The sequence below is a fragment of the Anolis sagrei genome, chromosome 3 (genome assembly GCF_037176765.1).
Source record: "Anolis sagrei isolate rAnoSag1 chromosome 3, rAnoSag1.mat, whole genome shotgun sequence".
Lineage (NCBI taxonomy): Eukaryota > Metazoa > Chordata > Lepidosauria > Squamata > Dactyloidae > Anolis > Anolis sagrei.
This window is the reverse complement of record NC_090023.1, coordinates 198,601,887-198,746,065: the sequence shown is the minus strand read 5'-3', so window position 1 is coordinate 198,746,065 and position 144,179 is coordinate 198,601,887. Positions and strand designations below refer to the sequence as shown.

The following is a 144,179-nucleotide window of genomic DNA, read 5'->3' as shown; positions in this document are numbered from 1 at the left end:
ATTTGGCTTCTATTGATTCTATGTCATTTTATTAGGACTGTAACTACAACTTTTTTCATTACTCTTGCTGTCTGCCTTAGAGCAATCCCATGAGTTCTGATTAGTTGTCAAGATATATCAAGTATGTGTATGTTGCTTCTTTGTCTCAGCCTATCTGAGCAAGGGGCTGCCAGGCACAATGTCCTCAATTCCTTTTTCAAAAAACTTCAGGTTGGAATTCCTCCATCATAGGCAACATATTTTGCCTGCTTACTCCTCTATTAGATTATTTGCTAATGCTGGTGTTTTTATTGGATTATTAGTCATATTGTGAGACTCAGGCTGGATCTACACTGCCCTATAGCCGAAGATCTGATCCCAGATTATCTGCTTATCCCAAACTATCTGGCAGTGTAGACTCATCTAATCCAATCCAAAGAAGATAATCTGGGATCAGATCCTGGGATATAGGGCAGTGTAGATTCACCCTCAGGGTGCTTCCAGGCATATATTAAACCTACTTCAGAGCGGGTTTAAGAAACCCACTCCAAAGTGGATTTAAATTCCTACACCCTGGGAAAACAAATGGGTTTTCCAAAGGGCTGTCCCCATTGCAGCATGGCAACTACCATGCTGGAATAAAGACAACCCAAATCCCAACCCCCTAAAAGATTTAAATTAAAATAAAAACTTACAGGGCTGCTATTAGGCCTCTCTGGAGGCTTCCCAAAGCTTACCAATGTTGGTTCAGAAAGGGAGGGGGCAGTATGGATTATCACAGGGACAGAAAGTGAGGTGAAATAATCTGAACAGGAGCACAGACAACAAAACAAACTTTCTCTATGTTATCAAAAGATATATATGGTTGGGGTTACTGTTCCAGCTTACATACAAATTCACCTTAAGAACAAACCTTGTTTGTAACTTGGGGGTAACCTGTATATAATTTGTAAGATATTAACATACAATTCTGAGATTTTGTCATTTATCAATAGCAATATGTTATTAATATTAATAATGACACAATACTAATTTGCATGTTTGTTGCATAAAAATGTATACAAGTTGGTATTGTTGATTTCACATGGACTCGGAGCTTTCTTGTTACATTCACATGACACACCGACATACTGTTGCAAACCACGGTTTGGGAAGCTCTGGTTTAGGTGTTTTCTGGAATCCCACTTTACTTTGTTTTATTAAAAGAGTTATGCTCTTTAAGGCATCAATTACTTAAAAAGATACAATTTTGGTCTTTAGGGCATCACATGCCTTTGGCTACTGCTGAGCCATTTACACTTTAGACATCAGCCCCCCAGGTGGGTGATTACAACCTTAAAATCAAAGTTTTATTGAGAATTATTACACTGTAATTTCCTATTCAGTGTAAACTATATTTATCCTTGCCTTTTTGCCATGCTGCTTCAAAGCAGCTTTTACTTAAACTCTAAAATTGCAGTTGAATAACTAACCACAGTCCAAATACAGAAAGTTTGACTTCTTTTTAGGTAAAGGTAAAAGTTTTCCACTGACATTAATTCCAGTCGTGTCCGACTCTGGGGGTTTGTGCTCATCTCCATTTCTAAGCCAAAGAGCTGGTGTTGTCCATAGACACATCCAAGGTCATGTGGCCAGCATGACTGCATGGAGCGCCGTTACCTTCCCGCTGGAGTGGTACCTATTGATCTATTCACATTTGCATGTTTTTGAACTGCTAGGTTGGCAGAAGCTGGGGCTGACAGTGGGATCTCACGCCACTCCCCGGATTCAAACCTGCAACCTTTTGGTCAACAAGTTCAGCAGCTCAGTGCTTTAACCCACTGTGCCACCGGGGGCTCCTGACTTCTTTTTAACACTTCATTTAAAATGTCCTTAGGTTTATTCCTAACATAGTACAGGTAAACCAATTGTTAATGGAAATATTTCCATACGATTCAATTGCTCTTTATTTCTTCTTCTGCCAAGTTCAGTGTGTCTACATAGATACTCTTCCAATATCTATCACCACCTTCTACTCTTCACCTCGCTATATTTCAAGTGGTATTAATTGTTTCTTTTACTTAAAGGTCCTGGATTTCTTTTTAATTGAATATTAAGACATACATAATATCAGTGCATTGTGGGTTTTGTATCCATGGGGTTCCACAAAATGTTTAGCATTCTCACACAAAGTGGTGTATGTATGTGTTTGAAAGGATTACCATGTCTTTGAAATCAATTTTTATTGGAATAAAGTAATATCCATCAAAGGTACAGGATAATGCTGTTGTATATGCAGCACAGAAGAAGCCTAATCATGAATACAAATGTCATCAATGAGCTAATAAAGTAGGAAAAAAAGATATGATTTATGGAAATGCATGCAATTACTTATTATAAAAATTCTTATTGAGAACTTGGTCCATAGAGTCCATATTTTGTTGTTGTTAACTATTATCATAGGGTTTAATTTATAGTGATCCTGTGAATAAAATATCTCCAAGACATACGGTATAGTTGACAAAGAGTTAAATGATCCGTTCTCCATAGGAAGATGAAAGAGTCCCCCCCCCCCAAAAAAAAAAAAAAAGACTACATTAGACAGCTTTGGAGAATCTACATGATGGTTTTTGCTTCTCTTTCCTTATTTAGATTTTGCGGGAGTTGCTGGAATAAAAGTGTTTTTTTTTTTTTTAAAAAAAGGAAATAGGAGCTGACTGAAAAAAATTGACAGGAGATGAGAAATAAAGAGATGGTGTACTGGAATTAGTGAAGAATAAAATTTGATTTACAGCTAAAGAAATGGAAAAAATTGGACATTTGAGCATTGATTAAAACTCTGATGTGCTATCATGGTATGTGTTAATAAAAATATGATTATGCAGGAAAGTTGAGCTGATGAAGAAAATGAATTTTGAAATTGAAAAGAAAGTTGAACACTGGGGTAGAGTTAGGATGCTGACGAATTTATCTTGTTTCAAGATGATACAGAGGGCCCTTCTACACTATACTAAAATCCAGGAGGAAGCGGGTTAAAGTAACCCACTTCCTCCTAGATTTGAGTCCCCACTCCCTCTCACAATCCTGGACTTTCCCTCAGCGGGTAACTAGACATCTGTAAATAATATCTCCTTAAAAACATTCCCTCTTTCCCCTGCTGGCCCTACCTTTTTTCCAGGAGCAGCAGCAGGAGGGAAGCAGGGTAGGGAGGGCACCATTTCTACCTTCCAAATGTCAAAGATGCACCACACACAACACACACAGCCCAGTGCCCACCCCTACTATTTCACTTATTCTTTAACTGGCAGTAATGGGACAAATTCCCTTCCCCTTCCCTTCATTTTTGGTAATGGCATGATTTGTCCTTATATGCTTCATTACGACCTGGATTAAGAGCATCAGAGTTACTTAAGATACCATTATATTTAGATGTTTTCAACTCCATCTGAATAAGAGAACTGAGGCTTAAGATACACTAGCACTTTCTCCGTGGGCCATGTGAGGAGCACCACATGGGCTGAAAAGCAGGTGACCAAAAGGTTACCATTACCACTTTCCTTTTGTTTTTGTACCTGATAGTTTACAGTTTCATGCCTTCCAAATGAAACAAATAGTATGAAAACATGCATTAAATGGATGAAACAGTTACCAGGCACATAACTACTTGGTGGTCCTTGAATAGGACCTTGTCACATTAGGAAACACTCGATTTCGGAGACTGAGAATGATTTCATGAGAATTACAAAGGTAGACTAGGGGCACAACTCTGCAGAATGAATGAAGTTTAATATAACGTTAACTGCCACTGTTTAATGCCATGTAATCTTGGGAGTTGTAGTTTGATGAGGCACCTTTTGACAGAGAAGGTTAAAGATCTTATAACACTTCAACTCTCATGATTTCATAGCATTAAGCCATGACAGTTAAACTGGTGTGAAATTGCATTCATTTTTTAGTGTAGATGCACTTGAACAGTTGAATTGAATCATATCATATCCATATAGTCTAATCAATTAGCAGAGGTATGAACAGAGGCAATGACTACATATTTTATATTAAAGTCCTCATTACTAGATATAACAAAGAGAATCAGTGAGTATGTTTTGTTTTTGTGTAGATAAGCCTGAATATCATAACACAGCTGAATATGAGGTTCATAGACCAAAACAATGCCAATCTTGATAAAACACCCTGTGTTTGAAGACTTTTTTTTCTTTTTGATTTTCTCAGTTTAGATTTTGACTTTAGAAAAAGTTCAGCCATAGGAATCATGAGTTATTTATTTTTCAGCTTGGACTCCTTTATGAAACTGTGAACTTCACTCACCACACATAACAACACTGCTAATGTTTACATGATTACTTATTTCAGTAGACTTAAGTCAAGAGTCCCTGATCTGTGAGGAGTTGTTGATTGACTTTCAACACATTTCATTTCAACCGCTGATTCACCCCTTGAAAGGATAAACAAATCATAGGATAATTGAAAGCATAGCCCACAGTAGCCAAAGTGTTTCCAACAGTTTCACACTTCTATAGAAGAAAGAAAAACTGCTTTTATATATCAACATGATCTTAACCAGAAATATTTCCAATTAAGAAAAGGTCCAGGAAACATCAAAAATCTGAATACTCACACACTATGGACTTCATCCCACGAGAGTAGGAAAGTGAGGGGAATCATAGGTTTAGGCAATATTGTGGGCTTGTCCGCTTTAACAATGGTATTCTGATAAATCCCAGTAAAAGAAGACAAAAAGTTGACTACTTCAACAGAACAATGTACTCCCTAATTCATGATAACTTTCCCAAAGAACTCTTCCAGAACTCAAATTATACGCTGTCTGTTAGGTGTCCAAATTGTGGTATTGCTGCTTAACCCTTAGCTATTTTAGTGCAACCTGTATGTGGCTGCAGCCAAAATCATCAAATGTTACTTGCAATTTCTCTTTATGTCCCCAATTATGTAGACATGGCCAAGATTGCAAGTGCATGCCATATTTGCCACAGATACAACTGTGCTTAAAATTGAATTGAACATACTTAAAATTTTAAAAAATCAAAACATAATGAATGCTAACCAAATCTACCCCCTCTCCTGCAAAAAAAACAAAACAAAACTATCAATAGCATTGCTTCAAAATTTGTTCCAAATCTAACATTCTTTTATTTTCTGCAAAAGAGTGGAAGTACTAGCAGAATGCAATGTAGGGTCTATGTGACTGTTTTGGTACAGAAGTAGGGCCTTATTGCTTCACTGTGCTGCCTACATGCATGTAGACTTATAATCAGTCTCCCAAAGAAACTCAGTTTTTACTTACAATATAATAAGATATTATTTTTGTTCAATTGACATGACTAATTGACAGTGTCTGATCTTAAATTTTCTACATTGTTGGTAGATCCCCCTAATAGCCACAAGTTATTTAAAAATCTATTAAGGTACTCAGAGTGCATAGTACGCTGAAGATAGGTACATTATAGAGGGAGGACCTTTTAAAAACTAGTCCAAATTTAAATGAAAGGAAAACATTTTGACTTGAAATCCACATAATGACCATGTGTTGTCTGTTGGGCTCTGTGGATGACCATTTCATATGTTAAATGCAGCGAAAATTGCATGTAGAGGCATGGGCTATAATTCAGGGATTTGACACATGTTTTGCATTGAAGAATGTTTATGTTCCATCCCTAGCATATCATAATAGGCATGCAATGCTGTAGACCATTCTAAGCTAGATGAACCAATAGGTTCTCTCAAGACCCTTTTATACTGACCATATAAATGAAATTCAAAGTGGACATGAAGACACAGTGGCTACAATATGCACTCCGCCAATGCACACTGCAACATACATTGAGAGTGATACAGCACTTTTAAAAAAGTTCCAGGAAGGTTCAAGATCTGTCGAAAATGTGCTGCAGCTGCTCCCTGTGTATCCCAGATTCAGAGCAAAATCAGCTCTGCAAAATACAGAATGCATTGTAGACATCTGTCCCTGCTGAAGCACAGTAAAGAATCCCAAGGGGAGGCTGACAAAAATGTCCCAAGGCCACAATGGAGTAATTGGCCTTTAGAAAGTAGTAATTTATTACCTCCATTCCCACCTATCACTTTCCATTTCCCTGCACTTTGTATGCCTCTAGTGCACTGTTGTACATCTCTTTGGGAAATGAGGATAAAACTGCAAAGCAGTTTTCATCATCTTGGCCTCAAATTGGTTCTAGAGTCAACAGACTGATCACCTTACAGAAAAAACAGTTTCTTTGAATTGGTTCCAAACTGGATTACAGTTGTCAGTGTAGAACAGTGTTTCTCAATCTTCCTAATGCCGTGAACCCTTAATCCAGTTCCTCATGTTGTGTGACCCCCAGCCATAAAATTATTTTCGTTGCTACTTCATAACTGGAATGTTGCTTCTGTTATGAATCCTAATGTAAAAATCTGATATTCGGGATGTATTTTCATTAACTGGACCAAATTTGGCACAAATACCCAATACGCCCAAATTTGAATACTGATGGGGTTGGGGGGGGGGGGGGGGGGGAAGGTATGGATTTTGTATTTTGGGAGTTTTAGTTGCTGGGATTTATAGTTCACCTAAAATCAACACACATTCTGAGCTCCACCAACAATGGAATTGAACCAAACTTGGCACACAGAACTCCCATGACCAACAGAAAATACTGGAAGGGTTTGGTGGGCATTGATCTTGAGTTTTGGAGTTGTTTTTCACCTACATCTAGAGAGAACTGTGGACTGAAACAATCATAGATCTGGACCAAACTTGCCACAAATACTCCATATGCTCAAATGTGAACACTGGTGGAGTTTGGGGGAAATAGACCTTGACATTTGGGAGTTGTAGTTGCTGGGATATATAGTTCACCTGCAACCAAAGAGCATTCTGAACCCCACAAACAATAGAATCGGGCCAAACTTCCCACACAGAACCCCCATGACCAACAGAAAATAATGTATTTTCTGATGGTCTTTGGAAACCCCACTGATACCTCCCTCATGACCCCTCTAGGGGTGCCAACCACCAGGTTGAGAAACGCTGGTGTAGAAACATCCTCAGTAAAAGGCAACTTCCTAGGTTCTTGAAATGGAGAGGAATGTTTTAACATGCTTCATCAAGGCACCATTTAAAAATGGATTTACCTGATTCTGCACCATCTAAGTTGAATGCAGAAATATATAATTTGTGTCTGAAAATTTGTATACATGTCAAGAAATTGACTCCCCTCCTAAAAGATGAGCATTGAATAAGTCTCTGAATGAAATTATGAATTTATATATTTTATTAATCCATCCAACTCCCAAAGCAGACAAGCCTCTCTGCTCTACTGTTTCAAAATAGCCCATCTCCTGATGCCTGATCAAAACTCACAATTTTTCAGAAAGGATTAAACAGTTATTTACTAAAGGTCAGGATGCCTGGGGGAGGTGAAGGGAAATGTGTGTTTAAGCCTCACTTTAACCCCCTTAACAAAGGAGTTTAACTCCTTGCTTGGAAATTGTCTGTGTCTGAGGTCTGATTAAATATGCTTTATGGTATCAGCAAGATTCCTCAGCCAACAAGGTACCAGATTCAAACTTGACTACTTGTTAGCCAATCAAGGGAGGGCATGGGAACTTTGAATTGCTTTAAAGGAGATAAAATGTCTTGCACTGCATTGCATGGTTATGTCCGATTTCTTTTGAGTGGAGACACTGTATCAGACATCCATTTAGATTCAAAAGTTTATAAACCTCTGTTTGTTGCCTTCAGACCTGCCTTGTGTGTTATCTGGCTGCCAAAGTAGGAAGGCGTACCGGGTAATGGATCCAAACCCACCTCTTGGCAGATAGCTGAATTTCGGCTTGATACTTCTGGCTTCCTCTGTGCTATTATTTCCGGATCATCATATACTACCATATTAGAGATATAACATTAATTGGGCTAACTCATTTTGCATGTTAGGAACCTACAATTGGAAGACCTCCCTCTTGTGACCTTCTAAAAATAGAGCTGCATGTTTAAATTGGAAGCTGCAGATAAATATGACAGCATTCAACACCTCTTAGTGTGGTATGAGTTGGCTTCAAATGTAGGGCAGGAAATAAAAAAAACCACTGAAATCACCCGTAATTGCAACTGCACAGGATCTTACAATTAGGTTTTTGAAGAGAACAAATAAAAATAGCCCGTTTAAACCCCTTGGAAGGAATTGACTGCATAGTCATTGATTGCATGTTCATTTTTAGAAGATTGACCTTTTCCTCCAGTTGTCGGATAGAAAGATTTGCTTTCAGTGTTTTTGATGTCATCTGCCTTTGTTTGTTCCATCGAAAATGAAATCAAAAGAGAGGGAAAAAAATCCAACCTTATCTGCCCAGCATGGAATATATATCACTGCTGATCTCATTAGGTGTCTTCTCATAATTACAGGTTTTTAAGCAAGCTAGAGGCATCAACTTTTGCTAAAAAAAAAAATGCAGTGAGAAGGAACAGGAGGGGAAATGTGAGTAGGAATATGGTAATTTCATGGCTCAGTCTAAAAGCAGGCAATAGGAAACAGAACAGCAGATGGTGTTAAAATCTAAAAGAAAATGTTAAGTGGACAAACTTAGCTGCAGAACAAAGGTGTGTGTGCATGTGTATGTGGGTGTTGTGTGTGTGTGTGTGTAAAAAATTCTTTAGCTATGTTCCACTAAAGTATTTTGGAGGGACACAAGGCTGAAGGCTGACATACCCACCTAAGAATAAATTCAAATGAAGCCAATGCAACTTGCATCTGAGTCACATTTGTATTGTCAGCTAGTGGAACTGGTTGCACATTCAGTAATTTCACCCACTGGGGCACAAATTCACAAAGCAAATAGTGAGAAAGAGTCTCCACAGACCTACAATGCATTTTTTCCAGGTTTATATGAAAGAAGCTCCAAGTGAGGGAGGACATAAGTTCTCCCACAAGCCAAGATAACATCCTTTCATTTTCCATTATCCGTATAATATTCCATAAATATGCTGTTGCCCAAAATATTCTTGAACAACTGACTGGGACCCAATCTACCAAAACAGTGGATAACAAAGTTGAAATTATCTTGTACTTTAACATTATTATTATTCATTATTTATTTACAGCATTTATTTACAGCCGCCCTGACTCCCTGCTCAGGGTTGAAAAGGGTGGGTTACAAATGCAGGGTATATATATATTCTGCCCTTCTCACTCCAAAGGGGACTCAGGGTAGATCACAGAACACATACACCACAAAAATTAAATGCCATTAAACAGACAGGACAGACAACAGATAGAGATATGTGTCAGCATTTTTCCAGCCATGGTGGTGGGATGGGGAAGGGGGGTGCTGTCACCCCATCCTCTAATAATAATAATAATAAAACTTAATTTGTATTCTGGCCCATCTCCCCAAGAGTTCCTCCTTCCTTTCATCACCAGCATTTTCTGGTATTTCCTTTTTATGCTGCCATAAAAAGAAAATACCCTGCTTAAGTAGTGCCTAATTTCTTTACTCACAGCTTTTTTCAAACTGGTTAGGTGGACAGTGAGCTGGACTGAAGGTCGGGTGCTCACCCTGACCTGGGTTGGAACTGCCAATTTTTCAATTGGTGTGATCTATTGCTGCTGCTGATTAACTAGCTGTGATAAAGCCCGGCTCAGGCATGTAGGCAGGTGGTTTGCGAAAAGGCCTTACTGGTACATTATTTAAACTGCTATGTTTATTCATTTCATGATCTGATCACCATGCTCAATATATCACATATGCATGGGGGTATTGGGGTAACGATACAAAGTTTTGCTAGGGTAGACCCTCTTTCACTCAGACTCAGCCCCCCCCCCCCCCGAATCAAAATCCTGGCTACGGGCCTGGCCCGACTTTATTACTCATTATGAATGTAATAATACACATATTTTTCTTCTTCTAAATGAGATTCAATTCAAACATGTCAAAACACACTGGCCGAGATACTGCATCACATTTGTAGTTAATATACATGTACCTATTGATGACTTAAGGAATTGGCCCCTGAAACTTGCCTTGAATTCCATTAACCAATTCAAGCAATGCCTGTGGTACAGTTGAGTAGGGTGTTCGAGGAGATGCAGACAACCCTCTCCAGTCTTTGAACAGACAGTACAAGGCAAGAATGAGTTTTAGACTCCCCCCTCTGAATTGTCCTGAAATGTGAAAAATCGTCACAAGAGGTGTGATATTTATTTTGTACGGTGAAAGAATGTTTAATTCAATATTCTATGATATCATAGATTTATGTGCACAAAGGAGGGAGGGATTCAAGACCATACAATTTTTTTTCCTAAAATTGAGGGTAGAAGCGGCACTTTGCCATATACCTGTTCATCAACATAACTGCAATGTAAGCATATATACATGTTAGAATCTCTCTGTGCATGACGTATGAATGAGCATATGTATTTTGGCATACTGCAGATGTCTGACCAACAAGTACAGTGGATGGTAAGGCTAAGCCTTATGGTGCAATAGCATCTTCCCACCATATGTGCATTTATTAGTTATACAGAGCAAAGAATAAAAAAGAGAAATTCCAAAAAGAAAGAGGAAAACAACAAAATATTATTATCACCTCACTGACAAGTGTTGATTTACTAAGAACACTCAGTAACTGAATTCAAAAGTCCTATTTTGCATTGATTTGATTTCCAATTTGTTTCCAGACACAGTTTAAAGTGTTGTTTAAAATAAGTCTTAAACAGTTTGAGTCCAGGATACCTTCTCTTCCATAAGAGCTCACTTTCTACTTACTTTCTACTATCCTATCATTCCAGGGAAGAGAAACCGTTGATAGCAATAATGCACAAAGTTTTCTTAATGGTTGTTCTAAATATTCTAAATTAGCCTATTCCTTGAAGTACAGATAATGTCTTCTTTGTAGACTTTTTTGTTGGGAGGTGAAGACATTTTTCCACATTCTCCTTTTTAATCTTTTCGTTTGGAAAACTTTGTGGAACTGGAACAAGCATTATCCACTATTGTTGGGTGTCCAGTCCAGAAAATAGCACTCTTATTATAATCCAGTTTTGTCCCTGATTGAATTTTTTTATTCCACGGGGAAAGTGCCTATTTTTTAAATAAAGAAGGGGTTTTCAGAACCTATTTCATTTTTAGCCAAATATATTTATTACTGAATTTTTTTTTTGTCATGTTCAGGACAAACTGGATTGGTATACACACTTTAACTGTGTAATGCATCCATGTTCAGGAAAGAACTGAAAATAAGTGTAAACCTTTCAAGCAGACTCACCAGATGAAGTGGACCTCATACAGCACAGACTGAACCTCCATCTTGTCTGGATTAACCTTCATATTGTTTGTCCTAATTCAGTCAATCACTTATCATAGACACTTGTTTAAAACAGCTTCTTTTGATTTATATGGAGAGATCAGTGTCTTCGGCATATTGGTGTCACAACGTGGCATCAGGGGAATACCATACTCAATGGTTTTGAAATCCAGTGAAAAGTCAAGGAGAAACAAGATGACACATTCTCAATCCCCACTTCATTTCTTGGCATAGGTCATCCTCCAAGGTAATTAAAGCTCTCTGTGCCAAAACTGGGCTTGAAGCCAAATTGAAATAGGTCTAAATAAACCATCTCACCAGGAGAACTTGGCATTGGGAAGTCATCACAAACTGCAATGCCTACAAATGAAATACTGGTGACTGTCTGGTAATTATCTAAAGCAGCTGGATTCAGAAGGCTTAAAAACATTGTCCTGACCATTGCTTCTATTTAAGCACTTTGGAACCTTACCTTGTTGAAGGGAAGGAATTACACTGTCAAGCTTTTTTTTATGAATCAGGAATCCAGCTAATTCAATGTTGTGTACACCATGGATGAAGCAATTGGGACCTTAGGTTAAGTGTGGATCCAAATTCCTTTTGTGACCTCTAAATCTCCCATCAGTCTTAGAAAACTCTACACAATGCAACATTTTGAGAATACTTTTGCAAAAATCTTGAACCACCACACAAAAAGCCATACTCCCACCACATATCTCTTTCTTTCGTCATATCCTAGAAGTTTAGTAAGGTTGCCTCTGGAAACTATTTTGATCAGGATGCATAACTTTAACTTATTTTTGAAAAAAATATATGGTAAAGAGTTCTTCTGGATGTACTCCAGTTGTAATCAGAGTGACTTTAATTATGCACACATGAATGCACATAAGCATTTATAAGGGACATGCTTTGTTTGGGAAGGCTGGGTAGGATTGGGAAGAACTATGAGTTTTAAAGACCATTTTAAGTGTATTTATTGTATTTTAATTCTTTTTTTTATCACACTGTGACTATTTGGTTTTTTAACTTTTGTATTGTAGTGTGGCATTGTTAGCTGCCTTGAGTCCCCACAAGGAGAAAGGTGGGTTCAAATATTGGGGTTTTTTTTGTTCGTGTCAGGAGCGACTTGAGAAACTGCAAGTTGCTTCTGGTGTGAGAGAGTTGGCCATTTGCAAGTACATTGCCCAGGGGATGCCTGGGTGTTTTTGATGTTTTTATCATCCTTGTGGGAGGCTGGAGCTGACAGAGGGAGCTCATCTGCATTCTCCCCAAATTCGAACTTCCAACCTATCAGTCTTCAGTCCTGCTGACACAAGGGTTTAACCCACTGTGTCACCAGGGGCTCCACAAATAAAGTTAATCATAATAATAAATATTACAAATACAAATATTTGTACAAATATTGTTAAGAAATCAGAATATTTAAGAAGGAAAGTATATGCACTGTGTCCATCCTACTAGTTAAGGTTGCAATAAAAATGAACTGTGTCCCTCTCTTCCCTAAATGAATTGTTTCATTACTTTAATTAAGGCAATCCATAAAACAGTAATATTAGTACGGCTCATGTATTTAATCTTTGCCTATATTTTCAGGTAAACATGTGGTACAGTGATGGCCTTTTGGGAAATTTAATACTATACTGTACTGCAGTACCTATTTCTGAGCCCTTCACAGTGCTATATAACCCAAAATATCAAGGCAGGAAATCCCACAATATCTGCTTTAAATTGGAATATATGGCAGTGTGGAATCAGATAACCCAGTTCAAAGCAGATATTGTGGGATTTCCTGCCTTGATATCCTGAGTTATATGTCTGTGTGGAAGGGTCCTCTCCCTTACACTTTGCCCTCCACAGTGGCAGGTTTAACTTTTGTAGGTCTGGTTGTTCATGGATTTGATTAATATGGTCTCAATAGATACTCCAGTGTGATTTTATGGACAAGTTTCTATGTAGGATGACCAGATAATTGAAAAGTCTCTCAGATTTTCCCACTTTTGTGTGGGTTCTGTGTCCCTAACCACAGCAAATGTGAAGGGATGACTGTATCCTTCTTCCTTCTTACTCCTAAGAATGTTTGTTCATATGTCAATCCTATTACTTTCAGTCTCATTCACTGCCATGTGCTGGGTTCAAATAAGGAAATTTGTCCACTTGAAAAATGTCTATGCTTCTCATTAATTTTGGATGGGATAGATCTGATGCTGACACAGTCATAAAATTAAGTTTTCCTTGCACTATATTAGAAGTACAAATATTGTTTATTCTCAGCACAAAATCCAATTAGGAGAAGTATGCAGTATATTCCAATTATATAATACCGCAGCCTTCCTATGACTCACACAGAGCCTACTGGCTACAAGTATACTGATGGGATTAATGAAGCATAACAATATAAAGCAGAGGACACCATATGCAACCACAGTCACATCTAATGCTTTGTGAGTCCCCTATGGTCTTTACATTGACTATAACGTTAACTGATTCTCAAACTTTATTCTGCATAGGTTCAAGCACCAAAAAAAAGTGTTTCAAAGTAAATTTGGTGCAGGCAGCCAAAGTGTATTAGGAAAATACAGGAAATTTGTCCATAGAAAATGACCATGAATGTTATCATGCTTTATTAAGAATGTGCACCAGGAAGATAAGTGGATCAGGATGTGGATCAGGAAGGTAAGTTTTATGAACCTCCCTGAATTGTAATGGCAGAGACTGAAGTACACAGTCTCAAAATAACTAGGTTTTTAAAAATCTGTGACTGAATTCTTCAAAAAGAATTGTGTGATGGGTCATACCATTAATCACAGTCAACAAAAATAGAAGATATTTATAGGGAAACAGTGGCATTTTTATATTGTTTTATAGGGCTTTATGGTTTTTAATTTTGTTGTTTATTTATTCCTATATTGTTGTTTTGTTTTGTTTTATTAATTAATATGTGATTATTTTCTATATATATCATTTATTGTATTTCTTCGTTTGTGGAAGCAGCTCCGTCTCTCCCTCCGGGGAGACGGAGAGGGGTATAAATAAATGATGATGATGATGATGATGATGATTTGAAACACAACAAGATGAGTCCACACAGACAAGATCACTCCCCTGACTGTTGTATTGGATCACATGTTGGACACTTCCCAAGTGTCTAGGACTGTGTGATGTACTGGCAAATAATGCATGGAGATCCCAGTAAAGTGGCCTTCTGCAGCTGACAGATGGTAATTTTGTCATCACCGATTGTGTTTAAGTGCAGGCCAAGGTCTTTAGGCACTGCACCCACTGTGCCGATCACCACTGGGACCACCTTTACTGGCTTGTGCCAGAGTCTTTGCAGTTCAATCTTTAAATCCATATATCATGTTAGCTTTTCCAGTTGTTTCTCTTCAATCCTGCTGTCACCTGGGATTGCAGCATCGACGATCCAATATCTATTATTATTATTATTATTATTATTATTATTATTCTGACACAAAAACACAGTATGTCACAACAAATGAGATCTATATTCTGGGTTTCGTATCACAAAATCACAAGTCGAACACTTCCCAAGCATCTAGGACTGTGTGATGTATTTTCAAATGATGTGCGCAGATCCAAGTAAGGTGGTCTTTTGCAGTTGACAGATTGTGATTTTGTCAATGTTTCTTGTTTCCAAATGCCATCTGAGATCTTTTGGCATGACACCCAGTGTGCCGATGACCACTGGGATCACCTGTACTGGTTTATGCCAGAGCCTTTACAGCCTGGTCTAAATTTGGCTTTAGGCAACATTTTCCTATCTGTCCTTCTCCCCCAATGACCACTGGTAGAACTGAACAACCAATTGACATACCCTGCATTTCTATAGCTATTATTCATACAAACAGTCTGCCTATAAAGGTCAGTTCCTAGGTGCTGCATTCCTTGCACCTGAAGAAGTTGACTTAGCTTATTCTACCAACTTATTCCCTCAGGGCCTTTCCAGACAGGCCCAAAACGCAGGACCTGCCTCACTTTTACCTGAAGCATCCAAACGCCTCTGGTAAAAGCAAATTACTGCAGACTAACCCGGGTTTTCCCACTCTACATTAATTAAAAACCTCTAAATATCCAGATTTTAAACTAAGGTCCAGATCTTTAAAGATGAGGGCCCTGCGGGGACTGATTCCCAGGACTGCTTCCACAGTTCCAGGGCTCAGTCCCCTCAGCCATTCCACTTCTTTGGGCTCCCAAAAGCCCAGAGGAGCAGGATGGTGCCCTCTCCTCTACCAGCCCCCCATTTTGCCTCCAAAACTTACGGGAGGGACCTGCGGCAGCACAGGCACCTCTCTACAGTCTTCTTGATGTGACATGCAGTGACTGGCATGTCAGAAGGTGGGGGGGGGGGAGGTTTTCCCCCAACCTCTTGACATCAGGTATCTTTTCGGGGCAAAATGGGAGGCCAGGAGGGGAGGGGGCACTGTCCCACTCCTCTGGGCTTTTGGGGTCTAGCCATCCCTCCATCTAGCCACCCCTCACAGGAAAGCCCAGAGTTTGGGTTGGGGGTGGGGACTAGAAACTGCAAGGAGGCAGGTTGTTTTAACCTGCTTCCTCATTGTTTTAACCTGCTTCCTCTCAGGTCAGGCATGTAGCCGGGGGGGGGGGGGGAGCTTCAGCCCCCCCCCCCCAATTCTCATGGTGGTTTGCGAAAAGGCCTTACTGGTGCATTATTTAAACTGTTATGTTTATTCATATCATGATCTGATCACCATACTCAATATATCCCATATGCATGGGGGTATTGGGGTAACAATACAAAAGGTTTGCTAGGGTAGACCCTCTTTCACTCAGACTCAGCCCCCCAAACAAACTCAGCCCCCCCCCCCCCCCCGGAATCCAAATCCTGGCTACGGGCCTTCTCTCAGGTCTTAGCATAGTGTAGAAGGGACCTTAGTCTCTATGTTACTATAAGACTCTTTTACATACTGGTCTAAACCCATAACGTAACTTATTGCTTTCAGGTGCAACTGAGGAAATTAGTGTTGAAGTAAAACTGCTGAGCAGGTGGCCTTTTAATGTAGAATTGCAAAGACTCCATGTTGTCCTCCATTACAAGAAGCAATATGTCTTAGGATAGCCCTGATTACTTATATTTAGAGCAGAAGCTCAGTGTATAGCTCAAAGGGTCAGATCATCCAACACTTGCAAAATTTCACATATTTGTCATTCAGGTATGCTAATGATAATATTACACACCATATTAAATATATTTTAACACCAGAGAAAACACTCCCAACACTCTACTGCTGTAGTTTCTGGAATAAGGATGGAGAAGGAAGAAGAAAATAAATTGCCATTGAAGATCCAAAGGTAAGGAACAATGCAGCTTGTATCACCTTTCACCTTGAGCCAGCAGGACAATGAAAAAATCAGTTTCTTGTCTAACTAGATTTTAACACAAGCTACAAAGATGGGGAATAACCTCACTGCTAGCAAACCAGAGGGCAACAGCCACATGTTATAGTTAGTTACCACTTTGTCAATGAATCCTTTCCTGTGCTATTCAGTTTTTCAATTCTTATTTTTAAGTTAATTGTTCAGTTCTCTCTCTTTTCTCTGCCCTTGTTTTTCTAGACAATTTAAATTTAACAGTTTTTAAAATATCTTCCAATCCTTCTGTAGAAAATAATTTTCTATATTTCCCTCCAGTCTTCCTATCTTCTAAGTCTTGATAGTAGGGGCAGATAAGGAAATCAAGACGAACACACAGAGAATACACACACACACAAACTTTCAGGAGAGAAAAGAAGGTACTGTTTACCTATTTTTAGCCAACAAAGAGTAACCTTTACGATGTACTCACAAATACTGTCAAACAGTAGCTTTCTGGGTCCATAGCAAGAGCAAAATAATGACAAATATTTGGCACCTCCAGTGAAAGTTAAGCAGAGGGGTTAGCTACAATGGCACTCAGGAAGTCTGTTTTGGGGAAGGAGGCAAAGGGGAAAAGGCATTTTTCATCAGGACAGAAAGGGTTAGAGCCCTGAGAGAAAAAGCTAGAGGTGAACAGTCAGGACACAAAAATGGAAACAAATTTCGAAAACAAAAGGGATGCAGCAAATATGAGGCAAAGTCTGGCCTTTAATCCACATGTGACCTTAAGGATGTTTTTCCAGATCTCAACTTCTCCATACTCCCCATTCTGTTCCAAAAGAAAATAAATTTCCCATCCTGAATTTTAACCCTCTTTTTAAACTGCTTTTTAAATGGATTTGCTTTATTTTTGGTAATTTTGGCAGTCTAAATGAGACCCTCCAGGCTGCTGTGGTTCCCCATCTGTGGAGAAGGGAGATAGAAAGGGGAAATACATGGCTGTATGTTTTAAAATGGGCAAATCTGGCAGTTTAACAGTTTCCTGAGCAGATATTGCTGCCGGATACCATTTTGGGAGTACAGTTGCTAGCAGTGACTCATCAAGCAGGCACTATGGACTCCTGCCACATGATGTTTCATCTCTGGCAATGACAGCATCTGCCCAAGCAGATGTTCATGTGCAAGATTTGAGTCACTTCATCTTGCAGTTATTAACAGATGTTCATGATAAATCCAGCAACAGTGATACAAACTCTCCTTTTAATGCCTTTGCTGAAATACCTAACAATAAACCAAACTATGAAGCAAAGGTTTTTGGGGAAATATCTATATCATGGGGAAATCTCACACAGCATGAGAGAGAATGTAATGCTACTACAGGTCTCCTGAGCCTGGGGTAGAGTGTAGAGCATCCAATTAACATCTGTTTGCACATTTGCATCTGTCAGCAAGGAGAAGCTGTTGTCTTCCAGATCTTTAGAGAGCATGGTAAATGAAGAGTGTATCTACATTGCAGAGTTCATGCAGTTGATACTACTTTAACTCTCATGGGGCAATGCTAGGGAATCCTGAGAGTTGTGGTTTGATGAGGAACCAGTACTCTATGGTAGAGAAGGCTAAAATCTTGGAAAACGATGATGTTGCTCTGGTACACCACATTCCACCTCCCCAGTGAATGGCGGAGGAAGTGCTTACCTTCTTTAGTGATAGTCTCCTAAGTGAAGAGAGAAGGTATGTAAGGGCATACCTTCTCTCTTCACTTGTCTCTCCTGCTTGCTTTATGCTTTTTATGCTATTGTATTGACATGTACTTCTGGGCTTGGCCTCACGTAAGCGACCGTGAGTCCCCTTTGGGGAGATGGTGGCGGCGGAATTAATAAAGATGATGATGATGATGACGATTATTATTATTATTATTATTATTATTATTATTATTATTATTCCATGTGAAATTACTTCAAAAGAACATACATGTAAGTACAGATACATATTTCACCAGCAAGATTGCAGCCTATGTTTATAAATGGGCAGCGTAAGCACAAGAACATTGAAGACAGGAAAATATTCCATTTGTACAACCAATGTCTGCACTATCTTGAAGATTCTACTGGTTTTTATGGCAGGTTCATTGGTTGTTGGTTGATGTTTACTTTTACATTTTGTTACAATGCTGGTTTTATTCTGTTTTATACGATTGTTATGTATTTTAATGTGTTATAATTTGAGCGAAGGAAGATAGATGCTTTTGAACAATGGTGTTGGAGGAAAATTCGGAGAGTGCCTTGGACAGCAAGAAGATCCAACCAGTCCATACTTCAGGAAATAAAGCCCAACTGCTCATTGGAGGGAAGGATATTAAAGGCAAAGATGAAGTACTTTGGCCACATCATGAGGAGACAGGAAAGCTTAGAGAAGACAATTATGCTGGGGAAAAAGGAAGGAAAATGGAAGAGGGGCCGACCAAGGGCAAGATGGATGGACGGTATCCTTGAAGTGACTGGTTTGACCTTGAAGGAGCTGGGGGTGGTGACGGCCGACAGGGAGCTCTGGCGTGGGCTGGTCCATGAGGTCACAAAGAGCCAGAAGCAACTGAATGAATAAACAACAACAAATATTTTAACTATGTTGATCAGGCTCATCCCCATATAAGCCACCCCGAGTCCCTTCGGGGAGATGGAGGCAGGGTACAAAAATAAAGTTATTATTGTATTATTATTATATCAAAATGCTAAATCTCAGAAAATTTGGCAACAAAGTTATTAAATGCTATATTCTTCAGCAAATACTCCCAGCAGTAATGGAAAATGTCAGTCTACATGTTTGAATGACAATGGAATGACAGGTCCATTAGGTTTCTCACATACAGTGAAGGGGATCAATCCAATGCATTATGTCTCCCAATTGTCAAATACATTCAACAAATTTAAACTGAAATTATTTGGTTTTTAAATGCAATGATCTTTAAGTGATATGATCCAAATGTAAAGACGCTCACGGTAATAATACTCAGTAATTAATTACAAGCTGGCTGGCATCCTGCATTTCAATCACGGATTCATACCCAAGAGTTACAGATTTGTTGCTGCTTTGTATTCAGTTATGTTTTATATTCATGATTGTGGCACTATTGCCACATTTGTAAATGCCAACCAGAACACATCTGAAACTCAAGAGAGATACTCTGCTCAATGGAGGTCATCAGCATGGGTGGGAAGGGCTCTTCAGGATGACACAGCCAGATGCCTTCTGTTCCTGAGCACAGCACAATAAGCAAATGCGACAAATACCATAGCTAGACTGTGGGAGTAGGTAACTGCATCATTTTAAAGTGCCCATTCACCCATGTTGCATCACCCATTGCCTGGAGTGGCTCCCACAAATTTAAGATGAGTTCTGGTGCTGATTCCTCAGGTCATTTACAAGGATCCTACAATGGGATTATACGTAAACAATAACATCATGTAAAACCTCAACTTTCATAGTAAACAAACTAGTACAATCAAGAAAGTGAAAAGAGACATCTAAGCACATAGAGAATGACATTACAGAAGTTGTTAAACACAGATTAACAAAAGTTTTGCAAACTTCAGAACTTTTAGAGAAACAATTGTCTAATAAGGATGAATCTATATGATGTATCAGAATTTCAAGGAAACTCATACATAGGACATAAGAATTTCCTTTTTGTCCTCACCCATCTTACCAACTAGTGAGAAATCGACATGTTTACATACACAATGGTTGACATTTTGTTGGTCAATGACAAATGTTATAACTTTACATTTATTACTTTTAAACTGTTGCTAATTCACATTTTAAGAAGGATTCTGGGGGGTCAGATCAAGAGACAGATCATAGTCACAACATCAATCAATGAGTTGTCAAAATCTATTTGAAATGTGTAAAAGAGTGTAGGAAAGCTGAGGAACTATTTGTTCATTCAACTTTTGCAATATGGGCCAACTAATTTATAAACAGAACATTCTAATTAGACTCAAGGGTTTACATGTATATACTTCAGTGTTATGATTATGCAAAGAACTCTAAAATGGAAAATACGTGACCCTACTCAATCCATACAAATGTGGTCAGTACATTATTTCCATTCAAAGAATATGCTAGCATTCAAGAAATATGCAGAACTACAATGTGGAGCACATCAATAACATTTTTTTATTTAAAAACTGTACAAGATAAAAAATATATCTTCAAGCAGTGCTGGGCTTGGTATATCCTAAATCATCATTAATTGTTCCTCTGCACCACTTTTGACATGGAGCTCCTCATATGGGCTAATTTGTCCATCATATGCTGGTCACTCTCCCCTTTTGTCATGGAGCTCATCCCACGATGTACATCTACTTCTGGCAGGGCTGCGTGGCAAAAGGGGAGAGGAATTGGCACGTGCTGCTGCAGTGACAACATGGGAAGCTTCCCGTGTTGCATTTGCAACAATGGCTGGAAGTTGGCTGGCATACGCTTCCCCTCTAGATTGGGACCTGGTTAACAGCTTGTTTATTTTAACTTATGTTGTACTGTGGGTTGTATGCTGTATGTGTATGTGTTTGTCAAATGTTTTGATATGGCAAATGGGCTAATCAATTAAATGTACTACTCCCTGTGGGGTGGGGCCAGGGGTAAGTTGGGCAATTTTGGACACACATAAATATCCTTTCTATGGCTGGCTGGCCATCTGCATGGAAGGCTTTGTTGGTGTTTTCTTGCCTGGCCTGCTTGTGGCCCAATGTGATTCAATGGAAAAGAAAGGATAGGGAAAGAGGAGATTTCAAATATATGAGATTTTCTAATGGTTCTGGGTAGGTAATATTTGTGGTGGTTTCATTGGATATTGATCTTTTTACTGTGATCGCTTCCTCGTTGGCCACACCCCGGTATTATTTTCCTGTTGGGAGAGGCCATAGGGCCCTCCCAGGCAGCAAGACCAGTGTGTCCTCCTCCCTAAAGGCACCCCACTCAGAAAGCAGAGGAATTCCAGACATGAAACAATCAGGGCCAGGTAACACCTTCCAACAATGGATTCCCCCAGGCAGAAAGATGCCAGGCTTTGAAGCAGCTAGGCTCTTTATTGTTAATCAAGGTGGGCAATTGCAACAATTATACTTGGGTCTAGTAGAAAAGAGTTCTATGTCCCCTGGGCAACATCTTTGGAGATTGGCCATTCTCTCATGCCAGAAGTGACTTGCAATTTCTGAAGTGGGTCTTGACCCCTATGAACAAAGCAAGTCTTCAAATCCTTCAAGAAGGCCAGTACTTGAAAAGGGGGTTCACAGAAGGCACCCGCAATTTTATAGGGGGGGGGGAGTAATTATGATTCTTTTTTTTTTTAAAAAAAGGGAGGAATATGCATAGGAGGCACTCACAAGCCATTTTTCTTTCGAGAGACTCCTTCTTTCTCCCCAAATACTTTGGAACTCCCTCTGTAGGAGAGAGAGAAGAAGAGTGCACATGTCCAAAGCAGTGGGGGGGGGGGGGGGCGGTGAGGAGGATGAAACCATATATAAAATGGAGGGGGGGGAGGCTTGAAAGACCAGTAGTCTCCCTCTCCCTCTCGTGAGGGCTGGGAGTCTCACTCTCTGCCTGCACAGCTCCTCAAGGATCAGCGGGGCAGCCCAGGTGGGCATCTCAGGTCAGCGAGGCAGGCAGGCAGGGAGGCAGTGGTGATGGGCAGGCAGCAGGAGGGATGGCAGCTGAGAGCAGTTTAACACGCACTGGAGTGGAGGGAGAGGAGAGAGGGGAAGGCCAGCACTGTTCAGAACCATCCAGCATTAGGCCTTGGGGAGGGGAGCCTTTGCAACACATGGAGAGGAAGAGACCAAGAAGCCAATGGATGATGGGGTGTTGTGTGCATGCACTCTGTGATCTCATACTTTTTAGGATTGTAAAGTTATTTTCACTGTTTCTTGGGGGGGGGGGTAGATTGTTGATCATACCTTGGAGAATGAGGCATTTTGAGGCTAAATTTGCTGTCATTTGGCCCTGTAGTTTTTTAGTTTTTAGTGACCTCATGACGAACAGAAGCTTTTTATATATTAAGATTTCTGTAGAAAAATAGGATTCTCTTTCCCCATGTGGAGTACTTTCACACTGGAACTTTGCCGGACAATGACAAACACATCAAAGAAAACTCAAGTACTCTCGAAACTGATGGCAGGCAGAGAACAAAGAGAAAGAAATGTTGTTGTTGTTGATGCAGGAGTAGAGAAAGAAGACAAAAGCTATTTTCACTGCAATGGGAAACATAATCTACCTTGATGTTTAAATGTTACTATCCATAAACACAATAGAAAGATTACTCTAAAAGTGCAAGAAAGGTGTCAGCTTCGGAGATGTTTTTAAATTCATTCTGTTCAGCCAAAGAAGCACATCTGAAAATGTTCTTAGATTTGCAGAATGAAGAGACATACTTTGGCTAACAGCCATCAAGAAATGTATCAGATAAGCTGATAAATGATACAGGACTGTTAAATCAGGAAATCATGTAAAATAATGGATTTAGAAAAAGAAACTGGGAGTAGATTAAAAGACTGCCCAGAAACTGAAATATGCATACATCACTTTTTTGAAATTGTCTGGCTCCAGACTGAAGATATATCTGCACTGTATAATTAATGCTGTGCGACACCACTTTAAATGCCAATGACCAAATATAATGCAATCTTAGGATTTGCAGTTTGGTAAATCACCAGAAATCTTTGGCAGAGGCCAAAGCCTAAAGATGTTATTGCTCCTCTTCCTTTAAATCTTCTAGTATCAGGAAGCCAAATACCTCCACCCACCACCCCTTTCACCCAGTCACCTGGATGCTTGGTTTCTTCCTCACCATTCCTCAGGTCCCATACTAATCTTCACACCAAAGTACGGGTTCTATCCTCGAAGATGTCATAGAATTTGTCCATGATGTAGTGGAGATTAATGTAATGCTTCCTCATAGACTGCCTGCAGGCCGGGAATTTGTTTTCCATTCACTGCAGTTCCATCACTGGTGGGATAGCACTGTCCTCTTATCCCTTCAGTACTAAACTTCTCCTGGAAGACTGTATTTCAGCTTTCAAAGCTTGCAATGGGAGAATGGGAGTAGAAGATACAAAATGTGGTCTCAAAGTCTGGATAGGCTGCTTTGAACTTAATGGAAGGAACATCTCTGGTGCATCTCTTCTGGGTTGTTGCTCTTTTTGGACCTCACCACATTGATGTTTAAATGGCCCTTTTTGCCTCTTTTGGACAAACACCGTTAGATGATGCTGGCTTGACCCCATCCCCATTCCTCCTGAAGTGGAGGGAAAGCATTGCAAGAAAGTGTGTTTTGGCTAGCTTTGACTGAGCTCTCCGTATTTTGTTGCTCTTTCCTCCATCTGATGGAATAAAGGGCAATGTAACAATGCATGCCATCACCCTTTACCCATATGACGGGGACATGGTGGGGCCTTGTCTCATCCCTACCATGTAATGGGGAAAGGGGGCACCACGAGGCGCCCCAGGCACCTACCCTTTGACTAGCAATTAGCAGTTGCCAGCAAAATGGCATGACTCCAGGGGCCATGTAAAGAGTTCCTCCCTTAGTCTTTCCACATGCTTTACAGAAAGTAATGACAGAGATCGGTTCTTCCTCTTCCTAAAAATGCTGTTGCTTCTTCCCTTGATCCTTCTATTTAATTGATTAAAAAACAAATACCTGCCTTTAACTGTCTAAGTGACTAGCGCTAAGCACTAGCTAAAATTAATAGCTACCTCTAATTATATAGCTTATGGAGCCCCCGGTGGTGCAGTGGGTTAAACCCCTGTGCCAGCAGGACTGAAGACCGACAGGTCGCAGGTTCGAATCCGGGGAGAGGTGGATGAGCTCCCTCTATCAACTCCAGTCCTCATGCGGGGACATGAGAGTAGCCTTCCACATGGATGGTAAAAAACATCAAATCATCCGGGCGTCCCTGGGCAACGTCCTTGCAGATGGCCAATTCTCTCACACCAGAAGAGACTTGCAGTTTCTCAAGTCGCTCCTGACATGACAAAAAATTATATAGCTTGATTCAAACCCCTATATATAGCTGACCCAAAACTAATTCAGAAAACTTTCACTAACTTGAAAAAAAGACTTACCTAGTTTTAACAACTCTCCCTAAATTGCTTGCTGACTCACTGTATCTCACTAATTCACTCCTGCTTCTTCCTTCCTTCTTTCTTGATCTCCTTACTTTCTGAAAAGGGCTGCTTTCAGTCAGCCTCTTTAGAACTGCAGCAGGGGATGTGTCACAATGTAAGATATGTTGCCATGGAGGACACACAACCTCTCTACAACCTCAAGGCAACAGTCTATGTCTGCTCTAAACTATGAGGGAACTGTCCTAAAGCCATACAAACAAATTTGCACCCAAACTGTGGATGTTAGTGATTTAGACATTTACTGAGGGATCTGCAATAGGGCTGGGCGGTTTCGTTTGTTAATTTCGTAATTCATTAATAATTCGTTATTTTTTGGGTAAACGAAGCGATAACAAACCATCCAGGAGCAACTAAAAAACGAAACGAATTTTTAAAGCTATTTCGTAATTGTTTTGTTATTATTTCGTTATTATTTCCGTATGTGTCTGGTGCAAGTTTTATAGTTGTTTCCCTCCCCTCTCCCTGGTTGCAAGCGGTCGGCATTTACCCCACTTCCGGGTCCCTGGCCTCTGCTTAAGTGGATCAAATTCTCCTCTCCTCCTGTCGCCACCTCACCTCGTTCCTCACTCTGGCCTGCGTGCATTGGGCAAAGAGACACAGCAGTGCGGCACTCAGAGACCTGCCTGTTGCCTGCCTAACCTCTTTCCTTCTCCAGGTTAAAACTATTATATTAATTATATTTATATTTATTATTATTATTATTAAGAATGGATGGCCATCTTTCAGTACTGCTTTGACTGTCCCTTACATTCACGAAGGCAGAAAGTGGTTTGTTATTACTATTATTATTATTATTATTATTATTATTGAGAAGAAGCATTGTCAAACCAGAGTAGAGATCTCACCCACCCACCCTCCTCTCTCTCTCCTTCCCCCCCTTTCCTTCTCCAGGTTAAAACTATTATATTAATTATATTTATTATTATTATTATTATTATTATTATTATTATTAAAAATGGATGGCCATCTTTCAGTACTGCTTTGACTGTCCCTTACATTCACGAAGGCAGAAAGTGGTTTGTTATTATTATTATTATTATTATTATTATTGAGAAGAAGCATTGTCAAACCAGAGTAGAGATCTCACCCACCCACCTCCTCTCTCTCTCCTTCCCCCCCCTTTCCTTCTCCAGGTTAAAACTATTATATTAATTATATTTATTATTATTATTATTATTATTATTAAGAATGGATGGCCATCTTTCAGTACTGCTTTGACTGTCCCTTACATTCACGAAGGCAGAAAGTGGTTTGTTTCCCCCCTCCTCTCTCTCTCTTTCCCCCCTCTTTCCTTCTCCGAGGTTAAAACTATTATTTAAAACTATTATTTTCACGTCGCGCAACCGCGTCCGCCATTTTAACGAATTGATTCGTTAATATTAACGAAATTTCGTAAATACCGAACTTTTTTAAGGGAAAATTTTGTAATTATTTTAAATATCGAAACAAAAAAACCCCCCAAATACAAATCGATTTTAGAAACAATTTTTTCCGTTGTTACCCAGGCCTAATCTGCAAGTTTTCCTATTAATATCTGTTAGAGTTTTTAATAATTTCTTAAATAACAAGTAGCGTAAGGATTGGGGCAGCAAGCCATAAGAGCCAAACTACCTGGCTAGCATTGTGTAATTACAACCAGGGTGAAGTAACTCCTGGGATAATAGAGGTGTTGGGAGGTTGGAATTTGCTGAGGAGTTGGAGTTTGTGTTTTGAGGAGACTGAAGGCTGAAGCATCAAGAAGTATTGGACTACAAAACCATCCTGCTGCAAGTAAGAAATCTCCAATTATTTGAAAGTACCAGAAAAAGAAGACTGGAGAAGTATTCCAGTCTTCGGCCACTGTAAATGGACTCCCCCTCCCCTCTATGTATAGTCTGCTGCAAAGACAAAGGTGTGAGTTTACTCCTTGATTGGAGGGGGAAGGTTTCCTTGGCTATTTGTGACTACACATTTATCTTCACCGCAACATCAGCTGCTCTTGCTCCCATTGTGTTATGATGCTGTCCTATGTCCTTCCTACTAGGGATCCTTCCTAATACGGTCATATGAAATATGATAATATCAAATGGGGGGGGGGGGGTCTTTTTCTCTCAGTGTCCTTTCACATTATGTCACTATGATTCCATTTTAACTGCCATGATCCCATCTTATGGAATTCCAAGATTTCAGTTTAAGGACTACATAGGCCCCTTCTACACAGCTGAATAAAATTCCACATTTTCTGCTTTGAAGTGGAATATATGGCAGTGTGAACTCAGATAACCCAGTTCAAAGCAGATATTGTGGGATTTTCTACCTTATTATTCTGGGTTATATGTGGAAGGGCCCTTAGATTGTAGTTCTCCACTAAACTGCACACCCCAAAATTCCATAAAGTAGAATTATAGTGCTATAAATTGGCAGTTTCACAAAATTTGAGTTTAAACTGCATAAGGATATTCATTTTATTCTAGAAAAAAGCTTAGATTGAGCTTAGGCTAGATGTTTATTCTATTTTTTAAGTTTATTCTATTTTTCTTCATAACAATAATCTCCAGACTTTTGTGCCCACTCCTCCATGCAGGATCCCTGCTTCCAAAATGAAGATATTCTGACAACTGCTAGTCAATTCAGATAAGGAAGCATGTCCAGATTAAAAAATAAGACTTTGGATGCTTAGAAGTCCTGACTCACAGCTGCACTTATGCAAGGTTGCATTAAATATGATGCATTTATTGCCATGGGCAGAGTTTTATTGCTTAGAAACTCTCATACTTTGTTAAAGCAAAATGAAACAAGCCAATTCCAAACTCCAAACTTTTCAAAGGAAATTTAAGTACACAAAATTACTTTACGCTGAGGACAATTCTGTGCCATAAGCTCTCTGTCCCCAGATCTATTTAACATCAACATTACACTCCTCTATCAGGACTTTAAGCTATTTAAAATACTTTCATACCACAATGCCCCCCTCCCTACTGTCCCTACCAGTGACAGGCTAAAACCTTTTTATTTTCAAGCTTTTAAGATCAAGTCAGGGGTGCTATGCTTTTTAGCTATGATTATGTTTTTATGGATTTTAACTGTGACTTTTTTAATGCCATTGATATGTAATTCTGTTTTAATGTTTGTATACTTTTAGATTTTAAATTGTATTGAGATGTTTTTAATGTAAGCCACTTTGTGTCTCCTTGTGGAGAGAAAAGGAGGGATAATAATAATAATAATAATAATAATAATAATAATAATAATAATAGCTACATAAAACACACTTTCTATGTAGGAATTGCATGAGATTAGTATTATGCTTAAAAGACTTGATTCTTGTTCCCTGGCCCCTGTATTTGCTGTGTTTATACATAAAAGACCTATAGACCTGGAAGAAATGATACAGAATGGCATTTGGGCCCAGGCAGCTGTGTTCAGTGTTTAATGTAGACTGTTATAATGCAATTTAACTGCACTATATGAGACTACACTGATCATTATATGGATTATACAGCAGTGTAGACCCAGCCTACATGTCCAAATGGATCTCCCTCTATTAAACATCAAGGAAGTTATGATCTTCTGGGGAGGCCCTGGTCTTGGTCCCACCAGCTTCACAAGCATGGTTGGTGGGGACGAGAGACAGGGCCTTCTCAGTGGTGACTCCTCAGCTCTGGAACTCTCTCCCCAGTAAGATTAGATCAGTGCCCTTCCTCCTGGCCTTTAGAAACAGAACACAGACCTGGTTATGGAGCCAAGATTTTGACTAGTGAAGTAACGCAGTACAAGAAGCAAATATGGAATATGTGCAATCAACATTTGAAATGGCCTGGTCTACGTACTTGGATCATATGATTTTAATGTTTTTTTTAATTAGGTGTTTTAATTCTTGTATTTCATGTTTTAAATGTCTTTTTATTGTATATTATGATGAATTGTTCCATTTATTGTATACTTTGTTATGATGTTGATTGTAATTTGGTATACGTTTGTAAGGCATTGAATTTTGCCACTATTTATGTGTAAACAACTTTGAATCTCCCCAGGAGTGAGAAAAGTGGTATATCAATACAGTAAATAAATAAATAAGTATGACAGAGTAGTAGATGGCCTTTGATGTTGAAGGTGTCCAAGATCTTGATCCTTGTGTCTTCATTTTCTGTATTGAAAAGGGTGGTTCAGACTTTCATGGGTGCCACGGTATCTATGAGGGTCAGCAAGTCATTTTTCCCAGTGCATGTGGCAAGAATCACATTAGGTTTGGGCTTTACTGTAGAAATAGTGGTCTTTTACAGTGGTTCCACTTCTGTTATTATGCTCAGTTAAAGATGGTGTCGTTCTATGCAAACTCCATTTTTGTATCCCATAGAGCTTAATTTAGTACCCCATATCTTATAACATTTACATGAAACATATGGGGTGGACTGACCAAGAATAAAAGAGAATGGATGGCACACAGAATGAATTATACTCAGTTCTCCTTTCCACAAAACAAAGGCAACTGTGATTATTCTGAACTGACGATGGGGCTTGGTGGTAATAGGTTTCATGTGGGCTAATGCACAGAGACTCGGTCCAGATAGGATAATCGCTTTGTGACTGGATGGCTAATCTGGCCACTTAGACTGCTCTAAATGGACTGCACTCTCTTGAAAGAAGCAATTTTGTAGCTCTGTTATGTGCTTTTTACCAGCTTTCACTGATATATGAGGTACAGATATAACTGGACATATTTGGTCTAACTATTCTTATCTGTACATTGATATTCCACTACAGATATACACACAAACTGGATGAGGGGCTAACTTTGAACATAGTTTCGAGATTTCAGTCGGTATAGAAGAGAGCAGCAAGGCTACTTATAGGGATTGCCTTTTTTGAACATATCATGCTAATATGTGTCAACTGCACTAGGTGCAGTTGGTTTCCAGGCTCATTTCAAAGTGTGGTGTTTGCCTTTGAATCCCTAAATACCTCAAGAACAGACTTTCTTCTTCTAAAGGAGTTACTTCTCCCATATATTCCTGTCAAATTGTTAGGGCTGTGAAAAATTATTTCACCTATATTCTGCTAGTTAAATCGAATTTGGGATCTGCCTTTATGGTGACTCTCCATTCCACAATTGTACACTGGACCTTAACCAACAGGGATTTCAGCCAGTCTCTTAACTTTGCAGAATTCTCCCAATCTCTCCTTCCACTGTTAATTGCAAACTCTACAATTATTTTTTAATTCTACTAGAAAATTGATATTCTATTCCATATGCATTTTTCCTAATGTACATATTTCTGTACTTACCTTCCCCACCAACTAAAGCATTGTCTGGCCTGCCACTCACCCATTATTCTCCTGTCCCTAGCTATTAATAAGTAAACCCCATCAATAGTTCACAATAGCACAACCTTCCTGTCTCTTGCATTAGTGCAATAGCTCATTCCCATTTCTGTGCCAATATGCTAGAAGTCAGAGGATGTCAGACAGCGGGATTTTCCTCCTCTCCCACTCCCACTCATTATTCCCAATCTGGCTATTTTCCTTGAATTTTATATTTTACTAGCTGTACCTGCCGCACATTGCTGTGGCCAACCTTCTCTCCCATTTTCTCTCTTCCTTTCTTTCTCTCCTTCCTTCCTTCATTCCTTCCCTCTTTCCTTCCTTCCTTCCTTCTCTTCCTCTTCTCTCCCCCCCCTTTTTCTTTCCCTTCCCCTTTCTTCCTTCTCTACCTATTCTTGGAATGCAACTCCCAGCAGTCCTCCAGATCAATGTATACCTATCTATCTCTATCTAATCTATCAATCTTATCTATCTGGAGGATTGCTGGGAGTGGCAGTCCAGGAATAGTAAATTGGAAATATGCAGGCATTGGGATGCTCTCAAAGAAATCCAAGGAGAAGAAAGCTTGCAGTTTAGAAGCAGTGCATTTGGATCATCCTCCTCTCCTAAAGGACCTGGTTTAGGGAATGCTGGGAGCTATAGTCTGGAAGAAAGTGTGGATATGCTATTGTGTGTTTCGTTTGCAGGAGGTGTCATTTTTGAGCATGCACTGCTGTAGCATCTTTTTACTTTTTTGATTTTTTAAGTACCTTCCGCTGTGTTTTTTTTGTGTTTTTATGAGTGATAGTCACTTGTTGGCCTGATAGATGTCTTGTGTCCAAATTTGGTGTCAATTCACCCAGTAGTTTTTGAGTTATGTTAATCCCACAAAGGAACATTACATTTTTATTTATATAGATGAATTAGTGAATCAGTGCAATTATCAATTTTCCCTATGCAGTATGTATGATTTGCTATCAATGATAAAATAACTGTAGTGGAATAGCAGGTTCATGTAAAAAAGCTCACTGCGCAACATTCAAACCATTATTCCACACTAAGTCTAATATAGGACTTCATCCCATGGGATGAGTAAAGTGTTTGGGATCATTAGTTTTCCCTTAAGCTTCACGATGCCTTGTTTGGAAATTAAATTGATGATTTTCCTACCCCATCATACCTTCTCCTTTTCTTCTAAGGATTTATCTATTCGATTTAACATCACATGGTAGAAATTTGTTTCTTCTCGTTGCTTTCCTGGATTTTTATTATCTTTGTTTAAAAAACACCACTTAGGGTAATAGAAAGTGATTTAAAACTATCCCTGATCTTATCCCCCAAGCTTCTGCATTGGTGATTGTAGGAAGTGGTTTGAAATTAACCCTGATCTTTACCTAAGACTCTGCTTTGGAGATTGTAAGAAGTGGTTTAAAATTGGGAAAATTGGCATTTTGGCTCCTTCCACACACAGTGTCATAATTTTATTTACAAATAGGCAACAGGGATTAACATCACATGGAGGAAATTGACCATTTTGCCTGTCTCTATGTGAAAAAGTTAAAAATAAACCATTGTGAACCAGCTTAGGAATCGTTGGGGAAACCAACACTTTAGAAACGGCAAAATACCTTTGAAGCTTGCATCATGTGAAGGGCACCATGGGTTGCTTCTTAAATGTATTGAAATGCTGATTTTACTGCATGAGTTGAAGTCCTAAGTAAACATAAGTATCCCTATTTGTAAAAATGAAGCAGAGTCTGAGAGAGAGTCACTTGCCAAGTGATTTCCCAGCAAAGGAGATAGATAGGATTCATTGATTTAAATAAATTGCCATCCTTGTCCACCATGATTTAACCTCTTAACTATTGTCAGCATGACTTCCCTCTAATATAACTAGACCAGTTACTGCACATTACCAACAGGACAATCAATCTAAGCACTGATAAACAGAGCAGCAAAGTTTTCAATATTCTGTCTTATTAAGATGTCTTCTTGGAACAAGTCCAGTAAGGCTGATTATAGAAAAACATATAGAATATGTATTTAAATTTCATGTTAACATTATGACTATACAATGAGGATTCTTTAAACAAAAGCACAACTTCAATGAATGATGCATTTATTATACATTCAAAAGGGTGCTTGTTATTGCTGGGCCTGAGCTCAAGTTCACTTAGTTTTGGCAGAGCTATAAATCTACCACCAAGCTATCATCATACAACGGGAAAATATTTTTTAAAGTGAGGCCACTGTTGACTAATCAGAGCCACACAGCCATACCTTCAAAATAACCTTGAATGAACCTTTTCATCTAGCGCTTCCTTTTATATAACAGAAGGATGTGACTTTAATTGATTCTCTTTTCGCACATGTGTCTTTGCTCCCTGATGCCTTTTATTTAGGGTTTGTTGTACCTGAATAGATGAAAAATCCATATTCTGTTGCCAAACCCAGAGTTTTACATTCATTTATCTGAGTGTTAAATTATGAAATCTCATTTCCAACCCACCCACCCCAATCCAAAACTGATATTCACAGCATCTCTAATGCAGTGGTTTCTAGTGAAGCAGATCACCTGATGTCATAGCTGCACATAATTTTTCCCAGCTCTCAGTTACATGGAGTCTGCCCTCCAACTGAAAGGGTGTAGATGCCACACTCAAATGCTACTCTGCATGTTCTTTTTAGGCATCAATATTATTTTCCAATATTTTCAGAATAGAATATAAATCTAAACAATGAACTGCGATGTCTCAAAAATATTCTTCAGTACAAGATTGCTAATAGGAGTATGGTTAGAAAGGGATATTTATAAATATATCCTATATATATATTTCTACTACTAGAGTAGGTTTCAGTTTAGGTGTGGGATAGGATAGCATAAAATTTATTACACTCTAGAAAGTCGTCTAAACTGCTGGCGTCTTTGCCTTCCTTGCTGTCTGTGCCGTCGGAGTGAGAGACTAATGGGTTGCTTTCCAAATTTCTCCATGATCTCTTTGATTCGGGCCAAGTTGGTTTTGCTGATGGTAAAGTCACAGCGGGTTGCACCCATGTCATATCCCACAGCACAGTTCTTGGTGGAAGCAGTGTAGCCCTCTGCTTTTGCAGTGACCACATATTCTCCTGGGTTGAGAAGGCGCCAGTAATCTCCATCATTTGCTGTTGAAGGATAAAAAAATAACTATTATCGCACATGCATCATCACTCCTATTGTTTTTCTTTCTTTTTTTTTCAAAAAAATCTAAATGTTTGTCTTTAATTACGTGTTGCATTATTGTTTTAGGACTCGATATTGGGGACTAGTATAGGATTTAATCGTCTCTCAAACTGGATTGCCCATAATCCAAAAGATACTTCATGTAATTTTTGGATTTGCAGTATATTAGTCTTGTTTTCATAAACCCTTCCAGTCATAGGCCTATTAGTGTCACTGGGTGTGCTCCTAGATAAAACTAAATATACTATTGTGTTGACCACTCACTGATCCATTGAAATATCCCTTTGATAACATTAATGCATCCAGGGGCGGCTCAACCCATTACGCAAAGTAAGCATTTGCAGTATAGTTAATTTTTCCCAGGGGCGCTCTTGAGGCGCTCTTGGGGGGGAAATAGACCTTGACATATGCAAGTTGTAGTTACTAGGATGTATAGTTCACCTACAATCAAAGAGCATTCTGAACTCCACCAATGATGGAATTGAACCAAATATGGCACACAAAACTCCCACGATGAACAGAAAATATATATCAGTGATTGGTTGGGGGGGGGGGGGTGTGCCAAAATACTGTTTGCTTACCGTTGAAAATTACCTAGGGCCGCCTCTGAGTACATCTCACTTTTTATCAATTCCTTTGGTCCTCCTTTCAACCTAGGCTGTAAAACAGAGTTACCTGTGGGGACAATTACCTGTGCGAATGTCATGATTAACACCTTCTACAGAAATGATGGCATTTGGAATTCCTTTTCCATGTAGATCCCTCACCATGCCTTTAATTCCTCGATGAACCTGTCCAAAACAATAAATGCACATGTGAGCAAATTAGACAATAGCTGTAAGAGAACATGAAATGTGTTCTTACTATGGTGAAATACAGACTACTATGTATGATATATATGTATGATATATATGTATGATATATATGTATGATATATATGTATGTGTGTGTGTGTGTGTGTGTGTGTGTGTATAATTCATTTTGGGGCAAGAGCCAAAACCAGCCCAATAAAACACAAAGAAATCAAGGACAGAGAGAAGTAACAATCAGTTATGTCCCCATAGAGCATGTTAGTTTTGGACTATCCTGTATTTTCAGCATCAGATGTGGCTAGAAGAATGTGTATTATCTACTGGACAATCTATATTTAATGCAATTTCAATTTGAAAATATGCCCCTATGATATAAGGTGCATGAAATTCCAGCAGGGGATCAGAAAAGCAGCATCTGTTTCTGTTTTAAACCAGAAGTGTTTGACTACTTGATCATTTACACAACTGTGTCTACTCTCAGAAACAGATCCATATATTGCATTACTCTTTCCATAGCATAACTTCTTCCATTTTAAGATGTGGTAGTATTGCTCCATGTCTCCCAAGGCAACAGGGAAAGTCATGAGTTTCAGAGGGCCCGTTTTGCACAACTTACTATACAGAATGTGTTCTGTCAAATCTTTCCCTTTCTTTTCTGTGTTACTGGAGCTTGACCCAGATTTTCCTCTCCAGTGTGTCTTATTATGACAGCTAAAGGGCATACAATCACCAAATGTCTTATGTATATGTATGTAAACAGAATCGGTTTCTGCCTATATATTTTCAATTAATAACATAAGCTTGGAAAAATCAGCATGACCATTTGCCCAGCTCAGAGGCATGACAAGCAATTAAATGCATTTGCAGATCCATTAAGCTACACTTGCATTTACTTTTGAGATACGGATAAAACATGAGTAAGTAATATACCGTATATACTCGAGTATAAGTTGCTGACCGTGAACTGCATGGGGTCGCCTCCGGGCTGAGAAAACCAGTATACCAATATGGTAAATAAATAAATAAATAAATATTGAGGCCTGGCACCTTGCTAAAGGTGCAGGGAACTCCTCAGGCTGTCACTGACCAGTGGTAGATAAGTATAGCCACTAGAGTTCTCAGAATAGTAATAATAGTATTGGCTTGAAATGGCTTGTCCAAGCCTGGATCTCACTGGGACCAACTATAGACACGTCTTGCTTCCAAGATTCGTTGGTGGTAATAACCTTAAACTAAAGATAGCTCATTTTTCCTGGGCAAAGGGGTGGGGCAACTTACTACTCCAAAGTAGAAAGGTTTCCTTAAGATCCACAGCCATAAAACTAAGAGAAAAATAGCTCAAGCTGTGGGTGAGACAGTCTAACAAAATGGGTTGGAATGTAAACAGTTCCACCATACCACCTTTTGCTCCAGCTTTCAAACTGGTTGTAAAACAGTTGATTATGGCAAGGAGAAAAAAAGCCAAGATGTATTTAAAAGAGTTCCACTGTAACCCATCCTGAGACTCTTCTCTTTACATTGGATTGATAGGATGTTTCTAGTACCTCTTTCTTCCAACTCAGTGGTGAGATGGAACTTGGAATCATAGGATCAGAGTGCTAATATTTGTTATTCAAAAGAATTATGGAATCTGACACATTCTTAGGAAATCCATAACTTGGTGGAGGGGTCAGTTGTCCCAATAATATATTCTTCTGAGATATATTTGCTGCTATGCAAAGTATTTGGGATTGTCTTGATCTTGAATAAGCAGTTAAGACCCATTATCTATATAAATAAAAATGTAATGTTTGTTTGTGGGAGTAATATAACTCAAAAACCACTGGACCAATTGACACCAAATTTGGACACAAGACACCTTTCAGGCCAATGAGTGACTATCACTCATAAAAACACTGGAAAACATGGCAGAAGGGGCTTAAATGCCAAACAATTAAAAAAATACATTACATTCCTTTTGCAAAACCACATATATACACATACATATATACGCATGCAAAACACATATACACAGACTGGCCCACAGCAACACATGGCAGAGGATGGCTAGTCTTTAATAAAACACCATCCAGAGGATAGGAAAACTGCTATAACTGCTCTCTCCCACTCCCCTTTTATATATGGATCAATATTTTTCTTCTCTGCTTGGAGAGTACATTTGATAACATTCCTGGTAGTAGTTGTAGTTACAATAATCACTGCAATAGTGGTGGTAACTTAAAGTGAGTGTCCTCAATTAAAAAGATAATCTGAAACAGATCCAAACCTGCATCAGCCAAAGTCTCCAGTTTCATACCTGTTCCATGAAAACAATAAGGGACTCCCGGTTATTTTCCCACTCTTCTGGCAATTCGTTTTCATGTGGATATTTATCACAGCCCACATAGATGGATAATTCAAAACAATTTGTATGTAGGTAGCTAAAGTCATTTATACCTGTCAATGTGATAAAGAGAATAAATTTAAGAAATATGAAACAAAATGGATTTATTTAATCTTGAGACTAATCACAATCATTTTACAATAATCAAATTGTCATGATAGTTGAGTTTTGATCTGATTCAATAAAAAGCTTTCTGGAAAATCTAAGCATTTTACAATGATATCAATAATTTAATTAAAATGAGCCCACATAGATTTGTGACAGTCTGAGTGTTTTCAGAGTGGAACATTAAATTAAGTTTGAGATTCTTTTTGCAAAACAGCTTTCCTTTCTAGATGTGAAGATGTATGTTCACTTTCCTCCTTTTGCATCTGGTTACAAAGAGTACAAAAAGCAATATGCATAAATCTTGTCTTACCACACTTTGAAAAGCAAAAAAAAAAAAAAAAAAGACCAAATATTTCAAATCACTGATTGCTTTGAAGACTTTCACTGTGATGAATACCTTTAATGTATAAGCTGTGACAGTTGCTACTGGAAACATTTCTTGCCTTCATTGTATTTAAATAGAAACTATTTTGTCTTTGCTTTGTCCCTTATCTGCCTCTTCCAATAGCCATACAACACACTCCATCAATCCACCTTGTTCCATTACATCTTGCAGATGAAGGTTCTCTCAAGGTTTTCTCAATTACCTTGGACTATCTCTCTTTCTTCCTCCAGTGTTTCTCTTCTTATTCCCACCCCAACATCACAATACATGAGTCATTACCTTTCTTCCTCTGAGGACCGCGCTGGGCCTGCCACTGCCCCTTATCCAAGTGAGTACTCAATGAGGATGGCAAGATGGCAACATGAAGGCCACATTGGCAGGCAGGAGCAGAAGGAGCTGTGGATATTTTCAAAATTCTTGGACATTTAAAGATCTGCCCAGACAGAAAATTTAGCTTTGAAAAAAACAGACATGTCCAGGAAATGAAGGGCATTGAACTGTTGTGCACTCTTAAGCCATTTCTGACTAATGGTGCCCCTGAGACAAAACTATCATGGGGTTTTCTGGGGCTGAGTTTATGTGACCCACTCAAGGTCACCCAATTGTTTTCCATGACTAAGTGGGGAACTGAATCCTGGTCCTGAATCATACGACCTCCTCATACAGCCCTAGCAAAGTGTCCAGTTTTACAGGCTTTTGGGAAGGAAAGAGGGAGCAGTGGGGTGAATCTGTCACCCCACACGCAGCTCCCTCTCGTGATCACATAGGGAAAGCATCGCCATTGTGAGGAGGCCCCATGATGGCTCCATTGGAGCCAGCAGAACACAGCAAGTCTCCCATGTTGCTGGGGAAGCATCTGGTGACACTTTCACCCCGTTTGGGGGTGGTCTTCCATAGGAAGCAAGCTCCCTCGCCTCGTCTGATGGGCAGTGAGCCCATCAGCCCTCCAGATGGGGTGAAAGCATCCAAGGATGCTAAAAGCACCCTGTCTGATGAAATGGATAGTCCAATTCTTAAACTACTATACCACATTGGCTCTTAGATATGTAGCAACCCTACACAAATCCCATGATAATCCTCATAATTGTATATCTCCTTATTCATTATTACCTCAATGTGAAGCATAAGAACTCTCCCCCCCCCACCCCCCACCCTAATTTGGAAGACACCTAAAACTGGCAAAGAATGTTACATTTATAGGCAATCCTTTCGGTTACTAAAATATCTTCTAAAATAATGGGTGGTTTTTAAATAGTTTATTATATTTAATGTTATCTGGTGATGCTTTTGCATTTTTATCATGTTTTTATCTGTAACTGCAAAATCAACATCTGAGACTTCACTTACATGCACCCAGAGAAAAAGAGTCTTTAGGAATTTGCTAGGTCCTCCAGAAGATTCTATAGTATGTTTCCCCCAGAAATTATCATAGAGGTGCTCTTGAAATTCCTGGGCAAGATATCCTTCTCAAAATCTCTAATATGCTGGGACCAGAACTCAAGTTATTCCATGGTATTTGGTTACGTCTGGGGACTTCATGTAAATGCAGTCTGGCTATGAACATATTCCCCACAGATACAAATATTTTACTGTACTTTATATTTTATTTAATCTGCTTATGTTTTTGTATATTTATCATATTTTGCAATGCTCTTTGGTCACAAACAATAAATGGACTCTATCTCTTGCTATTCTTTTATGAGAAATGAGAAATCTGAACAGAAAATGCTTCACATGTTACCAGCCTCAGGAACACACAAATCCTCATCAACAACAAAAACATCTCCCCTCACCATTTCAAGCACAGTGTCCATATGTAAGGAATGCTCTCCCATTTAGAAGCACCACTCCATATCAGGAAAGGGCTTTTACTCAGAATGGAAGATGGAAAGGATTAGTTCACTTCCTTCTTCACGTGTTGATTAAACATGCTTAGATAACAGCGGCATAGAGCTCTTATCATGACATGTGGGAAGAAGAATGCCCTGTTCATTAGCAAACTGCATTTCAAGTGAAAAAGGAAATCATATGCTTATAGACAAATGCATTCTGAAAAATCTTAATCCATTTATGTCATAATGGCCAAAAATAGAAGAAAATGGATGCAACTAATATGTTTGAGTGAAGAGAATAAAGGGAGAAAAATCCTATTACTGTGGAGCAGCAGTCAAGTATTTAATGAGCCTGAAAGTACCTTCTGGATTCTGTGTAGGAGGATTATATAACACAGATGTTAAGCTTGTTGATGGAGAAAGTTTAAAATAACAGAACATTGGCCTATGCCGCTCTCTTAAAATGTTTCCCTTTCCCAGAAATGAGTAAAAAAATTGTTTGTATATTTTCAGTTTATATTTTACTATGGAGGTATCATGTGAACCAATTTCTTAGGATCATGTTAAATATTAAGGAGTATGTATTGTTGTTGTGTGCCTCAAAGTCATATGTGACTTATGAAAACTCTTAAGATGGTATTGGTAACCCTTGTTTTCTAGGGCTGAGAATATGTATCTGATTATTTACTTTTTTCCCACTTTTCACAATGTGATTTCCTCAGAAATATATGACAGCATTCAGACTAGCAAATTAACAGGCCTTATCACACAGGGTGGCACCTCTGCCCCAGTTCACCTATGGAGCCCCACATTGCCCATCATACGACATAGGGTGACTTCCGATGGGGCTCCGTGGATGAACTAGGGTGGCAGCATGGTATGATGCTGCTGTCACCGCCAACATAGAAGCTGGCCTATGTTCCTTTAGGAACAATGAGGCTCTGGCATAGTGGCAACATTTTCCCATGTGGGATGGGAAAAATCAGCTGTTGGACAGGGTGCCAGGATTTTCACACTGCTGCCCAGATTTGCCACAAAGGCTGGCAAACCAAGAATTATGTCACTGCTAACCTCCAAAAGATCAATCAGAAAACAAATCATGTTTAATGTAGAAGTAGCAACGAGACATCATGATTGATGACAAAAAAAAAGTATTTTAACTTTTGGGAGAGGTTTTTTTTACACACACATACAGGCAGCCCCCCAGTTCCAAACATTCGACTTACATATGATTTCTAGTTACAAAATGGGAGGAGACAAAAGGAAGAGAAAGGAAAATTACCCCAAGAAAGGGAAATTCATGCCTGTAGGATTTATCAAGTTTCTCCACTGAAGCTTTATCACCAATCCTTGTTTCCATGACAACCCAAATTTTTCAAAATCCAATTGTCACAGGGACAGAAAGTGAAGTTAAATCTTCTGAACAGGGACACAGAAAGCAAAACAAACACCGAAGGGGTGTTTAACTCTTTCCTATGCTATCCAAAACATTTTTTTAAAAAATTGGGTGGCTGGAAAAATGTACCTGTTCCAACTTATATACAAATTAAACTGAAAAACAAACCCAAGGAGATATATATATTATATATATATACCTTACCCATAGCTTGAAATGCATATTGTTCATTCCACCTAGTCAGGAGTTTACCAGTGTCATCCCTTATAATTTCTGCCATAGACCTCAGAATGGGAAAGATGACATATGAGCCCATGCCATTGGGTGAATCATTTCCCCAAATTTCACTTGGTGCAAAATAAAGTGATCGGTACCCCTTTGTCAAACAAAGCTGTTGGCTGAGTTCATGAAATTCTAACATCAGTACTAACCAAAGGCTTGGTTTAGAGATGGACAGCCCCAGGTTTGCGCAAGCATTCTGCACAAGAAGTTTTGTCAAGTACTTGTAAAAGTTGAGTGGGTAAGAAGAAGAAGAAGAAAACAATTCAGATCTTGTACATCATCTTATAAAAATGACCAACATCTTTCTCACTATTTTGCATGCTTCCATCATGCATGCCTGGACCTAAGTTAAAAATGACACTTTATGTGCTTGCTTAGAAACAACATTTGCCACAATATAAAATATGCACGCAAGTCCCTTCTAGTGCTCGTTTTAGACCTATGTTGATGGATGGACACACTCCTTTGTGTGAACAGCAGATGAATCTGTGCGAGACCACAACACCCCAAAACTAAATAATCCCAAAGGGCTATAAAATAGTTTATGCAATTTCCTTCCTGTTTCTGGTATTGAATCATGGTTAAAAACACATGAAATGGAATGCACCATGTAGAGTCATTGTTTTAGTTCATGTTCATCTGACAGCATGAATTCATTAATACACACTTTCCCCAGCTAAGCAGTGGTAGAAAAATAAAACATTTGAAACTAAATTTAACCTGAATTTTGTGTAACTTCAAAGAAGTTGTGATCTCTTCCCCCCCCTCCCCCCACTATTATGTGTGAACAAATTGAATTTTCCTCCCATCTTCTTGGTAATGGAAAGAGAGTACAGTGTTCCCTCACTACTTCACTGTTCGCTTTTAGCGGACTCGCTGTTTTGCGAGTTTTTGAAAATATTAATAAAAATATTAAATATTTACGTCCAGTGGAAGCCAGTGAGGCCAGGGACCCCAGAAGTGTGGTGGCCTGAGGCATGGCGGGGAAGGCTTGCCTCCCTGGCCTCCACAGACTCCAGAAGTGCGGTGGCTTGAGGCGCAGTGGGGAAGGCCTGCCTCCCTGGCCTCCAAGGACCCCGGAAGTGTGGTGGCCTGAGGCGCAGTGGGTAAGGCTTGCCTCCCTGGCCTCCACAGACCCTGGAAGTGCGGTGGCCTGAGGCGCAGTGGGGAAGGCTTGCCTCCCTGGCCTCCACAGACCCTGGAAGTGTGGTGGCCTGAGGTGCAGTGGGGAAGGCTTGCCTCCCTGGCCTCCACAGACCCCGGAAGTGCGGTGGCCTAAGGCGCAGTGGGGAAGGTCTGCCTCCCTGGCCTGCTGCTGCCTGTGTGGCTCCAGAGCCTCTGCCGGGGTCTGCAGAGGTCAGGGAGGCAGGCAGGTGCCCTTCGGATAGCCCGGGAGGCAGGTAAAGAAGTGCAGATAAGAAGATAATATATAAAATATATAAAATAATGTATAAATATTAAAATTAATATAACATCCCTACTTTGTGGGTTTTCACTTATTGCGGGTGGTCCTGGAATGGGACCCCCGCAATATGTGAGGGAACACTGTATTTGAAAAATTATCGCCTTTTTCAAACACTACCTCTACTCTGTTTCTTTAAATGTCTTAGCACTGATCTGCAACAGGTATAAAATTATTTTCATCTAATTAATGCCCTTGTCACTTAATTATTTTCATCTCTTTCTCAGATGTCATAATAATACCGTCAAGCTTTAGCAGTATACAAATCAAACTGGATTGCACTTTTCCCACCTCCAGAATAAAAACAGACAAACCATCACCTGCATCCATACCATGAAAGCATTTTAGTTAATTGCATCTGGCATGCTTAATGTTGCTCAAGACATAGACAATGGTCTATGAAGCCAAGCTGTTCACAATAAAAGAAAGGAAATACAACTAACTTTATTACCCTTTGTATTTTATTGCTGAGCAGTCCATGGGTTAATGCAGCAGTGATGCTGGAGGAATAATAGATTCAGATATTTATTGAACACATGCTGTGTAAAAGCTGCTCTGATTCAATTAACACTTTTAACTGACTCTATTTTATGTTCATTAATCTCAGATGAATACTTAGGAATGTCAGAGCAAATAGATGGGGAGTGGGAAACTGGAATGAGTAATTTAGACCTGTCCTTTCCACAGTGTTCCAAGATGTGTTATAGCCCTGGAATGGAGCTTATGAAAGATAATTCAGAGTATAATATAGCAATAAAACACATGTGATATACTAAATTCAAAACAATAAGTGCTTCTCTAGAAATAAAGATTACTTTGGCATTTTGAGGGAAGCCAATGGGAGTTGACATATCGTAGGGCAGTTGGGTCAATGCAAATTTTCTCAGCTCTTAACAAAATTAAAGTCATCAATGCAATGATTGTACATTTACTGGGTTGTTGTAAGTTTTTCAGGCTGTATTGCCATGTTTCAGAATCATTCTCTCCTGATGTTTTGCTTGCATCTATGGCAGGCATCCTCAGAGGTTGTGAGGTCTGTTGGAAACTAGGAAAATTGGGTTTTTTATATCTGTGGAATGTCCAGGGTGGGAGAAAGAACTCTTGTCTGTCGGAGATGGGTGTAAATGTTTCAATTGCCCATCTTGATTAGCATTTGATGGCCTGGCAGTTTTTAGGTGCGGCTTGTTAGTGCCTGAGGGAATCTTTTGTTGAGAGGTGATTAGTAGGGTTGGTTGATCCAAGTCGTAAGTTTCTTAACTCGTAATGAAATCGTAAATAAATTACCTTTTGAAGCGATATTGACGCGTTTTGGCAACCTGGAAGTGTTTTTGCCATATAGAAGCCGCGTCCGCCATCTTCCTTACGACTTCCGCCAGTGAATCGTAAATGCTGGGGATGTGGCCTTCAGAAACAGCTGTTCTTACCCACACCCACCTCCTTCATCTTTGCATCGGTGGCTTTGCAAGGTGGGCTTTGCGAGGTGGGCATGGCTACCTCCCTGGCGACAAGCAGCGATGTGGAAGAGCTGGGCATAGCCACGCCCACCTTGCAAAGCCCACCTCACAAAGCCGCCGATGCAAAGAGGAAGGAGGTGGGGGTGGGTAAGAACAGCTGTACCTGAAGGCCACGCCCCGAGCGACCTCCAAGGAAAGCTGTGCTTGGCCACGCCCACTTCTCCCTTCTGCATGGAAGCTTGCCAGGGAAGGGAAGGGAAGCTGAGAGATTTTAAAAGTGTTAATTTTAAAATCTCTCAGCTTTCCTTCCCTGGCAAGCTGTCATGCAGAAGGAAGAGGTGTGCGTGGCCAAGCACTGCCATCCTTGGAGGCCTCCAAGGAGAGTTGTGCTTGGCCACACCCACCTCTCCCTTCTGCATGGAAGCTCGCAGCAAGGAAAGGAAGGGAAACTGCGAGATTTTAATGGTTCTGGAGGGAGGGAGGGAGGGAGGGAGGGAGGGAGGGGCATCTTCCATTGACGAAACAAAGGAAGCGATTCGTATTTCCTGGTATTTCCGATCTTTTTTTTTCAAGAAAATTTTGGAAATAATTTCAAAATCGAACCGCAAGTGCCCCTATACACAATAGGAGTTTAGAACCATTTTTTTTTCTTGATCAACCAAGCCTAGTGGTTAGTTATCCCTGATTGTTTCATCTCTGGAGTTCCCCTGTGTTTGAGTGTTGGTCTTTGTTTACTGTTATAATTTTAGAGTTTTTTTAATACTGGTAACCAGATTTTGTTCCTTTTCATGGTTTCTTCCTTTCTGTTGAAATTGCCCACATGCTTGTGGATTTCATTGCCTTGTCTGTGTAGCCTGACATGGTATTTGTTAAAGTGGTCCAGCATTTCTATGTCCTCAAATAATATGCTGGGTCCAGGTTGTTCATCGGGTGCTCTGCTATGGCTGACTTCTCTGGTTGAAGTAGTCTGCAGTGCGTTTCATGTTCTTGATTTGTGTTTGGGCAATGCTGCGTTTGGTGGTCCCTATGTAGACTTGTCTACATGGTATATGGTAGACTCCAGCAGAAATGAGAGGATCCTTCTTGTTTTTTGTTGAAAGTAGCATTTGTTGGATTTGGATGTTGAATTCTAAAATTGCAACAGCAAAAACAGCAGAGAGGAAACAGGCAGGGACATCTAATTACCTTTCAATAAGAGTTTGCTCCAGGCACAGTCAGCCCATTGTATTCTAATCAAGGTGGTCAGTTGAAATATTCACACCTAGCCCAACTTACAAAAGCCCTTTGTCTCACCCTGGTCATTCCACAGATATATAAACCCTTTTTCCCAGTTCCAACAGACCTCACCTCTGAGGATGCTTGCCATAGATGCAGGCGAAACGTCAGGAGAAATGCCTCTAGAACATGGCCATATAGCCCGAAAAAACCCACAAGAACGTAGTGATTCCAGCCATGAAAGCCTTCGACAATACATTTGTTGGATTTTCTTAGTAGGTCTGTAAAATGTTTGTAGGCTGTGTTTCCCCATCATGTGGACAATTTCAACAAAAAGGAAGAAACCATGAAAATGAGCAAAATCTGGCTACCAGTATTTTAAAAAATTCTAAAATCATAAATAAAGAACAACATTCAATAAGAGGGGAACTCAGACAAGAAACAATCAGGGACAGCTAATTACCTCTCAACAAAAGATTCCTCCAGGCACTAATAAGCCATACCTAAAAACTGCCAGGCCATTAAATGCTAATCAAGGTTGCCAATTGAAACATTCACAACAACCTCCAATAAAATCCTATATAAACCCTATTTTCCCAGTTCTCAACAGACCTCACAACCTCTGAGGATATTTGCCATAGATGCAGGTGAAACGTCAGGAGAGAACACTTCTGGAACATGGCCTATACAGCCCGAAAAACTTACAACAGCCCAGCGATTTCAGCCATGAAAGTCTCTGACAATATACTGTACAGGTACTTAGGCTCTGAAATATATACTCTAAGCAAAATGTTTGGACGAGTATTTTTCAAAAGACTGTTTATTTTCAAAATCAAACAATACTGCAATATAACCTTAGAACCTTTTTTCTCTACTTCCTGATTTAAATAACTTTTGTAGACTGAAAAACAGAAATATTTGCACTCTGACATCTGAATCATTATGTTCCAAGCCAATGTTAATATTGTGTGGTCCAGAGCAAACATTATAAAACTTGCTTTTGATTTATGTGCTGTCTATTTAATAGAGGAATTTCTCAAGAACTAACAACAAAACAGGCCAATAAAAGGGCTACACAAATTCATCAATTTCTATAAAATTGTTGTAAGTGTTCAGTGAAAAAATAAAGCTGTTGGTTTAGGAATAGAGTTAAAGTTATCTCATGGTGGCTCAAGCTCATTGTAGAAAATGGCCATTGGATGGAAAATATGTTGAAATACAATGGGGAAATAATAAAGGTAGATCTGTCCAAGACCTAGTTTTTCTTAGCCTTCTTCCAAAAGAGAAGCAATGTTGTAACTGGTGCAAATAGAAAAAATGATGCAGTATGGAGACTGTAGATCAAAGTAGATATTGAGGTGATATATGTATATTTTACTATTCTAAATTAACTGATGTGCCTAGGTCTCAAAAATTGCATCCAGGTGTACTAAAGAATTTTGATGCTGTAATCTCAGAACTACTGTCAATAATCTTTGAAAAATTTGCACAAAAGGAGTGAAGATTCCAGATGAATGGAAGCAGTAGAACCATTCTATTCTGCTTGATCAGAACAGAATGCATCTCGTTCTGGAGATGACAGTTCAAGATGGCTATTGAAGACAGAAAGACCTGCAGATTTAGGGCAGAAATGCTTCTGTCTCTATTCTCAGGGTGCATTACCCCATTCTAAAGTGTCTCTGGTTTTTTTCTCTCCTTCTGAACATACCATGTAAGAGTTTTAACAAGATGTGCAAATGATGTATTATTTTTCTGTGTCTACTGTCTTATTCATTATATGTTCATTATGGAATCTTAACAATACAATAGGCTTGGGCGGTTTCGTTCGTTAATTTCGTAATTCGTTATTAATTCGTATTTAAATTAGCTTATGATCCAATATTGAGCCATGCAGGAATTGTGTGAGGAGTAATAAAGATTTGAAACAATTTTTTCAATTTATTTCGTAATTATTTCATAATTATTTTGAAATTATTTCATAATTATTTCGTAATTATTTTCGCATGTCTGGTGCAAGTTTTATAGTTCTTGTTTGTTTTATCACACCAACAGTCAACAACAGAGGGAGAGGGAAGCTTCAGAAATTCCTCCTGTCCCATTTGGAGGTTTTTTTAGCATATTGTGCAATCTCGTCCGCCATTAATGAATCGATGCATAATTACGAAATTTCATAAATTTCGAAAAATTTTAAAGGAAAATTTCAGAATTATTAAAAAAAACGAAATGCAAGGGCCCCCTAAAAACAAAACGAGTTTAGAACCAATTTTTTCCGTGGTTACCCAAGCCTACAATACAAGTCTGAAGAAGGAGGAAGACTGATTATTCCACCTTGAACTGAACTTTTCATCTGCTGGTTCTTTTGGACTTCTCAACCACATTTAATACCATCAACCAAAATATTCTTTTGGAACACTTGGGGATTTGGGGAATTGAGGGTCCTGTGCTCCAGTGGTTCTGGTCCCATCTCTCAGAGAGGTTTTAGATGCTTGGGAAGAGCAGCTCCTCAAAACTGAACTGTTTCAGAGCGTACCCCAAGGTGCTCTTCTATACTCAGTACTGTTTAACATCAATTGAATCTGCTCAGAGATATCATCCAGAGACATGGGACAGAGTGTTTTTGGTATGCTAATATGCAATCAGCGTCTTCTATAAAATTCACCCTTTACACTCAAGTCCTCTGGTGGACATTTACTCCAGTCAACCAAAACTAGGTTGGCAACCATTACCCAGCAGACATTTTCTTTAGCTGCTTGGTGATTGTGTAATGAGCTGGTGGAGATTTGTCAACTAGATATGTCTTTGGCCATATAATGAGAATGCTTGACTCACTAGAAAAGTAAAGCTTGGTAAGGTGGAAAATAGAAGGAAGGAAAAGAAAGGGATGTCATTCTAGATGGATAGACTCAAACAAGGAAGCCAGGATCCCAGGTCTGTTAAATCTGAACAGAAATGTTGAAGATAGAGTGGCTTGATCTCTCATTCATAGGGTTGCCATACGTCAAAGTCAGATGGCAGCAGTAAACTCAAAGTTCAAAATACCAATTTAGACTATTCTATTCAAGCATATCTATCCAGGGGCCCATCCAGACGGTACCTTTATTGTGGTATCTACCGCAATAGGAGGGGCTGTCCAGACAATGTTCAGCTTTGTAGCAACTCATATTAAGGGTTAACATCAACCTGAATCACCTTCATAACCTTGTAGGCCACCACTGAGTTGATTCCTCTTTTCTTTGAGGTTAAGTGTCTGTGCAAATGTGCCCAGAGGAAGGCAAACAAGCATTTAATCAGAAGTATGAGGCCCCACCTACACTGCCAGATAAAATCCAGAATATTTGCTTTGAACTGGATTATATGGCAGTGTAGACTCATATATTCGAGTTCAAAGCACATAATGTGGATTTTCTGATTAGATAATCTGAATTATATGGCAGTGTAGAAGGGGCCTAGTAGTGTAAAACTGAGATAAACAGCATTTCATTTGTCCTACTATAGTGATTCCAGATATTTGGGACTTGACCTCTAAAAATCCCAAGCCAGTATGGCCAATACTTAGGATTTCTGGAGACTGAAATGTCAAATATCTAGAACACAGCTTTTAAAACTATTGGTCCTGACCCCATATGGGATCCCTTTAGCTCAATGTTAGGCTCCCAAAACATTGGGCAGCAGTAAAAAAAATTCTGAGCATCACCTGGTAGCTGTTTTAGGCATTTACACTAATCTGTTGTGCAGCATTTACAATTGACTCTGCAGTAGTTGCTTCAGATGTACTTTAAAAGAGGGAAATCAGCCTGTTTAGCAAACCTAGTGAATACTGATATTTATACGTATTTTATATACAGTACCTATATACAGTATCTGAGTTCATGTAAAAAGCTTTTGGGCCCAAAGGGAGCATGAGTGGAAAAGTTTAAGATGCACTGATATACAGAAACAAAGTTTAAGAAGCACTGACCTTATCATTGCTTTTTCATTGAATAGCTGTGCCCTGTGGTGTAAGAATTTGGTATTTAAAGCATCCCAGACTAAGTAAGCCATGGAGCAGCCACATGGAAATGGACACAAGTACATGAATACCTTGAAGATGTCTCTGACATGTGTTGTCTCTCCACTGATGCAGGTCATTACTATTTCATGCCCAGTTTCCGAGGCCAACTTGTCATCTGTTGGCCATCCTTTTGGTGACATGCCTCTCTGTTCTTAGGTTGAATCTCAGATGACAGACACAGTTATGATGCTCCAGGGCTCTACTCAAAGTCTAATTAGTCTTGTAAAACCTGCTAGAGCGTATGCTTTGAGATCTCTGGGTCAGCTCCACAATATGATGAAACTCGATGCCTTCTGAAGTGTTCACCCTCTTTGACTTTTCTACATTTTATTGTCCTACAGCCTGGAATTAGAGTGGTTTTAATTGGCATCACTATCACTTGCTACTTACAATAAGTTCTGTGCTGTGAAGGGGCAAATATTTTTATTCTGGCTTAAAAGTTAAGTAAACAAAAGCAAACTGTCATTTATCAATTGCTTAAGTATTCATCCCTTTTGCTGTGACATGCCGGAAAAAAAAATCTCATGCAAACCACAGCCTGTAGGAGCTGAATAGAGCCCACCTTGGAGCAATTCCAGGCACTTTATTTTGGAAGGCTTCAGAATTTCTTGGAGGGCATAGCTAAATGAAGATCATGAAGATCAAGGACCTGTCAAAACAAGTCCACAATAAATATTGCAGAAACACTAATTGGGGCTGATATAATATAGGTAGAAAGAGATACAACATTAGCAAGCAAACAAAAAAAAAACTACAAGAGCAAAGCATTTCAATTTCAGCCTTCTTCAGTTACTAAAGATGAAACTGAATTGTATTTATTAACTGTTGTTGGATTTGATTTATGACGACCCTATGAATGAGAGGCCTCCAAGTCACCCTACCATTACAGACTCAGTCTTGCAGACTCAGGACTGTGGCTTCCTTGACTGCATCAATTCACTTGTGATGTTGTTGAAATCAAGCAAGTTAAGGCAGCCACAGATAGTGAGTTCCGGGCCACAGATAGCAAAATCGGAAGCGCAGATACTGAATCCCATTAAGTGGGTGGCCTGTATCAGCAGTGGGCTGCCTGGCAAGATGAAGAAGCTATAATCCAATATTTCCCAATCAATAAATCTTACCAGTTGAAGAAGAAACCACCAAGGGAATTTATTCAAGTTAGCTGAAATGGATGCCAGCTCAGAGTAAGCTGCAGCAGGAAGCTGAGATGCCATGCAGTAAAAAATATGAATTTTTATAGACAGAAACCCTCTGAATTTTCCTGCTCCCACCCCAGCTGGACCTAACTTCACTGTGATTGGCTGAGCTGCATTGACGTCACGATCAACTGGGTAGGATTCCCTGCAGAGACGCAATTGCGGCAGGATAATAGGAGAGTGTTCGCTTCCAATGCAGATTCCCACTCTCCAATGGCTGACGGGGGGGGGGGGGTGGTCCAGAAGACAAAGGATCATAAAGTACTCTGACAGTATTCCTAGACAGAACCAGCTGCAATTGTTTACATGGCCACTCCATGTTCCAGGATTTGGGCAACCCAGGGACACAAGATGGTACTTACCTGGTCTGTTTCCCACCAGGAGCTGGCAGGAAGAACAATTCCAAATCCAACCAGGAGTTTGACATTCTGATTAGGCTCCAGGATAATCTGTCTTGGTCTGCCTGTGTCTTGGTCTGCCTGTCACCCCTACATCTGATCACCATTGGCTATCTTCACCATTAACCAGAACGGCAGAAGCCACCACATAAACTGTCTACTATTTCAGTCTTCACAAGGCTGCAGTACTGTCTCTTCAGAGCAAATGCCTCCAAGTCCCTTCAGTAAAATAGGGCGACTATTTCCCATCTACACCAGTCCATTGAACTGAGGCACTTTCTACACTTCCATGTAAAATCCAGATTATCTGTTTTGAACTGGATTATATGGCAGTGTAGACTCAGACAATCCAGTTCAAAGAAAATGTGGATTATCTGTTTTGATAATCTGGATTATACGGCAGTGTAGAAGAGGCCTGAGATGGTGATTTCTACAGCTGCTCTGTTCCCATACGTGTGGGAGTTTTTTGTGTGGTTTATTTTTCTATCTATTCTATCTTGTCCAACTTTGATCTCACACAAAGTTGCTCTTGCAATTGAAACACTTCAGTGGGTTATATAGCTTCCTTTCAAAATTACATCTCTTCAATTCACACCAAACACTGTACCAGCTGTTTGAATTTCTCTCTTTAACCTGGTCCAGGTGCCACTCAAATGCATAGCACTATAAAAAGAGAGGCAAGCAACACCAGGGAGAGCACTAATCGAAAATGAGTCCTTGGTGATGAAAATCTGGCAGCTCAATGTCAATCCAGGGACATCTTGCAAAACACAAAAGGACAGAGTCATTAGAGTGTTGTTTTGCTGCTGTGTAGGTGGGTGACAGCCATTATGGTGAAGAGAAAAATAACAAGTATGACCTTTTAGAAAGTTTTAGTAGTTTTTTAAAAAAAGAAGAATACTTACTTCCTGCAACGGTATGCCATGAAGCTCCATTTACAGTTCCATCTTCCTTCTGGAAGTCCTCTGTATGGCATACCCTCCTTCGAGCATCTGTCATTAGACGATGAGTAGAAGCATAGGAATATGCCAGCCACCTAAAAACATGATCATCGGGAGTTGGGGTATGCTCCTGAGTTTTCCATGTTGACCGGACCATATCGTAAGGATAAGCAACAACGAGTTCTCCCCCTTGTAAGTTACCCCCAAGCACAAATGGGTTTTTTTCCATCCACGCTATCACTGCTCGCGTTTCAACTGCCACCTAGCAGGAAGGAGAGTAAAACGAGAGCAAGAAGAACATCAATAAAGCCATGTGAGGAAGTCCTTAGCAGGACACATTTATCACAATCTTATAAAATGAAGGGGCAAAAATAATGCTGAAGATATTTTTTAACAAGTTGAGCCTTTTTTTTCTAGTATATCAAGGACTAGGAATCAGTCCCTGCAATAAGTAATGTGCTTTCCTGGGCTGCCGAATATTAGGAGCACTGCCAAGATTAATAGTAATGCTGGTTTAATTGTGTTGATCAAGATAATCATCTGCAATATCTAATTTTCATGTCTTCCATATTGTGGAAGAATGTGATTGTGTCATATAGCAATGGTTTATGTAGTACTGCTTCTGTTTGTTGACTGCAGGTGAATTAAAAGCAGTATATGATGCAATGTGACATGTAGAGAGCAAGACATAAATGAGAGTGAAGGAAAGTGCAAGATAAAATAAAACTAAGACATAATTGTTTCTAAAATGTGTTGCTCAGTATGAAACAAATTTCAGTGTGCCACCTTTGAACCTTTCTCAACTTTAAGAAGTGAGAAGTAGTTATGTTAGTATCCTTGTCTCTTTGAATGCTAACTGGGGAGGGATGCTGGTTTGGATTGGTCTCAGAGAGCTTTTGTTTTTGGTCTGGGTGAGTAGATATTACATGAAAAATGTAACCTACAAAAATAAAGTTGTTTATTTTTTGGCTGTGTGATGTGAATTTTCTCCTGAGTAAAGTTACTTTCTCTAATTAATTAGACGTCAAAGTCCAGCTGCAACTAAAAAGCCTACAGAAGGATAGCAAAGATGGTGCTGATGTAATTTCTCTAGGGAAATAATTCCAAAGCCTAGGAACACACACTGGGGAGACCTTCACCTTTGTTCCCACCAGATTGAGAAGTGCCTTCCTGGGAGATCTCAACATATGGCCAGGCTCATATGGAAGGATGCAATCCTTCAGATAACCTGGAGCTGAGCTATTTGGTAAAAATACATCAGCCAGTCACAAAGGGATTTCTTGATTCCTTCTTCCATTCCTTTCTATTATATACTGAACATGTACACCAGGCATGGGAGAACTTCGGCTCCCCAGGTGTATTGGACTTCAACTCCCACCTTTCCTAACAGCCAGTAAGCTGGCTGGGATTTCTGGAAGTTGAAGTTCAAAGTTTACTCATGCCTAATTACTTTTATATACTGTTATGTACTCTAAGGAAAGTACTACTTTTTTCAAGAATCAAAATGAAGATGCTAAAATAAGTCCACTTCCGAGCACAATTCAAAGTGCTGGTCCTGACCTATAAAGCCCTACACAGTTCCGGTCCAGTTTACTTGTCCAAACGTATCTCCCTCTATGACCCACTTCAGAGTTTATGATCATTGGGGGAGGCCCTGCTCTCGATCTCTCCATCCTCACAAGTGTGATTGCCGGGGATGAGAGACAGGCCTTCTCGGTGGTGACCCCCCCCCCCCCCCAGGTCTGTGGAATGCACTCCCCAGTGAAATCAGGGTGACTTCTTCTCTCCTCTCTTTCAGGAAAAAACTCAAGTCTTGGCTTTGGGACCAAGCATTCGAGCAGCTGTCGGGGCAGTATCTGTAATGACTAGTGAGAACTGTCAATTAAGAGACCTTGGACTGGAACTCTGGACTATGATTTCGATTTGCGGACTCAGACTTGGTTGTGTTAATATTTTAAGGGCCAATATTTTAATGTATTTTATTGCTTTTTAATGTATTTTTTATTGCTGTTGACTTGTTCATGTTAATTCTTGTGCTCTGTTTCTTTGTTGGCATCTAATGACTGCCAGTTGTAAGCCGTCCTGAGTCCCCCTTTGAGGGTTGAGAACGACGGGATACAAATGCTCTAAATAAATAAATCAATAAATATGGATTCAGCAGTATGGAAATAGTAGGGAAGGATTATTTATTCATGGGTATCTGAAGGGATCGGAAACTGAATAGTTTAAGGAATAGGCAAATGCTCATGCAATCACAATGTTCCCTGGGAAATATTTCTATCTACCAAGGGTTATTTCGGAAATAACTATTCTAGATATTAGAATATTTTGTGCAAACTAAGTATTGACTGGAGGTTATTTTCCTATATTTTTATTGCAATGTGTTGCATCTATTGTTGTTTGTTTAAAATGTGCCCAGAGCATTATACAAGAGTGAATCACACACCCATGTATATAAAAATAATTAAAATTTGAAAGACTACAACAAAGTAGAATTCACAGCCCAACACAAGAGCATAAAATCACAGAAATATATTCGATCTTTCTTTCGTATTTTTTTAAAAAGAAAATCCTATGGCAGAAAAAGAACACCTTTGCAGACAGAGATCAGAAAATTTACTAAAACTCTTGAATCCTTCAACCACTGCTAGCTTGGGGATTCTGAGAATTGCAATTCTAAAAAGGAAACGTTTTCAGGAAAGTATTTTCTTGAAGATGAAAGCTATTTACAGAGGTAGCTAAGCCGCTTGAGCATGTATTATGCAAAGTGTGCACTTTGATGATAAATATAACAATTAATATTCCAGAAAGTGTATGTGGTGTAATCCTCACCAGCATTAGAATTTGTGTAATGCTCACAAATACTCAAAGTCCATAACATCACATATCCAGCTGTTATACTTACAACACACTTGTTACAACAGTGTTACAACTTCATAAGGGAAATTATTCTTCTGTTTTTAAGAAATGTTAATCTGTGATTTTTTTTACTAAATTAATAATAGGGGTTATTATTATCCATATGATAGATGGTGAAACTGAAGATGACTAAGAATGACTTGCTTAATAGTAGCTGTTGGCTTCATAGATAGATAGAAATTTACTCTAGTTTTAGTCCAAACGTTTAAAAACATGTCCAGGAAGCGGCTATGCATCCCTAAATATGGTTACCACCTTGGATGGCCCATTGGCAGTTCAAATTAAAACCAGGAACACGTTCATGACTCCACTGACATGGAAATCACAAATCACAAACAACCTCAGGCACTTTGTAAGATTTGAACAGAGATTTCCACATTTATAGTCACATCACAATACTACCTCAAGACAGATATGACCAGAGCCTCAGACCCACATGAGCTACAACAGTAGAGTTGAGATCTTACATTGTGTTAACATAATCTTTCCTCTTGAAGTCAGCTGGTGATGGTCTTACATACCTTTTCTGGTGAATGCCAACAATGGGCATTGCAACCATCTGTATATCTGTGAATGAATACCCAATGAATCAAGTGGTACAATGACAGCACTTTTTGCCTTCATTGTACCACTTGTCATGCACCATCCAAGAACTCAAGGATGTAGCTATGAGAACATTGCTTCCCTGACTTTAAAACATGCCTTTTGTGAATTTTTTAAAGTTACCAAATGTTTAGCCTTGCAGGAATTTAAAAATTCAGTTGAGTAATTAGAGATATAGCATAGGCATTTGAAAAGAGTCAGCATGTGGTCGTGGTTTAAGAAGTTGGACTACAATTCTGGAAACAAAGGTTGGAAACCCCACTTGGCCATGGAAATCCACTGGGTGATTTTGGGCAAGTGACATGCTTTCGGCCTCAGATTTTTTTTAAAAATAAAACAAAACAAAACAGGAGACCAGGTGACCAAAAAAGGGAGATACAGCAGCTAGAAGAGTTTTAAGTCATAGCATTGAGTCACGGCAGTTAAAGTGGTGTCAAACTACATTAATTCTACAGTGTAGATGCCCCCACTGTTATGTACACAACTGTCACTGGCACCTGATAGAAGTACTCTATATAGCTGATTGTAAAGGACAGCCTTTCTCTTTCTCTATCAGTCATCATCCACACAGCAAAAATAGAGACACTGCTACACTTTTGCAGTCTAGCTTCCAAAGACTGCTGGATTTATGCTAATGTCTTTAGACTGCTGGGACTCTTACTAAAGAAGGTGGAATAGGAAACAGCTACAAAGAAAAAATACCAAATTAAATTAATGTATTATAAAAACTCTAGCTATGTTGTCTGAAGTAATACCCTGTAAGCAGGGTTTGTTTAAGTGCTTTCTCCTCATTTCACCTCAAGTTGGTTATGTTCAGTCACTGGAAAAAATGCTCAGCATCCATAGACAACAAGCAGAAATGCTGTAATTTTGTTGCATTAATTAACAATGCAATTTACACAACCCACATTGGCCTACTCATTTGTTACTTGGTTTATTATGTAAAATAGTCACTACCCCCTCCTCCTTCCCAGCAATGGAATTTTTTCAACCATACCTAACCCTTTTGACCATTTGGAAATCTCAGGATCTTAAAAGGTAAAAGGAAAGTCTAAATCCATGTTTTAGATTAATAGCTGAATTGTAGAATGCTTTTCAATGAGGTCAGCAGTAGTCTTATTCTCAACAAACTAGTTGGACGTAACTTTGATATTTTATTAATAGCATCATGATTACTAGATTTTTAATACAAGCTAAGTTCTGCTATTGAATTAGGAATATTTAATTCTCATTCTTATTGAATATTGCCATTGAAGGAATTTGGAAATTTTACAAGAGACTGTCTCTTCCAAAACTACTGTGCTTCTCTTTTGAGAAGAAAAACACACAAATTCAGCAAGCACAAAATAACTGGCTGATTGTTAACCAATATGTTGACATTTTATCCTTTGCTTCTAATCTTTACAGATCAAACATAGGTGCAATCATCACTAGTTTGGCAGTTATGACTTTCTATCATTTTGCTTCATATGTGCAAAACATCTTGTTCATTTTGGGAATGTCACCAAAGAAAAACCCTTTGTTTGATAAAACAGCCGTGCCCCTTCCTAGATTTGGGGGACCTGAAGATGGTAGTGCACACATTTGTAACCTCAAGGTTGTGCTTCTGCCATGGGCTTTACATTGGGCTATCTTTGTACTAAGTTTGAAAACTCCAGCTAGTTCAAAATACGGCAGGCTAGATTGGTTAAGGAACGTCCAGGACTAAGCACATTACACCCTAAAATCATTCTACTGGCTGCCATTTAGTTTCTGGGCAAAGAACAAGATGTTAGTTTAAAGTTTAAAGCCCTACATGGTTTGGGTCCAGGTTACCTGCAGGATCTCCTTCTCCTGTACAATTCACCCCGAACACTTAGGGGACACGTCTCCTGTAGACAGCCAGAACTCAACTGCCGACTGTCACCCAGAGGATCAGCTATTGGAATTAAAAACCATCTAAAGACCTATCTTTTCTGGCAGGCCTACCTAGCAGGTTTTAAGCATGAATTTTAAACTTGGGTCTTGTATTTAATCTCTGTTCTATTTTGATATTTATTTTATAAAAATACATATCTTTTATAGAACTATGTAAATTTATAGAATTTTTACAATATTTATATTTTTTGATTATGCTGTAACCCACCTCAGGCCACAAGGGGAAGTGGGTAAGAAATAAAATTATTATTATTATTATTATTATTATTATTATCAATCATAAAAGAGAGCAGCTTTTTGTCTTCTCATCCTTGAATGTGAGTACAAGACAAACAAGGATTTGTATTTGTTTATCTTTAAAACAAGCAAATTTTCATTCACATTTCATTCTGTTTCGCCTAATGAAATGAAGGACCACTTTCAGCCATTTCACACAGAGATAGTGTTCTGCTTCAGTTCTACTTACTGTAGCATTTTCAGATAGATACCATTCTGGAATTGGAATGTGATGATTTGGGACCTTTCTCTGAATCTTCCTTCGATCTTCAGCTTCCCAAAGCAAAGTATTCAAGTCAGGGAAGTTATTGTTGATATCAATGCCATCCTGAGTCCATCGACCTAAAGACCAGCCTCCTAATTCCGAACCCTGCAAGACAGTTCTCAAATTATTTGGCACATTCTTCCATGATAGCAACAACTGAACAGTTCTTCTAGTGTCAGCCTTAAGCCAGAATCCAACAGTATATTTTCACAGGACTCTATTGCTTCCAACAGCACAGGACTTTCCTTCCCCTTTCAGCCTTTGATGGGACTTAAACTATACTCCAGGTGGCTTCATGGCTTGCCAGAATACGTTTTAGGGCATTAAAAGAACTGTGGAAGGAAGAAAAAATCACACACATTCAATTCCACTTGTGGAAATGGAAAATCCAGTAGAAACACTCTTTATTTCTTAAAGAAAAAAATCCTTCCAGTGCATATGGAAAATGGCAGCATGTTCAATATCTTGGGAACAAACATGCATTTTCACACCCTCTCTCCCATTCATTTAAACAAAGGAACAAAAAATCACAATAAAATATGTATTTCTTCACAGACAAATACTTCCAATGTGTGAATAAGAACTGCACAGTTCTTATTCTCCCTGTTTCCATCCAACAGGGAGAACCTTGCAGGAATTATTTGTTCTTGCTTTCAGGGACAAGGAACACAAAGATTTACACCCCCAAGTACTAACCATTTACATTAAAATACCATTACAAGCTCTGTCAATTCAAGCATTACTTTTTACTGTTTTCATATCTGAACTTTCTCTCATGTTTGGCTATAATCAGATCATCAAGGGAGATCAACCAAAAGTGAGGAGAAAGGTTTTAATGGAATATTTAATTGGTATCTCATTATTCTTTCTAATCTTCCTAAAAGCATGCCTGTTGCTGTGACTCTAATTCAAGCACGGCTTTTTACAATCTTTATATCTGAAGTTTCTTCTGTATTTGCTATAGTAAGACTCACAAGGAAAATCATCCCAAAGAAGGAAAGATTCATGATTATGCTGCTGTTACTTAGATTTATTTCTTACTTTCTGCTAACAAAAAATAGGGAAGAATAACGCTAACATGCTGCATAGTTCCATAATTATTGTAGTTAAGCATTTTAACTACCCAACAGAATTCCAGTCTACTGAGTTTTTAAGGCACATTTTTCAATTTGAGTTTAATTGTGTGCAAAATTTGCATACAACTTTTGGAAAATGTTCAGGAAATATTTCTATGGAGAAATATTATTTACTTTGCCAAAAAGCCAACTATTTTCTGTGCAAATTGGTCAACTGTAGCAAAATAAACCCAGCTTTTTTACACAGATAACGCTGCTTCCTCTGTCAAACTTGCTGTTTTAGCAAGTGCAAATTGCTGAAAAAGCAGGGAAATAAAGAGATCAAACAACAGAAGTGGAATGAGCCTAGGCCAAATGTATTAATTGTTACCAATTTAACAGTTTCATGGTTGTTGTAAGCCAAATTTGGAGGATCAAATTTGATTTGGGAGTGGCTGAAATACTGGAAGGCTAGCAAGAGGGCAAAGACCCAGAAATCAATGCCAAGGATAGAGGATTCTTCCAATCCCCAGATTGTCTGATACTCGGAAGTTCAAAATTCCCATCCAACAACAAATGTATGTATAGGTGGATCACCATACTACAGCACCCCCTTCACCTGCTTAGGAATCCTATTTAAAATGACATTTTAAATGCCCTAAGCTAATTGTCCATATCTCCATGACAGTGTAGGATAAAAAAAATGAAGAAACCATAAAAAGGGGAAGGGGGAGTTTCTACCTGGCCTTGAAGCAACTACTACAAGTTGCACTGCGAAAGGAAATGGGAGGGTGATAGAGATGTGTGACTGTCCTATAGAAGCATACAAAACCACGCCTCATCACACCATGGCCTGACCAACTATCAAGAAAAATTATGGTCTGGCTTCACACCTAGATACCAGCAAATGAATTTCCCACACAACCACTGCTTTATGGTGTGGTAAATGGGCTTGTGCACGGAATTAGTCTGGAATGATGATGATTTTTACCACTTCAGCTTTTTTTCTTGTCAGGGTTTTTAACACTTTCTCAAATATTCTCAAATATTATTTCCAACCCTATACAAGATGTTGTTTAATGGGTGGATGGAAGCTTTACGTAGGGCTGGATTCCCCTCTGCAGATCATATTTTGTATAGCACTTGCTTGCAGTGCCAGCTGGAAGCATATGACTATGGGTGTGGCTGAATGAATAATAAAACTCAATAACATTCTGGCAAGATGTGAACTAATATCATAATTAATTAATGGAAATAAACAATGCAGTTAAATTGAAAAGAAAGCAAAAGGATATTCTACTGCAATAAAACCATGGCTGTAAATATATAGCTTGTGTTATTAACTTAATTGCAACACGAAGAGAAAAACATTCAATAGCACTTGATTGCAAGAACTTGTAAAATGGCACTTTCTTTACTGCTACCTATAGTCATGCTTTTAACCAGAAAAATACTGTTGAAGCATGAAAAGGTTGGTGGTTTGATTAAGTCAGAAACAATAATGTCAATTAAGGTTGAAGTAAGTTTGAGTGTTCGACTAGCACGCCAGAAAATTAGATTTTGAAACTCTATTCAGGTATGGAAACCCATTGAGTGTTTTTGGGCAAGTCACTCTCAGCTTTCAGAAGAAGATAGTGCAAATGCCCTCTACATCTTGCAAAAAAAAAAAAAGAGCTTGTGATTGTGTCACTTCAGTGTTGCAACAAGTCAGAAACAACTAGTAGAAACACAGTAAGACATTTGTATTGTGCTGTGAAATTTTTTATCATTACATTAGAAATTCTGAACAAATAAAATCACAAAAATGCTGCATTCTAATTAATTCAGTATATTAAATTAATATAAAAAGTATCCATGTATGTTTTATGTCATCTGTGAAATACTTCCAAATGCTAAGCATTGCAGTACCAAATTTTCCCTGACATATTAAGTACTACAGCAATTTCTAACTGAGATAATTATATACTATTGAATTCTGATAGTCACTGCTTGTCACTCAACAAAACCTGACCAGAATTCACTACGCCACTGATGAATGTGACTTCTGCATGAGGAATTATTGGGGGTTGATATCTCCCTGCAATGGTCCACAGCAAGTAAAGCTTAGGTGGCAAAAAAAACCAGCTGGGAGACAAGTTCCAACTGGCAACTGTCTCTTTGGACAAGGAGAGGGTGTGACTACACAAGTTCCAGAACATGGAGCCTCACTAGGAAATTTCAGTGGTCAGAAAGCAGATGAATAGTTGGTTGGGATTCCAAAACACAGTTATGCTAAGGGGAGAGTTTTGGAAACACAAAGAACTGAGGAAATATATGGATGACCTGGCATAGTTAAAAGGTTCTGGTGTTATATCTATCTCTATGTTAACAAAAAAATATGAATTTAGAAAAGCAAGTTCAGTTGATGGATGGAATGGTTTTCAAAACAGGTAACAAAGTTATGTATTTGAATGCTGCTAAGATGAATGTAGACTGTTGATTCAAAACAATTATCTTGTGATATGGACTGATAATTAGGAGGATATTTTAGACTGAGACAGACTAAATTTGATATTTCTAGGGAAATTTCTGAGTGGATATATGCTGTACTACTTAAACAATGGCTGTCGGGGGAGGGGGAGGAGTCAAGAGTTAAATACAATATGAAGAACAAGTTAAAGAATGCAGGTTAGAATTGATTAAGAATTTTAACAATAACATATGGATGGCTTATTGGAAAAAAAGTGTTCAAAAGGAATGCGATTTAGTTTGTGTTATGACTTTAAAGAAACTTTCTGTAAATCGCAATTCTATCCACATATGCATTGTTTTGATAAGATATTAGAATTCTTGTTTAGAATGTGTAAATATATTTTATTATTAAGGTTAAAAGTAAAGGTTTCTCCTTGACATTAAGTCTAGTTGTGTCCTACTTTGGGGGATTATTTATTTATTTACAGCATTTTTATCCCGCCTTTCTCAGCCTGGAGGCAACTCAAGGTGGTGTACAGATTGGCAACAATTTGATGCCACGACATACATACATACATACATACTGGGAAGATGTGAACACAACGATGGACAGGGTATAGGGATTTTATCTTTGAAGATCCCCACCGCTATCACCAATTGCGAGGAGGTGCTTGTGTGTTGCTGAGGTTGGCAATGGCAGACCCTAATAATGGAGGTATTTTACCTCAGGGACTTTTTAATCTCACCGCTGCCACCAATTGTACATATGTGGATGTTATGGAGGGAATTTACCTCTGGCCTCAATTGTGTAGAAGACTATATTATGGAGGAGGCCAATTCTTATTTGTAAATTAAGGTAACTGCCACCAACGTGAGGTATTTGAGGTACCACCGATGAGATTTGGCTCTACAGACGCAGATTAGTTGAGATGAAACGGTTTTCAACAAAAGATAACAAGTTTATTGTGTACAAAGCTTATGGTTGCAGGCTGTTAAATAACTTATGGAACTTTGAATATCATGTGGTTTATAATACAGTCCACTATTCCAGATAACACAGCTTGTAGCTAACTTTCACTGAGGTGAAGCTCAGTTAAAACACAAACATAATAACAATGACTTCTGCACACATACCAATTAAAAACATTTGATATAATGTAATTGTGCTCATCTCCATTTTTAAGTCGAAGAATCGGTGTTGTCCGTAAACGCCTCCAAGGTCATGTAGCTGGCATGACTGCATGAAGTGCCATTACCTTTCCCCCAAATGGTACCTAGTAATCTATTCACATTTGCAAGTTTTTGAATTACAAGGTTGGCAGAAGCTGGGGCTAACAGTGCGAACTCACCCCACTCCCCAATTCGAACTGCCAACCTTTCAGTCAGCAAGTTCAGCAGCTTAGCAGTTTAACCTGCTACGCCACTGAGGGTTCCATATATTTTATTATATGGTCTGTTTAATTTTTGTGGGGGAAAGGGTAACGTGAAGGTGTAAAGCATAATAAATTAAAATTAGAGTTGTATATTTTTTGAATTATGGAGATATAATTAGAAAAGAGGTATCAAAGATCAGCATATTATATGAACATGGAGGCAAAACTGAAGAATTATAATGGAGGAATGGCTGTTGAAGCTCCTGAATTTAATATAAAAGGCCAAGTTGTTCTGTTCTGCTGTATGTCACATAAGATTTTCTGCTGTATAGTCTTTCAGTTAATGCCAAATGAATGCCAACTTTATTTTACAACCAGATGACCCAGCACACAATTGGGTTGTTTCCAACCTTTGGACTGGAGAACAGAGTGGTTTCCATCAGACCTATGATTGAAATCCAGGTTCGAGAAGGATATTGACAAGCAGGAGCATGGTTTAGGTAAGCTTGACCAAGATGATCAAAGATTTTATAAAGAACACCTCTCAGAGTTGGCATGGTTAGCTTAAAGAATGGAAGAATGAGACATGACAAAAATAGCTATCTTTAAATAGCTGAAGGGATGCAACACAGAAGTTGCAACAAGCTTGCTTTCCACCAGTCTAGAGACTAGAATAAAAAAAACACAATTATATGAATGATCAGTTCTGATGTTAGATTATACAAAACTTTAAGATTTACAAGCTTCTTTCTTATATCACAAATTGACCTAAAACAAGTCAATTAATTATTTAATTGTATGAACACATGTTGTCAGTTCTTTTAAATGAGTTTCTCTTGTATCAATTGACTAATCAATTAATTATGTAATATATGAACATCAATTCTTATAACTGACTACTGTAATAAAGTGAAATGACAAGCTTCCTTACCACTTCATAGGCCTTCTCATATCCATCAGGGTTGATTGAAGGAAGAAGATGAATTCGGGTATCCTCAACAAGACGCACAATACGTGGATTTCTAGCCAGGTATTCCTGGCACATAAACTGCATTAAGAAAAGCAGCAGCTCACGTCCAAGCACCTCATTCCCATGAGCTCCTGCCATATATCGAAATTCTGGTTCACCTGTTCAAAAACAAAGAAGGGTGAGATCGGACTAGCACAAGCCTTGGAAATAACACATTATAAATAACAATGCATACGAAAATAACTGAACATTTGAAGAAAAGTCTTTTCATAAAATGTCTCAACAAAGCATTTTTAAATAATGAAAAAAAGTCACAAGTAAGTACTTCTTTTATAGAGGAAAGAAAAAAAATACCAGTCATTTTTTTCCTCTAGGTAAGAAGTGATACTCACTTGTGACTTTTTCTCATTATTTCAAGGAAGTGAAGATGATCTATTGAGGCATTTTGAAGAGACTCCTGTTCAAATGCTTAGTCAATTTCTTATCTTGATTTTCAAGCATAATTTTAAAAGCATGAGCAGCAAGAGTTCCATAGGAAGTTTTCTAACATGCTACTATTTTTTGTTTAAATAATTCTTCAAACATCGGACTAGCACACTGAAAAAATGAATTCAACATTTTAATATTTATCCTGATCATCATTGTCACAATTTATTTGTATTATGCCATATGCTGACTGTACATGGTGCCTTACAAGGAAATGAACAAAAAAACTATCCCCTGCTACTGAGTCTAAATATTTAATTAATAGAATGTAATGCAAATATTTTAATCTGGCTCTAAAACAAAACAAAACTGCCAAATGGCAGTAAAATGAATTTTTTGAAACTCTTCAGTACCATACAATAGGATAGCAATTAGGTGCTAAAACCCAGTGGGCTTCTACCATGTCAGGTTTCCAAAGAAAGTATCTCCTTTCATGAAGGATGCCAATGTCTGCTTATTTCATACTCACTCAAAAAAAACAAACGAATAAAAACTCCATAACTTCTCACCATTTCATTTTTAATTATTTTTATGTATTGGAGCTTGTTAGCAAAAAGTCTTGGACATTGTGTTTGGAGCAGATAACACTGGCACCCCACTGCACAAAAAACCCCAACATGCAAAATCTCATGGTGGTTAACCGGTTTTTGATGGTGTGTCTCAACATGACTAAAAATCCTTTCTCCAATAATAAGAAAATCTGCAAACATTTTTAACAATTTTATATTGAGATGAAGGACATTTGTGATCTGAACTAAGTCTGGGCCAAAATGCAACTACTTTTTCTCTTGAAAACAACTATTGCATGTGGATCACGACACCCCTCCCGCTGACAGAACCAAAGATGACATGATACTGAGCTGGGAAGAAAATGGCCACAACTTGTTTATTGATTACAGGAATAAAGGGGTTGGCTGCCAGGCATGGATTCTGGATCAAGATTGATCAACCTACTGCTGACCAATATTGCCACACACTTCAGGGTGCCAACGGTACAATACCAGTCTGTGTTACTTGGCATCCCTGGGAACCACCAGACATTCCCCCGCTTCCACTGGGGGAGGGGGGAAGGAAGTCAAATCCAGGGCCCATGCCACACACCAACTGAAGTTGTGACAAGCTAACAATAACCAAACAATGGTAACAATATCACAACACCAAACAGGCATGCAGGGTGGGTGGGATGGTAAGCTGAAGCAGGCACAGTGCCTGCATGTGCCCAATGCAACCCTTTAAGGGGCTACTGGGTGAAGGCAGAGACTGGCCCTGGCCAATCCTGCCATGCAGGGGGCTTCTGGGAAGAAGAAGCCCCCTGCCCACCAGCATGGCCAGCAGGAGAACACCCCCACCCCCCCGCCCCCGGCCACAACAGGTCTTGCCCAGTAAGTCGACCAATGCATTTAGTTTGCTATTGGTTTTCTCATGGGAATGGGATTTCACTGAAATATTCAGAACAACAGTTACCATTTATCCCACTTAATCTACCAAGGTGGTAACGTGTTCTTTTTTTTTCTTTTCTTTTTTTCATTTTCTGACATTTTAAATCCTCACTATGAGACTGGAATGAGGTAGAGACACACTGAATAGAACAGTTTGCTTAGACACAGATTTCTACTGATTTTGGTTTAAGTTAAATGTGTACAAAACATTTTGAACCATGTTCCAAAATATACTGACATAAGATAAGATAAAAAGAACAAGTGTGATGTACAAAGTTCAGAAACTGTGCTTGTTCTTTATAAGTGAGGTTGTATGTCATAGACTCCTGTTGCTCTATTGCTACTACTTCATGTTTTTGTAGATTTTTTACATTAAGTGGGTTTAATTGTTTCTTCAGTGTGTGGAACTCTGGACAACCAAGACAGAATCCACTCAGCAGAACTGTGTCTTTAAACAAACCGTTCCATCTGCTATCAGATTTTGTTCATAAATTTTAAATGTTGAAAAGAAATCCCTTTCTGTGGTTCAAGGCTATTTCTGCAGGTTCTCATTTGCTGATGATATTGGCTACTTAAGGTATTCCAGAAATTATTTCCAACAGGGAGCTGTAGGGTAAACCAGGTTATTGTAGGGTAAACCAGGTTAATCCAGTTTATCCCCATGTTAAGGAAATTTGGGGAATACTGCAGTGTTTAACTGAAACTCTGCAACAACACTGCAGTTTGTGCACAATGTGGACAGCACAACCAAGTATGATATGAACTATGTGCTGTCGCTATCCCCTTTCCTTAGTGCTCATCAGCACAAGGAAAAGAGGATGGATTGGACTTGTGTTGTCATCTTGCTGCTGGGTGACCTCAGAGCTCCATGAGAATGCCTAGCCATCACAGTGCTGATATCAGTGGAGGACCCCCCCCCCCCTTTCCCCAGTTGCGCAGACACACCTGCTGATGCCAGCATTGGGGTGCTAGCAATAGCCAGGTGTTCTAATGGAGCTCTGCACCTGTCTAGCAGTGGCAATGTTGGCAGGGACATTAAAGTGATGGTCTAGCCAGGCCAAAGTTGCCCCTGTCTGTCTGGCTTAAACATGTAGACTCTGCCCAGCCACTGCTGCAAATTTAAGACAGAGTGTGTGGTCGCCACTGAGACCTCAGTGACCACTCCGGAGCATTTCTGTTTCAGACTGACCCCACAATAAACAGTCAGTGTAGATGAGCCCCTGGAAGGGCAACAAGTGCAAAGCGACAAAAAGAAACTGTACCACTAGTACTCCTTTTAAAATTAAAGACAAAAGGCAGGGAATCCCTGAGCATCATACATCGTCGTAATTTAAGTAGAATCATCCCCTCCATCCCCAGTTTCTGTTTCCTTCCCAAAATCTTTTGCTTCATTTTGGCCCCATTAACTAAAAAGTGGTTCTCAGAATAGTTGGCATACTGTTTCTTGAATAGCAAGAGGTTTTTACCAGAGCTACCCCTTTGTTATGCCTGCCCACTGTTCATTCTGACCAACAAAGATGGAAAATTCAGTGAGTCACTGCAGCATCTAAAACAGCCTCAACAAGATTTTCATTGTCTACACTGGGAAGCAGAAGATTCAATCTTTGCTTCTTTCTCATACCACATGGCACCAAGTCAGTGAATGGAATCAATGTTTTTGTCTCTCTAATTTATGCTCAGTTGATAATGAATTACTGACTAAAACACTATAAATTCTGTCCCATCTTGATGTATCCTTTACAAAACTAAGAATTGTATCCTCCTAGAACAAAGATTACAAACATTCAGGAAAAATTTATTTTTCAAATATTAAAGTAAGTGTACTTCATTGGTCTCCAAAATAGTCAATAATACTATAATGTGACTATCAACAATCCATCACAATCAATTCCTTTTAATTTACCTACAAGACGTGTTGTATTGCCAGAATATTTTACACAACACAATTTGTTGTGGGCAACTAATTTATATTCTCCCAGCAAAATGTTACTTTAAGTGCTATTAAAATCTGTACCAAAATAAACATATTATATTCAAATATTTATAATATGCATAAGTATCTGTGATTATCCTAAACCATGAACCAAATTTATTCAAAAATATAAAAATATGTTTGTGCATGTAGCATTTCTTTTAAAAGATCCCTCACTCCATAATACAAATCAAGGAAATTGGTTATTAAACATCCTTCTCTCTCCAGCATAGTACCCAAGCTTTATATTAGTTGGCAGTTACATTAAAAATCTCTGTTCTATCAAAAGCAAATTTCAAACCAAAGTATAGATCTACTGTCACAGCCATATATTATGGGTGGTTATGAGGGTCACAGTTCATTATCACAACTCTGATGGATAAAGTAGGTTCCATATCTTATACTTAGAAAATGACGCAAAAGATGGCTTTAAGGATGGTCTGTGCTAGTTTTGAGATAGAAGGCATTAAGAAATGCCTTATTTATAGAACTCTAAAGTTTGACAAATGATTTCTAGCAGTTTGACAGGCACTGTCTGCCCCCGTATGCTTGGCTGGAGTTAAAGTTTGCAGCCTTATTTCTTTATACAGCATCTTCTGGAAACTTTGTTAAATTAGATCAGGAACAATGTTTAGTCAGTACTCAGAACTCTGTTCTATTAATATATAATTACTCCGCATGTTTTTTTTAAATTAAAACTTATTCCCAGCTCTATTGATGTACTGTTTGTCAGCTTGGTGCTTCTAACATAAACACTAACTTAAGTTGTATGGTAGTTTCCATTCTATGGATTTCAAGAGGTGTCCAGCTGCTCTGTGAGTGGGATTACACTGGATTGGTTTCAATTAGGGAGCACTGCTAATAAGGACAAACTGATGGGGCAAATAAAGAGGACAACCTGATTTCTTGCTCCTTGCCCCTATTGGCTGGTTGTCCAACAATAGAATGCAATTCAGTCTCAAATGCAACACATAATTACTGCATATATCGGGGGTGGGGGGGGGGGTGTGGGATTTCAATCCTGATTAAAAGAAGCAGTAGTTAGACCACTGCAAAAAAACAAAAAAGCTCTCTGTAGATCCCCTAGACTTCAGTAACTACAGACCAGTGTCTAACCTTCCCTTTTGGGGCAAGGTGATTGAGAAGGCAGTTGACCTCCAATTTCAGACAGTCTTGGATGATACACACTTCACTGACTCATTTCAAACTTGTGTCAGAGCAGGACATCGAGCTGACACTGCTATGGTCACCTTAGTGAATGATCTCCATCTTAATACTTTCCTTGGACTTTAGTAACTACTGAAAATGAAAATATCTTAACACAGCATGTTGAACTAAAAAAGCGAACTTTTTTTGTTATGCTAATCTTTTATTTTAGCTCGAAGAGGGAATAGCTGGCGCAGACAAGATATGGACCTCTTTTACCTCCCATGACAGAACCACAAGTCATGTTGGAAAGAACCATACTGATTTCTACCCAAAATACATTTTGGTATTTTTAACATCCTTAATCCTGAAGGCTATAAGAAGTTATCTTATTTGCCTTTCTAGACTTGAGTTTACCAGACCTTTTAAGTCAATAAATAGCTGGTGTAGGATCTGAGTTCATTTGAGACTGTGGTATAATGAGAGGGGTTTTAAGAAAAGCTTTTCCCCACATTATCATTTAGATAGATAGATAGATAGATAGATAGATAGATAGATAGATAGGCAGACAGATAGACAGATAAAGTCAGACAGATAAGATAGTTGGGTTTTTTAAAGTCCTTCCACCTGCCATTGGTGAAAAATGGCATAAAATACATCAGTATGATTTTCATACACATAGCTGCAATGAGTAGAGCTGTCTTCCGATCAGAGCTTCCCAAACATTTCATGTTGGTGACAAAACATTTTTGGACATCTTTTCATGACACAGTAATTCTGTTTTACTAGCATCCTGGAGATTAAACCAACACCTTATAAGAGATATTGACACACATATAAACCGTAATAATAAAATGTATGGGGGACACAACCTATCTCATGAAAACCTTTCATTTATATTTTTAAAAATATATGGTTTATTGCTTATTTCACATAGACTCATTAGGTTTGCATGACACACTGAGGTCAACACACAAACATGTCATGACACACAGTTTGGAAATCTCTGCTTTAGATTAATAGAAGATATCAGGGAAGAGGACTTTTCTATCAACATTTGTTCAATTTTATTAATTGCAAAAGAAGACTATATAATTAGCACCCAGGAATTGTATCCTACTCTTTGGGTGGTTTCTATCTATATTCTTGTTCTCTTTTTCTAATTAGAAAAGTACCATCAGAATCCCACCCACATACAGTATATTCATACCATGATTGCTATTGGCATATGCCCTCATTGACAGCTGCTGTAGCCAAGTAGAATATTAACATTTTAAATTATTAAACTACTGCTACTACGAGAAAAATCAGCTAGATCCTAATTTTATCAGAATATAATTCTAACCAACTTCGTGTTCTCCTGGATTGTCCGAGATTTCAACAGCATACAGCTTTAGCCCTTGGTGACTCTTTCCAATATTGTAAATCCTTGTGATATTTGGACACATCTCATTCACCACTTTCATCAGCTGTGAAAAAGAAGGAATGATAGTTATTTATAAAAAGTGACAAGTGGAGAGACAAATACAGGCTTTTGCCTCAGTGCATGTTAACAACTATTTTTGTTTTGGTTAAGCATAAAACCAATGGTTTTTTTTAAAAAAAAAAAACAAACCCCTAAATAATGGTAAACTGTTAATCTGCATTTGTTAAAATGGTGTTGGATTTTTTCAAGAATTCTTTATTCTGCATATTTTACATTGTTTAATTTTAGAAGCATCAAAATACAAGGTGCACATTAAGTAATGGGAAATGTTAATTCTCTGTTAAAGCTGCAGTCACAGTTAATAAAAACCAGAAGGCTTATAAATCATATCCAGAGAAAATTTGTGAATAGATTGTTATGAGTTTTATGCAGCATTTTTTCCTTCTGTTAGCAACTTGGCAAAAAACTGCATAAATTTCCTAAAACAATCCATTAGATTCAATCTCAATTTGCATAGTGCCTATGGCTACCAAAGGCAGATGATGCCAGATCTAAGCCAGTTCCAGCTTTTCAGAAGACTGTTGCTTTGGGGCCTATTTTACGTTATTTCTCTTCCATATTGTCTATGGCCTTTGCCACAAATTATTCATCTTTTTGTAGGTTTAATTTTAAAATTCTTGCTTTCTCTTTAAAAAAAACCCCAATATTATTTTATTACTGTATTATTGTTCTTGTTATTATTCTTATTCTTTTACCTTTTCCTAACTGGAATTCAAGGCAATTTACACCTTTAAAAGATTACGGATGAAACATTCACAAAATGACATTAAAACTGAATTTAGATAAGAGCATGCACTCTAAAAAAATTAAGAACATCTGATCATTGCCTGTTCATTGGCTATTGCACAAAGATCTTTTAATGGTGTGGCTGCATTATCATTATTATTTTGTTTCAAATGTTTAAAATTATTGTTTTTAATAGAACTGTTTATTTGCTTTTAAATTTTTGTACTACAAACTTTTTTATCTTTATTATATTTAACTCAATGTTGCAATAATGTTGGAAAATAATTAAAATAAATTACTATCATCATCTTCATCATCACTGCTGTCACAAAAATATAATGTGCATATTTGATAAACGTGGATTTGATATGTGTGGGTATGAATGGAACTGGATGAGAGCTAATAATTTTGAAGACACCATTCTAAAAGATTAAAGCCTGCAATGACTAAATCATTTACTACCTGCTTGTTAAACTGTAATTAAAACCTGCTAATAAGAACCGAAAAGGTAAACTGCTGACACTGATAAGAACTGTGACAGTTATAAGAAATGCTTACATCTGTTTACATCTGTCAATATTTGCTGACCAGAAACCGGATTAACTCTAAGAGAAATTACCTGTTTACATTAGTCAAAGACAAAGCTCTTTTTCAAGTCAAACTCAGAACACAATGGTTCATTACCTGAAGACAAACATCAAGAACTGAAGACTCAAGATAATTTGAAATAGGACAATTATTTACTACATTAGCAGAATATTCCTATAAAAGACTCAATCTAATAATTCTCAAATTGTGCCAGAGCAGAAGAGTACAGCCCACCCACTATGTTCTGCTCCATTGGGAAGAAGAGAGCTAGTGTATCATGGAGAGTGCTAGATCTGCTATGGGAAAGCAGGATTCTGGATACTTGCTCCTTTTCTCAAGGGAAGAGGAGGGAGTGCGTTTGGAGTCATGATACATTTGCAGGGAGTGAAGTTCTGCTGTATGGAAAACAGGGATCTGGTCCTTGGCATTTTGGCATTTTAGAAATCTTTCGGCATGATGGAAGTTTTGGAACTATGCGTTGGCAGGCTGCAGGAAAGCAGGGTCTGGCCTAGCAGGTTTTCTTCTCCAAGGAGAGAGAAAAGGATATGGTAATATTTGAATGCATGAGGATGGATTAATGTTCATATGCGTGTGAATACTGAGTAAAAATTAATTGCCCTTTGTTTGTTTGTTAGCCAAATGTAACTGTCAGTTGTTTGTGACTTCAATGTAGTTACATAGAATCTGTATGTCTGTATGTGCAATGTAGTTCTTTGTCTAAATGTTGTTCTGTAAAAGTTCTGATACCCTTTCTTTTACTGGAAAATTGCAATGCTTTAACGTTACTGAAAAGTTATTCACAACACTGCTGCAACTTTCAGATTTGTTGCCCAGACTGACTCCTTAGTAATTCAGTCCTTTGTCCTTCTGAGAAGATAGTCCTACAATAAAATTTTGTACTGTGCTCCTTTTCCAGATTCCTCAGTGACAGTAGAAAGTTGAAACTATTTTGAATCTTATTTCTAGGTGTGATTGTTCCAAAGACTAGAATCTTATATCATTCAGAGAGATTTTTTAAAAATTCATTATTATTATTATTATTATTATTATTAAACATTATTTATACCCCACCATCATCTCCCCTCAGGGACTCGGGGTGGCTAACATGAGGCCAAGCCTAATAAATACAATAAACAAAATAAAATACATACAGCAGATAATAATTGAAATAAGTACAAACAATAAAAGAAGGGGAAAATCACAAAATGGGATAAGACACAGGGTATGAGTGCAATAAAAGTTAAAACAAGGGTTAAACAAAGTGGGCTGGGCCCAATACAAGGATAAAATCAGGGGAAATGGGTGAGATAGGGGAGATCGGGTAAGTAGTTTATCTGGTGGGAGATATGGATGGGACAAACTATGGGGTTTATTTCCCGCTAGGGGATAAGATAAAACGTATTGAGAGGACAAGTTTATGCTGGGAATGGTCATGAAATGGGGATTTGTTGCTCATTCATCAAAAGCAAGTCAGAACAGCCAAGTTTTCAAGCTTTTCCTAAAGGCTGACACGGTGGGTGCCATCTAGCCTTTCACATTTGTGGATTTAACTATTGCAGATTTAATTATTCATAGATTTGATATCTATGGTATCTCAAGGAATTTCTAATGCTCCATCTAAGCTGGCATACAATGCCATGTGAAATGGCATTATATGATCAGTGTAAACTTCATATAATGCAGTGTAGATGGAACCCATTTGCTCTAGTGCTGTGCAACTATATGGTCATTTTCTGAAATATAGCTGACAGCTCACTGGTTTTCTCCTATCCAAATACTATCAAAGGCAGACATCATTTAGCTTCTAGAATCATACAAGTCTGGTATCTTAAGTATATTTAGACAGAATCTATAGGTGCATAGTAGTCAAACTGACTCAATGTTCTGCATTTCAAAATTTGGATTATCAGTGACAGCCATTAGTATGTGTATGTCCATTGCAATGCCAAATGTGGATCCCAGATAACATGATTTCCAATACACATACAACAGTATGTGCTTCAGATTTCAATGTTTTGTAATAAATATGGAAATGCTGCAGGGAGCCTGATGTGATGGAGACCATGCTGCAAATGGAGTTAGGCAGTATTGTCTCATTCCCGAGTATTCAAAAGACTGATTGAATAAAACTTGCCTGTCTGGGGAATGAAGTATACAGATATGCCAAGATTGAAAAAGAAGAAATCACGGTGTCTTTTTACATGTGGATTGTTTTGGGGTTTTTTTTGTCATGTCAGGAGTGACTTGAGAAACTGCAAGTCACTTCTGGTGTGAGAGAATTGGCCGTCTGGAAGGACGTTGCCCAGAGGACACCCGGATCCTAGTGGGAGGCTTCGCTCATGTCCCCGCATGAGGAGCTGGAGCTGATAGAGGGAGGTCATCCGCGCTCTCCTTGGATTTGAACCTGCGACCTATCCTGCCGGCACAGCGGTTTAACCCACTGTGCCACTGGTGCATGTGGTTATTTGATGTTTATTTGGATGGTCTCACAGACATGTTTTAATAAGGAGAAAGAGGAAGCAATATTGGAGAAGGAAATAGAGGAATTATATCATGGCAGCAGAGAGAGGAAAAATGATGTTAGCCCAACAAATAATGGCCAGTATTTGATATTATAGTTATAGATTATAGAATCAGAGATCTGCAATTGTTTCATGTTTACTAATCCAACATATCACATTCCACCTTAACAGCCAGGAACCCCTCATCCATTTTAAAAACTAATGTTGACTTGAGTAAAGTAGATCCATTCAGCTGGCAATGGGAAAACAAGGAAAATAATATGTGTTTACCCCTCCTACCAGCAAATCAACCTGCAGCCATCAATACGAGGGCCCTTACCATTACTTATATTATTAAGATAATATTTAGTTGCCTCTCTTTAATTAAGCAGCTAATCTAGGATTCTGGCAATCATTTTAAAGGCCTACTCTAAATTAATTTGAGGTATATGTATTAGCCTTTTAATGTGCATGTGTGCATGTATGAGTATGGGCATACTCATACATGCTAACAATTTATCCAATCCCACTACAGATATTTCTTAGATTTGTTAAATCACATTTGGGCTGTGTAGAATCCTTATCATTGAAAATGAACAACTGAACACTGCTCAATGTCACGATTTCAATAATGTTCCCAAATCACTCCGTGATCAGAGAAGCAGAGGATATTAGAGACCATGATGAAGGATTGAGCTCTCTACTGACCAGTTAAAGCTATTGTCATCATTTTATCACATCTCTTTTTCATCCCTATATAAGATCAGAGGAAATAATTTTCTCCTGCTTTAAGCATTTTGTTTCCCCCAGATATATTCCAAACCTGACCAACCTGTCTTTGCACAATTAGGACCTAAATTCATTTAACTTTATTGTTCTTGACACTAATTATGCCAATTGAGTTTCTACTCGTCTAATCTGTCTGCTGGAAATATAGGCCATGAAATCTCTTGTGAGCACACTGTGTGACTCAGTACACAATTGCTCAATAAAAAATGAATGATGACTCACTCAGTATAAACACACTGAAGATTCAGCACACTCAAAATGATTCACATACTTCATGTCCAAATGTATTATCTTTATATATGTGAAGGATAAGATAGAGAGGAAATATCTTTAGCACATTTTACACCTACACCTATGGTGATATAAATCTAGCCATTTTCCTGCTGTGAGATTGAAGCTAAAGGAATATAATTATAGCTGGTAGTTCTAAATTTAGACCAGCAAGGATTAATGCTCATGTAAATCTTGGCCATTTGTGTGGCACAAACCTTCTGTTTCCAGTCTCACTACCTGTCATCTCAGAATGAAATATTGCTCCTATTTACAGTATAAAATTATGGCTACAGAAATGTAAGACAGGAAATTTTCTGAAGGGCACCTAATATATTCCATACAGTAACCCAGTTTACACCATACCGCATTGTCACTGCCCTGCAAGCAGAGAAAATAGATGGAAAATCTTTTTGTTTCTGTTTCAGATTATTTTTGCATTTATATTTTTACACATTAGTCTTTTGCTTCCCAACTCATGAGCATTGAGTTTTTTAAAAATTGAACATTTAAATAGTTTATTGGCATTTGCAACCCTCCCACACACACCCCCCCCCCCAATATAGAAAGGGCTACAGTAACACACACCATAGCTGAGAGGGAAGGGGTCAATTTCTAACCAGATCATGATTCTGTGTGGATATGACTGAACACCAGTAAATTACCTCTCTTCCAGTCCAAGCATACTATAAAATTGCATTGGAGGACCTAGAGATCCTAAAAAAGTTCTCTCCAGGAATTTGCTAAGCTCTCCGACATAACTCTATGACACTTTCAAGGGGAAGCATACTATAGAATCACTCGGAGAACCTAGAAAATGCCCAGAGAGACTATTTCCACCCCAGGCACAGATGAGTGAATCCACAGATACGGGTTATGTGGTTACAGAGACCTTGTAGAATTTTCTTTCAAAATATGCCCATCAAAGCATATTTTGGTCTTCTTTAAAATTGGGAATTATAACTTTTAAAAACTGTGAAATTAGCTAGATGATTAACTTTTAATTTGCGTATCAGGGTTGCAGACTGGATCAGTTTGCATTGAATTCACAAAGATGAAATTCTTTAAGCCCCCTTGGGAAAGAACAACTAAGGATCTTTAATCCAAAATCTGCTTGATGGAGAATGGGATTTCAGGGAAATTTGATCCAGGACAGCATAATTATCACCTATCTGCATGAGCCAAATTCAATAGGTATAAATATTTTCAGTATGAAAAGCTGTTGAACAAAATAAACCTTTTTTAAAAGCAACGGAAAGACAAATTCATTATCACCATGATAGCTAACAGGGCATCAACCCCAAATTTTTGAGAACTACATGCTGATATTTCTGTATTAGTATGGATGAATCAGGAGGGTTCATTTATGAAACTGGGATTTCAGTAGGATAAAAGATTTGGCAGAAGTTGATGTCAGGAGGAGGAATTTAAATTTTATATTATGAATACAAGAGAGTTTCTTTTGTCTTTTGAAAGTTCACCCATGGCTTTAAAAATCACAGGTGAACATTTTTTGCAGCTTTCACAATCCTTTCTTATAAAAGTCAGTATGCATACATAATTCTCCTTTCATATAAGTCCTCACCCAAAATTCTGCTCTTTGTGTCCTACCTGCCTCATTTCTTTGTAGTTGTGATGTTTAAAATCAAGGTTGTCTGTTGTTGTCATTTCATTTCTTCTGTGATAATAATTATTTGGGTCTGTAGTAAAAATAAAAGACATTTTTCATGAGGATATAGAAAAACTATACGGTGATGGAATAAAAATTTTAAAAGTTGATTTCATGGTTATTAGCCTGCCCAGTTGGAATTTTCTGTTTCTTCCCATTCCACTTTTTGTACCTCCTTATTTATTTATTTAAAACATTTATATTATGCCTTTCTCACCCCGGAGGGGACACTGGGCGGAGCACAACATACAAATGGCAAACATTCAATGCCAGGACATGAATTCATTATATTCATACACAAACATTACAAACATTTATCTAATCCTATCTTTCTTTGTCCAAGATTGTTTTTAATTGCCATCAATTAAGGAAATTCAGAAGGACACTTTTGCTATCTTTTGGTTGGCCCAAATAAAGACATGTTACAACTGTGGATTTTATTTATATGTTTTTCAAAAAGTTTCCACACTGTTATATTTTCATTAGAAATGGTGAGGGAGGGAGCAGTAGTAAACTGGTCATGTCTGAGAGTGTCATGGGACTAGTCTGTCTGGCAAGGTGGCTGACCTTGCAGTTTAGTACAAGAGTTGTCATGATGTGGTGAAGATGGCTGTGAAACTTATAAATTGCACCAAAGGGGAACAGCATTTGATCATACACTTTTTGTGGGAAGAAAGTGTGCCAAAAGTACAAATTCATCTCCTCATGTGCTCTCAGGATGGGGATAAAGTTCTTTCTTGTAGAGTTGTTTATGAGTTTGTGAGTGGATTGAAATGTTCAAGAATGGCCATACTAGTGGGATGGATTAAGAGCGCCCTTAAGTTCAGAAGATTTAACCTCAATTTCTGTGCCTCTGATAATTGGATTTTGAAAAATTTGGCTTGTTGTTGAAACAAGGATTTGTGAGAATGCTTCAGTGAAGACATCTTTTCCCCAAGGTAACTCTTCCAGGAAGGAATTTCCCTTCCGAGGGGTATATTTCTCTCACTTCCTGTTGTCTCACCCCCTTTCTTAACTCTGAGTCATTTGTAAGCTGGATGTTTGTAACTTGGAAACTGCCTAAATATGACTTCCATTCCACAGAGAGGAATAATATAAATAGGAAATTGCTAGGAATACTATTTCAGATAAAGGATGTATAAAGCTCTGGAGATTACTTTTCTCCTCCTTCTTATGCATTACTGAAAACAACATACCCTTAGCAAAGTTTAGCATGCTGAATCAGCGGGATGGCAGGTAACATCCGCTAGTTCTTTATGCCAGTTGCTGCTTGTTCAAGTGACAAGCAAAATCTTTAGAGTATTTTTCAATAGAATGTGTGCAATCAAAATGTCCTCAGGCATTCCTCCAAGGCTTCTTAGGCTTTAGAAGTTGTAGCTGTTTTTCATGCATCTTCTTGTTCTGTATGACATTTTCCTACACAGCATTGCATTGCCATCTAGTATTCTTTTAGCTCTTTGTAATCTACAGAGAGACAGTGTTGTGTAGTGGCTTGAGTTTTGGATCAGGATTCTGGAAGACCAGGTTTCAAATACCCACTTGACTGTGGAAACCCACTGTGTGGCCTTGGGCAAGTCACGTTCTTTCAGCTTTGGAGAAAAGCAATGGCAAACACTTTCGGTAAAAAAAAAAATCTTTCAAATTAAATTCTTTGATGCCATTGCTATAAGTCAGAATGGAAAGAAGATAGCAATTTTTTTTCAAATAATGTTAATTCCAAGAACTGCCAATAATTCAATGTAATTCCCACTTCAATGTTTCCATTTCACTCCTAATACCAGTAATTCAAAACAACTTCCATTTACTTCAAAGGGAGTATGCAGCAAGCAATGAAAGAGGCTGCTAGTCATTTCAAACAACAAAAAACATTTTAAGACAGTGTTGCCCAAAGGAGTCCATGGCTGCAATGGGACTTGAATCTAATCTGGAATATAAACCATTAAGCATCTGCAAGCAAATAATGATCATCTTTCTGTTAAAAATATGTGATCCTGCCTTGCAATGACCATTCTGTGACATATCATAAATAAATAAACACTGTCTGTGCTTAAAGGCATTTTCTTCTCTCCCTGGATCAAGATATATACATACACACATAAGCGTGTACACACACACACACACACACACACACACACACACACAGTTTCCCTTTGTGTTTGATTTGCAAAAGAACTCGAAAGAAAAGTACATCTATCCCTTTCAGGCAACAACTAATCCCTATGTGTCATTCTGTATCCATCTTCACAGCAATACTCTGCAAACTAGAAAGGAAAGGTAAAAAATGAGAGAGAATATATGCACATGTGCATACATGTTCACTTATCTCTCCACATTCTTTATCTCTTTCTTCTATTTACTGTCCCCTCACTGCTATCTATCTGTGAAGTAGTTGAATGTCCTCCTCACACCCAAATGATAAATTAATTTTAGCTAATAAAATTATCTGTCTAGGAGTTCACAAATTATTTATGTTCAGATAACCTTCCAGGGACTATTTAGGAAAGATGCTTTATCTACCTTCAACTAAGTAACACAGAACAACCATTCATTCTGAATTAACAACTCCAGGGAATCTCTGAAACAAAAGAGGTTCAGAGGTCAACATTCAATTTCTAGTAAGAGCGAGTGTACATTAATTGAATCCAAAGCTGAATCATAAGTCAACACTTATATAAAATCTATAATGCAATTGAGCTGTTTGAGTTGGACCAGAAATTGGATTCAGTTCATAACATTTGCAACCAGATACTGTGGTGCTGATAGCTTATTGACATTAGTCTATGAGTCTTCCTTTGGCTCTTTTACCTACATTAGAGCAAAACAGGTCATAAACATGACTTTTACCTGGGAGAGGACAGCCAAGGATTTCCATCCTCATACAGATGCTTCCTTCTTCATACCATGTTCGAGGGTTTATTCGAATGTAACGTGCAACAAGAGGAATGGGCAGTTCATTGAGGACTGGGATTTCCTTTTCACTGTTGCCTTCGAAAATCTATTTCAACACACAAGTAGTGGGCAGCATTAATAACAACACCTGAAAGAAGTCCAAAGATGAAACTTGATCGTAACCTTGCCAACTGGAAAAAGAAAGCAGGAACACATGATAACTGAGGTTCATATTTTGTTTGGCCTCCATGCAGCTTAATTGTCTCCTTTGAGGCACAAAGGAGAAAAAGGATGAGAGCAGGAAGGAGAACTTCACTTGCTTCTGCTTCTTTCAAAGCAGGGTAGTAGAGCTTGGAAATTTAAATGGAAGGTAGTCCTATCAGTGTGCCTCAGTTATGTCTGTGTCTTTTGATGCATTTCAATCTTTTCATGGTGTCAGAAAAGTTGAACAGGCTGAATCTAAAGTTGTTCTCACAAGATTATAGTCTGTACTTTCAGCTGCAGGGCAATCATAATATTCATAACTTGAGAGAGTTGAAGTGTTAAGAGAATATTTCCAGATATGTTACACACAACTGAACCTCTATTTCAGGGGTTCTCAAACTTTTTCAGCTACAGAGCACTTTTTGAAGCAAGTTTCTTGTGCAACCCTCCAAAATATTTATATATTATATTTATAATATATTTATATTATATTACATATTGTGTATGTGTGTGTGTGTGTATGTCAATCAGGCATGGGCAAACATTTTGACAGATGGAGAGTGTTTGTGTGAATTAATTTTAAAAAATGAACAAATTCCTATGCATATTGCACATATCTTGTTTGTAGTACAAAAAAAGAAATGAAAAGAAAGAACAATACAATATTTAAAATGAAGAATAATTTTAACAAACATAAACTTAACAGTATTTTAGTGGAATACTGCAGAGGCCATCCAATCCAACCCCCTCCTGTCATGCATTAAAATGACAATCAATCCCTCCCCCCCAATAGAAGGTGAGGAAAAAAGCCTTTGGGGGGCACAGGAGGCAGGGAGGGGAGGAGAAGGAAAGGAAGGAAAGCTTGGAGGAAAGAGCAAACTGCAGAAGCCCTCAGTATGCTTCACGGAGCCCTCAGTATGCTTCTGCGGAGCACACTTTGAGAACCACTGTTCTATATTATTATTTCTAGCATTGGTATTTACAAAAGCAAACTTGTGTGTGACAAATAGCTTATGCATTTAAATGATTTGTATAGTTATCATTACAAATTTATACTTGCAGATACAGTTGCCCTATACATGTGTTATTTGTATACAAGATATTCACAGGTAACTGCAGGACTATAACTCCAGCATCATGTTCATTTAGTACTTTGCACTTAATCTCCCATGTTTAGCATGAATGTGAGTTCCCAAAAAGAGTTTCTATTTGTGGTTTTGGTCAACAAATGATCCAGATAACCAAAATATTAAGTGTTGTGGTGTATGGGTCTTCCATATGAAAGGAGCTGCTTCTGGACAGGATCTTCTATTCAGGCCTCTGTAGCTCACAAGGGAGATATCGTGGGGTAGAGCTAGTATAGAAGAATCTTGCAACTGCATGTGAACATATATACAAGTGTAGCATGTGCATAGGGCTTGTGTGGTACACATATACTACTGTATATTCTATTGCAGAGGGCAATGATTGGAATTTTGCACTGCCTCCATCCAGAGAAGACTGCAACATGTGTTGAATAGGCATTGATACTGCTCATCCCCATTCTGATTTTTGTTCATCCAAACATATCAACAGAAATATAGTATGGTTAAAAATGACATTGATAAACTTCAATGTACCTCTTCTTTGACTTCTTGTTTTGATGCTACTTTTTAATTGAGAAACTGCTCCTTAGAAATTCCCTTAAATGGAATTCACCACATGACGATGTGCATCATACTCTGCAACCTACACTAAGTCATAGAATAATACATTTACTAGGCTTGCGCATTTCAGCTGAACCTTGATCCATTTCTGCTGGCTGAATTATAGGAGACCCCAAGATTGGTTTTGTGCACCTCCCAAAAATGGATGGGTAGCCAAATAGTCATTTTTGGTTCACAGCCGAAAAATGCAGCCGGAACCGACCCATTGGCGACAATAGGAGAGCTTCCTGGGCTCCCCTTCCTGTCATTTTTAGAACTATCAGGATGAAAATGACCACACTTGGAGGACACACATACCACTGTTAGCCCACCAAGTTTCATAACTTTATGGTCATCCTCTGATTTTTAGGAATTTCTTTTCTTTTTTGAAATAAAATCTCCTTTTAAAATTTCCCCAAAAGGTATCTCCCTGGTGGCCCCAACCTGTAACTTCTCCAGGAGCAGTAGCAGGGCACTATTCCTTCCTACCAAATGTCAAAAATGCACGTCCACATCACACAGCCCAATGCCCCACTATTACACTTTCTTCTTTACTAAAAAAAAACAAAAAAAAACAGCAAGAAACTTCTTCCAAAGCTTTTGTATTGCTTGTTCGCACTGTCCCAACTTTCTCAGATAAGTTTGAGGGATATTAGATATTACATTGCATGTAAAGCAGTTTTAAAGGATAGAACTTGTCTGGAAGATAATGTGTCACCAGACTACAAGTAGTATTTCATGCACATGTTACTTGTCCAGGGAGTTTTCATTAATGCCTTATTTTGAAGCAGCAGGTCCATTTATTAAGCTATAACTAGATGATTATGGTTTTGAAAATATTATCTGATACTAACCATGTCTCCAGAAATGTTTTTGACTGTGACCCATGCATGGCTGTCATTGCTCACCATAACTTTGTAAGATGTTACCCAATCACTCCTAGGAAAAAAAAATGAAAATATTTCTTTTTTTTTTAAATGAATATACATCAACTCATGCAATACAGTTGGGGGGGGGGCGGGCATGAAATGCAATACAAGGAAAACTTTGGATTTAGCAGAAAATGCCTGAACAAAGAAATATAAACTAACAAATATTAGACAAATTATTTGCGGAAATTCTTCCACTGAAGTTTTGTCAAAGAGAACAGAAAACACAAGACAACCTTTTCATGGTACCAATTTATTTGGGGAAATCTATTTGTAATGAGACACTGCTAATCTCTGCACAAATTTTATACAGTAGTCTGACTGTTGAATCATCATTTATATAAATCACTAGCCGTCCCCTGCTACGCGTTGCTGTGGCCCACTCTGGTGGTCATGGGGGTTCTGTGTGGGAGGTTTGGCCAAATTCTATTGTTGGTAGGGTTCAGAATGCTCTGTGATTGTAGGTGAACTACAAATCCCAGCAACTACAACTCCCAAATGTCAAGATTCTATTTTCCCCAATCTCCCACCAGTGTTCACATTTGGGCACATTGAGTATTCTTGTAGAGTTTGGTCCAGATCCATCATTGTTTGAGTCCACAGTGGATGTAGGTGAACTACAACTCCAAAACCAAAGGACACTGCCCACCAAACCCTTCCAGTATTTTCTGTTGGTCATGGGAGAAGTGTGTGCCAAGTTTGGTTCAATTCCATCGTTGGGGGGGGGGGGTTCAGAATGCTCTTTGATTGTAGGTGTACTATAAATTCCAGCAACTACAACTCCCAAATGACAAAAGCAATTTTTTTGAGTGAAGGACATACATTGGGTTGTTAGGTGTCTTGTGTCCAAATTTGGTGTCAATTCGTCCAGTGGTTTTAGAGTTCTGTTATCCCACAAACAAACATTACATGTTTATTTATATAGATTGACTTGGTTGATCTGTAGCAGCAGTAGCCAACTAGTAAAAGGGAAGTGGGTTGCATTACCATCTCAGGAGACTTTGGAGAGTATCACCCCATCAATATCTGCTCATCCAAATTTTCTTTTCACCCAAATCAAATTGTCAACACTTGGTCTACATGTCTGTAGGCACAATACAAAGTGATGGTTATGACTTATAAAGTATGAGAGAGTTTGAGTCCAGTCTGTCTCAGAGACCACACCTCCCAACAATAGGTTTTTAAGATCCTTGGATTAAGTCCGACTGCTATTTTGGCATATTTGATGGGAACACAGGAAAGAGAGCTTTCTCAAAAGCTGTGGACATTTTCCATTAAGAGGTTGGTTGAAATTGGTTGTCTTTTCACAGTAGGCAAACTTTTTGTTTACTCGAGCTTTTTAACTCTCCAATGGCCATTTGAGAAGACCCTTTAATTCATTATTACTCTATCTTATCTACCTTTAAAACTGTTTTAAAGCTGGCAGATTTCATTCCCTTGTATTAGGTAGAATGGGATGGAAATGGTTACAGAGAGGGAGAGAAAAGGCTAAAATGACTAAAGGGTAATACTCCACTCCATTGTTGGTGATTATCAAATTCAGCAAAACACAAGAACTTGTCTTAACATAGCCTTTCTACTGTGAATTGAATCTTATTTTTTTTACATACTATAGAAAATCAAATTCTACAGTTTGGAAAAGTTGCTTTTGTGGACGAAACTCCTCAGAATCAGCATAGCAAGAAGTGCTTACTGCAATTTGGAGAAGTCTTTTTTTTTTTTTTTTTACAATCTCGCAATGTTGCTGCAGGATTTCAGAGTTACACAGTAAACCAAAAGGTACTTTTTCAAACTATATGAAATTGCAATAAATACCTGCATTTGTAAGTATTAAAATTAATAGTATAAATTAGGAACATCAGTCAATAGGGCCCTGCAATCCAAAAAAGTCATTCTTCCAAGCTCTGGTAAAATAACAGTCAAAGATATACATAGTGTTTCTGCAATAATAAATTCTTTTTCAACAGACTAGCCAGCTCAAATCACTGTGTTGCTGGTCTGACTGCCTTTTCTAATGAAATTCCAATACTTTTTCATTATCATTCACTCCCTCACTGTCAAGCACAAAGCTCTTCTTGTTTCTTCATCTGTTGTGTGATTTTCCTTCCTCCTGAGTCTATCTTTTTATGGACGGTTCTTCTTGTTATCTCTATGCTTTCTGTATTCATCTTTCCCTTAGATCTTTGTCTCCTCCATCTGACTTTCCCTTAGGCACCTGCTGCCCCGAATCTTCTTTCACTTAACTTGTGTGCTTGTCGACTGTTGTCCAACTTAGCTGTCTAACTCTCTCTTGCTCTTTCTACTCACGCACCTTCTACTGAGTTTCATTGCTTTATTCAAATGTTCATTAATGGTGTTGCACTTTTTGTAAATATACTGTTGTTGAAGCAGTTGTCCTGTTCCTATCCCATCAGGCCTGTTCCTATGCTATTAGTATGTATGATTCCTTACCTCTCAATCCCTCAGTCTCTTAGTCTGAGGAATTGAGGGGCCTCCCATTTGTCAGATAATTCTGGATTCTAAATGGGGTCACTCCATCACCGGAGTATCCAATTTGTGATAAATAGTCAATGTATCATCTATTCTCCACCTAAACATTCTTAAGCTCTGGAACTTCAGGATGTATAACTTTTTAATACTATTTTAATCTATTTATTTTAATTAATCATTCATAGATACATATAAGCATAACATCCTCCTTAGTTAGAGATACAGACATCAGGATTTAGCTTTATTATATTACATTGCATGTAAAGCATATTATATTATTTCAATGTCAATAATGTTGTATGTTTCTCAGGACTTTCATAAGGTCTTTCCTGGGTATGACCCTTTATATCTCTCCATTAAGCTCTTTACAGGCTTAGCAATACTTAACACATGCCTTTTTAAAGCTAACACAGTCTGTTATCCATCATCAGATTCTTCCACAGTTTCCATAGTACAGAATCCTATCCCTTGTATCATATTCATAACCAACTTCACAGTACAACATAGACTATAAATGCATTTAAAAAATTCTAATATCATTTTGTTAAACACAGACATTCAAGGTCTTACCTCATTAAATACCATTAAATCTTAAAATGGGTATACAAATATATCAACATTTTGGACTAGTAGGAATAGCCAAACTGCTTATCAAACTGGGTGTTCTTGCATTGTATCCAAACAAAGCAGCCTATTTTTTGACTCTTTGTTCTTTTACTCTCTTTTGACATGGACTCAGTTTATCAGTTGACCGATCAAAACAAAGGACTCACTCCTTCTGTCTTATCTCTACCCAACTGAAATGCAGATCCTAATGGCAGGAGTTATAATAATGCTAAAGCTGTCAGTGTATAGTCAGTGTACCTATGAAGGTTTACCTTCAATCACAAATTACTAGATGCCTTCATCTCTTGAGTATAGGTATTTCTCAACTTATTTACATTCCAGAGAGTAAATGGCATTTTTCCCAGACTGACAATAAACCTGAAATTGGTTTTCCACCAACACTACAACAGAGCAAACTGCTTGGATTAAATCTTATGCTATATCTTACATTCTATAGGTGATATTAGACTATCTGTTCTTCTAAAGATATATTTCCAAGCCAAAAAGTTGATAATAGACATATCTGATCTGTAATAATATGGCTGTTGGTAGCAGGCAGTTTTGCTGGACCCAGAAGGATATGAAGCAGCAATATCTTGAGTGTCATGGTGTAGTCCACCATAGCATGGATCCACAAGGGTGGAGTTGAGAGGTTTCAAAGGTTCTAACTTCCTTTTTCAGCTTATCACTTATACATTTCTGCAAGTCACTTCTGAATGAATCCCACTGGAACATTGCAGCACACCAAAATACTTGGGTGTTATCGTGAACTGTGCTAGAAATAATATCATACAAAAGCTGACTGGCACAACCTGGAGATCACAACCAGATACAGTGAAGACATCTGCCCTTGTACTTTGCTACTCTGCTGTTGAATACGCATACCCAGTGTGGAACACATCTCATCACGTTAAAACAGTGGATGTGGCTCTTAATTAGACATGTCACATTATCACAGGATGTCTACACCCTACACCACTGGAGAAATTATACTATTTAACTGGTATTGCACCACATGACATCTGCTGGGAAGTAGCAGCCAACAATGAAAGGACAAAGGCAGTGACATCTTCTGCCCATTCTCTGTTCAGATATCAGCCAGCACACCAATGCCTTAAATCAAGAAACCTCAAGCTATTGCTGTTACCAGATAAGAGACTCCCTCCTGGGCATACAGAAGACTGGGTGACTTACAAGGTGTTGAACAGACTGTGCTCTGGCACCACGAGATGCAGAGCAAACCTTAAGAAATTGGGCCACAAAGTGGAGTCCATGACATGTGAGTGTGGAGAAGAGCAAACCACAGACCACCTATTACAATGTAGTCTGAGCCCTGCCACATGCACAATGGAGGACCTTCTTGTAGCAACCAAATGCATTCCAAATGGCCAGCTACAGATCATTGATCAAAGGACATTTAGTATAATGCCAAGTTTTTAAAAATTTGTTTGTGTACAGTTGTGATGCATTTAAAATCACAAACAAATTTAAAAAAACTTGGCATTATACTAAATGTCCTTTGATCAGTGATCTGTAGCTGGCCATTTGGAATGCATCTGGTTGCTACAAGAAGGTTCACTTTTGACATGATACATAAAATGTATATATACACACACACACACACACACACACACATATATGCTGTGTTCGTTTTGAGTGAAATCATAACTCAAAATCTGCAAGACGAATTGCCACCAAATTTGGCCACAAGACACCTACTAACCCAAGGAGTGATCATCACTCAAAAATTGATTTTGTCATTTGGGAGTTGTAGTTGCTGGGATTTATAGTTAATCTATAACAAAAAAAGCATTCTGAACTCCACCAACGATGGAATTGAACCAAACTTGACACACAGGACTCCCATGATCAAGAGAAAATACTAGAAGGGTTTGAGTTTTGAAGTTGTAGTTCACCTACATCCAGAGAGCACTGTGGACTCAAACAATGAAGGATCTAGGCCAAACTTGGCATGAATACTCCATATGCCCAAATACGAACACAGATGGAATTTGGGGAAAACAAACCTTGACATTTGGGAGTTGTAGTTACTGGGATTTATAGTTCACCTACAATCAAAGAGCATTCTGAACTCCACCAACAATAGAAATTGGACCACACTTCCTACACAGAACCCCCATGACCAAGAGAAATCACTGTGTTTTCTGGTGATCTTTGGTGACCCTTCTGACACCCCCTCACAACCCTCCCCAGGGGTCCTGACCCCCAGGTTGAGAACTACCTGAAGGCCATTCAATCCAACTCCCTTCACCAGGGCAAGAAAACATAATCAAAGCCCTCCTGACAAAGAGCCATCCAGCCTTAGATATAGATAGGTAGGTAGATAGATATAGATAGATAGATAGTAGGGCTGGGCGGTTTCGTTTCGTTAATTCGTAATTCGTTAATAATTCGTTAATTTTTTCAATTACAAAACGATAACGAACCATTCTGGAGCAATTATTTAAAAAAACGAATTTTCAAAAACGTTTTGTAAATGCTTCGTATTTCGATATTGTATTCGTTTCGTTATTGTTTTGAGGTCGTTTCGTTATTATTTCTGCATGTCTGGGCCAGTTTTATGGTTTAATTAGTGAAAAAAAATTATAATATCACACCAACAGTCAACAACAGAGGGAGAGGGAAGCTTCAGAAGGTTTTGGAGGTTTTTTAGCATATTTCGCGGTCACGTCCGCCATTAACGAATCGATTCATTATTGTTTCGGAAATCGATTCGTTAATTTTTTACCATTTACGAAATTTCGTAAATATCGAACTTTTTAAAAGGAAAATTTTGTAATTATTTTAAATATCGAAACAAAAAAAACCCCCAAATACAAATCGATTTTAGAAACAAATTTTTCCGTTGTTACCCAGGCCTAATAGATAGATAGATAGATAGATAGATAGATAGATAGATAGATGATTCACACACACACACACACACATATATATGACAAATATGGTATCATAGATTTGAAAGGGACCCCTAAAGAAGGACAATTATATGTTGCATGTTCCAGAGTAGGCAAACCTGACAATCTCGACATCAACACTGACAAAGAAACAACAAAAAATACTGTTTACCCACAAACATAAAGAAATTACATATTTTAGAAATCAACACTTTCTCATTACTTTATTTTCCAGATCACCAAACTGGACCACAGCAACATGTGGTGGAGACAGCTATATTATATAAAATATAAATAAAATGTAAAAGAGGATTTCAAAATTACAGACATTAGAGCAACAGAAAAATAATTTTGGAAGCCCAAGCTGAATTCGTTGGAAAATCAACCATCTGCACAGGAATAATGAACGTATTATCAAAGCTATTTTTAAGCTCAGTTTTGCTCATGCACAAGATGTAGGCTTCCCTTTTTGTCTGACGAAAGATAAACCAGAAAATGATACTGTTATTTATTTCAATCCTCCTATCTGGCCAACTGTGCACATTTGGAATACATCTAAATTCAGGCACTTGCTATTAATAACATTTTATTTGTCTTGATATTTTTTCCCTTTTACATTCTTTTCTTTTGTCAAACAGCTTTGCATCAGGAAAAATGATCACACTGTGCCTGTGTGACAAGCTGCCTGGGGGATCCTGCTGCCTATCTACACAGTTGGAGGAAGAATTTGAACAGGACGATAGGGACCACTGTTGACTAATCTATGAATAGTAGTTGCATTGGGAAAAGCTCAGATACAGGGTTGTTCCATATACTGTATTGTTGTGTACTCAGTATGAGAAAACATCTTATATACTGGCAACAAACTAGTGTTTAGAAACATAAACTGTCTCAAAAGTCTCAAAATAGCACTATTATTCACACATAAGATGATGGTACTAGCAGCCTTGAGGAAACACAATGTGCCAAATACAATAAAATCAAAATTAAAAGCCTGTTAAAGGAGGGAAGATATCCTGCAATAATTCAGTGGGTACTGAACATTCGAGCCAGGTATGCTGGGACTACAGTTCTCTTCATCCAAACCTGGCATAATAGTGTAGCTCAAAACCATTATAGCATCTGTTTGTGGGGACTGATTTAGAGATTACACCAACCTGGAAGTCAAAACAGAATTTTAATGCCTCTGTTTAAAAGACTTAATTATAGAAAATCTATTACACCACCAAAATGGAATTTAATCCAATGTCTCATGAAGTGTATCAGTCAGTGCTACACAGATACAACAGCTTTATAAACACTATCATGGATCCATCCATGGAGGACCTTCTTGCAGCAACACCAGAGGCACTCGAAGTGGTCAGCTACTGGTCAAAGGACATTTAATCCACTACCAAGCTTGCAAACTTTGTATTTTGTCTGTTTGTTTGTTTTTTAAAAAATGCAATGCAACTGTTCGGCCTGCTCCTGACACGATAAATAAAAAAAATCCAATGTGATCATGGTATTTGTAGTTTGAGAGATGCTAAGAAATCCTAATGGCATAAAATCAAAGTTTGTGCTAGAACTCTCTCACAAACAACTTCCCTGAAACTACCAATCCTAAGATTCCTTGACAAGGGGTCCTGACAAATCAAATGGAATGAAACTGAAATAAATGTTTGTCCGGATGTATACCTAGTGATTAAATTATACAATTACATTCTTCACATACAGTATTTTAGGTTGGCCATTTTTGTATAACAATATTATTTGGCTGTTATCATCCTCTTACAATTGCTCAGTGCTGAGTTCTGCACATATCCTTCCACATAATACCAGGTGAATATAGCTGAGGACATTTGCTATTTGTTCTGCAAACACATGCCATGTATCTGTTCCCGGCGTGTAAAACCTTTTGCTCAAGCTTGCATAACTGATCTCAGTAGACCGCAAGGTCTTCTTCTGGCTAACAATACGTGCATTCCTGAGTATCTACGGTAGCTCTAGTGATCAAAGCAGCACTGGAACTTCCCTTTTCTTTTGAAGTTAAGCAGAAAGTGACCATTCTTAGTCATTTTTCTGTTTTCATGTCAGCAACCTTTCATTGTATCGGCTTTTGTATTTTATTTAGTTTTAAATACATTGTTACTTAAAAATCAGCACCATTGAAGCGAATGGCAGGTGGGCTGGAATTTGAGAGAACAAAATTATTCCCATGTTGTCTGCCACTTACATCACCGGTGCTGTTTATGAATGTATGCTTTTCATTGGTGCTTATAAATTTCAGCTGGCCTTCTCAGGTTTAACCTCCAGAAGAAAAATAATGTTGGCGTACAGCCACTATTGATCTCTACTGGAGCCACTAGTAAGCATTAAGTCTCTCAATGGGAAACAAGTTCTATAAAAATAACAGCTGCTATTTCTATGCAAATTTTAAAAAAAACACTGAAAAGAAAACAAACAACATTATCCCAGTTAAAAGTCATATTCCCCTCTTTCTGTCCTAGACTTTTCATAAATTTTAATCTTAACACATTACAGAAAAAATAAAAGGAAGGAAGGAAGAAAAACAGATATGCCACTGGTGTTCAATGTCTAGGGAAATCCAGTTCTCTTTTTATTTGGGTGAAGCAGTGTAGCACAAACTGATAGGCTCAAGTGTAGCACTTTTAGACAGAATGATAGATGATAGATAGATAGATAGATAGATAGATAGATAGATAGATAGATAGATAGATAGGGGGGGGGGGGCTTTATCTCATGAGGTATGGTGATTGTCCCCATAGCATGACAATAGCTGCCAATTGTTACATGTTTCCATCACCTACCTTGTGTGATGAACCTGTTCTGCTCCTGTGCTGGCAAGGTCACCGGGGACAAGATTTTTCCCCAGCACTCTCTCTCTCTCTCTCTCTCTCTCTCTCTCTCTCCCCCTCTCTCTCTTTCCAAGCTGTCTGTTTTGGGTTTATTTAATATTTAAGAACTATATTGTCATTTTTGTTACCCATTGCTGAAACTACAAAGTTGCTTTAAACAAAATAAAATACAGAGCAGCAGAAGTGAGGGAAGGTGGGGTTACAAGGGCATGCAATCACGGAAGAACAGATTGCCAAATTGGTGCAACTGCACAAATAAAGAGAGGTTGTAAAATAGGGGTGTTCATATGGTACATATTCACTATCCATGATAGTGTGACTGCCATAGAATTGTGGCTTCATGCAATAAAGTCCCGAGTTATTTTTAAAGCCCTTAAATCTCAAGGATAATTATTAAATACTTTGTTTGATTCTTTATAGCTATGGCTACACAAAAAAGCAGAAATGATAAAACCAAAACTGTTTTCAGCTATGTAATAACCTCAGAGAGTACCTCATGATGAATTATACTAGGTGTTGATAAAAAAAATGGACAGATCATTTTTTTCTGTTATACCAATTTTCTTCTCAGAACCTTAACTAAGCCTGCAACTGTTGTTCTATAAATAAATCATATTGAAATATGCTTATTGGTGGTGCCTTGATATCAAAGTGAACTCAATATATGGAAAAGTTTAATATCTAAAACAAATATTGTCCCTCAAAATCCATTTCATTCTTTCTTTATACAGCCAAATATATATTTTCTGGCGACAGGATTCATCAACATTTAAAGGAATATCTTTCAGCTATAGGGAACAATTACACAGCATGGTTCAGCAAGCTACTAGCATTTCTTGGGGAGGGGGGGGACAGGCTCTTAAATGCCAGGCAATTTTTTTGGCCAAATGATGGATGGACATATCTAATTTTGATTAAATAGTAACAAACATTCATTTTAGCAGATACTCAATTGTGAGATGCATTCAGATTTTCCAGAGCAATGATTCCCAAACTTTAGTCCTACAGGTGTTTTGGATTGCAAATCTCAGAAGCCTCACCTGCTTTGGCCAATGATCCAAAATTCTAGGAGTTAAAGTCCAAATGCCTATTAGACCAGGGTTGGGGAACCAATGTTTTAGAGATGCATCATGATGAAGATGCATATATGTCCAATATACTACTTTTCCTCACATCCTTGAGGCAGAAGTTCCATTCACAAATCTTGTGTATATTATGTTATATAAAGTAACATGTACATGGAAAATGTAGTAGTGAGGAGGAGGAGAGGTGGTGGTGGTGGTGGAGGAGGAGAGGTGGAGGAATTATTACAAAAGAAGAAGGGGAAAAAGTGGAGGAGGATTATTTGCTAAAAAAAGTAACCATTTTTAAATAGTAGCTTATATTAATGGATAAAACTATTTATATGGCATGTCCCTCTTACACTCTAACTCAGAGTTTATTGACCAGGGTTCCCTGGAATCCTAAATTTCCTTGAAAGTACACGAGGGGTTTTGCAAAACATTGTGATTTTTTTAAACAAAAATTGAAATAGATTGATTGATATAAACAGATAGATATACAGATATAAATATAAATAAATAGATTGGTTGATATAAATAGATAGATGTATAGATATAAATATAAATAAATAGATTGATTGATATAAATAGATTGATATAGATAGATATAACTTTTAAGCAGGACTTTCCTATAATTTTTATACGGAGCAGCTCCCTGAAAATTATTTCAAAGGTCCTTCCTAGAATGCAGAGTTAAAGACATTAGATTATAGACTGAGATTTAATAGAACTGGGGGGGGGGGGGGGGGGGTTCAATTTGAACTATTTTCCTGTTATGAATGTTATAGTTGTTGTATCTTTAAGTTGTTTCCAATTTATGGCAATCTTTAGATGAAGTTTGCTATTATCTTCCTTTGAGGCTGGAGGAGTTTGACTTGTCCAATGTCACCCTGGAGGTTTAAATGGCCAAGGGGAAATTTGAACCCTGGCAACACTTAAACAACTACACAGAGGTGGCCCTAGGTAATTTTCAATGGTAAGCAAACAGTATTTTGGTCCCCGTCCCCCAAGCCAATCATTGATATATATTTTCTGTTCATCATGGGAGTTCTGTGTTCCCTATTTGGTTCAATTCCATCATTGGTGGAGTTCAGAATGCTCCTTGATTTTGGGTGAACTATACATCCCAGTAACTACAACGCGCGTATGTCAAGGTCTATTTTCCCCCAAGAGAGCCTCAAGAGCGCCCCTGGGCAAAATCAACTATACTGTGAATGCTTACTTTGCGTAATGGTTGAGCCGCCCCTGCAACTACACCATCCAGGCTCTACAATAAAATATAATTAATACCTTACATAGAATCATAGCATTGGAAAAGACTGCATTGGCCTTCTATTCCAATCTCCTGTTGTACAGGAAAAACACATTCAAAGTACCCCTGACAGATAGCTATTCAGCCTCTGTTTAAAAGCCTCCAAAGAAGGAGCCTCCACTACAGTCTGAGGCAGAGAGTTCCACTGCTGAACATCTGGCTTGTTATGATTGCATCTGGCTTGTTACGATTACTTAGAAACTCATTTTTGTAAACTGACACTGCCAACAATGTCTGAAAATTCAGTTATCATAGATGGCTTAAACTGTTAAATACTCTTGTCCTAGAACATAAGTCAAATAAATTAAGCATTTTACTTAACATTTCTGCTTTGGGAATTAAACATTAAGACATTTCTTTTAATTTCCTTTAGCTTTCACCAGAACCCTATGGATGTAATGCATGGCTATCAAATCAAAAGCAAAGCTGGTAACTGTGAAGATAGTTTGAAAGTGCACTGAAAGCATACATAAATGGAAATGATAATCATTTCTTGGACTAGCAGAAAAACAAGAACACTTGTGCTATACAGTACTTGTTACAAAAATACAAGCAAGTCCTGATTAATCCTCTATAACCTAGTCCCTAGAACCACAATATTACACCAAATGAAATCTATGATGTTATTTTTTACATAAAGGATAATGAATCTATGTGATGACAGAAGAAAAAAGTATCTTCTCAACTGAAAACTAGACAGGAATTCCGCCTAAAGAAAGCTCAAGACTGTTTTCAAGTTTCCTAGGCCCATTCCAGAAATACCAGACCGGTAAGCACATTACAGTGGCAATGGGATCATCCAAATCAAAGAGGCAATGAGGGAAAATAATAAGATTAGAAGATGAGAAGAATGATGCTAAAACCAAGGCTGGATTAAAAGACATTGCAGATTGATAACCTTATTCATAGTGAAGGCACTGTACTGTTAACAGGTCCAAGTCCCTCATGGCACAGGATGGGTTAGAACATTGCTAAAACACATAATCAAAACACATAATCATTTAAAAACTTACTGTAGAATACACATCAAATACACATCAATTTAATATCAAAATGCTCAAAAGAATGGCTGACCACTCCCGATCCATGATGAGATGCAGCTAGTGCTAATTTTGTATTTCCCCAGTAAATCATGTTTTATGAGGGTTATCCAGAAAGAAAGGTTACAATAATAATAATAATAATAATAATAATAATAATAATAATAATAATAATCTTTATTTATAACCTGCCACGATCTCCCCAAAGAGGACTTGGGCAGCTAACATGAGGCCAAGCCCAAAATAATACAATGTAATAAACACACAATAACAAAATACATAACAAAATATGAAATAACAAATAAAATCAACAATATAAAACAGCAGAATAAAACCAGACACAGAGGGCGGGCCAAATGTATGAGGTAAAATGTTAAAAAGTTAAAGCCCTGGGTGAGATAGGGATGAAAGTGCATTTGTAGGAGAGGAGCCCGACAGAGAGGAGCCGTGGGATTTAGCCATTTTAGGGGCGGGAAGGTGCTTTATTCTGACGGCAGCTATAGGCTAAAACAACCAGATGGGTTGAATGGTCATTCTCCAAAGGCACAGTGGAAGAGCCAGGTTTTTAGATCTTTCTTAAAAACAGCTAAGGTGGGGGCTTGCTTGATCTCCCTAGACAGCAAATTCCAAAAGCAGGGGCCACAGAAGAAAAGGCCCTCTCCCTCATTCCCAGAAGACAAGGCACGTAGCTCTTGCAGAGATTTTCTCAGGGGAAGTTGGTATCACTGCTGTGTAGAGGGAAGCCAGCGGAAGCGAACAAGTAGTGCCAGTCATCAGTAGCTCATCAACTGGCATTGTGGTGAAAGTTAGAGGTGAGCATCCTCATTCCGTTTCCCTCCAAGTGCAAAGTTTGCACTGTAATATGCTACCTAAATGCTAAGGGCATGAACGCCGCTGTGATTCATCACAAGATCGTTTCAGTTTAGAGAGAGGACATAATATCAAGACAGCATATGACAAAATGGGTACGGAATATATTGTGAGACCATAAAGAAGCTTCGCAGAGCCATCCAAAACAAACGTCATGGGATGCTGACAGCGGGAATCTGTTTCCTTCATGACAATGCATATCCACACACCACTCATGCAACACAAGAGCTGTTAACTTCATTTGGTTGGGATGTTTTAAGCCACCCCTCCCACAGCCCTGATCTCACACCCAGTGACTTTCATCTGTTCACTAAATTGAAGGAATGCCTTGGTAAAAAAACACTTTTTTGATGATGAAGAGGTGAAAATCAAAGTGATGAACTGGCTGAAAAAGATGGAGGGAAACTTCTATGACCCAGGCATTAAAAACTCATCCTATGGATGACAGAATGTATTGAACTGATTGGTGTTTATGTGGAAAAATAATGCAATACCTATGCTACAATCCATGCAAGTTTTATTAATATATATTCATTTTTTGTATTTTTTAAAAAGCTTGTAACTTTACTTTCTGGATAACCCTCGTAGTATGCTTTCTTAAATTATGGATGTGCTATCCCACTAGGTCCCATTAATAACATAAAATGTCACCCAAACTCCTGGATTTTCAGCAGAAAGAAAGGAAAACATGTACTCACAGCCACAGAGAATTCCTTCCCTGTGTGATAACTCCTGTGAACTTTGTCAGCCTCCGAGCATCAACTTCAATCCACTGATAAGGATCATTCCGTCCTGCACACCAAGCACCATCATAAAAATCATTTTCATTAACACCTGCCTGAAAAGAAGGCAAAGCTGTCTTGATAAATCTGGAACAAACCAACTTTTAAAAAGAAACAAAGTACATGAAGAGATAGCATACTGTAACCATTGCCCAGTAGTGCTCAATATGGTGTGGTGCCACTGGGGAGCCACTCTAATTGTCCCCGTCCTCCCTGTAGCAGTGGTCTCCGCCTACAACACAGTTCTCATCTGTTTGCTATAGCATGCATTGGTGACAATGGCATGCTGAGGGAAGGAGGTGAAAACCCCCTCCTGCTCCCCTTCCCAGTGCCTCAGTCAGAGGGCAGGGAGGGAAGAGGGGGACGGCCATCCTGTGTCTCCAGATTGCCCAAGTCCAGGAAATGCAGGATGGCAGTGGGGCAGGGAGTCATATACAGTTTTGTTTGGAAAATGTCCTAACTGTCCTGACAGGCCTTAAGTTGAGTCAACTTTGGTGAACTTTGGTGAATGCAAAATCATATTAAAGTGGCCTTGTCCATGTTACCCCCATATTAGCCCCATGTGGCATTTGGCCACCACAGGGCTGATCCTCATCTACACTCGCCAAACTGGTCAGTGTAGATGGGACCCTTGTCTAAAGGCATGAAGTACCAAGTGTAATGCTTAAATTAGGAATTTTTAGACTTGACTTACCAAACGAGGACATCTTAGCTATGTCTAAACAGACCACAAAGCACATATTCATCTAAAAGTCCTTATGCATGGCTTTACAGCATTAAGGGACTTCTAGACTTAAATGTATGGTGAAACCAGTCAGGGAATACTCTGAAACTTTCCCAGAACTCCAGAGCAGCCCCATCCTTCAAAGTTGGTGAGAACCATTAGACTGGTTCTAATTTGAACCTATCTGGCTGTTCACATGGGGCAGTGCTGTCAACCTGTTTTTCTTGTGCTCTGTGGCACAGGAGAAAAGGAGATGACACCTTTTCCATTGTTTGTCACAATACCCACCCTACTTTCTCCTTTCCTTTCCCCAGTTTTCACAGGATCATTTCCTGACATCAGCAAAAGCACCTGGCAATGGCCAGGAGCTCTCTGGAGCTCTGTGACTATTGCTGTCATGACAAACAACAAAAAAGATAAGAGTGACCATGCAGCAGGGCTGGTAAGGCTTGTGTGGACAGTCTGGACTCTACTTCCACCACTGCCGCAATTCAGAAGCAGTTTGCAATTTGGGGCCAGTCCAATCAGCAGTCCAAATGCTTCAGGCTAGCACTGGATTTAGATGCCCATGTAAGTGGACCTATCATCATCATAATTGACAAGAAAGAATGTGGGTAGTATTTATTGCAGGGTTGCTATGAGTTTTCTGGGCTGTATGCTCATGTTCCAGAAGCATTCTCTCCTGACTCACATCTATGGCAGGCATAGGTCTTTCTCCATTCTGGACATTCCACAGATATATAAACCCAACTTGCCCAGTTTCCAACAGTCTTCACAACCTCTTAGGATGCCTGCCATAGATGTGGGCAAAACATGAGGAGAAAATTTAAGGTGCAGGTGCTTACCTACAAAGCCCTGAACGGTTTGGGACCACCCTACCTGCGTGACCGCATCTCCATCTACGAACCTACACGCTCACTTCGGTCATCTGGAGAGGCCCTGCTCGTGATCCCACCTGCGTCGCAAGCGCGCTTGGTGGGGACGCGAGACAGGGCCTTTTCTGTGGCGCCCCCCCGACTTTGGAACGCCCTCCCAAAAGATCTTAGACAGGCCCCAACATTGGCAGCCTTCAGAAAGAATTTAAAAACCTGGCTGTTCCGATGTGCCTTCTCAGATTAGGAACCCCATCACTAAGTCCTAGAAGCACTTTAGTAGAATTAAGATTGTTGCACACCGCACATTGCACTTACTTTATAATCCTATATTCCTCCCGCCACTTCAGCACTTTTAATCCTGTACCCACTGCTCTGGCCGACCCAGTTTTAAAGTGTCCCGATGTATTGTTATTGTTGTTGTTTATTTTGCTTAACTGTTTGATTTGCTTCTGGTATTGCTTGTTGTATTATGTTTTGTTGTATTGTGTTTTGAGGCTTCGGCCTGTGTGAGCCGCATCGAGTCCTACGGGAGATGCTAGCGGGGTACAAATAAAGTTAATAATAATAAATAATAATAAAATGCTTCTGGAACATAGTCATACAGCCCGGAAAACTCACAGCAACCCAGTGATTCCTGCCTTCAACAACACAATATTGTTGTATATTACAGACTCTCCAGTGGTCCCCATTACATTCTTCCATGTGAGGGTGTATGTATACCAGAGGATAACACACCATGAATATGATGAAGTGAACTTTGAGAACACATGAAATCTTACGGCGTAAAATGTTTGTTCGTGTTTAAGACAGTGCCCTGCTCTTTAGTGTTATTAAATAATGAATAACGATTAAGGGATATTCTTTTCATAGAAGACTCAATGATAGATTTGCTATATATACAAATACTTACATTGGAAACTTTATTGAATGTAATGAGCTTGAGCTATTTATAGTAAAATTGTGAGTTGTATTTTTTATTTTTGTTTTAAAGAATGTTCCCAAGCTTAAGCTTCTTCTAAAAGCATTAGTCTGTGGCCATGATAATTATAAGAGAATGGAAAGAAGACAAAGAGTTTTCAGTAAATTTCAGGCCTTGAAATTATACTTGAGTACTAAGAACACGGCACAGAGCTTTTATGTTTTTAATCTGAAAATGCCAGGAAAAATATTATTTTTGCAACAGGAAGCTCTTAACTCGGATATATCCAAAAGAAACAGAGGCAAAACCACCAATTGATACCAACTGTGAGTCATGATGGGTCGTATGAATGTCTGATCTGAATTATGGGATTAACAGAAGGTTATCTGACTGCTACACAGCATGAAAACTATGGCTCTATCTTTGCTACATCCATTATAGATAAAGTTGGATCAAGAAAATAGGCAGTGTAAGAACAGGAAAAAGCAAGATGATCAGCTTATGAACTCAGGTGTGATTTGTTGACGTTTCTTCTTTCATGATGAAATCAAAAAAGCATTTATTCTGAAAATAGTTAAAAATAGGAACCCCATGTTCAGAAAAATATGAAGAAGGCATGCTAGTTAAAGGCAGCAAAAACTAATGAAAAGGCAGAAACTACCATAGATGAAATTATGGAAACTTCCTCAGGTAGGTAGCCTCCATGTGTGTTGAGCAAGTAGTGTCAATGAACAGTCATCTCGGTATAAAACATTAACTTTAAGGAAACAACAAGAGAAAAGGCAATGACAGATTTAATACTTGCACTGGCATAAAAAAAAAAACAAGCCAGGCAGCTATTGTTTTGAAACAACTGCATTTTAAATATCATTATAATTATATTACAATGTTATTTCATTATTTCCTTTGAAACTCAATCTACATACATAAAAAGCTACTGTACATTGTGAGTAGGCTAAAAACAAAGGGGCCACACATCACCCAATTTGGCCTCCAAACGTCTCATACCCCAAGGTATGACCAACAATAAAAAAAACCCAAAACAGTGAAAATAGCTTTAAAATCTTCCCCCAGAAACCATCAAGGACTTTATGATCTTCCGGAGAGGCCCTGCTCTTGGTCCCACCACCTTCGCAGTCGCGCTTGGTGTGGACGAGAGACAGGGCCTTCTCTGTGGTGGCTCCCCAGCTTTGGAATTATCTCCCCAATGAGATTAGGTCTGCCCCCTCCCTCCTGTCCTTCAGGAAGCAGCTGCAATCCTGGCTTTGGAATCAGGCATTTGCAGATTGATGGATTGATCCGGTAAAGACTAAGAGTGATTGGACCACAATGTCTGGATTGAGTTGGATGATGTTTTAACTTGATGAATTGTCTTTTATATGTATTTTAGGATTTATTTATTATGTATGATGTTTTTATAACGTTATTTATTGTGTAGCATTGAATTTTTGCTGTTGTTAGCAGTTCTGAGTCCCTCCACAGAGGTAGAGAATAATGGGATATAAAAGTTCCAAATAAATAAATAAATCCTTAAAAAAATAACATATACATTACAACGCAAGGGAATTTTACAGGAACAAATTTACCCATATGGTAACTTTAAAAAAGTCCCTTGTATAAAATAGTGTTATCCATCAGGCTGATTAAAAGCAGAAGCCATCCTCACTGCTGAACAAGCCCAGACAGTTGGAAAGGTGAGCTTACCTGAATATTCAACCGTGCTCTGTGGGCCCCAAGGCCATATCGCTTCACTGTGGAAGCATGGAGCTGGAAATCAGTAATTTTTAATGTTTCAAGACCCAGAGGAGGGCAGCCTAGAAAACAAGGATATACAATTTGTATTGGAAAAAAAAACAGCTAGACAAATCACTATGTTTACTTCTGTGTATATGCCTACATTCACAGAACCATGCAACAAATATTTTCCATGAAAAAATCTTTCCCTTGTATGCCACTGTATGCCCTCATTAACTATCCTTTTTCTCCATCTTCTAAATGAATGAAGTCAAATCTATCCAGATTTAAATTTAAAATCTTAAAATGAACCAAACACTTCTATTCATACTTTTTATGACTTTTGAACCAAGTTTAGAAGTGAGAAGACAGATATGAGCAGTCTCCTAGTTACAAAGAAGAAAACTTCAGTAGGTTTGTTCTTAAGTTAACTTTGTATGTAAGTTGGAACAGGTACATTTGAATGTAAGTTTGAACAGTGTGACTCCAGCCAAATATAAATATACGTTTAACTTTGGATAGCATAGGGAAGGACTAACACCCCTGTGGTGATAGTTTTGCTGTCTGTGCCCCTGTTCTTTATCTCATTTTCTGTCTCCGTGATAACTGGATTTTGCAAAATTTGGCTTGTTGTGGAAACAAGGATTGATGATAAAGCTTCAGTGAAGACACCTTTTCCCTATGATAACTCTTCCAGCAGTGAATTTTCCTTCCTAGAGGTAGATTTTTCTCACTTCATGTTGTTTCACCTCCATTCTTAACTAGGAGTCATTTCTAAGTCAGATATTTGTAACACGGATGCTGCCTATATATGATCGTAAATAATAATAAATTTTATTTACATCCCACTCCCTCTGCCCTATTTTATCATTTTTAATCTCTCGTTTCTGGCTCATCTATTTCCAATTAATAAGTGATCATTTTATCAAAATAGCCCAAATCATTTTTGTGTTAAAAGCAACAAGAGTATCTGGATTCTCTACGGTCAATTGCCAAAAGTAAGCAATAATTTAAAACTGTGTGTCTTCAGTCTAGGCTAAAACAAACTATTTCAATTCTACAGCAAAGTCATAATTAGTTCGGTGTGTGGGCCAGTTCTATCAACAAACCATTAAAAGTAGATTTATTCTAATTACAGAGCTCTCTAAATAGAGGGATTGAGTCTTTAAGTAGATAAAGATATGCTGGAGGAAACACAAAGAACCTTGTTTGAAAGACTTTTCAATAAAGGAGATGTGTGACACAGTCTGAGGGGGGGTTTTTTGCCAATGTCATTATCCATAATTTATACACTATCACAAGAAGGGCCTCCTGAGATCACTAGAGCCATAATTACATTCTTCTACAAAACAATTCTAGTTCCTGAATTATAAATAGTTATTGAGACTAATCAGACAAGATTTGATCTGTCCCATATATAAAGAGGGCAACAAGAAAGTTCTTGCCCTTACTACCCACTCGATATGGCAGCCCTGCTTTCAACATATTGTTAGAGGCAGCCTGTATGTTGGGTCACTGAAAGTACTGCCCTGAACTAGCCACATGTTCAATAGACATCAGTTCCAAACTAGATCTGCATATGAGTTCTCTTAATATCATCATCATCATCATCATCATCATCATCATCATCATCATCATCATCATCATTTTATTTGTTACCACCCATTTCTCACAACTTTAAGTGGGGTACAATATCATTAAAATACACAAATAAAACACACAAGTTTTAAAATAAATATTAAAAGTCATAGAACAAAGGTTAAAACAGCAATACCAGTAAAATGTCAAGTTAAAATTCATAGTTTAAGACTGATCAGGTAGACTTTCTAGAAGAGAGAGGTCTTTAATTGCCTGGGCTTGGCCCCATGTAAGCCACCCCGAGTCCCTTCGGGGATATGGAGGCGGGGTAGAAAAATAAAGTTATTCTTCTCCCTCTCCTTCTCCTTCTCCTTCTTCTTCTTTTAATTGTGTTTTAAATTCTGACTGCTCTTTTAAAAATATAAGTCATGTGTATAATATGTATATGAAACAGAAATGAATTTCATGCTTAGTCTTGAATAACATCTCATTTATGTATATACAGGCAGTCTTCATGTTACAAACATCCAACTTACAAATGACTCATAGTTAAGAACAGCAGTGAGGCAACAGGAAATGAGAAAAATCTATCCTCAAGAAGGGAAATTCACTCCTGAAAGAGTTATGGGGAAAAGGTGTCTGCACTGAAGTTTTAACATCAATCCTTGTTTCCAAAACAAGCCAATTTTTTTAAAATCCAATTATCATAGGGACATGAAGTGAGGTCACATCTTCTGAACAGGGGCACAGACAGCAAAACAAACACCACATGGGTGTTAACCATTCTCTGTGCTATCCAAGGCATATCTCTATATAGCTGGAGTTACACTTGAAAAATGTACCTGTACCGAGTTATATACAAATTCAGCATCTGAAGAAACCTACAGAACCTATCTTGTCTATAACTTGAGGACTACCTATATATGCAAATGCAGGTATTTCACAATTTTAAAAAATCCAAATCCCAAACACTTCTTGCGCAAAAAAATTCAGATAAGGGCTATGCAACTTGCACCGGGATTGTGGCGCAGCAGGCTGAGTGTCAGCTGCATTGAGATCACTCTGACCAAAAAGGTCATGAGTTCGAAGCCAGCCCAGGTTGGAGTGGGTTTCCAACCAATTGTGTGTAGTCTGTTGTCGACCTTTGCAACCCGAAAGACAGTTGCATCTGTCAAGTAGGAAAATAAGGTACCACCTTAAAGTGTGGGGAGGCTAAATTAACTGATTTATGAGGCCATAAAGAAGACTCCAGCAAAGCATTCCAGTGGGGAAGCATGAGGGAATGCGGAAGTGCTTCATCAGCATCGCAGATGGACGATGAAAGCAACAGCTCCCCTGACGGCCAGAAAAAGTTAAATAGCCTCTGTGTATGTCTGTATATGTTTGTATGTCAAAATTGGCATTGAATGTTTGCCATATATGTGTACACTGTAATCCGCCCTGAGTCCCCTGCAGGGTGAGAAGGGCAGAATATAAAAGCTGTAAATAAATAAATAAATGAATGAATAAATAATGCAACAACAGCTTTGTCTGGATCCACCAAGAGAGGTTTCTTAGGACCCATCTACACTGATCAGAGACAATCTGGGACAGATCTAAAATACTGCTGCTTTGATCTAGCCCTGGATTCTGCTGTGGCATTTTCACATCTGTGCTCCCAAGCCACAGCATCAGTGAGAAAAAGAGTCCTGACAATCCAGTTGGGCAGAACCTGGTTTGGCACCACTGGACAGTCACCCTTAACTTTATTGTTTTCTGTCACTACAGCAACAATCACAGAGCCCCAGAAAGTTCCTGGTCATCACCAGCCACCTTTGCCTATGTCAACAAATCCACCCCCGTGACTTGGAGAAGGGAGGTGAAAAGGAAGCAGTCAATTCCCTTCTTCCCTCCAAGTAAAAAAGAAGGTACTCAGCAATAGGCAGGAACTTTCTGGAGGTCCATGGCCTCCATTGTAGCAGTGAAAAACAACAAAGGTCAGTGCCACCACTGAGCTTGGGAACAAGGAGCCCAGTTCCTAATCAGAACTAGCCCAGCTGCTATGAAGCTTCAGGTGAGCTCCGTGGCATTCCTTGACTTTACCTAAGGTGGGGCAAAAACACCCACAAGCAACTTCTTGCTGACCTTGGGGTTTGTGGCTTAGAAAGGCCCTTTCGCTTTTTTCCAAAAAAACCCTTAACAAACCTTTTCTGCTTTTTGGCAGCCAAAAATGGCACATAATTTTTAAAGGTCTTTAGACCTAAGGAAAAAAAATCATTTTTAAAGGTGTAAAGCTCTATGCTGGCAATCTCTATATCAAATTGTTTAAAATTATATAAAAATAATCCTTAAATATAGAATGTCAGCTAATGATCTCAACCTGATTTCCCAATGTGACACTTTCTGGCCCCCAAAGGAGTCAAAGGACTAATTCAGAAACAATTAAACAGATATCTCCCTGATTTTTTAAATATATATATATATAAAGCTTGATATTTATTTATTTATGGTGTCAGAAGCAAACCAAGGGTATAATTGTAATGTATTTTAAAACACAAACAAAGATTAAATATATTATACTCAATGTCCTTTGACCAGTAGCTGGCCACTTGGAGTGCCTCTGGTGTTGGTATAAGAAGGTCCTCCATTGTGCATGTGGCAGGGCTCAGACTGCATTGTAATAGGTGGTCTGTGGTTTGCTCTTCTCCATAAATGCATGTCATGGACTCTACTTTGTAGCCCCATTTCTTAAGGTTGGCTCTGCATCTCGTGGCGCCAGAGCGCAGTCTCCTCGCAGGATCATAACAAATACGGGCACCCCCTGGGCAATGTCTTTGTAGACGGCTGATTCTCTCACAACCAGAAGTAACTTGCAGCTTGATACTAACTTTACCTAATTGTTTAAAAATACACCTAAACGAATTCTTACTTTAAATTCATTTCTGAACTGAAAAGGTTCTCGCAAAGCTGCAATATAAGGTGATGTGCTCTGAATGCCTATTATATTTCGTATACTATTTATTAATACAATGTCTATAGCCTGATAGTAATGTAGTGTGATTCACATAACCCTACATTTCAAAAACCATAATGGTCTTGATTCACATTGGGTTTTTTAAAAATGGCTTGCTAACATAATCTCATTAAAACATACTATGAAACCCATATTTGAGATAATCTAAATAAAGTGAACTTCTAAATTCACTTCCCTTTCAATTTTTAGTCTTATCTCTTTTCACTTTTGTGTCATGTCTTGTTAGAAGGCAATACCAAGATGGCCAAGGGCTAGGCCAGCTGAAGTTGTGCTGTGTCTAAATCCATCTAAGGTTATAAAAGCTGTAAAGGACTCAATATTACCTCCAACTTCTCCTAACTTTGTGCTGGCATTGTGTCTCCATCCCTGGCATGGAGGAGGTTTGAATTTCACATAACTTGGCTTCTCACTTTCCTTGCCCCTTCTGTGTTCCTTTTTTTTCTGCTGGCTCTGATACAGCTCTGAAATCATCCATCAGAAGAGGATTTTTCTGCAGAGGGATATTTCTGCCACTGAAGAAGCTTGTGCCTAATCCTCACCCTTTACATTTATAATAAGGATCACATTGTGAACCTGTAGACTGGAAAACTGTTGAATCTTTTATTGCTTTATGCAAGTCACTCTGGGAGCCTTTTTGGCTCACTCCAACACAAAAAATAAGATACATTTGGAATGCATTTGAATCTTGCTATGTGCCCAAAAGCCATTTTCTCTGTAGCGCAAACAATAAATGCACCTTTCCAGCCAAGAATCTTTTTTCTTTTGATTGAAAATATGTTTTGATTACTCAATGTTGTTAAACATTGCCACGGTCAGCCTTTCTGGAAGTTGGATGAGACTGAACAACATATTTTGTTCAAATGTAGTCTGTAATATTCTGTATTATTTATCGTTGCTGACAGTTGGCACAGAATGAATTACAGTTACATTCTGAAGCCTGGAGGATGTATCCAGTCATTGAAATGTGACATTTCCACATTTTTTTTCTCACACATATACTGTATAATATCCTTGCTATGCTAATGTAGACGACCCAGAGTATAGACATATAGATTGACTTGAGGAGGCTCTTCACACCTTACAAATCATCTAGGAAATATGCACAGTAGGCAATAATATTAATATTGTTCAAATACAACGTAGAGTTAATTGACTTCTCCATTATCTATGTGGCAACTTCTGGAATGATATTTTATGAATTTCCTAATATGCCCCCTAATACTTAAACTTTTAGAGCAGTATTCAAATGCAGAAAGAAATATAGACATAATACTCTTAAGTTGTACAGTTTTATATTTCTCAGTCATAGATTATATTTTATGTTCAGTTTTGGATTCTCCAGTGGTAAATATTAAAATAAATTTGTGTCAAATGTTGTGAAACTCTAGTAAGAACACTATACTGACAAAAAAAAACTTTCTGCCAATAAAATTATATTTTCTGTGCAGCTATACCTGTGTGGAATAGGTCCTCAATTTCAAATTGGCTTCACAAGAGGAATATTTTTTTAAAAAAACTCTCTTGAAATGGGAAGAAAACTGCTAAAATTACTTGTTGCTTTCTTTGAGAACCACCTTGATGAAGAATTACATACCTAGTGGCAAACTGCTTGTGTAACAATCTACTACATATGTGATTTGACATACTCCTTGCTTAAAAAGGCAGTGGCAGCAGTGATAGCAACAGGACACGTAGGCATCCAGGTTTGAGCTAGGGATGCAAAGCTTTGTTTATGTTATGCTAAAAGGCAAATAAATGGGTTCTAGAATAAATCAAGCTGGAACCCTACATTACAGATGGAGAGGCTCAATCAACGAAGCCATGGTTCTGTGTCTGCAAGGCCTGAGCAGGACTGTTGATTATAGGAGGACTTGGAGATGTCTCATTTATACAGTCATTAATTTACAAAGGCAATTTAGTGCCAGTTAACAGCAAGACCCATGGTGTCGATAACCCTGGAAGGAAAACACGATCCACAGTTGGTATTATAGTCGGCGTAATCTGGCACTGGAATGAGAACAATGTAGGCATCAATTAGGCCTCTTTTGGAAAAGTATTCCATAACTGGTTCTTCAGCAGAGAAAGCCCTCCCCCACATCCTCTGGTACCACATTGCCCTGAATGATAGAACACAGATGAGAATCTTTCCAGTAGACCTCAGACAAGCATGTTTAGAGAATGAGGCACTCCTTCAAGTATTGAGATCTCAAACCAAATAAGGCTTTAAATGCCACTGCCAGCTTCTAGACTTCAGATCAGAAGCATATTATCAGCCAATGCAGTTTGATAAAATAATGGTATGGAGGCCTGCTTTATCTCTAGATCCTTGGAATCCCCTAGATTTTTTATTCCAAAGCTGTTTTTTCCTACAGCTGTGATGGGGAGAATGTGGCCCTCGAGATGTTATTGGACTCCAACACTTGGAAGACCCAGCCACCATAGCCAGTGGTGACAGGTGATGGGAGTTTATATCCAGCACAACATCTGGAAGGCCACTCTTTGTCTTTCTCTATTTTTTTAATTTATTTTTTTTATTTTTATTTGCTTTTTTACACTTACATTAACCACATTCAGTATAAATGGTATACAAAATAATGTGCATTTTACAAACACTTAGACCCACTATCTAGGCCTGGACAATTTCCTTCATCATAAATATATAAATAAACAAATAAGCAAATGTCATATCCAGAATTCCTATCCAACGAAGTTGTATTGTTTTTCCTTGACACTTTCTAAAATATATTTAATGAAAACCAACCAATATTAATCAAATTCTGATCTTTTAATTTCCTCTCTAAGCACCCTCATTTCCATTGATAATTTGTCATTTAAAGCTACGTTCCATACCTCCCTATACCATACTTCCAGCATGAGATTGGTTACTATCTTCTAATTCCTTGGAATTATAAGCCTGGTCACTGTAAGCAGAATAATCATCATTTCTTTCTTTTCCATTTCTAAGTGCAACTTTGCAGCATATATTAGTAATGCTAACCTAGCATCCGGGGCAATGTTTAGTCCTATAATAGTACTAATCTACTTGAATATCTTGTTCCAAAAATTATTCAGCTGTGGTCAATCCCACTAGAAATGAAAATATGTCCCTTTATGTGTGCCACATCTCCAACTGTGGCTGGCTACTGTGATCTTGTATAATTTAACTAGTGCTGTATACCATCTCCACATGACTTTATACACATTTTCTTTTAATCTTATTGACAGATTCTTGACAACTCTCCACTTTAGTACCCTTTTCCAGTCAAGCTCCATTAATGGTCCTAGATCTCCTTCCCATACCTTTTCTAACAACTTCAACCCTATTTCCTCACCTACTAAACTATTGTATATTTTCCCAATTAGCCCTTTCCCAGATATTTGTTGCTTTTTAGTTTACATAACCATTCTTCATATTTATTTATCTCTCTAGATACAGAGTTTTTACCAAACCAATCCTTTTTCCATTTATATAACTGCTGCCTTTCAAACCAATTCAAAACATTCAATTCCTTCTTGTCTTTCCCTATTTTAAAAATGAAAAAATATTATTGAATTCCTGAACACAGCAGCAACATTTTATGTTCACAGTGACAGAACTGAGCACTTTATGTGTTGAAAACGTTTATGGAGTACACTATCATTATCTCAGGAAAGGAGCCTGTTTCCTTCCCATTTGTATCATTACTTAGTATGATGACAAAACAACACTCAGATAATGATCACTGTGGTCCTTCTGTTCCAAACATGAAAATGTTGATCTAAACATTTTGGATATTTAGAGTACCTTGGTTGTTTATTCATCAGTCTTTAAATTACTTAAATGATTTCTAGGTTTCAGCTTGCTGTGTGGGTGCCAATCTTTCCTCCTTCTTTAAAAAAAACACATTTAATGCTGTGCTTCTGTTATTTTGGCAGAGTTGAAAAGGAGGAATTCCAGTAAATCTGTTCTCATGAGATTTCCCATCCAAGTTTTCAGACTCAATAGGTTCAGTTAAGCTTTAGATAACATTTTACAAGATAACTTAGAAATTGGTATTTTTGAGATTGCTACTACTCTCATATCTTGTCTCAGCAATATAATTGTATGATGCCAATAAAAATAGAACTCTATCATCAAAACAACCAGTGAACCACCTGAGTGACATCCAATACTGAATAAGTGAACTTCTACTTGCACAATGAGATTTCCTCCATCTCTTCTCTCTGATGTTCTTCAAGATTCTCAGCAATTCCTTTAATACTCCAAAGCAGATTCTGGGGCCATGATAAAAGCTTCAGAGGGCAGGAAAATCCAATATGCTGATGGTCATATGCAATTGGGGGAGAATAAGAGGCACACTGCTAGGACTGTTGTGGGTGGGATGTTGGGTCAGATCGTTAGCTGAAATTTTAATTGTATTTCAACTTTCTAATCATCTTTCTTAATTTTTATATTTAAAATTCAGTGGTTTGTGTCATATTATTGTTAGCTGCCTTGAGTTCCTATGGGGAGAAAGGTAATATAGAAATAAAGTTGATGATGTTGACAATGATAAATAATAATAATCCAAGCAAAGTTTGGAAAATTTACTTTTTGGACTACAAGCCACTTTCAAATTGTATATGCCAATTGAATGCATTGTTCTTATGACATATTTTAGGAAACGGTCCATCTTGAGCTCCCCTTTGGAGTAAGGCACCATTTTCACTGTGCAGCAAGTATTAAATCCTGCTGACCATAGGACAAAATAGATAGCCAATAACAAAAGGAATAGGGACAGGAAAGAGAATCTAGTGAATCTGCCATTTCATCACTCTCTTGCCTATCTGCAGTCTGTGACACTTCAAAGCATAATCTCCTGCACCTAGTCTCCTATCATTGTGTGTGGTAGTCCAGAGTGAAAGTTCATGTAAGGGAGAAAAATGGCAGGAGAGAATAAGGACCTCATCACATTAATGAGCATCACAGGTGACAAGTGGAGAAGCATCACTGAACGGCTCCCCCCCCCCCCCCCCCCCCCGGCACTGTCCCTGCGATTCTTTATGGAACTTTGGAGTCTTCCCATGTTCAGAGCCAAGTGTCCTAGGATGCTTGCATCCCAGTTCACAGGCAGAATCCCATCAGAAGTCAGCCTGTGTTATGTGATGGGTGATGTGGGACTCCATCGATCAGCTCTGCTGCAAGCATCCTATGACACTTGCAGTCCATCATGTGATGAGATCAAAAAAGGACATAGAGGGAGTGGTGATTGAGAAAAGTTTTTCTATCCATTTTGAGCTCTATTTCTGGATGCCGTGTGTGCAGTGTGTGATGGGGATGCGGGAGTGAGAAAAAGGTAGAAATGAAAAATGCTTTTTTAAACATATAAAGATAGAAAATGCCCCAATCACTTGAAAAACAGAACCATTTCCCCTCATCCAAAGCATTTCCATTTGCCTTCTGCCAGCAAATGCTTCCTTATTTATGTCACCTCCATAAATCTTCAGCTTTGCCAGGCACAATAAGGAAAGTTTCATTCTCATTTCCCATAGAACAATCTAGAGTGATAAAAATATCTCTCCTCTACATGAATAAATGAACCGAGACTTATATAAGTAGGCTCTTAGAAATATGCACCACTCAACAGCTGTTCCAGCTCAAGGATGTTGGCCTATATCTCTCCATGAAGAGCAAAGTTAGATTATTCCAATGGTAAAGCAAAATGGAGAAGATTCTTTTATAACACATGCTTCCTATAACTTATTTAATCATGAGATTAGATCATCAGTTTCTATTTTAAAAAGTGACTCATTTGTAATTAAGATTTACTTAAAAACTTAACCCTATCATTTCATTTCTTTGAGCTACCTCTGCCATTACAGGTAGAAAAGGGACCTCTGTTGCAAATACCCATTGTGCCAGAAATCACACATGAATGGGGGTGGAATAATAATAATAATAATAATAATTAATAATAATAATATTATGTTTATTTATACCACACTTTTCTCTCCACAAGTAGTCGCTTCTTGATCAACAGAGCTGTGTCAATCCCAGCAGCTGCTTCTTGGTAAATGAAATTTGGGGAACTTTTAAAGTCCTGACATAGCCTCTAAAATAGGGGTCTTCAAACTTTTTAAACAAAGGACCTGCTCACAGTCCCTCAAACCGTTGGAGGGCAGGATTATAATTTGAAAAAAACATGAATTCCTATGCACACTGCCCATATCTCATTTGTAGTGCAAAAAACACTTTAAAACAATACAATAATTAAAATGAAGAACAATTTTAACAAATATAAACTTATTAGCATTTCAGTGGGAAGTGTGGGCCTGCTTTTGGCTGATGAGATAGGATTGTTGTTGTGTCCTTTCAGTTCGTCTCAGACTTAAGTTGACCCTAAGTGAGGGCTGGGTAAATGACCTTGGAGGGCCATTTGAGGACCCCTGCTCTAAAGACTTAGTCCAGATATGATGGAGCTCCTAGAGTAAGGGCTACTTAAGGATTGTGAACACATGGCATTTAAATGTGTAAGACTACTATACAAGATTCTGGCCACTATTTTTTTTTTTTTTGTGCAAAGAAACGTAAGAAGTTTGCACAGAATAAGTCCCAAACTGTAAAGATTCATATAAATCAATTATTCTTCTTGTTTTTTAAAAACCATTTCAAAGATATTATTTCCATAACTAATACGAGAAGACTCAATCAGATACAACTGAGCTCCTGTTAGCCAGAGCGTCATTTTTCCATGACTCTGATGTTCAGTTCTGCATGAACTCTCACACTTCTGAAGGATTAGGTTTGTTGGCTAGATCTGCTTACAAATCCATCTTTGTTCAAAACATGGATCTGCAAGTTTCCCTCCATGCCTACTTTCACCAGCAAGTGCTTTCTCCACTAGTAGCTTTCATTTGAGAAATGCCGAAGTGTTGGGCCAGTGCTTGGTTCAACACTGGGAGGGATGTTGTGGGGAGGTGACCACGGCTGCACTTGGATGTTGTGGGGAGGTGCAAGTGGAGGGCCAGGGAGTATGTCCCCCTGGATATGTCAGTCTCTGGGTGAAACATCCTTCTGAGGTTATTAGCCCCTAGTGATGTTGCTGTTATTGTGTCCAGTCCCTTTTTACAGTCAGATAGGTTAGTGACACTGGCTGCACTTTGTGGCAGAGAGTTCCAAAAGTTATATCTTGTGTGAAAAAGCTTTGGCTAAATATCTCACACTTCAGGTTCATTTGAGTCTTACTCATTACTTTTGTGTATTCTGCCAACAAATGAGATGAGAACACCCTAAACCGAACCCTCCACTCTGGTTTCAGTACCTCCTAGACTTGGAAATCATCAAGTTGTAAGGTCAGAACCTTGACTACATATAGTTGGAATCCTGATTTCACAGGGTTCTGCTTCATATAAGAAGTCCCCATGGATTATGGAGCCCCCCCCCCCCCCCATGAGTGTCATGGATTCTGGCTTCCTGTGTTCTCAAAAATCAGTATCATATTGTACCATCTTGCAGAAAGTCCAGCAATTAGCATGGAAAATTCTGAACAGCAGCCAGGATTTTATAGTGTTAATAGTTATCAAGGCTACAGTTCCTGATGACAAATGAGCATGAATATAGCTTTTAAATAACTTGAAACAATATGGAGGAACTTCAAATTCAAGCAGGAGTCATCTATCTTTGTAAGCACAAGACTTTATCAATCTTTTTCAGTGTATCTAATGTTAAACACAAGCAATTCAAGTCACTTTAGTTCTTCACACTTTCTTTAGAGTAGATTAATCACAAAAGCTTTTTAAAATAAAGAAACAGATATCAGAAAGAGCTCATTTTTTGCAATGGGCATCTACAGTATTTGTTGATGGTAAGAGGTGTTAGGCAATGCAGTTTGCTGCCTTGATGTGTGGTTGATTTTCTTCTCTGGAGGTCTTTAAGCAAAGACTGAATGGACATCTGTCCGGGGTGTTTTGATTGTGTTTTTCTACATGGCAGGGAATTAGACTGGATGGCCCTTGTGGTCTCTTCCAGCTCTATGATTCTACTTTTTTTTCAAACAGCTAATTTTTTTCTGTTCTCAAATCAAAGTTAGATCTTTTACATAGGAATGTGAAGAATATTTGAAAATGTTTTTTTTTTTTAAAAAAAAAAAGGTTTCTTATGTGTTGGGAAAACCTAATCATGTTAATGGCAATGTGCTCTTGGAAGCAAAACAGTTAGTCCTGGTCAGTTATTGGATGGAAGGCCACCAACAAATACTATGTGCTGTAGGCTACATCTTAAGAGAAAGGGTCTCAGAGCATTTGTTTCCTGAGGAAACACGCTGTGCTAAGTGCTCTCCCGAGAGTGCTTGCCAGAGGTATGTATCTGCCTCGGTCCTCCTCTCAGTCTGGGGATGCGGCAGACCACTGCGTCCACATACTGAAGGGGAGGCTGAAGCAGACGGGGGCTGGGATGAATAGCCCAAAGGGCCACATTTGCCCTGCGGGTCTGGTTTTACCCATGCCTGCTCTACAGAACTATTCAGCAGAAGACTAGTATGATTCATTCCTTCTTTCCATAGCACCTATGCCATATTTTTCAAGAGTTATGCAACATAACTTAATCTTGCATAAATGTAAACCCCCTCAAATGTAGGGTGAATTAATGCCATTTATTCTGAAGGCTTTACACAGCTGATGGAATTACTAAACAGACACTTCCATTCCATTTTTTAAAAGGCATGTTGTAACTGGCACTAATAACAAGAAATCAACAATACATTGCAAAACATTTCTTTCTACAGCAATACCACCGCTGTGCCTCCCTGCCATCTAGACCACATGCTGGTTTTTAAAGAAATAATAATAATAATAATCTTTATTTGTACCCCGCCACCATCTCCCCGATGGGGACTCGGAGCGGCTTACATGGGGCCAGGCCCGAACAACAAATTACAATAAAGAGAACCAAAAACACAACCGAAAACTCAAACAATAAACAACATCATAATTACATAGAACATATGAACACATAACAATATAAAATTACAATAGACACAGACACAGAGACAATGGGCGGGCTACATGTAATTATTAAAACAGCTAATTAAAACTTATTAAAAACTCAGACAAGATAAAAGAGAGAAGCAGATTATATGCGGAGTAGTACTCGTCATGGCAGGGGTTGTGGAAATGACGGTTCCGGCCAGAACAGATCTCCCCTTATGAACCATCTAGGACTTTAAGATTGTCTGAGGAGGCCCTGCTCTTGGTCCCACCTCCGTCTCAGATGCGCTTGGCAGGAATGAGAGACAGGGCCTTCTCAGCGGTGGCCCCTCAGCTGTGGAACACCCTTCCTAGGGACATTAGATCAGCCCCCTCCCTCTTAACATTTTGCAAAAAGGTTAAAACCTGGCTTTTTGAGCAGGCATTTGCAAACTTAATGTAACAGGCAATGATAGACCATGGCACGACTGACGATGCGATTGAATAGTGATTTCAGTAATGAGATGTTAAGGATGTATTATTTTATTGACTTTTATGAAACTATATTTATATGCTATGTTTTTAATTGTATTTTATATGTTATATGTAAACCGCGTTGAATTGCCTTCGGGCTGAGAAAGGCGGTATATAAATATGGTAAATAATAAATAAATAAATGTTTAATTTTAAATCTATGGTAAAATATATGTTTGATCCATTTTAAAGTGAAAAATAAAATCATTTTAGATCACGGAGGACTACCAGTAGTCCATTGCACTATGTATGAACAAGAAACTGCTTGTTTAAGCAGATATTAGATACCTCCTTATGCAAAAGTGTAGAAATTGCAATTGCCAGTGTAACCTAGAAATATGCTACTGTAGTGCTCCAAGAGGATTCCAGCCTACTGGTTTCAAGGAAATCATGAGCATAGACAACATTTTAGCTTACTTTCTCGGCTATCTTCATAAGTGCTTCGCCTTTCAAAGTCACCATCTAGAGTTCTTTCACTGTTCTTCTTGCTTTTCTCGCCCTTCTTGTTGCCATTTTTAGCTGACAGAAAAAAGAGAAACATATTACATTATTTCTCCCCAAATATAAGTATTATAACATAGCACAATACTAATGACCTCATCAGACGGGGTACTTTTTGGTTGCATATGCCAGTTTGTCTGTACTTTTGCAATGGAGCCTGCCAGCTCCCATTCCATGAAGTAAAGCAACTTCCAACGGGGTCCTATTGCAAAGATATATACAAATCAGTGCATGCCACAGCGGCAACAACACGGAAAGCTTCCCATGTTATATTGGCTCAATGGGGACAAGCCGGGTGGCCAACGCTTCCTCCAGTGGGATGGGGCCACAAGTAAGTTGGATGATGCAGGGCATGGGGTGACCGGTTCCCCATGGCCTCTGAAGGGCATTGCCAGATTTGCCACAATGTGTGGTGATTCTGATGGTCCATCTGATGTGGTCACAAGTCAATAAATGAAGAAGATAATGGGGAAAATCCCATCATCACTGTAAACTGGTAAGGTAAACATCTAATTTCTACTTGCAAAATGATCCACAAATCATATAAATATGGGGTTCCTTTCAGACAGAATTGAGTAAGTCTTACCAAATTCATTGTTATAAATGCAATACAATCCTGTCATGTTTCCTCAAAAGTCAGTTCTGCAGTCTTCAGTGGGGTTACTCCTAAGTAAATATAAACAGGATTGCTGTCCAAGTGCCACTTGTTTCAACAGGAGTTGTTTCTTACTGATCAAAAGGAATGAAAGGAAGGATGAACTCTCCCCAACACAAGCTACAACATCTGGTAAAGCATGGTTGGAAAAGGTTTCATTTTTGTTGTTGCTGCTGTTGTTGTGTGCTTTCAACTCAACTCCAACTTATGACATCCCTACCATAGAATTTTCTTGTCAGATTTCTTCAGATTTGCCATTGTCTTCCTTTTGGGTAAAAGAGGATGACATACCCAAGGTCATCCAGTGTACTCCCATGGCTAAATGGGAATTCAAATGTTGGTTTTCCATATTACGGAGTCCCAATCTAACAGTCAAATTAAGTTGCACCCGATTGGCTCACAATTCTTTTTGCAAATATTGCAAGTAAAGGCACTAAAATCAGGACTGCAAATGGAATGAAAGAGAAAGCAAAACTGACAGATTTGCATATCTAGGAAAAGGCCGTTGGGTCCTCTGTTCTTAAAGTTTAGGATTTGAATCCTTGTACAATTAGTGATGTTTGTGTTCACAGATTGTTAATAGCAGTGTGCCAGGTTGGCCACACATTGTCATCTCCACATTAGGAATAGCTCTAGCCACTGAATTTAGCCAAATCTAATTTAATTCTGTTTTTAATAAAAACTTACCAAAAGTTCCAAATTATTCCACAAACATGATGGAAAAAATGTGATTTGAGAAACAGAAATGCTGAGAGAAAATAAAACTGCCAATGTATCCTTGTCTTTTTCCCATCATTAGAGTCTAGTATGGGACAAGATGTATGCACTAGATACCTACATAAATGTTTTTTTTAAAGGGAGGGCCCAGTTTCAAATTTTTAATGTATCTGTATTAGCAACTACACAAAAGATAAAACTCTAGTAGAAAGCAAAGGATTCACTACACTATAAATTCTTATGGGCAATAGGACCACAGGAGTACATGTCATGACTCTAATTAAGCCTGACAGTTTGATACAAAAGTTCATGACCCAATAAAGCAGCTCCTTTCCTAAGAGTGCCATCAATCTTCTTATGATCATAGTGGCTCTTACGTCTAAAGGAATATCATTAATAATGGCTGTGAAATCAGAACAAGCTGTGAGTTGGAAACTTTGCCTACTACTGGCAAGTAGAATAACATAGCATATTTCCTATTTTCTCTTCCCCAGACAGCCAGAAAGTTAGTGTGAATTCCACCTGGGACAGCAAACAAGAAACAGTTTGTCCTTGACATATTCTAGACTGTGCACACAGATCCTGGGCACCTAAAAAGTGCAAGAGTTTTAGATGTATTTGGCACTTATCTAGAGATTCAAGACTGGCATGTGATTAAAAACTCATGACATCCCACAAACCTAGAAACAAAGATGACAGGTCTATGGATACAGTTAGGAGTAAGATTTGCTGAACTAATTTTACAAAATATTAGCCAAAATTCTACATCAGAGATATCATTACAATACATAACTATGTATGTCATCTTGATCCAACTCCACAAATCTGCCTTAATAACCTATAACCACACTGAGCAATGGAGGTCTGTTCTGCTGGTGATTGCAGTGCAGTAAGATGACATTTCCATACAACTCTTAGTCAGTTATCTGTGGTAGGATGAGGAGTTGTGATAGGCATCCTGCTTCTGATTTTCACACTGCAGATTGCTAACCTTGAAAAAGCCATCTTGCTGCATCCCAATTGTCATCAGAGGACACCTCTGTTACCAGGTAGGACTGCTGAATGTTAAAGTAGGCGTGAAAGATTGATATTATGGTAATAGTACAAGTATAAACATGAATACTGAACAGTTATGAAAGCATAAATCTAGCTTATGCATTCATAAGTACTCAACAGGATACCAACCTTTGTCTTTGCCTGCCAAGGGCCTAGTGAGAGAACATACAGGTGGGACATTTTAAATGAATAATAGAGAACATGCAGGCACTTGGGTGCCAAATCCTGTTCATATAGTTCCTGTAATTTAATTTTTACCCCATTTTATTCCAGCAATTTAGACTGACCTTAGACAAAGTATCTAAAGTTATTCTAAAAAACTGATTGCCTTTCTCTACCCATGAACTGGTGTTTGGCAGCTGTGACGGTCTGGATGAGGGCTGACAAATTGAAATTGAATCCAGACAAGACAGAGGTACTCCTGGTCAGTCATATGGCCGAACAGGGCATAGGGTTACAACCTGTGTGGGATGGGGTTACACTCCCCCTGAAGATGCGGGCTTGCAGCTTGGGAGTGATCCTAGACTCATCGTTGAGCCTGGAACCCCAGGTCTCAGCGATGACTAGGGGAGCTTTTGCACAATTTAAACTTGCGCGTCAGCTGTGCCCATATCTTGGGGAGTTTGACCTGTCCACAGTAGTCCATGCTCTTGTTACATCCCATTTAGACTACTGCAATGCACTCTATGTGGGGTTGCCTCTGAAGACTGCCTGGAAGCTTCAGCTGGTCCAACGAACGGCAGCCAGATTGCTCACTGGAGCGGGCTACAGGGAGCATACAACCCCCCTGCTACACCAGGCACACTAGCTGCCAATTTGCTTCCAAGAACAATTCAAAGTGCTGGCTTTAGCCTATAAAACCCTAAATGGTTCCAGCCCAGTTTACCTGTCCAAACACATCTCCCTCTATGAACCATCTAGGACCTTAAGATCATCTGGGGAGGCCCTGCCCTCTATCCCTCACAAATGCAACTGGTAGGAACAAGAGACTGGACCTTTTCAGTGGTGGCTCGTCGGCTGTGGAACTCCCTCCCAAATGATATCAGATCTGCCCCCTCCCTCCTGGTATTTCGAAGAAAACTTAACACTTGGCTTTGGGATCAAGCCTTTGAACAATAAATACAGCATTGGAATGTGATTGACTTATGCAACTGGTAATGGACCGATCCAGGATCATGATTTTAAACTGGCAATTTTAATATTTTTCTAATTTTTGGTGTATTTTTAATTGTTTTAATTGTTAGTACTATGTTTGGCATCCAATGGTTGCCTTCTGTAAGCCGCCCTAAGTCCCCCTCACGGGGGGAGAGGAGAAGGACGGGGTATAAATGGCATAGCTGTAAATCAAGGTAAATGCTTGTAATAATAATAATTACCTATATGATAGCATCTCATAGCAACTCACCAGAATGTTAAGATCTTTCGGAGAGACCCTTCTCTCATTGCCCCCACCATAGCAAATTACTATTATTTATAAAACTCCAGCAGATACATGGACCCGCTGTAATATAGTTTTACATCTTTATTTAGGGGACACAACAGGGCAGTATCCAGAAGAGCCACAAAGAAGAGGATCTTTTCTTGCACTCATTATAGATTGTTTTTTTTTTTGTCACGTCAGGAGCAACCGCTCCTGTTGTGAGAGAATTGGCCGTCTGCAAGGACGTTGCCCAGGGGACGCCTGGATGATTTTTGATGTTTTATCATCCTTGTGGGAGGCTTCTCTCATGTCCCCGCATGAGGAGCTGGAGCTAATAGAGGGAGATCATCTGCCTCTCCCCGGATTTGAACCTGCAACCTGTCGGTCTTCAGTCCTGCCGGTACAGGGCTTTAACCCACTGCGCCACCGGGGGCTCCTTACACTCATTATAGGTGTAAGGACAACATTTAAACATGATACCACAAGTTGAATAAAATTCCTCACAAAAGTGTTAATACTGCACATTATTACAAACTCGGAGTACAACAGGAAATTAACAGAAATGAACTGTATTTGTCTGACAGTTTTAAAAACAAACAAATCTAGGGAAGTAGATTTAGTTCAAGAAAGGAAATTGCACATAAAACTCAAAAAGGTACTTTAAGATTTGTAAGTTTGGCACATCACCATTTGAAAAATTAGAAACATAATCCAGCTTGAAATGCCCACTTTCTCTTAGGAATGTTATGGAAAAGTGACATTTGGCCAGGAGGCATTGCATAGTAAGGAATGTTCCTTTAAATAAAATACATCTGGCAACCATGGCTAGATATTTTTATCCTAGGCTTACTTGGAAGGAAAACAGTTCTCATCCTAAACAGCTTCATATGGCACCTTCTTCTGCCAAGAAAATCTTTATATTGGGAGTGGAGGACGTACATTTTTCTTTATGCGACCATAAGGATGGGGTAGGAGATGTGTAATAATTATGAACCCTGGCTTTTTTTTTTACTGTTTTAGACTTAGTCTTTGTTGGGCAGCATTCAGAGGGTGGACTATCCAACCAGAGTGAAAAATTGCCTTGGGTAATTACACTTGAAGTCCAACAACATCCTGAGGCTGTAGATTGGGAAAATTGTTTTGGAATGCTCATAGTATTTCATAGCAACATATAAATAATACGGATCCTATCACCTAAATGGTCACTGAACCCATGGTATATTCCACATGAGGATATTATACAAGTTGCCCCCGGTGGTGCAATGAGTTCAACTCTTGTGCCGGCAGGACTGAAGACCGACAGGTCACAGGTTCAAATCTGGGGAGAACATGGTTAAACTCCCTCTGTCAGCTCCAACTCTCCATGCAGGGACATGAGAGAAGCCTCCCACATCAAAATAAATAAATAAATCAAAACATCCGGGTGTCCCCTGGGCAATGTCCTTGCAGACAGCCAATTCTCTCACATTAGAAATGACTTGCAGTTTCTGAAGTCGCTCCTGACAAAAAAAGCAACTTATCCAATCACAACATACTTATCTTTTTATTGATTAAGTAGTAGTTACACATATTCCACTCTCCCTCCTTTGCATTCAAAGTTCTCCTCTTCTCTACTTCAGCTTTCTGCAAATTAGGCTGGACTGAGACACAAAACTGTGCAATATGTTTGATGGCTTGGGGAGCCTGAACCTGCATCTCCCAAGTTCCACTTCTACTCCCTAACCATAACATAAGGCTACCACATAACGTTGGTGCACCAGTGCAGCACATCTAAAGCTTTTTGATGCAAAGGACAACTAGTATTTTTCTCCCAATGTGCCAGGTACAAGTACCATATTTGTATCCATTGGCTACAATTGTCTCATTCATTTATGGAATCTTACTAAGACCCAAAAACCAATGACTTCATGAGCAACATCAGCCTCTGGACCAGCCCTTTGAGTTGCACTGCCCTTACATGGGGATTTATTTCCTTCACAATGGCACTGCCAATGTTTAGTTGATGGGGAGGGTGTGGTTCTGTCAGTTCATCTTTTTGGATTTACAAGCCTTCATTTGTGTAGAACAAAACTCTGTCAGAACTGATTTTCATTTGAAAGCAATAGAAGTAGAAGAAAAACAAGATGTGCCCCTTTTTTGCTGTGACAGTGCTGGAAACAGCTGCATTCGAACTCTCCATCCCTATTAGCTTAAATTAATCAAAAGTGTGTGGCATATGTAACCGGCTGTAGCTTTCAGACTGTTATGAATTTTGGTTCCAACTCTTTATTCAAAGCAAGCACTGATCAAAACCAGCTGCTCAGCCAACGGGCAGATCACATGTTCCTAATTCTTATCCTTTGGCTTGCCTTCATTCCAGCTCAGAGTCAGACCCACTGATTGTTTGCTACAAACACCTAATTAATCCAGCATGCCTTTAGCCCCATTGAGCCAAAGCAAAATAAAAGCAAAATGCCAGTTAAATTGTCTTCTGCACAGTGTATCAACATTTTCTTGGATGCCAAGTTAGAGAGAGAATTAACCCCAAAGCTAAATTCTTAGCTGTAAATCAAGGTTAATTATTGTTAACTGTATTTGTTCTATGCTTTCCTGCCATTAGTCAGAACTTAGAAATATTAATTCTGTCCATTTATTGGTTTGTTAGCTTGTTTTTGGACTTCTGGTTCCAGAATCCCAAATTATAATAGGCCACTGTTTGCTATGGATAACCTATCATGTTGCTGGTGGAATTCTTGTTGCTACTAAGAGTCTACAACGTACTTTTTACTAAGTATTGGAAAGGATCAGGGCTGTTCTTGTTGTAGCTGATTCAGTTAATGAGTGGGTTGATTGATTGATTGTATTGTTATCTTGTTTATATAGCAAGCTACTGTGTGTTTGTAGCTTGTTCCTGATCCTTGTTCTTTGTGTAAGTATTGTGGTCTATGGTAGGCTTGAGGCTCGGTCTGAGCTGGAATCTTTTGTTTGTGCCAGGAACCTTGTTGCAATGTCCTGTGAAGACAAAGCCTGTGAAGGAAGACAAGGTCACTCTATGGACTACAAAGTAAGAGACTGTATATTGTTTTCTGTTACTTTCCTGCACATCATAGCTGAATGAAGATGACTGTTTTGTGTTACATTTGTGGTGAGAGCATTTTTTCTGCTTTGTTTTGTATGCTGCAAATACAACAATATTTTTCTTTTCTACTTAAAGCCGAAGACTCATGTGTTTTTCTTTTATGAGTTGCTTTATCACACACATAGAGTTACAAGAGCTAGAGTCAGTCTGTGTGCTACTCGTATTAAATGCTGACTATTCTTGGAGATGGATTTCCCTAAACGTTTTTTTCCAACCTCTGTTTTTAGTTAAATTAACACCTTGGGGAACCTGTATAGTTAATTTGTATAAAGCAGTGTTTTTCAACCTGTGGGTCCCCAGGTGTTTTGGCCTACAACTCCCAGAAATCCCAGCTGTTAGGATTTCTGGGAGTTGAAGGCCAAAACATCTGGGGATCCACAGGTTGAGAACCACTGGTATAAAGGGACTCATACAGTGAGAATGCCTCACACAGAGTTCCACCTAAATCTTCTGTACACCAAGGACTTTATCACACAAAGTCTCTATTCCATGACAGTCATGCTATCACTGCAACCAGATACGTGCTGGCAAGGAAACCCAGTTATCAACCCTTTCTCCATTCATGCAGTTGTGTTGATTCACCAACCCATGGTTCCATGAGCGCATTTCCATACACCCTCACGACCCCATCTTGCCACATTTCCACTGCTCCAGCATTATCATCATACCTAACAAATACTTCATGAAGACACAGCACAGTAAGGAAAGACAACCACATTGTTACATTTCAGCAAGGTGAGACTGTAGCAGGCTAATGCAGGTGTTCACAACAGAAAAAGAATCTGCAGGCTTTTCCCATGGCACATCAATGATATCTAAGAAAAATATACCTCAGTGTACATAACTGCAAAAATCCAAGCCCTTTATATTCAATGTGTAACATCAAAAATGTAGTAGCCTCCCAAAATAAACAACTCGCCAACCAAATATGAAGTGGGAGTGGTGATAATACAATAGGAAGTCCAATAGGAAGAAGGCATACATGATACCTTGTAATAACCCAGAATGAAGCCACTATATTATATGTCATGAGACATTTTAGTTATCAATATATTGTTCCCATCAAAAATAGTGAGAAGTATGTGTGCCATTTTAAACCAAAGGTGTCAAAAATAGCTTGACCACCCTTAACTTCTATAAACTATAACTTGAAGGGAGGTCACCGTTTGCTTCCCAAGCAACAAGGCATCTAAAGCTGGACTTTGAAGAGAACAAAATCTGGCACAAATTCCCATTCAATCATACATTGCATTGTTCCTGATGAAGTTCTGGCACATTATATTCAAATGATTTCAGTTCTCTGAAAACAGTACAGGTACAGTTGATGAATACCTGTAAAGTGACTTTTAATACAGTTTCAGTATCCCTTAACCTGAAATCTAAAATACTCCAAAATTTCAAGTTCTCTATATGGATGTCTGAGAGAATGACAGCTTTGTTTTCTAATGGTTTCATGTATATAAACTTTGCTTCGTGCACAAAATCATGTAAAATATTATGTATAAAATTACCTTAAGACTATGTGGATAAGATGTGTAGGAAAAATGAATGAGTTTCATGTTTAGACTTGGGTCCTGTTCCTATGACATGTCATTATGTGTGTATATGCAAATCCCCGTATTCCAAAATCTTCTCAAAAACAAAATTCAAAACATAAGAGATGCTCAATATGTATAGACCAAGAAGCAGCAGCAACTACAGACTTTGCTGAAATATGAACAGTCATATTCTTCACTGGTGTACATTAATTGTCTTCCCCAAAAATCACAATGTGATTTTATTAAATTCATTTTTTTAACTAAAGCACATATATTCTGCCTTGTAGCTAAAGATTTCAGGACAGGGTACAATCGAGAATGCAATTTAATACAGAATCAAAATAAAACTGCCCACCTCTTAATATCTCTTTAATTCTGTTTTTTTTAAAGGAATTGTTCTGAAGTTCAACAGTAGTTCACAGTCTGCCCCAAAAGATAAATCACAAATTATCCATATGAAGTGGAGCAATGTAAGCACAGAATACAGTACAACTCTATCTTTGAAAATGACCATTTTACACAGCAAACAACTCAGTTGTCACTTGTCATTATCTAGGAAAAATCCTATAAACTGTCTGCAAGGTGTTGTAATATGAAAACTTTTCTTAAAAGAATTTAGATGATGAGAGAAAGGAAAGAAAAGCAGTTCTGTCTTCCCAAAATAATGGATTCAGGATAAATTTAGATTTTGAAACCATCATGATCACTAACTCTGTTAATGTAACAGCTGCTGTTAGTACGAGGGGGTTTAACGTCATTTGAAGCATAGCTTTTATCCTGGGGATATTTTATCTTATTTGGAATCTCAAAGTTTGGAACGGAAAGAAGAAAGTTACCTGATGGGGTCTCCTGACTGGATTTATCTTTTTTGTTGGCTTTCTTTGATTTTAACTCCTTCTTAGCTGGTTTGAACCTTGGGGGTTCTTCGGTCTCTGCAGGAGGCTCCACTTCTTCCTGCCTTGGTTGTTCTGTGAAAGGTGAAAATTCCTCATCAGGATCAGGGAAGGAATAGTAATGATCCCTGTTGATAATCTCCTGCAGGTAGTAATCTTGGTCTTCCATAGGGAGACCCCAAATTGTGGCCCCAAGCAGTGCCAGATCAAAAACACAGATCACAAGACAGAACTGAGCACAAGAGGCTTGCTTGAAAAAGGGACTCATTTTCAATTCCTTTTCTTTTATTGCACCAAAAAAGCTCCCCTGTGAATATCCAGTCTAGTTTCAGCAGCAAGGAAAAACAGAGAACTTGGCTGTTACTGACTCCCAAGATCAAGAGCAGAGTCTGGGATAAGTGCTTCTGCTTTGGATGAGTTTGCAAAAGTTGCAAGAAGTGAAGTGGGAGTGAGGACTGGAAATGAAAGGAGGGAGCTGCTGTCTGAGCTTCATGTGATCACTAGAGCTCCCCAGCCAGACACATATGCAGACATATAGGAGAGAAGACAGCTAGCACTTGGCAGGTGTGATTCTCTATCCAAATCTCTGCAATTCCTCCCCTCTTTCTCTTCTCCCCCTTTTCTTTGCTCCCCATTAAAACTTTAATAAAACTCTTGGCTTACAAGATTCGTGGTGCTTACAGTCAAACACAGCTAGAATGTTGAGGAATGCCGAGTCTGAACATGCTGTTTATTCACAGAAATGAAACATTGGCCACAGGACTACTTCCCCGAATCTCTTTAAGAAATGCATCTTTTCGCTTGCCGGGATTATAATACAGGGTTAATATGCGCAGATGAAAGTGTAGAAAGAAAAAAAAGTTTTCTCCTGTGGTTTCTTTTCCCTCCCCCTCTACAGCAAATTAGATGGCCTTCGGATTCCATGGAAAGGAGAGGAAAACATGCTTGTGAAAATTCCTTCTCCTCCTCCAGCACTTGATAGAAAACAGGTGCAGACTGTCAAGAGCATAGAAACTTTATATTTTGAATTGCCCCCTAGAAACCCTTGCAGGATTAAGAGGTTAACAATCAGACTATTCCACATATTTCAATAGCATCCCACCCCAGTCCTTTCTCTTCTAGATTTATAACCATTTCTTTCTTTCTGTTTATTACTTTTAAAGCTCAGCTGAAACTTTTCAGAAATCTAACCCCCCCCCCAAAAAAAACCCTTGATTTTTTGTTCTCCTGCCCCCATCTTAATAATAATAATAATAATAATAATAATAATAACTGGCAGATTATGTGAATGGCAGTCAAGAACCAACATTGAAGGATGTCAATAGTAGTAAACTGCTTAAAGTGCAAAAGACAAAGAGTGAATACTGTAAAAACACAATCCAGAGCAGAAGAGAAAACTGGCGAAAGAAAGCTCTCCATGAACAGTTCCTGGGAAAAATTGAGAGCCAAATGTGGCTCACAAATAGAACTCTGAAAAAGGAGATGGAGGGCCTGATTCTGGCAGCCCAAGAACAAGCCATTAGAACAAATGCCATCAAAGCCAGAATTGAAAAGTTGACAACAGATCCCAAGTGTAGACTCTGCAAGGAAGCAGATGAAACAATAGATCACATCCTCAACTGCTGCAAGAAGATCGCGCAGACAGACTACAAGCAGAGGCACAACACTGTTGCTCAGATGATTCATTGGAACCTGTGCCACAACTACCATCTGCCTGCAACAAAGAACTGGTGGGATCACAAGCTGGAAAAAGTTACAGAATATGAATACGTCAAACTACTCTGGGACTTTCGAATTCAGACAGACAGGGTTTTGGAGCACAATACTCCTGACCTCACGATCATGTTGAAAAACAAAGTATGAATTGTCGATGTTGCAATCCCAGGTGACAGCAGGATTGAAGAGAAACAATTGGAAAAGCTGACATGATATGAGGATTTAAAGATCGAACTGCAAAGCCACTCAAGGTGGTCCCAGTGCTGATCGGCACACTGAGTGCAGTGCCTAAAGACATTGGCCTGCATTTAAACATAATTGGCACTGACAAAATTACCATCTGCCAGCTGCAGAAGGCCACCTTACTGGAATCTGCATGCATTATTCACCAATACATCACGAAGTCCTAGACACTTGGGAAGTGTCCGATGTGTGATCAAATACAATAGCCAGCAGAAGATCTTGTCTGTTGTGGACTCATCTTGTTGTGTTTCCAATAATAATAATAATAATAATAATAATAATAATAATAATAACTTTATTTTTATACCCCACCTCCATTTCACTTAAGGGACTCGGGGTGGCTTCCATGGGGACGAGCCCGATCGAACATGGTTATATAACACATTAAAATATCTAAACATCAGGATAAAACAAAAACAGAAAAGAAACATTATAACAAAATATGAGAACAAAACATCAAACCAATAACCAATGAGCTCTACAATAATAATAGTTTCTGGGCACATTTCTCTCTCTACATCCACACATACAGAGGGATGCAGGGGAAGAATTGGGGAATGTAACATTTCTCTGAATCTTCTGTATTACTTTTCTTAATTTATATTGATTTTAATTACTTTTGTCAGCCATATTTCTGTCCTACAGTTTTCCTGGAATGATATTAGTTCTGATACAATATGGTGGATAGTGGACGTGTGGGCAAAAGGTTTGTTGCTGCAGTCATCACTGCCAGTGAGATGAGCAGAAATAGAAGTGACAAACACACTTCAGTGGAAGCTTTGGAGAATCTCAATGAAATGGAGCCATACATTTTATTTGTCCACATTTGAGATGGCAACTATTGAGAAGCCATTTTCAGACACCTCTGTTTTAGATGTTTTGTTTCCACTGAATACTATTCCTCTTCTTGTCATGTGGTCCTTGATAATATCTTTTGTCACTCAAAGACTTCATTTTGCTATCTCAGATGTGTCTGGGATTTTTAACAAAGAAATATTAATTAAAACATTGGAAATATCCCCAAGAAGGTCATCCCATGAGATAAATAAAGCATTTGGGATTGTTGTTTTTTCCCTTAAGCTTTGCAAAGACCCATCTTAAAATGAAATTGATAGTTGGATTGCTGTGAGTTTTCTGGGCTGTATGGCTATGTTCCAGAAGCATTCTCTCCTGACATTTCACCCACATCTATGGCACGCATCCTCAGAGGTTGTAAGGTTTGGATGATTGTCCTAACCATCACTTGGTTTCCCATTTTCCTTTCAAATTATCTGTTTGCCTTCTCATCATACAGGAGATATATTTCTTCTCCCAGTATCTCCTCACCATTTTCTTTGGATATTACAATTTCTATTTTTTGTAAATATAGATAGCTTTAAATTCAAAAGGTAAGTCTATTTATTTTACATTTATATATATATTACCATCCCTTTCTCCGCAGTCCCAAAACAGCAATTGTAGAAGAAAGGAATCAATACTGTCCATCTTGGCTCCTCCTTCCATGAGGGCATCATCTTTACATTTAGAAGCAAGCAATGGGGAATTCCATATCATGGTAAATTGGGTGTTTTTATATGTCTCTATGTGGGGAATTGAAAAAGAAAACAACTGCCAATCAACTTAATAAGCGTAGGAATAAACACATTTCAGTGAAATACCAGGAACCCACTGTATGAACTTGCATCATGTGATGGGCTCTGTCGGTAGCCATTTCTTAAATACGTAGAAATGCTGATTTTATTGCATGCGATGAAATCCTCAGTTTCCTTTTACTATGTATGTCACTTAATTAAGGTGTATAAAGAAGGAAAATAAATATTATTGAATTTTTCTGGCTAAACCAAAAGTAGTACTTTTCCAATTTCATATTCATATCAATTCCAGCTTATGATGACATATCCATTGACTACAAGACAAACCCATCACAGGGGCTGATTTGCCCAAGATCATCCCATGGTTTTCCAAAGCTGTGCAAATATTTGAGAGTTAAGTCAAGTGCTCAAACCTTAACACTGACTTATGATTGCCAAAAACCAAGTACTGGGGAATCAGAGTGATAGCAGACAATCTTCTTCTCGCTGAATTCATAGCAACAGTGATCCACTGGCAACGACAGGAATCCTCCTGATGTACCCACTGCTGTGCATCCAGATGAGTGCCCCCTTCCCACCTGCCAGGAAATGGTTGATTGGGCTTTACTCAAGAATAGGTGAGTTGGAGAAAGGTGGTCATTGCATCGTCGGCAGAAAAATGCAATCTCTAAACCAATAAAAGAAAGTGAATTGCAATGGTATAAGCCTAATTTATGTGATTGTAACTCATTAACAGGATGTCAATCTATATTTTCATTCCCTCCCCACCCCCAAATGCTCCTGAAATTTTACTGATGTTAATTCAGAACAAATATATGTCTTCCGAGGAGTAAGTCTTGCAATTAAATCAGGTGACATCAGATTTTAATTGCATAATCATCTTGAATGTATATGTTCTCTAATTTGCTGACTTTCCAACTTATGTAAGTATATACAAATCAGTATTTTTCTAGTCAAGAACCCTATTGGCTGTATAGTCACATGACATTATTCATGGAAGTTGTTGCCAGCTGGAAAAGATCTTGAAAGCAGCTCCTTGATGCATGTTTACAGCACAAACTCAAAAGCATGGAAGTGGAAAAGCCATCTGTAGGCAAGTATGCTCTTGATTTTTTTTTTTTGAACTCAAATTCAAAAGAGAATCATCTAGTTCAGCTCTCATTTTGTATCAGTTCAGTAGTGGTGGTGAACTACATGGAGATGAGTGCCTTTCTTACATGTGTTTACCAAATGCAAAAATAAAATATATGCATTTATACACATACGGTTTCCATTTCCGATTCGTGTATACCTGCCTGATCTGCATGGATTTTGAGAGGGATTCATTTCAGTTTTCTGCTTCTAAAGAAACCAGTACCTTACTTTTTGATATGTACTGCTACATGCATTGCTGGTCATGTGCCAACACACATAAACTCAAATCCAGGCTTGTTCAGTCCACACTTTGAATGGAAAATTGACTACTTTAAGCCACTTTCAACACTCAAACTATTCTATACTTATGGCACATGAGTTGACATGGTGGATCCCAACTCCTATTAGCCATGGTCAATGTTGCCAGTGGTGTGGGATGATTAGAAGTCCAATAACATCTAGAAGAAAGAAAGAAAAAAGAGTATGCATTTGGCAAGCACTTCCGATTCCATCAATTTTGTATATTCCTGCCAGTGAAAAGGAAACATCAAAGGAGTCAAAGCAATTTCTCTTCCTGCTTGGCTGACTGGGAGTATAGCTAGATTGTCTCTTTTGGAGCATGAAATGGTATGTTGGGAAAGAGATGGAAGATATTTAATGGGACCAGCACAAGTGCTGGAATGGCTACTTGGCAGCACATTCCTATTTTATAGCTCTTTCCTGTGTGTTACTTGGAACAATTTTTAACCCTCAGTTTTCCAAAGTAACAGGCTCAAAATGATGTTTTGTAATACCTTGGAACAAAAATGTAAATCTCATATTTTTTGCCAAATAAGGCTAAAGTATATGTTAGTTCAACATTACTTTTTCCCCTCTATCCTTCAACCTGTTGAATTGGGAAAAAGATACACTTTATAGGGACTCAGAGGTCCAGAGGGTCATGGCACAGGCAAAAAAACCCTATGATTCTGAAGGAAAAAAATATAGAGCAATCTCTAAATCATGCCTAAGGTTTCTCAATATAAGTATCTCAATATAAGCCTACATAAAATTTAAGATCCCCAGGTGATGGCTTTCTCTCAATTCCTCCTCCACCACATGCATGTTCTGTAAAGACATGGTAGATAGCCTTCTTTGTAGCTGCTCCCAGATCATGGAATTCCTTGCCATGGGAGACTAGGTCTCTTAAGATGTAGCAAGAGCACCTGCTTGTCTGGTTTTAATGGATTCATTTCAATTTGTGCAGCTCGAGGATGTTGACAAGATTCTTGGAGAGGTGAGGGTGACCACGTGCACCCTGGACCCCTGCCCATCCTGGCTGATAAGGGAAGCCAGAGGGCGTTTGGCAGAGTGGGTCAAGGTGGAGGTGAATGCCTCCCTTCAGGAGGGCAAAATTCCAGCGAGCCTAAATCCAGTGATGGCTGTTGAAAAAGCCATCACTGGATCCCACTGATTTGAACAATTTTCGGCCAGTTTCCAAGACGTTGCCCTTTTTGGGCAAAGTCTTGGAACGTGTGGTTGCCTCGCAGCTCCAGGGATTCCTGGACAAAACTGACTATCTGGATCCGTCGCAGTCTGGTTTCAGACTGGGGCATGGAACTGAGACAGCCATGGTCACCTTAGTGGATGATCTCCACAGAGAGCTCGACAGGGGAGTGTGTCCCTGTTGGTTCTCCTGGACCTCTCAGCGGCCTTCAATGCCATAGACCATGGTATCCTTCTGGGTTGCCTCGTGGGGATGGGTCTTGGAGGTACTGTTCTGCAGTGGCTCCAGTCCTTCCTGGAGGGTTGTACCCAAAAGGTGTTGCTGGGGGACTCCTGCTCGGCCCCACAGCCATTGTTCTGTGGGGTCCCGCACAGCTCAGTATTGTCCCCCATGTTGTCTAACATCTACATGAAGCTGCTGGATGAGATCATCCGGAGTTTTGGAGTTTGATGCCATCTGTATGCAGATGACGTCCAACTCTATCACTCATTTCCACCAGATGCTAAGGAGGCTGTCCAAGTCCTGAACCAGTGCCTGGCCACTGTGATGGTCTGGATGAGGGCAAGCAAATTGAAGTTGAATCCAGACAAGACAGAGGTCCTCCTGGTCAGTCGCAAGGCCAAACAGGGTATAGGGTCGCAACCTGTGCTGGATGCGGTTACACTCCCCTTGATGGCACAAGTTCGCAGCTTGGGAGATATCCTGGATTCATCACTGAACCTGGAATCCCAGGTTGCAGCGGTGGCCAGGGAGCATTCGCACCATTAGAACTTGTGCGCCAGCTGCGCCCATACCTTGGGAAATCAGACTTGGCCACGGTGGTCCACGCTCTCGTTACATCTAGGATAGACTACTGCAACACACTCTATGTGGGGTTGCCTTTGAAAACTGCTTGGAAGCTTCAAATAGTCCAACGAGAGGCAGCCAGGTTAATAACTGGGGCGGCATACAGGGAGCATACAACTCCCATGTTACACAAGCTCCACTGGCTGCCAGTTTGCTACTGGGCACAATTCAAAGTGCTGGCTTTGGCCTATAAAGCCCTAAATGGCCCCGGCCCAAATTACCTGTCCTAACACATCTCCCCCAATGTACCATTGCAGAGGTTAAGATCCTCTGGGGAGACCCTGCTTTCCGTCCCACCAATGTCACAGGCACAATTGGTGGGGACAAGAGACAGGGCTTTCTTGGTGATTGCTCCCTGGCTATGGAACTCCCTTCCTGGTGAGATCAGGTCGGCCCTCTCCCTCCTGTCCTTTAGAAGGATGTTAAAAACTTGGCTGTGGGGACAGGGAAATAAAGTGGCAATAGGAACGATGACCAGGCCAATTAGACTTGATGCGGATGACTAGGACAGTTTTAAATGGTGTATTTTAATATTTTGATACATGGTTTTTTTAATATTTATGTATGTGTATATGAATTTGTGTCCCAGCATTGAATGTTTGCCGTGTATATGCTGTGCTCTGTCCTGAGTCCCCTTCGGGGCGAGAAGGGTGGAATATAAATGTTTTAAATAAATAAATTTACTATAGGTCATTTGGCTAAGTGAGAATTTACACTGGAATAGTCCCTACTTCTTTGAAGCAACATGTAAGCTTTTATATAGATTTTGGCAACAAAATGTTCCTATAAATAATACAGCAAAAGAGCAAGAAGCCCCAGGAAGGTTTTTATACCTCACTGTTTAAAATCTGTTAATTGTGGATCATAAAATGAAGCGAGAAAATATAATTACATTTTTGAACACCGTTGGGTTTTTTCCACAATAACCATTTCTACCTGCTGTCAACAGGAGCAAAATTTACAACTTCAAAGGTAGAAAACCTCCAAAGTGTTTTTGAGGAATACAGAGTAATCTGTGTTTAAGCATCAGGACCATGCCTTTAAAAAGTCCAAATGACATTAAGTATTCTTTCTTTATTATTCTGAGCACTTAAAAGCCCACCTCCAGCTGTTATGAGTCAAAGGCTGAAAAGGTAGTTTCCACACTCCATATATAGCAAATTGATGTAATTTAAACTGAGGGTTTTTTTTATTTAACTTTTTAAAAATAAATAAAAGATCCCATGCTGTTCACAGTGGCATTTAGCTGTGTGTGTGTGTGTCTGTCTGTCTGTATTTTCCCACCAAGTACACTTGAGGCTGGGAACAATGCCACATTATGACATGTCACATTGCATCAGTTCTGCAGCATTCTGGGAAATGTATGTGCCTGGTGGGAGCTGCATAAAGTTATTTCCTTCAGCTTCCCACCAGGCGCAGTTCTTGGAATGTCTTGTGAGTTGTATGGTTGTGAGAACTTTGTGGTTCTGTAAGCAAGTGCTGGTCCTTTTCTTTTAAAAAGAGTTTTAAAGAAAGATTGAGTCACTGAGCACCAGGAACGGACATGCCCGTGAAAAATATAGCCACTTTTCTGCCCCCACCCTAATCGGAAGAACTGTTCTACATTTGGTCAAGGAGGGTGGGATTGAGAAACTAAGGTTGGGATTTTGACCCAATTTTAGTTTGCCGTGCTTGAATTCCTGATTCTAAATTTTGTAGATTATAGCAAAAGTGATGGTACTATAATCTGGGACAAGGCCTTGATCAACGCACCAAAGCAGATTCAAGAATGCTAAAAATGTGACATAACTATAGATACAAAATATTTATTGGTCTTTCATAGAAGTTTTCACCTATTGCGCACCCTACGAGAAGCCATCATAGCTCTTGGGAATGAGTGTATACACCGCAGAATAGACGAGGCAGAAGTCATCAAAAGTTGGCATTTGCAAACTTGTCTCAACAATTTGGAAGAAGAAATCTTAATTGTACAAAAGCAAAGACTCCACATCCCACTTTTAGAGAAACCAAGCAGCTATTTTTTTAAATCCCCCATTGCTTCTTATGGTGAGACCCATTAAGTTCTCACAGGAAAGTTACCATATGATCTCATGTCTTTTTTTCTACTAGAATACCATGTGAGGGTAAATACATAGTTAAACATGGCCTGACTCCAATGTTATGTTTTCCAAGTATAGAATAATTCTTCAATGCTTGCTTTGGACTATGCCGTAAAATTTTGAAATAGTGAAGGCAAGTGAGAGTGAACATGATAGGAAAGACCATTTTCCCCAGAGATGGCAATGAGAACAACAATGTAAGGTGCAGAGGTATCCTACTTAACCCCATTCTGTCAGAGATAGTAACCGTAATATGCTAATACAGAAAGACATCCCCCCACTCAAACATAGGACTATGATTACATAAAACTGCAAATATACAAATGGCATTCAATTACCTGACTTCCAGTCTCAGCATACTTTAGAAGTACCCTGGAGGACCGAGACAAAAACAGTCAAAATTATTTTGAATTTTTTTAATAGAGAATGATATGGTTTCTAAAAATCCTAGTTTAATGGTGAAAGGTGGATTCTGGGCCTATGTTTAATAAGGTTTAGTCTTTTCTCCTGTTATTACGAACACGTACATATTTATTAATAAAATAGGGAGGGAGGGAGGAAGAAAAAAATCATTTACTATTTATATTCCAAAGTTCCTTCAGTAAACTATAGGCAGTACAAATGGTCTTTCTAACTTTATTTTCACAAGAACACTCTCGGGTAGATCAGGCTAAAGGTGTGCCTGACCCAAGGTCACCTAATGAGTTTCATGACTCAACAGAAACACGAACTTCAAAAAGTATCTTTCATTTCAAAACCTATTTTATTATCTATATTGAAATTTTCTTTGATTTGATGGTATTGAAACCTTGTTCCTTTTTGGATGGGAATGTTTGTTGAGTGCTGTCCATTTACTGTGTTTTTCGCTACTTGGTCTGTATATACTGATTCAATGGCATTCAGATAATAGTAGCCTATATCCATTTCTTTTTGTATAGCAGTGATATAATTCCAGTTTACATTATCGAATGCCTTTTTGGCATCCAGGAACATTAGGGCAATTTCTTTCTGGTTGGTTTTTTTCATAGAAGTCAATAACTTTCAGAACTGTTCTTATATTGTCTTTTAGTTGACATTTTAGAAGAAAATTTGCTTGGTCCTCCTCTATTCTGGTGCTTAATAGCTCCTTTAGTCTTAAGGCTAGTACACCGGTAAATATCTTGTAGTCTACATTGAGTAGAGATATAGGTCTATAGTTTTTTTTACCGATGTACTATTTGTATTTTCTTTGTATATTAAGGTGATTATTGCTGCTTTCCATGAGTCTGGTATTTTCTTTTTCCCCATTACCTTGTTCATCACCTTCTGTAATTGTGGTATTAAAATATCTTGGAAGATCTTATAATACCTAGAGGTAAAATCATCTGGTCCTGGAGTCTTGTCTGCCAGCATATTTTGTATAATCTTCTTTATTTCTTCTTGTGTGATGTTTTTATTTAATTTTTCTCTTTGTTCTTCCGTTCATCTTGGTATGTCTTGTGTTCCTAAATAATGCATAATTTTTTCCTCTTGGTATATTATCGTCATATAGTCCTATGTAGTATTTTACAAATTGGTTGATAATATCTTTAGTTTGATAATAACATTTCTCTTTTTCTTCTTTTTGCTATATGTCTGCTTTGTTTTTTTTTATGGCAAGGCAGGGCAAGGGCAGATTTGAACCCAGAACCCATCTAAGAATTGTACATCAAACGTAACCAGAAGGTTATGTACCAGTTAACTTACTGAAACCACTACGCATTTGTACCAGAAGAAGTTTAAGCCTGTTAAATAAACATTTTATTATTGTTAACACTTTACAACAGCCTCAGTGTGAACATCATTGTGATTTAAACCATCTAAATAAAAGAAACACTATTGTAACATGAAAGGGTGTTACTAAGTATACTCTTTACATTTAACTCAGCCTGAATACCAAACAAAAAGGTGGCAGCGAAAAGAATTGAAGAAACAGTTTCCAGATCTCCCAGTTGCCTCTTTCCTGTTTTAAACCCCCCCCCCCCCCCCCGCACCTATATATAATTTGGTTGGCAGCTTGTGGATTCACTATTTTAAAATCTCCTGTCCCTTTCCCTGCTAAGTTCATTATAATTAATGGCAATTGGCTGATCTAGTTTCCCCAGGTTCCTTATAATTGGTGGTACAGTGGTGCGATATCCTTAGGCAGGGCAGGGCAGGGCAGGGCATTCTGGATTCTGGGAATTGTGGCCCAAAATGTAACTTGCCCCAATAGTGCTTTTGACAAGCACATGTTGATGCACGAGCATATTTGTGAGTGCAGATTTCCATTGTGGGGTTGAAAATGAAGGTGGAGACGCATCTTTTAAAACTGTAACTCTTCTGAGGGGGTATGATGCATATCTGGTGCACCCACTATTCTTCCAGATCAACCTTGACATTCATTCAAGTTATTCACAAATGTACACAAACCCTGATGGGGAAAATAATATTGCGGGTTCTCTCTTTTTAAACATTTCTTGACCTATACAGTGAGTCATTTCATTGTCTTGTTACTTGCACATTATGAAGGAGCCCAATTGCCATGGAAACAAAAATATCCTGTCCTGGTTCTTTGAAATTTTCCCTATGCAATGATACCATCACCATCTGAATTTTTAAGAGAGAGAAAGAAAGAGCTTGGATTGCATAATTTGAGCAATTATTTTTAATAGCTCAGAATGCCTGATGGAAAGAGCTCATAGCTGTTTTGAGTCAGCCTGCAGCAAATAGTTGAGGGACAGGTAGGCTGAATATTTTACAGCACAAACCGATTCTATTTTTATATGTAATTTTTCCACAATATTTTAGACAACCCATGTTGATAAACAAGTGGTTTAAAACGTGGGAACATTCTACTCTTTGGTGTGAATGTGATTCACAAAGGCTGTAAATGCAGTTAACATTTCTTCTGGCATATTTGAAAAAATATAGCAGTTCTATTTTAGGATCCCAAGAGAAGCAAATTCCTCTACAAAGTTGTATGCTTCAAGGGCTGAATGCTGCCCAACACACTGACCTGACTTAATTAATGCCACTCAAAATCTCCTTCCACAATACAGACTTGCCAGAAGAAAGCTTCTGCAGCAGAAAATATATATCTGTTTGGAGACCTAAGTTTACAGATAGTCTGACACTTGTTTCATTTTTGCCCTTATACATACAGACTCAGAGCAACTTCAAACCATTTGTGACCATTCTTTGAAGTACATACTACCATATTCCCAAATTAAAAAAATACTAGTACACAGAAATAGATGCCCCTCTGCCAACTGCCAATAAATACTACAGTATAGAACTACCTTGTTCAGATGTTCCTAATCAGAAATATATTTTGTTGGAGTTATGCACTAACAGGCATCCCTTGCGCTTGGCGGGGACGAGAGACAGGGCCTTCTCAGTGGTGGCCCCTCGGCTATGGAATGCCCTACCGGCAGACATCAGACAGGCACCTTCGCTGCTGACGTTTCGGAGAATGGTTAAGACCTGGCTTTATGAACAAGCATTTGGTTAAGCAGTGCAACCAATCATAGGAATACGGTAAATGGAGCATAGGAATGGCACAAGGATTATGAGAACGGATCTGATTTCAGCTGAGGCGTTATGTTATGTCTGTTTTGTTGATCTGTTTTGTTGATTGTTAACTGTTGTGGATTGATGCTGTTGATCCTGTTTGTTGCATTGTTATGTTTTAATTGCACTGACACTGTTTGATAATTGTACCTTGTAAACCGCATTGAGTCGCCTGTTAAGGGCTGAAAAATGCGGTATAGAAATAAAGCAAATAAATAAATAATAAATAAATAAATTTCACACTCTCAAGAATAAGAAGGTATTTAGAATTATGCTGTATGGTGCAGTTCCATCACTTCAAATGGATTTACTTTCAGGTATTAAGGAGGAGAAGTGCAATTATTCAAATTGGTTCTGAAAGAATAGGCTGAACTTGCAGATTTCCATTTTATTCTTACACTTCCGTGCTAGTGCCTTATGATTTTAATGCCACAGGTTGTCCAGTAATTCATGTTCTGGGTGATATATTATCTAGGAAAAATATTTTTTCAACTCATACCTTGGTTTTTGGTAGAATTCCTCTTATTCGATTCCAGTACAGATAGTCTGACCGTTGTCAGAATGCTTTCAGTGAGCAGATGTCATGCACAAGGTCCCAATATCAGGGCAGAGGTTTCCATAAACTAAAGCAAGATAAGCCAAAGGCCATATTTTGTTTCTAAAGAAAACTGAAGTATTTAGTATTTGAAGAACCAACCAAGATAACTAGAATGGATCTAGTTCAGGGTTCTCAACCTGTGGGTCCCCAGGTGTTTTGGCCTACAACTCCCAGAAATCCCAGTCAGTTTACCAGCTGTTAGGAGTTCTGGGAGTTCAACTCCACCATAGGCAGAGATTGTAGTCCTTCTCAACAACTCCTATGTCAGTCTAAGGATGCCAAGGAGCCTAGAGGTCAGACAAAGGACACAGAAAAGAGGCTATTAAAAAGGATCTCTTCAGAAGAAATAAAGAGAACCTCAGTTAAGTTCCAAGATTCCATCTGTTCCTTCAAGCAATTGTTTATTAGTCAGAACCTGGGAGAAGTTAGGGTACTGATCTTCAATACAATTAAATTCCTTTTTTGTTTACTGATGCACCTTTTGTTGTGAGTTTCCAGTTCTGTTCTTACTGAGAATAGGGCACCTGACAGTTAGGGGAACAGAACTGTCTTTATTGCTTTCTAATGAAACATCTATAAATGTCTACCAGATCTATCTATCTTTGCTACTCACAACAATAGGATCTCTCTTAGCTTGTGTTTATACTGCAGAATTATAAGTCTGACACCATATTAACTGCCATATTAACTGCTCAATGCTATGGAATTCTAGAATTTGTCATTTTGCAAGATATTTACTTTTCACTATCAGAGAGCTCTGAAGCTACAATAAACTACAGATTTGTTGTCATAATTAACTACAAATTCTAGAATTCCGTAGAATGTAGCTAGGACAGTAAAGGTGGTGGAATAGTTCTGATTGTGGGTGGTCTCGTTGTCCTTTTTTGATAGGATCAACTAAGCATATCCTTGCTATCTTCTCTCCTCTAGTCTTAGGAAAACACCTAAGGGTAAATTGTCTTCAGATTCTGAACAGCTTTCATGGTGCTTCATCATTAAATCATGATCACTTTCAAAGATACTCTGTAAGACTCAGTCCTGAGCTTCTTCTGAGCATTTTCACTTAATAACGGTAATGGAAAAATAATGGAGGTTTTTTTTGTCTATGTTTATTAGTGTTGATATTATGGCAAGGGCAGTCAATAGTTGGTTACATTTGATTGGTCATTGTGTTAGCATGGATAGCTTTTGCAGTAGAAATGCATCCATTTTAGAGTGGCTAGCAAAAAAAGAGGAGGAGCTAGAAGAAAAAAGAGGGAAAATTTTAAAAAGTAGTTGAGTCTCTAGCCAGGAGCTAGAGGGAAGAGGATTGGTATTTAAGTTTTGTAGCTTCCATTGTTATATTGAAGTAAAGAAAAAACTAACATAAGTTAGGTAAAACTGAGTGACAGACATTCCTTTGGGACTAAGTTTTCAGTTAAACTATTGATGGAAGAGAGTGACTAAAAGTCATAAGCTAACCAGCCAAGAGGCTGAGGAGAAATGTAATTTGAAGGAGAAGAAAGTGGCTTAACAGAGTAGAAATAAGTTAAACTGTTTTGAAAGTTATGTAATAACAATTTTTATGTATTCAACGGAGTGAAAGACAGTTAACAATAATATCCAAGTGGAAGTGAAGTAAAGAACTTAGTAACAGATAAACTAATGTGCAAAATAATTCATAAATAAACATTTTTTGTTGATATATATTAGTCTCGTGTCAATTTACAGAACTAAAGTTTCATGGCTGGAAAACCGTTGGAGATTACATTGATGTAACCTGTAAAGAGAAGTTGGAAGCTACATATTGACTCCAGGTTTGGGTTACACATTGAAGAAATATACACAGACATCTTAAAAATTGCATCCTGTAATATAAAGAAAGGTGACACAGAGACAGAGAAAGTGTGTTTCAGGCGTGAACTACAAGTCACTGACTTTGTGAGGTTTAATTCCTCACTCTCCTCGTATTGCCTCATCATCTCATGTGCACATACATGTGTGTTCTTTGTGGGCAGAGGTGAGTTGTCCAGGGTCTTGGTATACAGCCCCTTGGGAATGCTCGCCCTATCCTGTTGTATATAATCCTTTCAAAAACCAGAACACAAAATGCAAAAGCAACTGTGGCCATTGTATTGATCTGTTACTTTCCCCACTATCCATGCTTAAATAAGTGGGAATTATTTCACCCAGTCACCCACTATGAAGCAACATTAATGTGAGTCTTTTTTTATTATCCCTGCTGGCTTCATATAGAACATTTGCGAGGGGTGGGGTGGGGGGGTGGAAACCTCTACAACCACCCACTTACAGTGGATGGTACCATCAAGGACTTAGTCTTCAGTAATGCTGGTTCTCTTCAATATGAAACCTACTTTGCCTTCAAAAACAGGACATTGCTAATGTAGCCCAAAATCCTTTTCACTTGATATGTTTTTGAAGGCAAAGTAGGTTTCATATTGAAGAGAACCAGCATTACTGAAGACTAAGTCCTTGACGGTACCATCCACTGTAAGTGGGTGGTTGTAGAGGTCCGTCCCCCCCGCCCCCGCAAATGTTCTATATGAAGTCAGCAGGGAAAATAAACATGGACTCACATTAATGTTGCTTCATAGTGGGTGACTGGGTGAAATAATTCCCACTTATTTAGTTTAGACTTGGACAATGGTGGAGAGGGAAAGGAGACAAAAATCTGCCAACTCCCTAGAAGTTTAATTCCCTAGTACCTTACTTCCTTCATGACTATTATATACAGTCTTTTTCTTCCTATTGCCACTCTTTACACCAGTATAGTTATGCCCCTTTAGTGCACCAAAAGGATTCCAGTATTAGAAAACAAATAGATTGTTTATGTTGGTGATGCCATCTCAATTTACAGTTGTTTTTCCATTTTTCCTTTGCTTGAGAAGGGAGTGAAGTTCTTTCTAATATAAACATTCACACCAGCTTCGTCTTGACCACAAAAGGTAATGCATTGCTTGACTGGGACAAAATTGTACCCCAATAGCAAAACATAACTATTTGTTTGGACAATTTGTTGCTTTAAAAAATCTATACATGACAGGACGCTGAAATTTGTGGCTATGGTTTCACCTTCCTGAGGTGGCAATGTGATCAAATGCCTACATTTTACCTTTAAGTCTGTGTGCATTCTGCAACAAAATGTGACTCTAGGAGACTGTGCAATTGGTACCCAGGCTCTCTTTACAAGGATACTGCATTTTTCCTTGTCTGTAAGCTACTTTGAGAACTATGCTGATACAAATCAGATATAAAGAAAGAAACATAGGCTGAGAGCCTGTAACTATGACAACAGATCTCAAAGCACTGGGAAATGATGCTTGCAGTGCTCTCTGAGTTGGAAGGTATATTAAGGACAGGAATCTGGAGAGACCCCTTGGGGCTTTTGACACAACAGCTTCTCTCATCCTCAATTGTGACTCGGAGGGCACTGATGCAACATTCCCATTGTCCTGATCTGTAACTCCTCAGGAACTCTTTGGTTGTGCCACTCCTTGGCTCCAAAAATGTAGAATAGAGGGACTATATTCATCTGTTAGCAACCATACATGTGAATTCCAAAAGTGACAAGCTCCTAAGCCCAATTTATAGTCTCATATGTAATGAACAGGATACTAGTCAGACCCTTTCACTTTCCATCATGATGACAACACTTGCCTTATCTACCATTACACCTAATCAAATTGTTTATTAATCAAATGAAGATGCTTATCAAGATCAATTCCAGCCTTTGCAAATATTTTCAGAATCAGCAAATAGAATCATTGCACTTATTGTAAATTTGTTCAATGATTCATCATGCTAAGAGCCATGGATGTTGCAATACACGTCTGGCAACTAGGGTTCAAATCCTCATTTGAGCGTGAAAACTTGCTAGCAGAGCCTAGGCAAGGCACACATTCTAAACCCCAGAAAACCCCATGATAAGTTTTCTTTAGGTTTAGCAATAAAATGAAGGCACATAAACAAAAAGAAATATAATATTCCCAATTTTGTTTTAATGCTACAGTTCCTTTTAGATATTTTTTACATGCCTGGCAACAAGCACTGAAAATAGATTCCAAGTTTACATATAGCAATATGATTTCACAGCTGTGTAGCAAATGGCTCAAACCTGACTTAACAGTCATTAAACATGGACTTGTGCCATCATGTTGAAAAATGTTGTCTGGAAAGGTGAAATTACAAACTCGATGGATCAGATGCCTTCAAAGCGAAACATTTCCTGGTGTGCTCTTTACTGCTTATTAAAGAATAGTAGAAATTATATGGAAACATAGCCAATCCCTACAAATAATAGATTCAGGCTGTTAATTGGCTTAATGTTTGTTGATTCTCTGCCATAAGACAGAGCCTGCTGTTATTTATTTGAACATCAAAGATCTATTAAGGTTCCATAGAAGATGCTGCATTTTATTTTTAAAGCAGAAAAACAAGACAAATGTCCTGGAATACCATAGTAAGAGAAACCAGATGACTATTTCGTGATCAAGAGGCAAATTTCAGATGAGGTCAACATTAATTCTATTCATACATGTATGTTCTTGTGTTCAAGAGTAGTTGTATTTCTAGGAAGTCTTGAATAATTTCTTTTGAAAAGAAAAATGCCATACTGCTGTGCTAACTCATAAATTGCATTCATGGGCAGATGAACATGTTCACAAGCCTAAACAATATTGCAGCTAGCTACCTGTATCTTGAATTCATATGTCAGATTTCATATAGGGTGGGGACTTGCTAGATGTGTACTGTACAAACTTGTGTATGGAGTGTTCCTTATGAGAGAATCATGTTTTCCCCCAAAGAAGTCTACCATTGTCAGGAAGCTCATGCCAGCCTGGGAAACCAGACTGCTCCATCTCCTTGCCATAGAAGGGGAGGGAAGATGAATGGGGAATTTGGAATAGATAAGACCAACTGTTATTTTGAGAATCAAAACCTGTAGTTAGAGAAGCTGTGAGAATGGCGTTTGTCCAGTAGGGGGTGGGAAGTCAGGCTTTGTACATGTGGTGTATGCAGGGGGAAACTTTAGAGCTGTCTTTCTAAGATTCTGGGAAAGAAGGAGATAACAATTTGTTTCCAGCAATCGTTGTGAGTATGTCTCAATTCCAAGATCTTCCAGTGCCTGACATTAAGACAGTTCTCACCTCTTGTTGATTTTCCCAAGACAATTCATGAGTTTCTTGGAAGAAGGAGAGCCAATGGGCCCCAAGGAAGCTGGCCTTCAGGAGCCAAATGCCAGACATCTCGATGGTTATTTTAATCGGAATCAAGGAATACTAGAAACAAGAGGTGGAATTTCTCCCTGATTTTTATTACCTTACTAAACTAATCCTACCCATCAAGGGGGGGGGGGCACCATAAAATGTCTGGGCCAAAATTACAAATGAAAAAGAAATCTTTGGTTCTGGCACAGTGGAAACAAGTATTAGCTCCCTGATACAGTCATAGTGCTATGTTCATGATTTCATTGCTGATTGATTGGGATAATGCTGAGAAATTGTGGAAGGTAAAGTCAAGGATGGGTTTGGAGGAGGGGTACTTAATATATATTTGTAATCTCCATCCCACCACAATGCCATGTAACTATACAGGCTACAATCCTGCATCAGGGCAAATCAAATATAACCTTCTGGACTTCTGTGTTGCTTACCTACAACTCTCAGGGGTACAACCATGGCCATTTATGGTAAAGGGAGAGACAAGAAGACAACCAGCAGTATCCAGCCACAGATCTGCAGTTAGCCAAGAAAAATGAAGTCACTCTGCCAGATCTTCTGTAACTATCCAAGTTTCACACAAGTATGTCACCAATAAGAATCCAGTCACAAGGTTAATCTAATTGAAAGGTGACCAAGTTGGCTAAAGTAGGCTTAATATCATTGATTTCATTTTTTCCCCACAAAAATATATGTAATTAGAATCAGGCCATAAATGTTATGTGACAATTTAAAACATTTGTGGACAATCTTTTCATCTTTGTTTCCATCCATAAGTTCTTCTGAAATACTCCACTGGGATGCTGAAATCACAGCTTTATCAGTTATAGACAAATATGGCTTATCTTGTAGTTTCTCATTTTAGCTTCAACAGACTCTATGCTTTCTGCATTTGATACTTTCTATGCTGATCTGTTTCTTTTAGGGCTGGGCGGTTTCGTTTCGTTAATTCGTAATTCGTTAATAATTCATTAATTTTTTTCAATTACAAAACGATAACGAACCATTCTGGAGCAATTTTTTTAAAAAACGAATTTTTAAACACGTTTTGTAAATGCTTCGTATTTCGTTATTGTATTCGTTTCGTTATTGTTCTGAGGTCGTTTCGTTATTATTTCCGCATGTCTGGGGCAAGTTTTTTGTTTAATTAGTGAAAAAAAATTATAATATCACACCAACAGTCAACAACAGAGGGAGAGGGAAGCTTCAGAAGTTTTTGGAGGTTTTTTAGCGTATTTCGCGGTCGCGTCCGCCATTAACAAATCGATTCGTTATTGTTTCGGAAATCAATTCGTTAATGTTTTGTAATTTTTTTCACATTTACGAAATTTCGTAAATATCGAACTTTTTTAAGGGAAAATTTTGTAATTATTTTAAATATCGAAACAAAAAAAAAACCCCAAATACAAATCGATTTTAGAAACAAATTTTTCCGTTGTTACCCAGGCCTAGTTTCTTTCTAATGCTTAACTGGGCAACATTGACTTCAGTAATTGGAAAAGAACTCTTGAATTGTAGGAAGAGAAGCATATCAGACAATAAATGGCAGTATCTTGTTCAAGTAGTGATCTAAATGGTTGACTTCTTTAGTTATATCGTTGGAACATGGCTGGGAATATTGCCATTAGTAGAAACACCACGCAAAACTATTTGGAAATAATCACCATCAGATTTTATATCTTATTATTTATTCCTTGATTTTTGTACCACTTACAATAGA

The 144,179-nt window shown here is 38.6% G+C and overlaps 1 protein-coding gene across 1 annotated transcript; it reads right to left on the bottom strand.

Moving 5' to 3' along the window:
• Positions 1-32,184: 32,184 nt before the first annotated feature.
• Positions 32,185-124,498, bottom strand: CPXM2 (carboxypeptidase X, M14 family member 2). The gene is made up of 14 exons (XM_060768595.2): positions 123,900-124,498; positions 114,476-114,577; positions 99,982-100,091; positions 95,676-95,815; positions 81,751-81,835; positions 78,963-79,113; positions 76,061-76,149; positions 69,435-69,558; positions 63,008-63,204; positions 57,123-57,302; positions 51,182-51,479; positions 36,411-36,550; positions 33,994-34,093; positions 32,185-33,244 (listed from the first exon to the last, which is right to left on the bottom strand). Exons 1-14 carry the CDS (start codon positions 124,222-124,224, stop codon positions 32,973-32,975), a joined length of 2,313 nt encoding a protein of 770 aa, XP_060624578.2. The 5' UTR covers positions 124,225-124,498; the 3' UTR covers positions 32,185-32,972.
• Positions 124,499-144,179: the final 19,681 nt, after the last annotated feature.

Coding starts and splice junctions, on each gene's coding strand:
- CPXM2 (XM_060768595.2), bottom strand. CDS start 124,224: ATGAGTCCCTTTTTCAAGCAAGCCTCTTGTGCTCAGTTCTGTCTTGTG. Junction 100,092..114,475: donor TTATGAAGATAGCCGAGAAA/GTAAGCTAAAAT, acceptor CTTGTTTTCTAG/GCTGCCCTCCTCTGGGTCTT. Junction 95,816..99,981: donor GAGCACGGTTGAATATTCAG/GTAAGCTCACCT, acceptor CCTTCTTTTCAG/GCAGGTGTTAATGAAAATGA.